The 144179-nt window shown below is 39.0% G+C and overlaps 2 protein-coding genes and 5 long non-coding RNA genes across 25 annotated transcripts; 3 read left to right on the top strand and 4 right to left on the bottom strand.

Annotated features, from left to right (window-relative positions):
• Positions 1–52365: 52365 nt before the first annotated feature.
• LOC144987944 (uncharacterized) lies at positions 52366–68966 on the bottom strand. Its single transcript, XR_013651631.1, has 2 exons — positions 67305–68966; positions 52366–52797 (listed from the first exon to the last, which is right to left on the bottom strand). It is a non-coding gene; the product is annotated as an uncharacterized LOC144987944 (long non-coding RNA).
• Positions 55286–67298, bottom strand: LOC144987943 (uncharacterized). Its single transcript, XR_013651630.1, has 2 exons — positions 66925–67298; positions 55286–66825 (listed from the first exon to the last, which is right to left on the bottom strand). It is a non-coding gene; the product is annotated as an uncharacterized LOC144987943 (long non-coding RNA).
• Positions 68967–73124: 4158 nt separating the features above from the next.
• LOC105353799 (uncharacterized) lies at positions 73125–85735 on the bottom strand. 14 transcript variants are annotated; one of them, XM_078937769.1, is made up of 8 exons: positions 84099–85735; positions 80360–80548; positions 79818–79976; positions 77160–77228; positions 76666–76733; positions 76441–76586; positions 75236–75825; positions 73125–75086 (listed from the first exon to the last, which is right to left on the bottom strand). In XM_078937769.1, exons 1-2 carry the CDS (start codon positions 85524–85526, stop codon positions 80522–80524), a joined length of 1455 nt encoding a protein of 484 aa, XP_078793895.1. In that variant the 5' UTR covers positions 85527–85735; the 3' UTR covers positions 73125–75086; positions 75236–75825; positions 76441–76586; positions 76666–76733; positions 77160–77228; positions 79818–79976; positions 80360–80521. The 14 variants fall into 14 exon arrangements, with proteins under 14 accessions (XP_078793895.1, XP_078793893.1, XP_078793898.1 ...); XM_078937767.1 differs by lacking the exon at positions 77160–77228 and having other exon boundaries at positions 75236–75443; positions 75623–75825; XM_078937772.1 differs by lacking the exon at positions 77160–77228 and having other exon boundaries at positions 75236–75289; positions 75623–75825.
• Positions 85736–88972: 3237 nt separating this feature from the next.
• Positions 88973–143606, top strand: LOC101170259 (formin-2). Of its 6 annotated transcripts, none has more exons than XM_023949327.2 (23): positions 88973–90718; positions 93436–93677; positions 114565–114743; positions 124273–124423; positions 125016–125071; positions 125310–126208; positions 127376–127520; positions 129397–129484; positions 129583–129644; positions 129980–130071; positions 130483–130612; positions 131137–131283; positions 131424–131483; positions 131580–131700; positions 132421–132513; positions 133640–133691; positions 133771–133920; positions 134080–134161; positions 139910–141570; positions 141922–142070; positions 142474–142551; positions 142648–142761; positions 142847–143606. In XM_023949327.2, exons 1-19 carry the CDS (start codon positions 89319–89321, stop codon positions 139934–139936), a joined length of 4176 nt encoding a protein of 1391 aa, XP_023805095.1. In that variant the 5' UTR covers positions 88973–89318; the 3' UTR covers positions 139937–141570; positions 141922–142070; positions 142474–142551; positions 142648–142761; positions 142847–143606. The 6 variants fall into 6 exon arrangements, with proteins under 6 accessions (XP_023805095.1, XP_023805096.1, XP_078793892.1 ...); XM_023949328.2 differs by having other exon boundaries at positions 142474–142555; positions 142847–143034; XM_078937766.1 differs by lacking the exon at positions 133640–133691.
• Positions 109272–109892, top strand: LOC144987940 (uncharacterized). The gene is made up of 3 exons (XR_013651627.1): positions 109272–109429; positions 109626–109764; positions 109844–109892. It is a non-coding gene; the product is annotated as an uncharacterized LOC144987940 (long non-coding RNA).
• Positions 135972–137318, bottom strand: LOC144987941 (uncharacterized). The gene is made up of 3 exons (XR_013651628.1): positions 137237–137318; positions 136795–136856; positions 135972–136167 (listed from the first exon to the last, which is right to left on the bottom strand). It is a non-coding gene; the product is annotated as an uncharacterized LOC144987941 (long non-coding RNA).
• LOC144987942 (uncharacterized) lies at positions 136911–137887 on the top strand. Its single transcript, XR_013651629.1, has 2 exons — positions 136911–137011; positions 137692–137887. It is a non-coding gene; the product is annotated as an uncharacterized LOC144987942 (long non-coding RNA).
• Positions 143607–144179: the final 573 nt, after the last annotated feature.

The following is a 144179-nucleotide window of genomic DNA, read 5'->3' as shown; positions in this document are numbered from 1 at the left end:
ACAAGAAATAACACATTCTTCAATTGCAAATGAGAACTTTGACTTTTGAGTTCATTTTGGCCACATAAAAAGTGTTTCAGTCAAAAGTGTCAAAAAAGCGTTTTCAGCTCCAAATAGCACTGTTTGGACTTCTCCACTTACAAGGTGACAAGAAATAACACTTTCTTCACTTTTGAGTCCGTTTTGGCCACAAAAAACAGTTTTTCATTCAAAAGTGTCAAAGAAGCTTTTTCAGCTCTAAACAGCACTGTTTGTTCTTCTCCACTTACAATGTGACAAGACATAACACGTTGTTCAAGGGCAAATGAGAACTTTGACTTTTGAGTACATTTCAGCTGCAAAACACAGTTTTCATTCAAAAGTGTCAAAAAAGCGTTTTCAGCTCTAAACAGCACTATTTGGAAGTCTCCACTTACAATGTGACAAGACATAACACGTTGTTCAAGGGCAAATGAGAACTTTGACTTTTGAGTACATTTCAGCTGCAAAACACAGTTTTCATTCAAAAGTGTCAAAAAAGCGTTTTCAGCTCTAAACAGCACTATTTGGACTTCTTCACTTACAAGGTGACAAGAATTAACACTTTCCTCAATTTTGAGTGCCTTTTGTACATAAAAATCAGTTTTATTCATTCAAAAGTGTCAAAAAAGCGTTTTCGGCTCTACACAGCACTGTTTGGACTTCTCTACTTAAAAGGTGACAAAAACTAACACTTTCTTCACTTTTGAGTGCATTTTGTACAAAAAAAACAGTTATCATTCAAAATTGTCAAAAAAGCATTTTCAGCTCCAAATTGAACTGTTTGGACTTCTCCAGTGACTTGGTGACAAGATATAACGCGTTGTTCAACTGCAAATGAGAACTTTGACTGTTGAGTCTATATTGTACAAAAAAAAAAAACAGTTTTTCATTCAAAAGTGTCAAAAAAGCGTTTTCAGCTCCAAATTGCACTATTTGGACTTCTCCAGTGACTTGGTGACAAGATATAACACGTTGTTCAACTGCAAATGAGAACTTTGACTGTTGAGTCTATATTGTACAAAAAAAAAACAGTTTTTCATTCAAAAGTGTCAAAAAAGCGTTTTCAGCTCCAAATTGCACTTTTGGACTTCTCTACTTAAAAGGTGACAAGAAATAACACTTTCCTCACTTTTAAGTGCATTTTGTACAAAAAAAAAACAGTTTTTCATTCAAAAGTGTCAAAAAAGCTTTTTCAGCTCTAAACAGCACTGATTGGACTTCTCTACTTAAAAGGTGACAAGAAATAACACTTTCCTCACTTTTGAGTGCATTTTGTACAAAAAAACAGTTTTTCATTCAAAAATGTCAAAAAAGCGTTTTCAGCTCCAAATTGCACCGTTTGGACTTCTCCAGTGACTTGGTGACAAGATATGACACGTTGTTCAACTTCAAATGAGAACTTTGACTTTTGAGTGCATTTTGGCCACAATAAATAGTTTTTCATTCAAAAGTGTCAAAAAAGCGTTTTCAGCTCCAAATTGCACTGTTTGGACTTATCCACTTACAAAGGGACAAGAAGAAACACGTTCTACAACTGCAAATGAAAACTTTTGGCCACAAAAATCAGTTTTTCATTTAAAAGTGTCAAAAAAGGGTTTTCAGCTCTAAACAGCACTGTTTGGACTTCTCTACTTATAAGGTGACAAGAAATAACACATTCTTCAATTGCAAATGAGAACTTTGACTTTTAAGTTCATTTTGGCCACAAAAAACAGTTTTTCAGTCAAAAGTGTCAAAAAAGCGTTTTCAGCTCCAAATAGCACTGTTTGGACTTCTCCACTTACACGGTGACAAGAAATAACACTTTCTTCCCTTTTGAGTCCATTTTGGCCACAAAAAACAGTTTTTCATTCAAAAGTGTCAAAGAAGCTTTTTCAGCTCTAAACAGCACTGTTTGGAAGTCTCCACTTACAATGTGACAGGACATAACACGTTGTTCAAGTGCAAATGAGAACTTTGACTTTTGAGTACATTTCAGCTGCAAAAAACAGTTTTTCATTCAAAAGTGTCAAAAAAGCGTTTTCAGCTCTAAACAGCACTATTTGGACTTCTTCACTTACAAGGTGACAAGAATTAACACTTTCCTCACTTTTGAGTGCCTTTTGTACATAAAAATCAGTTTTATTCATTCAAAAGTGTCAAAAAAGCGTTTTCAGCTCTAAACAGCACTGTTTGGACTTCTCTACTTAAAAGGTGACAAAAACTAACACTTTCCTCACTTTTGAGTGCATTTTGTACAAAAAAAACAGTTTTTCATTCAAAATTGTCAAAAAAGCATTTTCAGCTCCAAATTGCACTGTTTGGACTTCTCCGGTGACTTGGTGACAAGATATAACACGTTGTTCAACTGCAAATGAGAACTTTGACTGTTGAGTCTATATTGTACAAAAAAAACAGTTTTTCATTCAAAAGTGTCAAAAAAGCGTTTTCAGCTCCAAATTGCACTTTTGGACTTCTCTACTTAAAATGTGACAAGAAATAACACTTTCCTCACTTTTGAGTGCATTTTGTACAAAAAAAACAGTTTTTCATTCAAAATTGTCAAAAAAGAATTTTCAGCTCCAAATTGCACTGCTTGGACTTCTCCAGTGACTTGGCGACAAGATATAACACGTTGTTCAACTGCAAATGAGAACTTTGACTTTTGAGTGCATTTTGACCACAAAAACAGTTTTTCATTCAAAAGTGTCAAAAAAGCATTTTCAGCTCCAAATAGCACTGTTACGACTTTTCCACTTACAAGGTGACAAGAAATAACACTTTTCTCACTTTTGAGTGCATTTTGTACATAAAAATCAGTTTTTCATTCAAAAGTGTCAAAAAAGCGTTTTCAGCTCTAAACAGCACTATTTGTTCTTCTCCACTTACAAAGGTACAAGAAGAAACACGTTCTTCAACTGCAAATGAGAACTTTGACTTTTGAGTGCATTTTGGCCACAAAAAAAAGTTTTTCATTCTAAAGTGTCAGAAATGCATTTTAAGCTCTAAACAGCACTGTTTGTTCTCCTCCACTAACACGGTGACAAGAAATAACACTTTCCTCACTTTTGAGTGCCTTTTGTACATAAAAATCAGTTTTTCATTCAAAAGTGTCAAAAAAGCGTTTTCAGCTCTAAATAGTACTGATTGGACTTCTCTACTTAAAAGGTGACAAGAAATAACACTTTCCTCACTTTTAAGTGCATTTTGTACAAAAAAAACAGTTTTTCATTCAAAAGTGTCAAAAAAGCGTTTTCAGCTCCAAATTGCACTGTTTGGACTTTTCCAGTGACTTGGTGACAAGATATAACACGTTCTTCAACTGCAAATGAGAACTTTGACTGTTGAGTTTATATTGTACAAAAAAAACAGTTTTTCATTCAAAAGTGTCAAAAAAGCGTTTTCAGCTCCAAATTGCACTGTTTGGACTTCTCCAGTGACTTGGTGACAAGATATAACAAGTTGTTCAACTTCAAATGAGAACTTTGACTTTTGAGTGCATTTTGGCCACAATAAACAGTTTTTCATTCAAAAGTGTCAAAAAAGCGTTTTCAGCTCCAAATAGCACTGTTACGACTTCTCCACTTACAAGGTGACAAGAAATAACACTTTTCTCACTTTTGAGTGCATTTTGTACATAAAAATCAGTTTTTCATTCAAAAGTGTCAAAAAAGCGTTTTCAGCTCTAAGCAGCACTATTTGTTCTTCTCCACTTACAAAGGTACAAGAAGAAACACGTTCTTCAACTGCAAATGAGAACTTTGACTTTTGAGTGCATTTTGGCCACAAAAAACAGTTTTTCATTCTAAAGTGTCAGAAATGCATTTTAAGCTCTAAACAGCACTGTTTGTTCTTCTCCACTAACACGGTGACAAGAAATAACACTTTCCTCACTTTTGAGTGCCTTTTGTACATAAAAATCAGTTTTATTCATTCAAAAGTGTCAAAAAAGCTTTTTCAGCTCTAAACAGCACTGATTGGACTTCTCTACTTAAAAGGTGACAAGAAATAACACTTTCCTCACTTTTAAGTGCATTTTGTACAAAAAAAACAGTTTTTCATTCAAAAGTGTCAAAAAAGCGTTTTCAGCTCCAAATTGAACTGTTTGGACTTCTCCAGTGACTTGGTGACAAGATATAACACGTTCTTCAACTGCAAATGAGAACTTTGACTGTTGAGTCTATATTGTAAAAAAAAAAACAGTTTTTCATTCAAAAGTGTCAAAAAAGCGTTTTCAGCTCCAAATTGCACTGTTTGGACTTCTCCAGTGACTTGGTGACAAGATATAACACGTTGTTCAACTTCAAATGAGAACTTTGACTTTTGAGTGCATTTTGTACAAAAAAAACAGTTTTTCATTCAAAAGTGTCAAAAAAGCGTTTTCAGCTCCAAACAGCACTGTTTGGACTTCTCCACTTCACTTTTGAGTGCATATTGTATTTAAAAATCAGTTTTTCATTCAAAAGTGTCAAAAAAGGGTTTTCAGCTCTAAACAGCACTGTTTGGACTTCTCCACTTATAAGGTGACAAGAAATAACACATTCTTCAATTGCAAATGAGAACTTTGACTTTTGAGTTCATTTTGGCCACAAAAAACAGTGTTTCAGTCAAAAGTGTCAAAAAAGCGTTTTCAGCTCCAAATAGCACTGTTTGGACTTCTACACTTACAAGGTGACAAGAAATAACACTTTCTTCACTTTTGAGTCCATTTTGGCCACAAAAAACAGTTTTTCATTCAAAAGTGTCAAAGAAGCTTTTTCAGCTCTAAACAGCACTGTTTGTTCTTCTCCACTTACAATGTGACAAGACATAACACGTTGTTCAAGTGCAAATGAGAACTTTGACTTTTGAGTACATTTCAGCTGCAAAAATCAGTTTTTCATTCAAAAGTGTCAAAAAAGGGTTTTCAGCTCTAAACAGCACTATTTGTTCTTCTCCACTTACAAAGGTACAAGAAGAAACACGTTCTTCAACTGCAAATGAGAACTTTGACTTTTGAGTGCATTTTGGCCACAAAAAACAGTTTTTCATTCTAAAGTGTCAGAAATGCATTTTAAGCTCTAAACAGCACTGTTTGTTCTTCTCCACTAACACGGTGACAAGAAATAACACTTTCCTCACTTTTGAGTGCCTTTTGTACATAAAAATCAGTTTTATTCATTCAAAAGTGTCAAAAAAGCTTTTTCAGCTCTAAACAGCACTGATTGGACTTCTCTACTTAAAAGGTGACAAGAAATAACACTTTCCTCACTTTTAAGTGCATTTTGTACAAAAAAAACAGTTTTTCATTCAAAAGTGTCAAAAAAGCGTTTTCAGCTCCAAATTGAACTGTTTGGACTTCTCCAGTGACTTGGTGACAAGATATAACACGTTCTTCAACTGCAAATGAGAACTTTGACTGTTGAGTCTATATTGTAAAAAAAAAAACAGTTTTTCATTCAAAAGTGTCAAAAAAGCGTTTTCAGCTCCAAATTGCACTGTTTGGACTTCTCCAGTGACTTGGTGACAAGATATAACACGTTGTTCAACTTCAAATGAGAACTTTGACTTTTGAGTGCATTTTGTACAAAAAAAACAGTTTTTCATTCAAAAGTGTCAAAAAAGCGTTTTCAGCTCCAAACAGCACTGTTTGGACTTCTCCACTTCACTTTTGAGTGCATATTGTATTTAAAAATCAGTTTTTCATTCAAAAGTGTCAAAAAAGGGTTTTCAGCTCTAAACAGCACTGTTTGGACTTCTCCACTTATAAGGTGACAAGAAATAACACATTCTTCAATTGCAAATGAGAACTTTGACTTTTGAGTTCATTTTGGCCACAAAAAACAGTGTTTCAGTCAAAAGTGTCAAAAAAGCGTTTTCAGCTCCAAATAGCACTGTTTGGACTTCTACACTTACAAGGTGACAAGAAATAACACTTTCTTCACTTTTGAGTCCATTTTGGCCACAAAAAACAGTTTTTCATTCAAAAGTGTCAAAGAAGCTTTTTCAGCTCTAAACAGCACTGTTTGTTCTTCTCCACTTACAATGTGACAAGACATAACACGTTGTTCAAGGGCAAATGAGAACTTTGACTTTTGAGTACATTTCAGCTGCAAAACACAGTTTTCATTCAAAAGTGTCAAAAAAGCGTTTTCAGCTCTAAACAGCACTATTTGGACTTCTTCACTTACAAGGTGACAAGAATTAACACTTTCCTCAATTTTGAGTGCCTTTTGTACATAAAAATCAGTTTTATTCATTCAAAAGTGTCAAAAAAGCGTTTTCAGCTCTAAACAGCACTGTTTGGACTTCTCTACTTAAAAGGTGACAAAAACTAACACTTTCCTCACTTTTGAGTGCATTTTGTACAAAAAAAACAGTTTTTCATTCAAAATTGTCAAAAAAGCATTTTCAGCTCCAAATTGCACTGTTTGGACTTCTCCAGTGACTTGGTGACAAGATATAACACGTTGTTCAACTGCAAATGAGAACTTTGTCTTTTGAGTGCATATTGTACAAAAAAAACAGTTTTTCATTCAAAAGTGTCAAAAAAGCATTTTCAGCTCCAAATTGCACTGTTTGGACTTCTCCACTGACTTGGTGACAAGATATAACACGTTGTTCAACTGCAAATGAGAACTTTGACTGTTGAGTCTATATTGTACAAAAAAAAAACAGTTTTTCATTCAAAAGTGTCAAAAAAGCGTTTTCAGCTCCAAATTGCACTTTTGGACTTCTCCACTAACACGGTGACAAGAAATAACACTTTCCTCACTTTTGAGTGCCTTTTGTACATAAAAATCAGTTTTATTCATTCAAAAGTGTCAAAAAAGCTTTTTCAGCTCTAAACAGCACTGATTGGACTTCTCTACTTAAAAGGTGACAAGAAATAACACTTTCCTCACTTTTAAGTGCATTTTGTACAAAAAAAAACAGTTTTTCATTCAAAAGTGTCAAAAAAGCGTTTTCAGCTCCAAATTGCACTGTTTGGACTTCTCCACTTACAAAGTGACAATAAATAACACTTTCCTCACTTTTGAGTGCATTTTGTACAAAAAAACAGTTTTTCATTCAAAAATGTCAAAAAAGCGTTTTCAGCTCCAAATTGCACTGTTTGGACTTCTCCAGTGACTTGGTGACAAGATATAACACGTTGTTCAACTTCAAATGAGAACTTTGACTTTTGAGTTCATTTTGGCCACAAAAAACAGTGTTTCAGTCAAAAGTGTCAAAAAAGCGTTTTCAGCTCCAAATAGCACTGTTTGGACTTCTCCACTTACAAGGTGACAAGAAATAACACTTTCTTCACTTTTGAGTCCATTTTGGCCACAAAAAACAGTTTTTCATTCAAAAGTGTCAAAGAACCTTTTTCAGCTCTAAACAGCACTGTTTGTTCTTCTCCACTTACAAGGTGAGAAGAAATAACACGTTCTTCAACTGCAAATGACAACTATGACTTTTGAGTTCATTTTGGCCACAAAAAACAGTTTTTCAGTCAAAAGTGTCAAAAAAAGCGTTTTCAGCTCTAAACAGCACTCTTTGGAAGTCTCCACTTACAATGTGACAAGACATAACACGTTGTTCAAGGGCAAATGAGAACTTTGACTTTTGAGTACATTTCAGCTGCAAAACACAGTTTTCATTCAAAAGTGTCAAAAAAGCGTTTTCAGCTCTAAACAGCACTATTTGGACTTCTTCACTTACAAGGTGACAAGAATTAACACTTTCCTCAATTTTGAGTGCCTTTTGTACATAAAAATCAGTTTTATTCATTCAAAAGTGTCAAAAAAGCGTTTTCAGCTCTAAACAGCACTGTTTGGACTTCTCTACTTAAAAGGTGACAAAACTAACACTTTCCTCACTTTTGAGTGCATTTTGAACAAAAAAAACAGTTTTTCATTCAAAATTGTCAAAAAAGCATTTTCAGCTCCAAATTGCACTGTTTGGACTTCTCCAGTGACTTGGTGACAATATATAACACGTTGTTCAACTGCAAATGAGAACTTTGTCTTTTGAGTGCATATTGTACAAAAAAAACAGTTTTTCATTCAAAAGTGTCAAAAAAGCATTTTCAGCTCCAAATTGCACTGTTTGGACTTCTCCAGTGACTTGGTGACAAGATATAACACGTTGTTCAACTGCAAATGAGAACTTTGACTGTTGAGTCTAGATTGTACAAAAAAAAAACAGTTTTTCATTCAAAAGTGTCAAAAAAGCGTTTTCAGCTCCAAATTGCACTTTTGGACTTCTCCACTAACACGGTGACAAGAAATAACACTTTCCTCACTTTTGAGTGCCTTTTGTACATAAAAATCAGTTTTATTCATTCAAAAGTGTCAAAAAAGCTTTTTCAGCTCTAAACAGCACTGATTGGACTTCTCTACTTAAAAGGTGACAAGAAATAACACTTTCCTCACTTTTAAGTGCATTTTGTACAAAAAAAAACAGTTTTTCATTCAAAAGTGTTAAAAAAGCGTTTTCAGCTCCAAATTGCACTGTTTGGACTTCTCCACTTACAAAGTGACAATAAATAACACTTTCCTCACTTTTGAGTGCATTTTGTACAAAAAAACAGTTTTTCATTCAAAAATGTCAAAAAAGCGTTTTCAGCTCCAAATTGCACTGTTTGGACTTCTCCAGTGACTTGGTGACAAGATATAACACGTTGTTCAACTTCAAATGAGAACTTTGACTTTTGAGTGCATTTTGGCCACAATAAATAGTTTTTCATTCAAAAGTGTCAAAAAAGCGTTTTCAGCTCCAAATTGCACTGTTTGGACTTATCCACTTACAAAGGGACAAGAAGAAACACGTTCTTCAACTGCAAATGAAAAATTTTGGCCACAAAAATCAGTTTTTCATTCAAAAGTGTCAAAAAAGGGTTTTCAGCTCTAAACAGCACTGTTTGGACTTCTCCACTTATAAGGTGACAAGAAATAACACATTCTTCAATTGCAAATGAGAACTTTGACTTTTGAGTTCATTTTGGCCACAAAAAACAGTTTTTCAGTCAAAAGTGTCAAAAAAGCATTTTCAGCTCCAAATTGCACTGTTTGGACTTCTCCAGTGACTTGGTGACAAGATATAACACGTTGTTCAACTGCAAATGAGAACTTTGTCTTTTGAGTGCATATTGTACAAAAAAACCTGTTTTTTATTCAAAAGTGTCAAAAAAGCATTTTCAGCTCCAAATTGCACTGTTTGGACTTCTCCAGTGACTTGGTGACAAGATATAACACGTTGTTCAACTGCAAATGAGAACTTTGACTGTTGAGTCTATATTGTACAAAAAAAAAACAGTTTTTCATTCAAAAGTGTCAAAAAAGCGTTTTCAGCTCCAAATTGCACTTTTGGACTTCTCCACTAACACGGTGACAAGAAATAACACTTTCCTCACTTTTGAGTGCCTTTTGTACATAAAAATCAGTTTTATTCATTCAAAAGTGTCAAAAAAGCTTTTTCAGCTCTAAACAGCACTGATTGGACTTCTCTACTTAAAAGGTGACAAGAAATAACACTTTCCTCACTTTTAAGTGCATTTTGTACAAAAAAAAACAGTTTTTCATTCAAAAGTGTCAAAAAAGCGTTTTCAGCTCCAAATTGCACTGTTTGGACTTCTCCACTTACAAAGTGACAATAAATAACACTTTCCTCACTTTTGAGTGCATTTTGTACAAAAAAACAGTTTTTCATTCAAAAATGTCAAAAAAGCGTTTTCAGCTCCAAATTGCACTGTTTGGACTTCTCCAGTGACTTGGTGACAAGATATAACACGTTGTTCAACTTCAAATGAGAACTTTGACTTTTGAGTTCATTTTGGCCACAAAAAACAGTGTTTCAGTCAAAAGTGTCAAAAAAGCGTTTTCAGCTCCAAATAGCACTGTTTGGACTTCTCCACTTACAAGGGGACAAGAAATAACACTTTCTTCACTTTTGAGTCCATTTTGGCCACAAAAAACAGTTTTTCATTCAAAAGTGTCAAAGAAGCTTTTTCAGCTCTAAACAGCACTGTTTGTTCTTCTCCACTTACAAGGTGAGAAGAAATAACACGTTCTTCAACTGCAAATGACAACTATGACTTTTGAGTTCATTTTGGCCACAAAAAACAGTTTTTCAGTCAGAAGTGTCAAAAAAAGCGTTTTCAGCTCTAAACAGCACTCTTTGGAAGTCTCCACTTACAATGTGACAAGACATAACACGTTGTTCAAGGGCAAATGAGAACTTTGACTTTTGAGTACATTTCAGCTGCAAAACACAGTTTTCATTCAAAAGTGTCAAAAAAGCGTTTTCAGCTCTAAACAGCACTATTTGGACTTCTTCACTTACAAGGTGACAAGAATTAACACTTTCCTCAATTTTGAGTGCCTTTTGTACATAAAAATCAGTTTTATTCATTCAAAAGTGTCAAAAAAGCGTTTTCAGCTCTAAACAGCACTGTTTGGACTTCTCTACTTAAAAGGTGACAAAACTAACACTTTCCTCACTTTTGAGTGCATTTTGAACAAAAAAAACAGTTTTTCATTCAAAATTGTCAAAAAAGCATTTTCAGCTCCAAATTGCACTGTTTGGACTTCTCCAGTGACTTGGTGACAATATATAACACGTTGTTCAACTGCAAATGAGAACTTTGTCTTTTGAGTGCATATTGTACAAAAAAAACAGTTTTTCATTCAAAAGTGTCAAAAAAGCATTTTCAGCTCCAAATTGCACTGTTTGGACTTCTCCAGTGACTTGGTGACAAGATTAAACACGTTGTTCAACTGCAAATGAGAACTTTGACTGTTGAGTCTATATTGTACAAAAAAAAAACAGTTTTTCATTCAAAAGTGTCAAAAAAGCGTTTTGAGCTCCAAATTGCACTGTTTGGACTTCTCCAGTGACTTGGTGACAAGATATAACACGTTGTTCAACTGCAAATGAGAACTTTGACTGTTGAGTCTAGATTGTACAAAAAAAAAACAGTTTTTCATTCAAAAGTGTCAAAAAAGCGTTTTCAGCTCCAAATTGCACTTTTGGACTTCTCCACTAACACGGTGACAAGAAATAACACTTTCCTCACTTTTGAGTGCCTTTTGTACATAAAAATCAGTTTTATTCATTCAAAAGTGTCAAAAAAGCTTTTTCAGCTCTAAACAGCACTGATTGGACTTCTCTACTTAAAAGGTGACAAGAAATAACACTTTCCTCACTTTTAAGTGCATTTTGTACAAAAAAAAACAGTTTTTCATTCAAAAGTGTTAAAAAAGCGTTTTCAGCTCCAAATTGCACTGTTTGGACTTCTCCACTTACAAATTGACAATAAATAACACTTTCCTCACTTTTGAGTGCATTTTGTACAAAAAAACAGTTTTTCATTCAAAAATGTCAAAAAAGCGTTTTCAGCTCCAAATTGCACTGTTTGGACTTCTCCAGTGACTTGGTGACAAGATATAACACGTTGTTCAACTTCAAATGAGAACTTTGACTTTTGAGTGCATTTTGGCCACAATAAATAGTTTTTCATTCAAAAGTGTCAAAAAAGCGTTTTCAGCTCCAAATTGCACTGTTTGGACTTATCCACTTACAAAGGGACAAGAAGAAACACGTTCTTCAACTGCAAATGAAAACTTTTGGCCACAAAAATCAGTTTTTCATTCAAAAGTGTCAAAAAAGGGTTTTCAGCTCTAAACAGCACTGTTTGGACTTCTTCACTTATAAGGTGACAAGAAATAACACATTCTTCAATTGCAAATGAGAACTTTGACTTTTGAGTTCATTTTGGCCACAAAAAACAGTTTTTCAGTCAAAAGTGTCAAAAAAGCGTTTTCAGCTCCAAATAGCACTGTTTGGACTTCTCCACTTACACGGTGACAAGAAATAACACTTTCTTCACTTTTGAGTCCATTTTGGCCACAAAAAACAGTTTTTCATTCAAAAGTGTCAAAGAAGCTTTTTCAGCTCTAAACAGCACTGTTTGGAAGTCTCCACTTACAATGTGACAAGACATAACACGTTGTTCAAGGGCAAATGAGAACTTTGACTTTTGAGTACATTTCAGCTGCAAAACACAGTTTTCATTCAAAAGTGTCAAAAAAGCGTTTTCAGCTCTAAACAGCACTATTTGGACTTCTTCACTTACAAGGTGACAAGAATTAACACTTTCCTCAATTTTGAGTGCCTTTTGTACATAAAAATCAGTTTTATTCATTCAAAAGTGTCAAAAAAGCGTTTTCAGCTCTAAACAGCACTGTTTGGACTTCTCTACTTAAAAGGTGACAAAACTAACACTTTCCTCACTTTTGAGTGCATTTTGAACAAAAAAAACAGTTTTTCATTCAAAATTGTCAAAAAAGCATTTTCAGCTCCAAATTGCACTGTTTGGACTTCTCCAGTGACTTGGTGACAATATATAACACGTTGTTCAACTGCAAATGAGAACTTTGTCTTTTGAGTGCATATTGTACAAAAAAAACAGTTTTTCATTCAAAAGTGTCAAAAAAGCATTTTCAGCTCCAAATTGCACTGTTTGGACTTCTCCAGTGACTTGGTGACAAGATTAAACACGTTGTTCAACTGCAAATGAGAACTTTGACTGTTGAGTCTATATTGTACAAAAAAAAAACAGTTTTTCATTCAAAAGTGTCAAAAAAGCGTTTTGAGCTCCAAATTGCACTGTTTGGACTTCTCCAGTGACTTGGTGACAAGATATAACACGTTGTTCAACTGCAAATGAGAACTTTGACTGTTGAGTCTAGATTGTACAAAAAAAAAACAGTTTTTCATTCAAAAGTGTCAAAAAAGCGTTTTCAGCTCCAAATTGCACTTTTGGACTTCTCCACTAACACGGTGACAAGAAATAACACTTTCCTCACTTTTGAGTGCCTTTTGTACATAAAAATCAGTTTTATTCATTCAAAAGTGTCAAAAAAGCTTTTTCAGCTCTAAACAGCACTGATTGGACTTCTCTACTTAAAAGGTGACAAGAAATAACACTTTCCTCACTTTTAAGTGCATTTTGTACAAAAAAAAACAGTTTTTCATTCAAAAGTGTTAAAAAAGCGTTTTCAGCTCCAAATTGCACTGTTTGGACTTCTCCACTTACAAATTGACAATAAATAACACTTTCCTCACTTTTGAGTGCATTTTGTACAAAAAAACAGTTTTTCATTCAAAAATGTCAAAAAAGCGTTTTCAGCTCCAAATTGCACTGTTTGGACTTCTCCAGTGACTTGGTGACAAGATATAACACGTTGTTCAACTTCAAATGAGAACTTTGACTTTTGAGTGCATTTTGGCCACAATAAATAGTTTTTCATTCAAAAGTGTCAAAAAAGCGTTTTCAGCTCCAAATTGCACTGTTTGGACTTATCCACTTACAAAGGGACAAGAAGAAACACGTTCTTCAACTGCAAATGAAAACTTTTGGCCACAAAAATCAGTTTTTCATTCAAAAGTGTCAAAAAAGGGTTTTCAGCTCTAAACAGCACTGTTTGGACTTCTTCACTTATAAGGTGACAAGAAATAACACATTCTTCAATTGCAAATGAGAACTTTGACTTTTGAGTTCATTTTGGCCACAAAAAACAGTTTTTCAGTCAAAAGTGTCAAAAAAGCGTTTTCAGCTCCAAATAGCACTGTTTGGACTTCTCCACTTACACGGTGACAAGAAATAACACTTTCTTCACTTTTGAGTCCATTTTGGCCACAAAAAACAGTTTTTCATTCAAAAGTGTCAAAGAAGCTTTTTCAGCTCTAAACAGCACTGTTTGGAAGTCTCCACTTACAATGTGACAAGACATAACACGTTGTTCAAGGGCAAATGAGAACTTTGACTTTTGAGTACATTTCAGCTGCAAAACACAGTTTTCATTCAAAAGTGTCAAAAAAGCGTTTTCAGCTCTAAACAGCACTATTTGGACTTCTTCACTTACAAGGTGACAAGAATTAACACTTTCCTCAATTTTGAGTGCCTTTTGTACATAAAAATCAGTTTTATTCATTCAAAAGTGTCAAAAAAGCGTTTTCAGCTCTAAACAGCACTGTTTGGACTTCTCTACTTAAAAGGTGACAAAACTAACACTTTCCTCACTTTTGAGTGCATTTTGTACAAAAAAAACAGTTTTTCATTCAAAATTGTCAAAAAAGCATTTTCAGCTCCAAATTGCACTGTTTGGACTTCTCCAGTGACTTGGTGACAATATATAACACGTTGTTCAACTGCAAATGAGAACTTTGTCTTTTGAGTGCATATTGTACAAAAAAAACAGTTTTTCATTCAAAAGTGTCGAAAAAGCATTTTCAGCTCCAAATTGCACTGTTTGGTTTTCTCCAGTGACTTGATGACAAGATATAACACGTTGTTCAACTGCAAATGAGAACTTTGACTGTTGAGTCTAGATTGTACAAAAAAAAAACAGTTTTTCATTCAAAAGTGTCAAAAAAGCGTTTTCAGCTCCAAATTGTACTTTTGGACTTCTCCACTAACACGGTGACAAGAAATAACACTTTCCTCACTTTTGAGTGCCTTTTGTACATAAAAATCAGTTTTATTCATTCAAAAGTGTCAAAAAAGCTTTTTCAGCTCTAAACAGCACTGATTGGACTTCTCTACTTAAAAGGTGACAAAAACTAACACTTTCCTCACTTTTGAGTGCATTTTGTACAAAAAAAACAGTTTTTCATTCAAAATTGTCAAAAAAGCATTTTCAGCTCCAAATTGCACTGTTTGGACTTCTCCGGTGACTTGGTGACAAGATATAACACGTTGTTCAACTGCAAATGAGAACTTTGACTGTTGAGTCTATATTGTACAAAAAAAACAGTTTTTCATTCAAAAGTGTCAAAAAAGCGTTTTCAGCTCCAAATTGCACTTTTGGACTTCTCTACTTAAAATGTGACAAGAAATAACACTTTCCTCACTTTTGAGTGCATTTTGTAAAAAAAAAACAGTTTTTCATTCAAAAGTGTCAAAAAAGCGTTTTCAGCTCCAAATAGCACTGTTTGGACTTCTACACTTACAAGGTGACAAGAATTAACACTTTCCTCAATTTTGAGTGCCTTTTGTACATAAAAATCAGTTTTATTCATTCAAAAGTGTCAAAAAAGCGTTTTCAGCTCTAAACAGCACTGTTTGGACTTCTCTACTTAAAAGGTGACAAAACTAACACTTTCCTCACTTTTGAGTGCATTTTGAACAAAAAAAACAGTTTTTCATTCAAAATTGTCAAAAAAGCATTTTCAGCTCCAAATTGCACTGTTTGGACTTCTCCAGTGACTTGGTGACAATATATAACACGTTGTTCAACTGCAAATGAGAACTTTGTCTTTTGAGTGCATATTGTACAAAAAAACCAGTTTTTCATTCAAAAGTGTCAAAAAAGCATTTTCAGCTCCAAATTGCACTGTTTGGACTTCTCCAGTGACTTGGTGACAAGATTAAACACGTTGTTCAACTGCAAATGAGAACTTTGACTGTTGAGTCTATATTGTACAAAAAAAAAACAGTTTTTCATTCAAAAGTGTCAAAAAAGCGTTTTGAGCTCCAAATTGCACTGTTTGGACTTCTCCAGTGACTTGGTGACAAGATATAACACGTTGTTCAACTGCAAATGAGAACTTTGACTGTTGAGTCTAGATTGTACAAAAAAAAAACAGTTTTTCATTCAAAAGTGTCAAAAAAGCGTTTTCAGCTCCAAATTGCACTTTTGGACTTCTCCACTAACACGGTGACAAGAAATAACACTTTCCTCACTTTTGAGTGCCTTTTGTACATAAAAATCAGTTTTATTCATTCAAAAGTGTCAATAAAGCTTTTTCAGCTCTAAACAGCACTGATTGGACTTCTCTACTTAAAAGGTGACAAGAAATAACACTTTCCTCACTTTTAAGTGCATTTTGTACAAAAAAAAACAGTTTTTCATTCAAAAGTGTTAAAAAAGCGTTTTCAGCTCCAAATTGCACTGTTTGGACTTCTCCACTTACAAATTGACAATAAATAACACTTTCCTCACTTTTGAGTGCATTTTGTACAAAAAAACAGTTTTTCATTCAAAAATGTCAAAAAAGCGTTTTCAGCTCCAAATTGCACTGTTTGGACTTCTCCAGTGACTTGGTGACAAGATATAACACGTTGTTCAACTTCAAATGAGAACTTTGACTTTTGAGTGCATTTTGGCCACAATAAATAGTTTTTCATTCAAAAGTGTCAAAAAAGCGTTTTCAGCTCCAAATTGCACTGTTTGGACTTATCCACTTACAAAGGGACAAGAAGAAACACGTTCTTCAACTGCAAATGAAAACTTTTGGCCACAAAAATCAGTTTTTCATTCAAAAGTGTCAAAAAAGGGTTTTCAGCTCTAAACAGCACTGTTTGGACTTCTCCACTTACACGGTGACAAGAAATAACACTTTCTTCACTTTTGAGTCCATTTTGGCCTCAAAAAACAGTTTTTCATTCAAAAGTGTCAAAGAAGCTTTTTCAGCTCTAAACAGCACTGTTTGGAAGTCTCCACTTACAATGTGACAAGACATAACACGTTGTTCAAGGGCAAATGAGAACTTTGACTTTTGAGTACATTTCAGCTGCAAAACACAGTTTTCATTCAAAAGTGTCAAAAAAGCGTTTTCAGCTCTAAACAGCACTATTTGGACTTCTTCACTTACAAGGTGACAAGAATTAACACTTTCCTCAATTTTGAGTGCCTTTTGTACATAAAAATCAGTTTTATTCATTCAAAAGTGTCAAAAAAGCGTTTTCAGCTCTAAACAGCACTGTTTGGACTTCTCTACTTAAAAGGTGACAAAACTAACACTTTCCTCACTTTTGAGTGCATTTTGTACAAAAAAAACAGTTTTTCATTCAAAATTGTCAAAAAAGCATTTTCAGCTCCAAATTGCACTGTTTGGACTTCTCCAGTGACTTGGTGACAATATATAACACGTTGTTCAACTGCAAATGAGAACTTTGTCTTTTGAGTGCATATTGTACAAAAAAAACAGTTTTTCATTCAAAAGTGTCGAAAAAGCATTTTCAGCTCCAAATTGCACTGTTTGGTTTTCTCCAGTGACTTGATGACAAGATATAACACGTTGTTCAACTGCAAATGAGAACTTTGACTGTTGAGTCTATATTGTACAAAAAAAAACAGTTTTTCATTCAAAAGTGTCAAAAAAGCGTTTTCAGCTCCAAATTGCACTGTTTGGACTTCTCCAGTGACTTGGTGACAAGATATAACACGTTGTTCAACTGCAAATGAGAACTTTGACTGTTGAGTCTAGATTGTACAAAAAAAAAACAGTTTTTCATTCAAAAGTGTCAAAAAAGCGTTTTCAGCTCCAAATTGTACTTTTGGACTTCTCCACTAACACGGTGACAAGAAATAACACTTTCCTCACTTTTGAGTGCCTTTTGTACATAAAAATCAGTTTTATTCATTCAAAAGTGTCAAAAAAGCTTTTTCAGCTCTAAACAGCACTGATTGGACTTCTCTACTTAAAAGGTGACAAAAACTAACACTTTCCTCACTTTTGAGTGCATTTTGTACAAAAAAAACAGTTTTTCATTCAAAATTGTCAAAAAAGCATTTTCAGCTCCAAATTGCACTGTTTGGACTTCTCCGGTGACTTGGTGACAAGATATAACACGTTGTTCAACTGCAAATGAGAACTTTGACTGTTGAGTCTATATTGTACAAAAAAAACAGTTTTTCATTCAAAAGTGTCAAAAAAGCGTTTTCAGCTCCAAATTGCACTTTTGGACTTCTCTACTTAAAATGTGACAAGAAATAACACTTTCCTCACTTTTGAGTGCATTTTGGCCACAATAAACAGTTTTTCATTCAAAAGTGTCAAAAAAGCGTTTTCAGCTCCAAATAGCACTGTTACGGCTTCTCCACTTACAAGGTGACAAGAAATAACACTTTTCTCACTTTTGAGTGCATTTTGTACATAAAAATCAGTTTTTCATTCAAAAGTGTCAAAAAAGCGTTTTCAGCTCTAAACAGCACTATTTGTTCTTCTCCACTTACAAAGGTACAAGAAGAAACACGTTCTTCAACTGCAAATGAGAACTTTGACTTTTGAGTGCATTTTGGCCACAAAAAAAAGTTTTTCATTCTAAAGTGTCAGAAATGCATTTTAAGCTCTAAACAGCACTGTTTGTTCTCCTCCACTAACACGGTGACAAGAAATAACACTTTCCTCACTTTTGAGTGCCTTTTGTACATAAAAATCAGTTTTTCATTCAAAAGTGTCAAAAAAGCGTTTTCAGCTCTAAACAGTACTGATTGGACTTCTCTACTTAAAAGGTGACAAGAAATAACACTTTCCTCACTTTTAAGTGCATTTTGTACAAAAAAAACAGTTTTTCATTCAAAAGTGTCAAAAAAGCGTTTTCAGCTCCAAATTGCACTGTTTGGACTTCTCCAGTGACTTGGTGACAAGAAATAACACTTTCCTCACTTTTGAGTGCCTTTTGTACATAAAAATCAGTTTTTCATTCAAAGTGTCAAAAAAGCGTTTTCAGCTCTAAACAGTACTGATTGGACTTCTCTACTTAAAAGGTGACAAGAAATAACACTTTCCTCACTTTTAAGTGCATTTTGTACAAAAAAAACAGTTTTTCATTCAAAAGTGTCAAAAAAGCGTTTTCAGCTCCAAATTGCACTGTTTGGACTTCTCCAGTGACTTGGTGACAAGATATAACACGTTCTTCAACTGCAAATGAGAACTTTGACTGTTGAGTTTATATAGTACAAAAAAAACAGTTTTTCATTCAAAAGTGTCAAAAAAGCGTTTTCAGCTCCAAATTGCACTGTTTGGACTTCTCCAGTGACTTGGTGACAAGATATAACACGTTGTTCAACTTCAAATGAGAACTTTGACTTTTGAGTGCATTTTGGCCACAATAAACAGTTTTTCATTCAAAAGTGTCAAAAAAGCGTTTTCAGCTCCAAATAGCACTGTTACGACTTCTCCACTTACAAGGTGACAAGAAATAACACTTTTCTCACTTTTGAGTGCATTTTGTACATAAAAATCAGTTTTTCATTCAAAAGTGTCAAAAAAGCGTTTTCAGCTCTAAGCAGCACTATTTGTTCTTCTCCACTTACAAAGGTACAAGAAGAAACACGTTCTTCAACTGCAAATGAGAACTTTGACTTTTGAGTGCATTTTGGCCACAAAAAACAGTTTTTCATTCTAAAGTGTCAGAAATGCATTTTAAGCTCTAAACAGCACTGTTTGTTCTTCTCCACTAACACGGTGACAAGAAATAACACTTTCCTCACTTTTGAGTGCCTTTTGTACATAAAAATCAGTTTTATTCATTCAAAAGTGTCAAAAAAGCTTTTTCAGCTCTAAACAGCACTGATTGGACTTCTCTACTTAAAAGGTGACAAGAAATAACACTTTCCTCACTTTTAAGTGCATTTTGTACAAAAAAAACAGTTTTTCATTCAAAAGTGTCAAAAAAGCGTTTTCAGCTCCAAATTGAACTGTTTGGACTTCTCCAGTGACTTGGTGACAAGATATAACACGTTCTTCAACTGCAAATGAGAACTTTGACTGTTGAGTCTATATTGTAAAAAAAAAAAACAGTTTTTCATTCAAAAGTGTCAAAAAAGCGTTTTCAGCTCCAAATTGCACTGTTTGGACTTCTCCAGTGACTTGGTGACAAGATATAACACGTTGTTCAACTTCAAATGAGAACTTTGACTTTTGAGTGCATTTTGTACAAAAAAAACAGTTTTTCATTCAAAAGTGTCAAAAAAGCGTTTTCAGCTCCAAACAGCACTGTTTGGACTTCTCCACTTCACTTTTGAGTGCATATTGTATTTAAAAATCAGTTTTTCATTCAAAAGTGTCAAAAAAGGGTTTTCAGCTCTAAACAGCACTGTTTGGACTTCTCCACTTATAAGGTGACAAGAAATAACACATTCTTCAATTGCAAATGAGAACTTTGACTTTTGAGTTCATTTTGGCCACAAAAAACAGTGTTTCAGTCAAAAGTGTCAAAAAAGCGTTTTCAGCTCCAAATAGCACTGTTTGGACTTCTACACTTACAAGGTGACAAGAAATAACACTTTCTTCACTTTTGAGTCCATTTTGGCCACAAAAAACAGTTTTTCATTCAAAAGTGTCAAAGAAGCTTTTTCAGCTCTAAACAGCACTGTTTGTTCTTCTCCACTTACAATGTGACAAGACATAACACGTTGTTCAAGGGCAAATGAGAACTTTGACTTTTGAGTACATTTCAGCTGCAAAACACAGTTTTCATTCAAAAGTGTCAAAAAAGCGTTTTCAGCTCTAAACAGCACTATTTGGACTTCTTCACTTACAAGGTGACAAGAATTAACACTTTCCTCAATTTTGAGTGCCTTTTGTACATAAAAATCAGTTTTATTCATTCAAAAGTGTCAAAAAAGCGTTTTCAGCTCTAAACAGCACTGTTTGGACTTCTCTACTTAAAAGGTGACAAAAACTAACACTTTCCTCACTTTTGAGTGCATTTTGTACAAAAAAAACAGTTTTTCATTCAAAATTGTCAAAAAAGCATTTTCAGCTCCAAATTGAACTGTTTGGACTTCTCCAGTGACTTGGTGACAAGATATAACACGTTGTTCAACTGCAAATGAGAACTTTGACTGTTGAGTCTAGATTGTACAAAAAAAAAACAGTTTTTCATTCAAAAGTGTCAAAAAAGCGTTTTCAGCTCCAAATTGCACTTTTGGACTTCTCCACTAACACGGTGACAAGAAATAACACTTTCTTCACTTTTGAGTGCCTTTTGTACATAAAAATCAGTTTTATTCATTCAAAAGTGTCAAAAAAGCTTTTTCAGCTCTAAACAGCACTGATTGGACTTCTCTACTTAAAAGGTGACAAGAAATAACACTTTCCTCACTTTTAAGTGCATTTTGTACAAAAAAAAACAGTTTTTCATTCAAAAGTGTCAAAAAAGCGTTTTCAGCTCCAAATTGCACTGTTTGGACTTCTCCACTTACAAAGTGACAATAAATAACACTTTCCTCACTTTTGAGTGCATTTTGTACAAAAAAACAGTTTTTCATTCAAAAATGTCAAAAAAGCGTTTTCAGCTCCAAATTGCACTGTTTGGACTTCTCCAGTGACTTGGTGACAAGATATAACACGTTGTTCAACTTCAAATGAGAACTTTGACTTTTGAGTTCATTTTGGCCACAAAAAACAGTGTTTCAGTCAAAAGTGTCAAAAAAGCGTTTTCAGCTCCAAATAGCACTGTTTGGACTTCTCCACTTACAAGGGGACAAGAAATAACACTTTCTTCACTTTTGAGTCCATTTTGGCCACAAAAAACAGTTTTTCATTCAAAAGTGTCAAAGAAGCTTTTTCAGCTCTAAACAGCACTGTTTGTTCTTCTCCACTTACAAGGTGAGAAGAAATAACACGTTCTTCAACTGCAAATGACAACTATGACTTTTGAGTTCATTTTGGCCACAAAAAACAGTTTTTCAGTCAAAAGTGTCAAAAAAAGCGTTTTCAGCTCTAAACAGCACTCTTTGGAAGTCTCCACTTACAATGTGACAAGACATAACACGTTGTTCAAGGGCAAATGAGAACTTTGACTTTTGAGTACATTTCAGCTGCAAAACACAGTTTTCATTCAAAAGTGTCAAAAAAGCGTTTTCAGCTCTAAACAGCACTATTTGGACTTCTTCACTTACAAGGTGACAAGAATTAACACTTTCCTCAATTTTGAGTGCCTTTTGTACATAAAAATCAGTTTTATTCATTCAAAAGTGTCAAAAAAGCGTTTTCAGCTCTAAACAGCACTGTTTGGACTTCTCTACTTAAAAGGTGACAAAACTAACACTTTCCTCACTTTTGAGTGCATTTTGAACAAAAAAAACAGTTTTTCATTCAAAATTGTCAAAAAAGCATTTTCAGCTCCAAATTGCACTGTTTGGACTTCTCCAGTGACTTGGTGACAATATATAACACGTTGTTCAACTGCAAATGAGAACTTTGTCTTTTGAGTGCATATTGTACAAAAAAAACAGTTTTTCATTCAAAAGTGTCAAAAAAGCATTTTCAGCTCCAAATTGCACTGTTTGGACTTCTCCAGTGACTTGGTGACAAGATTAAACACGTTGTTCAACTGCAAATGAGAACTTTGACTGTTGAGTCTATATTGTACAAAAAAAAAACAGTTTTTCATTCAAAAGTGTCAAAAAAGCGTTTTGAGCTCCAAATTGCACTGTTTGGACTTCTCCAGTGACTTGGTGACAAGATATAACACGTTGTTCAACTGCAAATGAGAACTTTGACTGTTGAGTCTAGATTGTACAAAAAAAAAACAGTTTTTCATTCAAAAGTGTTAAAAAAGCGTTTTCAGCTCCAAATTGCACTGTTTGGACTTCTCCACTTACAAAGTGACAATAAATAACACTTTCCTCACTTTTGAGTGCATTTTGTACAAAAAAACAGTTTTTCATTCAAAAATGTCAAAAAAGCGTTTTCAGCTCCAAATTGCACTGTTTGGACTTCTCCAGTGACTTGGTGACAAGATATAACACGTTGTTCAACTTCAAATGAGAACTTTGACTTTTGAGTGCATTTTGGCCACAATAAATAGTTTTTCATTCAAAAGTGTCAAAAAAGCGTTTTCAGCTCCAAATTGCACTGTTTGGACTTATCCACTTACAAAGGGACAAGAAGGAACACGTTCTTCAACTGCAAATGAAAACTTTTGGCCACAAAAATCAGTTTTTCATTCAAAAGTGTCAAAAAAGGGTTTTCAGCTCTAAACAGCACTGTTTGGACTTCTCCACTTATAAGGTGACAAGAAATAACACATTCTTCAATTGCAAATGAGAACTTTGACTTTTGAGTTCATTTTGGCCACAAAAAACAGTTTTTCAGTCAAAAGTATCAAAAAAGCGTTTTCAGCTCCAAATAGCACTGTTTGGACTTCTCCACTTACACGGTGACAAGAAATAACACTTTCTTCACTTTTGAGTCCATTTTGGCCACAAAAAACAGTTTTTCATTCAAAAGTGTCAAAGAAGCTTTTTCAGCTCTAAACAGCACTGTTTGGAAGTCTCCACTTACAATGTGACAAGACATAACACGTTGTTCAAGGGCAAATGAGAACTTTGACTTTTGAGTACATTTCAGCTGCAAAACACAGTTTTCATTCAAAAGTGTCAAAAAAGCGTTTTCAGCTCTAAACAGCACTATTTGGACTTCTTCACTTACAAGGTGACAAGAATTAACACTTTCCTCAATTTTGAGTGCCTTTTGTACATAAAAATCAGTTTTATTCATTCAAAAGTGTCAAAAAAGCGTTTTCAGCTCTAAACAGCACTGTTTGGACTTCTCTACTTAAAAGGTGACAAAACTAACACTTTCCTCACTTTTGAGTGCATTTTGTACAAAAAAAACAGTTTTTCATTCAAAATTGTCAAAAAAGCATTTTCAGCTCCAAATTGCACTGTTTGGACTTCTCCAGTGACTTGGTGACAATATATAACACGTTGTTCAACTGCAAATGAGAACTTTGTCTTTTGAGTGCATATTGTACAAAAAAAACAGTTTTTCATTCAAAAGTGTCAAAAAAGCATTTTCAGCTCCAAATTGCACTGTTTGGACTTCTCCAGTGACTTGGTGACAAGATATAACACGTTGTTCAACTGCAAATGAGAACTTTGACTGTTGAGTCTATATTGTACAAAAAAAAAACAGTTTTTCATTCAAAAGTGTCAAAAAAGCGTTTTCAGCTCCAAATTGCACTGTTTGGACTTCTCCAGTGACTTGGTGACAAGATATAACACGTTGTTCAACTGCAAATGAGAACTTTGACTGTTGAGTCTAGATTGTACAAAAAAAAAACAGTTTTTCATTCAAAAGTGTCAAAAAAGCGTTTTCAGCTCCAAATTGCACTTTTGGACTTCTCCACTAACACGGTAACAAGAAATAACACTTTCCTCACTTTTGAGTGCCTTTTGTACATAAAAATCAGTTTTATTCATTCAAAAGTGTCAAAAAAGCTTTTTCAGCTCTAAACAGCACTGATTGGACTTCTCTACTTAAAAGGTGACAAGAAATAACACTTTCCTCACTTTTAAGTGCATTTTGTACAAAAAAAAACAGTTTTTCATTCAAAAGTGTCAAAAAAGCGTTTTCAGCTCCAAATTGCACTGTTTGGACTTCTCCACTTACAAAGTGACAATAAATAACACTTTCCTCACTTTTGAGTGCATTTTGTACAAAAAAACAGTTTTTCATTCAAAAATGTCAAAAAAGCGTTTTCAGCTCCAAATTGCACTGTTTGGACTTCTCCAGTGACTTGGTGACAAGATATAACACGTTGTTCAACTTCAAATGAGAACTTGGACTTTTGAGTGCATTTTGGCCACAATAAATAGTTTTTCATTCAAAAGTGTCAAAGAAGCTTTTTCAGCTCTAAACAGCACTGTTTGGAAGTTTCCACTTACAATGTGACAAGACATAACACGTTGTTCAAGTGCAAATGAGAACTTTGACTTTTGAGTACATTTCAGCTGCAAAAAACAGTTTTTCATTCAAAAGTGTCAAAAAAGCGTTTTCAGCTCTAAACAGCACTATTTGGACTTCTTCACTTACAAGGTGACAAGAATTAACACTTTCCTCACTTTTGAGTGCCTTTTGTACATAAAAATCAGTTTTATTCATTCAAAAGTGTCAAAAAAGCGTTTTCAGCTCTAAACAGCACTGTTTGGACTTCTCTACTTAAAAAGTGACAAAAACTAACACTTTCCTTACGTTTGAGTGCATTTTGTACAAAAAAACAGTTTTTCATTCAAAATTGTCAAAAAAGCATTTTCAGCTCCTAATTGCACTGTTTGGACTTCTCCGGTGACTTGGTGACAAGATATAACACGTTGTTCAACTGCAAATGAGAACTTTGACTGTTGAGTCTATATTGTACAAAAAAAAAAAACAGTTTTTCATTCAAAAGTGTCAAAAAAGCGTTTTCAGCTCTAAACAGCACTGTTTGGACTTCTCTACTTAAAAGGTGACAAAAACTAACACTTTCCTCACTTTTGAGTGCATTTTGTACATAAAAATCAGTTTTTCATTCAAAAGTATCAAAAAAGCGTTTTCAGCTCTAAATAGCACTGTTTGTTCTTATCCACTTACAAAGGGACAAGAAGAAACACGTTCTTCAACTGCAAATGAAAACTTTTGGCCACAAAAATCAGTTTTTCATTCAAAAGTGTCAAAAAAGGGTTTTCAGCTCCAAATTGCACTTTTGGACTTCCCCACTAACACGGTGACAAGAAATAACACTTTCCTCACTTTTGAGTGCCTTTTGTACATAAAAATCAGTTTTATTCATTCAAAAGTGTCAAAAAAGCTTTTTCAGCTCTAAACAGCACTGATTGGACTTCTTTACTTAAAAGGTGACAAGAAATAACACTTTCCTCACTTTTAAGTGCATTTTGTACAAAAAAAAACAGTTTTTCATTCAAAAGTGTCAAAAAAGCGTTTTCAGCTCCAAATTGCACTGTTTGGACTTCTCCACTTACAAAGTGACAATAAATAACACTTTCCTCACTTTTGAGTGCATTTTGTACAAAAAAACAGTTTTTCATTCAAAAATGTCAAAAAAGCGTTTTCAGCTCCAAATTGCACTGTTTGGACTTCTCCAGTGACTTGGTGACAAGATATAACACGTTGTTCAACTTCAAATGAGAACTTTGACTTTTGAGTGCATTTTGGCCACAATAAATAGTTTTTCATTCAAAAGTGTCAAAAAAGCGTTTTCAGCTCCAAATTGCACTGTTTGGACTTATCCACTTACAAAGGGACAAGAAGAAACACGTTCTTCAACTGCAAATGAAAACTTTTGGCCACAAAAATCAGTTTTTCATTCAAAAGTGTCAAAAAAGGGTTTTCAGCTCTAAACAGCACTGTTTGGACTTCTCCACTTATAAGGTGACAAGAAATAACACATTCTTCAATTGCAAATGAGAACTTTGACTTTTGAGTTCATTTTGGCCACAAAAAACAGTTTTTCAGTCAAAAGTGTCAAAAAAGCGTTTTCAGCTCCAAATAGCACTGTTTGGACTTCTCCACTTACACGGTGACAAGAAATAACACTTTCTTCACTTTTGAGTCCATTTTGGCCACAAAAAACAGTTTTTCATTCAAAAGTGTCAAAGAAGCTTTTTCAGCTCTAAACAGCACTGTTTGGAAGTCTCCACTTACAATGTGACAAGACATAACACGTTGTTCAAGTGCAAATGAGAACTTTGACTTTTGAGTACATTTCAGCTGCAAAAAACAGTTTTTCATTCAAAAGTGTCAAAAAAGCGTTTTCAGCTCTAAACAGCACTATTTGGACTTCTTCACTTACAAGGTGACAAGAATTAACACTTTCCTCACTTTTGAGTGCCTTTTGTACATAAAAATCAGTTTTATTCATTCAAAAGTGTCAAAAAAGCGTTTTCAGCTCTAAACAGCACTGTTTGGACTTCTCTACTTAAAAGGTGACAAAAACTAACACTTTCCTTACGTTTGAGTGCATTTTGTACAAAAAAACAGTTTTTCATTCAAAATTGTCAAAAAAGCATTTTCAGCTCCTAATTGCACTGTTTGGACTTCTCCGGTGACTTGGTGACAAGATATAACACGTTGTTCAACTGCAAATGAGAACTTTGACTGTTGAGTCTATATTGTACAAAAAAAAAAACAGTTTTTCATTCAAAAGTGTCAAAAAAGCGTTTTCAGCTCTAAACAGCACTGTTTGGACTTCTCTACTTAAAAGGTGACAAAAACTAACACTTTCCTCACTTTTGAGTGCATTTTGTACAAAAAAAACAGTTTTTCATTCAAAATTGTCAAAAAAGCGTTTTCAGCTCCAAATAGCACTGTTTGGACTTCTACACTTACAAGGTGACAAGAAATAACACTTTCTTCACTTTTGAGTCCATTTTGGCCACAAAAAACAGTTTTTCATTCAAAAGTGTCAAAGAAGCTTTTTCAGCTCTAAACAGCACTATTTGGACTTCTTCACTTACAAGGTGACAAGAATTAATACTTTCCTCACTTTTGAGTGCCTTTTGTACATAAAAATCAGTTTTATTCATTCAAAAGTGTCAAAAAAGCTTTTTCAGCTCTAAACAGCACTGTTTGGACTTCTCTACTTAAAAGGTGACAAAAACTAACACTTTCCTCACTTTTGAGTGCATTTTGTACAAAAAAACAGTTTTTCATTCAAAATTGTCAAAAAAGCATTTTCAGCTCCAAATTGCACTGTTTGGACTTCTCCGGTGACTTGGTGACAAGATATAACACGTTGTTCAACTGCAAATGAGAACTTTGACTTTTGAGTTCATTTTGGCCACAAAAAACAGTTTTTCATTCAAAAGTGTCAAAAAAGCGTTTTCAGCTCCAAGTTGCACTTTTGGACTTCTCTACTTAAAATGTGACAAGAAATAACACTTTCCTCACTTTTGAGTGCATTTTGTAAAAAAAAAAACAGTTTTTCATTCAAAAGTGTCAAAAAAGCGTTTTCAGCTCCAAATAGCACTGTTACGACTTCTCCACTTACAAGGTGACAAGAAATAACACTTTTCTCACTTTTGAGTGCATTTTGTACATAAAAATCAGTTTTTCATTCAAAAGTGTCAAAAAAGCGTTTTCAGCTCTAAACAGCACTATTTGTTCTTCTCCACTTACAAAGGTACAAGAAGAAACACGTTCTTCAACTGCAAATGAGAACTTTGACTTTTGAGTGCATTTTGGCCACAAAAAAAAGTTTTTCATTCTAAAGTGTCAGAAATGCATTTTAAGCTCTAAACAGCACTGTTTGTTCTTCTCCACTAACACGGTGACAAGAAATAACACTTTCCTCACTTTTGAGTGCCTTTTGTACATAAAAATCAGTTTTTCATTCAAAAGTGTCAAAAAAGCGTTTTCAGCTCTAAACAGCACTGATTGGACTTCTCTACTTAAAAGGTGACAAGAAATAACACTTTCCTCACTTTAAGTGCATTTTGTACAAAAAAAACAGTTTTTCATTCAAAAGTGTCAAAAAAGCGTTTTCAGCTCCAAATTGCACTTTTTGGACTTCTCCAGTGACTTGGTGACAAGATATAACACGTTCTTTAACTGCAAATGAGAACTTTGACTGTTGAGTTTATATTGTACAAAAAAAACAGTTTTTCATTCAAAAGTGTCAAAAAAGCGTTTTCAGCTCCAAATTGCACTGTTTGGACTTCTCCAGTGACTTGGTGACAAGATATAACACGTTGTTCAACTGCAAATGAGAACTTTGACTTTTGAGTGCATTTTGGCCACAATAAACAGTTTTTCATTCAAAAGTGTCAAAAAAGCGTTTTCAGCTCCAAATAGCACTGTTACGACTTCTCCACTTACAAGGTGACAAGAAATAACGCTTTTCTCACTTTTGAGTGCATTTTGTACATAAAAATCAGTTTTTCATTAAAAAGTGTCAAAAAAGCGTTTTCAGCTCTAAACAGCACTGTTTGTTCTTCTCCACTTACAAAGGTACAAGAAAAAACACGTTCTTCAACTGCAAATGAGAACTTTGACTTTTGAGTGCATTTTGGCCACAAAAAACAGTTTTTCATTCTAAAGTGTCAGAAATGCATTTTAAGCTCTAAACAGCACTGTTTGTTCTTCTCCACTAACACGGTGACAAGAAATAACACTTTCCTCACTTTTGAGTGCCTTTTGTACATAAAAATCAGTTTTATTCATTCAAAAGTGTCAAAAAAGCTTTTTCAGCTCTAAACAGCACTGATTGGACTTCTCTACTTAAAAGGTGACAAGAAATAACACTTTCCTCACTTTTAAGTGCATTTTGTACAAAAAAAAAACAGTTTTTCATTCAAAAGTGTCAAAAAAGCGTTTTCAGCTCAAAATTGCACTGTTTGGACTTCTCCACTTACAAAGTGACAATAAATAACACTTTCCTCACTTTTGAGTGCATTTTGTACAAAAAAACAGTTTTTCATTCAAAATTGTCAAAAAAGCGTTTTCAGCTCTAAACAGCACTATTTGGACTTCTTCACTTACAAAGTGACAATAAATAACACTTTCCTCACTTTTGAGTGCATTTTGTACAAAAAAAACAGTTTTTCATTCAAAATTGTCAAAAAAGCATTTTCAGCTCCAAATTGCACTGTTTGGACTTCTCCAGTGACTTGGTGACAAGATATAACACGTTGTTCAACTTCAAATGAGAACTTTGACTTTTGAGTGCATTTTGGCCACAATAAACAGTTTTTCATTCAAAAGTGTCAAAAAAGCGTTTTCAGCTCCAAATTGCACTGTTTGGACTTATCCACTTACAAAGGGACAAGAAGAAACACGTTGTTCAACTGCAAATGAAAACTTTTGGCCACAATAAACAGTTTTTCAGTCAAAAGTGTCAAAAAAAAGCGTTTTCAGCTCTAAACAGCACTCTTTGGAAGTCTCCACTTACAATGTGACAAGACATAACACGTTGTTCAAGGGAAAATGAGAACTTTGACTTTTGAGTACATTTCAGCTGCAAAACACAGTTTTCATTCAAAAGTGTCAAAAAAGCGTTTTCAGCTCTAAACAGCACTATTTGGACTTCTTCACTTACAAGGTGACAAGAATTAACACTTTCCTCAATTTTGAGTGCCTTTTGTACATAAAAATCAGTTTTATTCATTTAAAAGTGTCAAAAAAGCGTTTTCAGCTCTAAACAGCACTGTTTGGACTTCTCTACTTAAAAGGTGACAAAAACTAACACTTTCCTCACTTTTGAGTGCATTTTGTACAAAAAAAACAGTTTTTCATTCAAAAGTGTCAAAAAAGCGTTTTCAGCTCCAAACAGCACTGTTTGGACTTCTCCACTTCACTTTTGAGTGCATATTGTATTTAAAAATCAGTTTTTCATTCAAAAGTGTCAAAAAAGGGTTTTCAGCTCTAAACAGCACTGTTTGGACTTCTCCACTTATAAGGTGACAAGAAATAACACATTCTTCAATTGCAAATGAGAACTTTGACTTTTGAGTTCATTTTGGCCACAAAAAACAGTGTTTCAGTCAAAAGTATCAAAAAAGCGTTTTCAGCTCCAAATAGCACTGTTTGGACTTCTCCACTTACAAGGTGACAAGAAATAACACTTTCTTCACTTTTGAGTCCATTTTGGCCACAAAAAACAGTTTTTCATTCAAAAGTGTCAAAGAAGCTTTTTCAGGTCTAAACAGCACTGTTTGTTCTTCTCCACTTACAAGGTGAGAAGAAATAACACGTTCCTCAACTGCAAATGACAACTATGACTTTTGAGTTCATTTTGGCCACAAAAAACAGTTTTTCAGTCAAAAGTGTCAAAAAAAGCGTTTTCAGCTCTAAACAGCACTCTTTGGAAGTCTCCACTTACAATGTGACAAGACATAACACGTTGTTCAAGGGCAAATGAGAACTTTGACTTTTGAGTACATTTCAGCTGCAAAACACAGTTTTCATTCAAAAGTGTCAAAAAAGCGTTTTCAGCTCTAAACAGCACTATTTGGACTTCTTCACTTACAAGGTGACAAGAATTAACACTTTCCTCAATTTTGAGTGCCTTTTGTACATAAAAATCAGTTTTATTCATTCAAAAGTGTCAAAAAAGCGTTTTCAGCTCTAAACAGCACTGTTTGGACTTCTCTACTTAAAAGGTGACAAAAACTAACACTTTCCTCACTTTTGAGTGCATTTTGTACAAAAAAACCAGTTTTCATTCAAAAGTGTCAAAAAAGCATTTTCAGCTCCAAATTGCACTGTTTGGACTTCTCCAGTGACTTGGTGACAAGATATAACACGTTGTTCAACTGCAAATGAGAACTTTGACTGTTGAGTCTATATTGTACAAAAAAAAAACAGTTTTTCATTCAAAAGTGTCAAAAAAGCGTTTTCAGCTCCAAATTGCACTGTTTGGACTTCTCCAGTGACTTGGTGACTAGATATAACACGTTGTTCAACTGCAAATGAGAACTTTGACTGTTGAGTCTATATTGTACAAAAAAAAAACAGTTTTTCATTCAAAAGTGTCAAAAAAGCGTTTTCAGCTCCAAATTGCACTTTTGGACTTCTCCACTAGCAAAGTGACAAGAAATAACACTTTCTTCACTTTTGAGTGCATATTGTACATAAAAATCAGTTTTTCATTCAAAAGTGTCAAAAAAGCGTATTCAGCTCCAAATAGCACTAATTGGACTTCTCTACTTAAAAGGTGACAAGAAATAACACTTTCCTCACTTTTGAGTGCATTTTGTAAAAAAAAAAACAGTTTTTCATTCAAAAGTGTCAAAAAAGCGTTTTCAGCTCCAAATTGCACTGCTTGGACTTCTCCAGTGACTTGGTGACAAGATATAACACGTTGTTCAACTGCAAAAGAGAACTTTGACTTTTGAGTGCATTTTGGCCACAAAAACAGTTTTTCATTCAAAAGTGTCAAAAAAGCGTTTTCAGCTCCAAATAGCACTGTTACGACTTTTCCACTTACAAGGTGACAAGAAATAACACTTTCCTTACTTTTAAGTGCATTTTGTACAAAAAAAACAGTTTTTCTTTCAAAAGTGTCAAAAAAGCGTTTTCAGCTCTAAACAGCACTGTTTGGACTTCTCTACTTAAAAGGTGACAAAAACTAACACTTTCCTTACGTTTGAGTGCATTTTGTACAAAAAAACAGTTTTTCATTCAAAATTGTCAAAAAAGCATTTTCAGCTCCTAATTGCACTGTTTGGACTTCTCCGGTGACTTGGTGACAAGATATAACACGTTGTTCAACTGCAAATGAGAACTTTGACTGTTGAGTCTATATTGTACAAAAAAAAAAACAGTTTTTCATTCAAAAGTGTCAAAAAAGCGTTTTCAGCTCTAAACAGCACTGTTTGGACTTCTCTACTTAAAAGGTGACAAAAACTAACACTTTCCTCACTTTTGAGTGCATTTTGTACAAAAAAAACAGTTTTTCATTCAAAATTGTCAAAAAAGCGTTTTCAGCTCCAAATAGCACTGTTTGGACTTCTACACTTACAAGGTGACAAGAAATAACACTTTCTTCACTTTTGAGTCCATTTTGGCCACAAAAAACAGTTTTTCATTCAAAAGTGTCAAAGAAGCTTTTTCAGCTCTAAACAGCACTATTTGGACTTCTTCACTTACAAGGTGACAAGAATTAATACTTTCCTCACTTTTGAGTGCCTTTTGTACATAAAAATCAGTTTTATTCATTCAAAAGTGTCAAAAAAGCTTTTTCAGCTCTAAACAGCACTGTTTGGACTTCTCTACTTAAAAGGTGACAAAAACTAACACTTTCCTCACTTTTGAGTGCATTTTGTACAAAAAAACAGTTTTTCATTCAAAATTGTCAAAAAAGCATTTTCAGCTCCAAATTGCACTGTTTGGACTTCTCCGGTGACTTGGTGACAAGATATAACACGTTGTTCAACTGCAAATGAGAACTTTGACTTTTGAGTTCATTTTGGCCACAAAAAACAGTTTTTCATTCAAAAGTGTCAAAAAAGCGTTTTCAGCTCCAAATTGCACTTTTGGACTTCTCTACTTAAAATGTGACAAGAAATAACACTTTCCTCACTTTTGAGTGCATTTTGTAAAAAAAAACAGTTTTTCATTCAAAAGTGTCAAAAAAGCGTTTTCAGCTCCAAATTGCACTGCTTGGACTTCTCCAGTGACTTGGCGACAAGATATAACACGTTGTTCAACTGCAAATGAGAACTTTGACTTTTGAGTGCATTTTGGCCACAAAAACAGTTTTTCATTCAAAAGTGTCAAAAAAGCGTTTTCAGCTCCAAATAGCACTGTTACGACTTCTCCACTTACAAGGTGACAAGAAATAACACTTTTCTCACTTTTGAGTGCATTTTGTACATAAAAATCAGTTTTTCATTCAAAAGTGTCAAAAAAGCGTTTTCAGCTCTAAACAGCACTATTTGTTCTTCTCCACTTACAAAGGTACAAGAAGAAACACGTTCTTCAACTGCAAATGAGAACTTTGACTTTTGAGTGCATTTTGGCCACAAAAAAAAGTTTTTCATTCTAAAGTGTCAGAAATGCATTTTAAGCTCTAAACAGCACTGTTTGTTCTTCTCCACTAACACGGTGACAAGAAATAACACTTTCCTCACTTTTGAGTGCCTTTTGTACATAAAAATCAGTTTTTCATTCAAAAGTGTCAAAAAAGCGTTTTCAGCTCTAAACAGCACTGATTGGACTTCTCTACTTAAAAGGTGACAAGAAATAACACTTTCCTCACTTTTAAGTGCATTTTGTACAAAAAAAACAGTTTTTCATTCAAAAGTGTCAAAAAAGCGTTTTCAGCTCCAAATTGCACTTTTTGGACTTCTCCAGTGACTTGGTGACAAGATATAACACGTTCTTTAACTGCAAATGAGAACTTTGACTGTTGAGTTTATATTGTACAAAAAAAACAGTTTTTCATTCAAAAGTGTCAAAAAAGCGTTTTCAGCTCCAAATTGCACTGTTTGGACTTCTCCAGTGACTTGGTGACAAGATATAACACGTTGTTCAACTTCAAATGAGAACTTTGACTTTTGAGTGCATTTTGGCCACAATAAACAGTTTTTCATTCAAAAGTGTCAAAAAAGCGTTTTCAGCTCCAAATAGCACTGTTACGACTTTTCCACTTACAAGGTGACAAGAAATAACGCTTTTCTCACTTTTGAGTGCATTTTGTACATAAAAATCAGTTTTTCATTAAAAAGTGTCAAAAAAGCGTTTTCAGCTCTAAGCAGCACTATTTGTTCTTCTCCACTTACAAAGGTACAAGAAAAAACACGTTCTTCAACTGCAAATGAGAACTTTGACTTTTGAGTGCATTTTGGCCACAAAAAACAGTTTTTCATTCTAAAGTGTCAGAAATGCATTTTAAGCTCTAAACAGCACTGTTTGTTCTTCTCCACTAACACGGTGACAAGAAATAACACTTTCCTCACTTTTGAGTGCCTTTTGTACATAAAAATCAGTTTTATTCATTCAAAAGTGTCAAAAAAGCTTTTTCAGCTCTAAACAGCACTGATTGGACTTCTCTACTTAAAAGGTGACAAGAAATAACACTTTCCTCACTTTTAAGTGCATTTTGTACAAAAAAAAAACAGTTTTTCATTCAAAAGTGTCAAAAAAGCGTTTTCAGCTCAAAATTGCACTGTTTGGACTTCTCCACTTACAAAGTGACAATAAATAACACTTTCCTCACTTTTGAGTGCATTTTGTACAAAAAAACAGTTTTTCATTCAAAATTGTCAAAAAAGCGTTTTCAGCTCTAAACAGCACTATTTGGACTTCTTCACTTACAAAGTGACAATAAATAACACTTTCCTCACTTTTGAGTGCATTTTGTACAAAAAAAACAGTTTTTCATTCAAAATTGTCAAAAAAGCATTTTCAGCTCCAAATTGCACTGTTTGGACTTCTCCAGTGACTTGGTGACAAGATATAACACGTTGTTCAACTTCAAATGAGAACTTTGACTTTTGAGTGCATTTTGGCCACAATAAACAGTTTTTCATTCAAAAGTGTCAAAAAAGCGTTTTCAGCTCCAAATTGCACTGTTTGGACTTATCCACTTACAAAGGGACAAGAAGAAACACGTTGTTCAACTGCAAATGAAAACTTTTGGCCACAATAAACAGTTTTTCAGTCAAAAGTGTCAAAAAAAGCGTTTTCAGCTCTAAACAGCACTCTTTGGAAGTCTCCACTTACAATGTGACAAGACATAACACGTTGTTCAAGGGCAAATGAGAACTTTGACTTTTGAGTACATTTCAGCTGCAAAACACAGTTTTCATTCAAAAGTGTCAAAAAAGCGTTTTCAGCTCTAAACAGCACTATTTGGACTTCTTCACTTACAAGGTGACAAGAATTAACACTTTCCTCAATTTTGAGTGCCTTTTGTACATAAAAATCAGTTTTATTCATTTAAAAGTGTCAAAAAAGCGTTTTCAGCTCTAAACAGCACTGTTTGGACTTCTCTACTTAAAAGGTGACAAAAACTAACACTTTCCTCACTTTTGAGTGCATTTTGTACAAAAAAAACAGTTTTTCATTCAAAAGTGTCAAAAAAGCGTTTTCAGCTCCAAACAGCACTGTTTGGACTTCTCCACTTCACTTTTGAGTGCATATTGTATTTAAAAATCAGTTTTTCATTCAAAAGTGTCAAAAAAGGGTTTTCAGCTCTAAACAGCACTGTTTGGACTTCTCCACTTATAAGGTGACAAGAAATAACACATTCTTCAATTGCAAATGAGAACTTTGACTTTTGAGTTCATTTTGGCCACAAAAAACAGTGTTTCAGTCAAAAGTATCAAAAAAGCGTTTTCAGCTCCAAATAGCACTGTTTGGACTTCTCCACTTACAAGGTGACAAGAAATAACACTTTCTTCACTTTTGAGTCCATTTTGGCCACAAAAAACAGTTTTTCATTCAAAAGTGTCAAAGAAGCTTTTTCAGGTCTAAACAGCACTGTTTGTTCTTCTCCACTTACAAGGTGAGAAGAAATAACACGTTCCTCAACTGCAAATGACAACTATGACTTTTGAGTTCATTTTGGCCACAAAAAACAGTTTTTCAGTCAAAAGTGTCAAAAAAAGCGTTTTCAGCTCTAAACAGCACTCTTTGGAAGTCTCCACTTACAATGTGACAAGACATAACACGTTGTTTAAGGGCAAATGAGAACTTTGACTTTTGAGTACATTTCAGCTGCAAAACACAGTTTTCATTCAAAAGTGTCAAAAAAGCGTTTTCAGCTCTAAACAGCACTATTTGGACTTCTTCACTTACAAGGTGACAAGAATTAACACTTTCCTCAATTTTGAGTGCCTTTTGTACATAAAAATCAGTTTTATTCATTCAAAAGTGTCAAAAAAGCGTTTTCAGCTCTAAACAGCACTGTTTGGACTTCTCTACTTAAAAGGTGACAAAAACTAACACTTTCCTCACTTTTGAGTGCATTTTGTACAAAAAAACCAGTTTTCATTCAAAAGTGTCAAAAAAGCATTTTCAGCTCCAAATTGCACTGTTTGGACTTCTCCAGTGACTTGGTGACAAGATATAACACGTTGTTCAACTGCAAATGAGAACTTTGACTGTTGAGTCTATATTGTACAAAAAAAAAACAGTTTTTCATTCAAAAGTGTCAAAAAAGCGTTTTCAGCTCCAAATTGCACTGTTTGGACTTCTCCAGTGACTTGGTGACTAGATATAACACGTTGTTCAACTGCAAATGAGAACTTTGACTGTTGAGTCTATATTGTACAAAAAAAAAACAGTTTTTCATTCAAAAGTGTCAAAAAAGCGTTTTCAGCTCCAAATTGCACTTTTGGACTTCTCCACTAGCAAAGTGACAAGAAATAACACTTTCTTCACTTTTGAGTGCATATTGTACATAAAAATCAGTTTTTCATTCAAAAGTGTCAAAAAAGCGTATTCAGCTCCAAATAGCACTAATTGGACTTCTCTACTTAAAAGGTGACAAGAAATAACACTTTCCTCACTTTTGAGTGCATTTTGTAAAAAAAAAAACAGTTTTTCATTCAAAAGTGTCAAAAAAGCGTTTTCAGCTCCAAATTGCACTGCTTGGACTTCTCCAGTGACTTGGTGACAAGATATAACACGTTGTTCAACTGCAAAAGAGAACTTTGACTTTTGAGTGCATTTTGGCCACAAAAACAGTTTTTCATTCAAAAGTGTCAAAAAAGCGTTTTCAGCTCCAAATAGCACTGTTACGACTTTTCCACTTACAAGGTGACAAGAAATAACACTTTCCTTACTTTTAAGTGCATTTTGTACAAAAAAAACAGTTTTTCTTTCAAAAGTGTCAAAAAAGCGTTTTCAGCTCTAAACAGCACTGTTTGGACTTCTCTACTTAAAAGGTGACAAAAACTAACACTTTCCTTACGTTTGAGTGCATTTTGTACAAAAAAACAGTTTTTCATTCAAAATTGTCAAAAAAGCATTTTCAGCTCCTAATTGCACTGTTTGGACTTCTCCGGTGACTTGGTGACAAGATATAACACGTTGTTCAACTGCAAATGAGAACTTTGACTGTTGAGTCTATATTGTACAAAAAAAAAAACAGTTTTTCATTCAAAAGTGTCAAAAAAGCGTTTTCAGCTCTAAACAGCACTGTTTGGACTTCTCTACTTAAAAGGTGACAAAAACTAACACTTTCCTCACTTTTGAGTGCATTTTGTACAAAAAAAACAGTTTTTCATTCAAAATTGTCAAAAAAGCGTTTTCAGCTCCAAATAGCACTGTTTGGACTTCTACACTTACAAGGTGACAAGAAATAACACTTTCTTCACTTTTGAGTCCATTTTGGCCACAAAAAACAGTTTTTCATTCAAAAGTGTCAAAGAAGCTTTTTCAGCTCTAAACAGCACTATTTGGACTTCTTCACTTACAAGGTGACAAGAATTAATACTTTCCTCACTTTTGAGTGCCTTTTGTACATAAAAATCAGTTTTATTCATTCAAAAGTGTCAAAAAAGCTTTTTCAGCTCTAAACAGCACTGTTTGGACTTCTCTACTTAAAAGGTGACAAGAAATAACACTTTTCTCACTTTTGAGTGCATTTTGTACATAAAAATCAGTTTTTCATTCAAAAGTGTCAAAAAAGCATTTTCAGCTCCAAATTGCACTGTTTGGACTTCTCCGGTGACTTGGTGACAAGATATAACACGTTGTTCAACTGCAAATGAGAACTTTGACTTTTGAGTTCATTTTGGCCACAAAAAACAGTTTTTCATTCAAAAGTGTCAAAAAAGCGTTTTCAGCTCCAAATTGCACTTTTGGACTTCTCTACTTAAAATGTGACAAGAAATAACACTTTCCTCACTTTTGAGTGCATTTTGTAAAAAAAAAACAGTTTTTCATTCAAAAGTGTCAAAAAAGCGTTTTCAGCTCCAAATTGCACTGCTTGGACTTCTCCAGTGACTTGGCGACAAGATATAACACGTTGTTCAACTGCAAATGAGAACTTTGACTTTTGAGTGCATTTTGGCCACAAAAACAGTTTTTCATTCAAAAGTGTCAAAAAAGCGTTTTCAGCTCCAAATAGCACTGTTACGACTTCTCCACTTACAAGGTGACAAGAAATAACACTTTTCTCACTTTTGAGTGCATTTTGTACATAAAAATCAGTTTTTCATTCAAAAGTGTCAAAAAAGCGTTTTCAGCTCTAAACAGCACTATTTGTTCTTCTCCACTTACAAAGGTACAAGAAGAAACACGTTCTTCAACTGCAAATGAGAACTTTGACTTTTGAGTGCATTTTGGCCACAAAAAAAAGTTTTTCATTCTAAAGTGTCAGAAATGCATTTTAAGCTCTAAACAGCACTGTTTGTTCTTCTCCACTAACACGGTGACAAGAAATAACACTTTCCTCACTTTTGAGTGCCTTTTGTACATAAAAATCAGTTTTTCATTCAAAAGTGTCAAAAAAGCGTTTTCAGCTCTAAACAGCACTGATTGGACTTCTCTACTTAAAAGGTGACAAGAAATAACACTTTCCTCACTTTTAAGTGCATTTTGTACAAAAAAAACAGTTTTTCATTCAAAAGTGTCAAAAAAGCGTTTTCAGCTCCAAATTGCACTTTTTGGACTTCTCCAGTGACTTGGTGACAAGATATAACACGTTCTTTAACTGCAAATGAGAACTTTGACTGTTGAGTTTATATTGTACAAAAAAAACAGTTTTTCATTCAAAAGTGTCAAAAAAGCGTTTTCAGCTCCAAATTGCACTGTTTGGACTTCTCCAGTGACTTGGTGACAAGATATAACACGTTGTTCAACTTCAAATGAGAACTTTGACTTTTGAGTGCATTTTGGCCACAATAAACAGTTTTTCATTCAAAAGTGTCAAAAAAGCGTTTTCAGCTCCAAATAGCACTGTTACGACTTCTCCACTTACAAGGTGACAAGAAATAACGCTTTTCTCACTTTTGAGTGCATTTTGTACATAAAAATCAGTTTTTCATTAAAAAGTGTCAAAAAAGCGTTTTCAGCTCTAAGCAGCACTATTTGTTCTTCTCCACTTACAAAGGTACAAGAAAAAACACGTTCTTCAACTGCAAATGAGAACTTTGACTTTTGAGTGCATTTTGGCCACAAAAAACAGTTTTTCATTCTAAAGTGTCAGAAATGCATTTTAAGCTCTAAACAGCACTGTTTGTTCTTCTCCACTAACACGGTGACAAGAAATAACACTTTCCTCACTTTTGAGTGCCTTTTGTACATAAAAATCAGTTTTATTCATTCAAAAGTGTCAAAAAAGCTTTTTCAGCTCTAAACAGCACTGATTGGACTTCTCTACTTAAAAGGTGACAAGAAATAACACTTTCCTCACTTTTAAGTGCATTTTGTACAAAAAAAAAACAGTTTTTCATTCAAAAGTGTCAAAAAAGCGTTTTCAGCTCAAAATTGCACTGTTTGGACTTCTCCACTTACAAAGTGACAATAAATAACACTTTCCTCACTTTTGAGTGCATTTTGTACAAAAAAACAGTTTTTCATTCAAAATTGTCAAAAAAGCGTTTTCAGCTCTAAACAGCACTATTTGGACTTCTTCACTTACAAAGTGACAATAAATAACACTTTCCTCACTTTTGAGTGCATTTTGTACAAAAAAAACAGTTTTTCATTCAAAATTGTCAAAAAAGCATTTTCAGCTCCAAATTGCACTGTTTGGACTTCTCCAGTGACTTGGTGACAAGATATAACACGTTGTTCAACTTCAAATGAGAACTTTGACTTTTGAGTGCATTTTGGCCACAATAAACAGTTTTTCATTCAAAAGTGTCAAAAAAGCGTTTTCAGCTCCAAATTGCACTGTTTGGACTTATCCACTTACAATGTGACAAGACATAACACGTTGTTCAACTGCAAATGAAAACTTTTGGCCACAATAAACAGTTTTTCAGTCAAAAGTGTCAAAAAAAGCGTTTTCAGCTCTAAACAGCACTCTTTGGAAGTCTCCACTTACAATGTGACAAGACATAACACGTTGTTCAAGGGCAAATGAGAACTTTGACTTTTGAGTACATTTCAGCTGCAAAACACAGTTTTCATTCAAAAGTGTCAAAAAAGCGTTTTCAGCTCTAAACAGCACTATTTGGACTTCTTCACTTACAAGGTGACAAGAATTAACACTTTCCTCAATTTTGAGTGCCTTTTGTACATAAAAATCAGTTTTATTCATTTAAAAGTGTCAAAAAAGCGTTTTCAGCTCTAAACAGCACTGTTTGGACTTCTCTACTTAAAAGGTGACAAAAACTAACACTTTCCTCACTTTTGAGTGCATTTTGTACAAAAAAAACAGTTTTTCATTCAAAAGTGTCAAAAAAGCGTTTTCAGCTCCAAACAGCACTGTTTGGACTTCTCCACTTCACTTTTGAGTGCATATTGTATTTAAAAATCAGTTTTTCATTCAAAAGTGTCAAAAAAGGGTTTTCAGCTCTAAACAGCACTGTTTGGACTTCTCCACTTATAAGGTGACAAGAAATAACACATTCTTCAATTGCAAATGAGAACTTTGACTTTTGAGTTCATTTTGGCCACAAAAAACAGTGTTTCAGTCAAAAGTATCAAAAAAGCGTTTTCAGCTCCAAATAGCACTGTTTGGACTTCTCCACTTACAAGGTGACAAGAAATAACACTTTCTTCACTTTTGAGTCCATTTTGGCCACAAAAAACAGTTTTTCATTCAAAAGTGTCAAAGAAGCTTTTTCAGGTCTAAACAGCACTGTTTGTTCTTCTCCACTTACAAGGTGAGAAGAAATAACACGTTCCTCAACTGCAAATGACAACTATGACTTTTGAGTTCATTTTGGCCACAAAAAACAGTTTTTCAGTCAAAAGTGTCAAAAAAAGCGTTTTCAGCTCTAAACAGCACTCTTTGGAAGTCTCCACTTACAATGTGACAAGACATAACACGTTGTTCAAGGGCAAATGAGAACTTTGACTTTTGAGTACATTTCAGCTGCAAAACACAGTTTTCATTCAAAAGTGTCAAAAAAGCGTTTTCAGCTCTAAACAGCACTATTTGGACTTCTTCACTTACAAGGTGACAAGAATTAACACTTTCCTCAATTTTGAGTGCCTTTTGTACATAAAAATCAGTTTTATTCATTCAAAAGTGTCAAAAAAGCGTTTTCAGCTCTAAACAGCACTGTTTGGACTTCTCTACTTAAAAGGTGACAAAAACTAACACTTTCCTCACTTTTGAGTGCATTTTGTACAAAAAAACCAGTTTTTCATTCAAAAGTGTCAAAAAAGCATTTTCAGCTCCAAATTGCACTGTTTGGACTTCTCCAGTGACTTGGTGACAAGATATAACACGTTGTTCAACTTCAAATGAGAACTTTGACTTTTGAGTGCATTTTGGCCACAATAAACAGTTTTTCATTCAAAAGTGTCAAAAAAGCGTTTTCAGCTCTAAACAGCACTATTTGGACTTCTTCACTTACAAGGTGACAAGAATTAACACTTTCCTCAATTTTGAGTGCCTTTTGTACATAAAAATCAGTTTTATTCATTCAAAAGTGTCAAAAAAGCGTTTTCAGCTCTAAACAGCACTGTTTGGACTTCTCTACTTAAAAGGTGACAAAAACTAACACTTTCCTCACTTTTGAGTGCATTTTGTACAAAAAAAAACAGTTTTTCATTCAAAAGTGTCAAAAAAGCGTTTTCAGCTCCAAACAGCACTGTTTGGACTTCTCCACTTCACTTTTGAGTGCATATTGTATTTAAAAATCAGTTTTTCATTCAAAAGTGTCAAAAAAGGGTTTTCAGCTCTAAACAGCACTGTTTGGACTTCTCCACTTATAAGGTGACAAGAAATAACACATTCTTCAATTGCAAATGAGAACTTTGACTTTTGAGTTCATTTTGGCCACAAAAAACAGTGTTTCAGTCAAAAGTATCAAAAAAGCGTTTTCAGCTCCAAATAGCACTGTTTGGACTTCTCCACTTACAAGGTGACAAGAAATAACACTTTCTTCACTTTTGAGTCCATTTTGGCCACAAAAAACAGTTTTTCATTCAAAAGTGTCAAAGAAGCTTTTTCAGGTCTAAACAGCACTGTTTGTTCTTCTCCACTTACAAGGTGAGAAGAAATAACACGTTCCTCAACTGCAAATGACAACTATGACTTTTGAGTTCATTTTGGCCACAAAAAACAGTTTTTCAGTCAAAAGTGTCAAAAAAAGCGTTTTCAGCTCTAAACAGCACTCTTTGGAAGTCTCCACTTACAATGTGACAAGACATAACACGTTGTTCAAGGGCAAATGAGAACTTTGACTTTTGAGTACATTTCAGCTGCAAAACACGGTTTTCATTCAAAAGTGTCAAAAAAGCGTTTTCAGCTCTAAACAGCACTATTTGGACTTCTTCACTTACAAGGTGACAAGAATTAACACTTTCCTCAATTTTGAGTGCCTTTTGTACATAAAAATCAGTTTTATTCATTCAAAAGTGTCAAAAAAGCGTTTTCAGCTCTAAACAGCACTGTTTGGACTTCTCTACTTAAAAGGTGACAAAAACTAACACTTTCCTCACTTTTGAGTGCATTTTGTACAAAAAAACCAGTTTTTCATTCAAAAGTGTCAAAAAAGCATTTTCAGCTCCAAATTGCACTGTTTGGACTTCTCCAGTGACTTGGTGACAAGATATAACACGTTGTTCAACTGCAAATGAGAACTTTGACTGTTGAGTCTATATTGTACAAAAAAAAAACAGTTTTTCATTCAAAAGTGTCAAAAAAGAGTTTTCAGCTCCAAATTGCACTGTTTGGACTTCTCCAGTGACTTGGTGACTAGATATAACACGTTGTTCAACTGCAAATGAGAACTTTGACTGTTGAGTCTATATTGTACAAAAAAAAAACAGTTTTTCATTCAAAAGTGTCAAAAAAGCGTTTTCAGCTCCAAATTGCACTTTTGGACTTCTCCACTAGCAAAGTGACAAGAAATAACACTTTCTTCACTTTTGAGTGCATATTGTACATAAAAATCAGTTTTTCATTCAAAAGTGTCAAAAAAGCGTATTCAGCTCCAAATAGCACTAATTGGACTTCTCTACTTAAAAGGTGACAAGAAATAACACTTTCCTCACTTTTGAGTGCATTTTGTAAAAAAAAAAACAATTTTTCATTCAAAAGTGTCAAAAAAGCGTTTTCAGCTCCAAATTGCACTGCTTGGACTTCTCCAGTGACTTGGTGACAAGATATAACACGTTGTTCAACTGCAAATGAGAACTTTGACTTTTGAGTGCATTTTGGCCACAAAAACAGTTTTTCATTCAAAAGTGTCAAAAAAGCGTTTTCAGCTCCAAATAGCACTGTTACGACTTTTCCACTTACAAGGTGACAAGAAATAACACTTTCCTTACTTTTAAGTGCATTTTGTACAAAAAAAACAGTTTTTCTTTCAAAAGTGTCAAAAAAGCGTTTTCAGCTCCAAATTGCACTGTTTGGACTTCTCCAGTGACTTGGTGACAAGATATAACACGTTGTTCAACTTCAAATGAGAACTTTGACTTTTGAGTGCATTTTGGCCACAATAAACAGTTTTTCATTCAAAAGTGTCAAAAAAGCGTTTTCAGCTCCAAATTGCACTGTTTGGACTTATCCACTTACAAAGGGACAAGAAGAAACACGTTCTTCAACTGCAAATGAAAACTTTTGGCCACCTAAATCAGTTTTTCATTCAAAAGTGTCAAAAAAGGGTTTTCAGATCTAAACAGCACTGTTTGGACTTCTCCACTTTAAGGTGACAAGAAATAACACATTCTTCAATTGCAAATGAGAACTTTGACTTTTGAGTTCATTTTGGCCACAAAAAACAGTTTTTCAGTCAAAAGTGTCAAAAAAGCGTTTTCAGCTCCAAATAGCACTGTTTGGACTTCTCCACTTACAAGGTGACAAGAAATAACACTTTCTTCACTTTTGAGTCCATTTTGGCCACAAAAAACAGTTTTTCATTCAAAAGTGTCAAAGAAGCTTTTTCAGCTCTAAACAGCACTGTTTGGAAGTCTCCACTTACAATGTGACAAGACATAACACGTTGTTCAAGTGCAAATGAGAACTTTGACTTTTGAGTACATTTCAGCTGCAAAAAACAGTTTTTCATTCAAAAGTGTCAAAAAAGCGTTTTCAGCTCTAAACAGCACTATTTGGACTTCTTCACTTACAAGGTGACAAGAATTAACACTTTCCTCACTTTTGAGTGCCTTTTGTACATAAAAATCAGTTTTATTCATTCAAAAGTGTCAAAAAAGCGTTTTCAGCTCTAAACAGCACTGATTGGACTTCTCTACTTAAAAGGTGACAAAAACTAACACTTTCCTCACTTTTGAGTGCATTTTGTACAAAAAAAACAGTTTTTCATTCAAAATTGTCAAAAAAGCATTTTCAGCTCCAAATTGCACTGTTTGGACTTCTCCGGTGACTTGGTGACAAGATATAACACGTTGTTCAACTGCAAATGAGAACTTTGACTGTTGAGTCTATATTGTACAAAAAAAAAAAACAGTTTTTCATTCAAAAGTGTCAAAAAAGCGTTTTCAGCTCCAAATTGCACTTTTGGACTTCTCTACTTAAAATGTGACAAAAATAACACTTTCCTCACTTTTGAGTGCATTTTGTAAAAAAAAAACAGTTTTTCATTCAAAAGTGTCAAAAAAAGCGTTTTCAGCTCCAAATTGCACTTTTGGATTTCTCCACTTGCAAAGTGACAAGAAATAACACTTTCCTCACTTTTAAGTGCATATTGTACAAAAAAAACAGTTTTTCATTCAAAAGTGTCAAAAAAGCGTTTTCAGCTCCAAATTGCACTGTTTGGACTTCTCCAGTGACTTGGTGACAAGATATAACACGCTCTTCAACTGCAAATGAGAACTTTGACTGTTGAGTCTATATTGTACAAAAAAAACAGTTTTTCATTCAAAAGTGTCAAAAAAGCGTTTTCAGCTCCAAATTGCACTGTTTGGACTTCTCCAGTGACTTGGTGACAAGATATAACACGTTGTTCAACTTCAAATGAGAACTTTGACTTTTGAGTGCATTTTGGCCACAATAAACAGTTTTTCATTCAAAAGTGTCAAAAAAGCGTTTTCAGCTCCAAATTGCACTTTTGGATTTCTCCACTTGCAAAGTGACAAGAAATAACACTTTCCTCACTTTTAAGTGCATATTGTACAAAAAAAACAGTTTTTTATTCAAAAGTGTCAAAAAAGCGTTTTCAGCTCCAAATTGCACTGTTTGGACTTCTCCAGTGACTTGGTGACAAGATATAACACGCTCTTCAACTGCAAATGAGAACTTTGACTGTTGAGTCTATATTGTACAAAAAAAACAGTTTTTCATTCAAAAGTGTCAAAAAAGCGTTTTCAGCTCCAAATTGCACTGTTTGGACTTCTCCAGTGACTTGGTGACTAGATATAACACGTTGTTCAACTGCAAATGAGAACTTTGACTGTTGAGTCTATATTGTACAAAAAAAAAACAGTTTTTCATTCAAAAGTGTCAAAAAAGCGTTTTCAGCTCCAAATTGCACTTTTGGACTTCTCCACTAGCAAAGTGACAAGAAATAACACTTTCTTCACTTTTGAGTGCATATTGTACATAAAAATCAGTTTTTCATTCAAAAGTGTCAAAAAAGCGTATTCAGCTCCAAATAGCACTAATTGGACTTCTCTACTTAAAAGGTGACAAGAAATAACACTTTCCTCACTTTTGAGTGCATTTTGTAAAAAAAAAAACAATTTTTCATTCAAAAGTGTCAAAAAAGCGTTTTCAGCTCCAAATTGCACTGCTTGGACTTCTCCAGTGACTTGGTGACAAGATATAACACGTTCTTCAACTGCAAATGGGAACTTTGACTGTTGAGTCTATATTGTAAAAAAAAAAAACAGTTTTTCATTCAAAAGTGTCAAAAAAGCGTTTTCAGCTCCAAATTGCACTGCTTGGACTTCTCCAGTGACTTGGTGACAAGATATAACACGTTGTTCAACTGCAAATGAGAACTTTGACTGTTGAGTCTATATTGTACAAAAAAAAAACAGTTTTTCATTCAAAAGTGTCAAAAAAGCGTTTTCAGCTCCAAATTGCACTTTTGGACTTCTCCACTAGCAAAGTGACAAGAAATAACACTTTCTTCACTTTTGAGTGCATATTGTACATAAAAATCAGTTTTTCATTCAAAAGTGTCAAAAAAGCGTATTCAGCTCCAAATAGCACTAATTGGACTTCTCTACTTAAAAGGTGACAAGAAATAACACTTTCCTCACTTTTGAGTGCATTTTGTAAAAAAAAAAACAATTTTTCATTCAAAAGTGTCAAAAAAAGCGTTTTCAGCTCCAAATTGCACTGTTTGGACTTCTCCAGTGACTTGGTGACAAGATATAACACGTTGTTCAACTGCAAATGAGAACTTTGACTTTTGAGTGCATTTTGGCCACAAAAACAGTTTTTCATTCAAAAGTGTCAAAAAAGCGTTTTCAGCTCCAAATAGCACTGTTACGACTTTTCCACTTACAAGGTGACAAGAAATAACACTTTCCTTACTTTTAAGTGCATTTTGTACAAAAAAAACAGTTTTTCTTTCAAAAGTGTCAAAAAAGCGTTTTCAGCTCCAAATTGCACTGTTTGGACTTCTCCAGTGACTTGGTGACAAGATATAACACGTTGTTCAACTTCAAATGAGAACTTTGACTTTTGAGTGCATTTTGGCCACAATAAACAGTTTTTCATTCAAAAGTGTCAAAAAAGCGTTTTCAGCTCCAAATTGCACTGTTTGGACTTATCCACTTACAAAGGGACAAGAAGAAACACGTTCTTCAACTGCAAATGAAAACTTTTGGCCACCTAAATCAGTTTTTCATTCAAAAGTGTCAAAAAAGGGTTTTCAGATCTAAACAGCACTGTTTGGACTTCTCCACTTTAAGGTGACAAGAAATAACACATTCTTCAATTGCAAATGAGAACTTTGACTTTTGAGTTCATTTTGGCCACAAAAAACAGTGTTTCAGTCAAAAGTATCAAAAAAGCGTTTTCAGCTCCAAATAGCACTGTTTGGACTTCTCCACTTACAAGGTGACAAGAAATAACACTTTCTTCACTTTTGAGTCCATTTTGGCCACAAAAAACAGTTTTTCATTCAAAAGTGTCAAAGAAGCTTTTTCAGCTCTAAACAGCACTGTTTGGAAGTCTCCACTTACAATGTGACAAGACATAACACGTTGTTCAAGTGCAAATGAGAACTTTGACTTTTGAGTACATTTCAGCTGCAAAAAACAGTTTTTCATTCAAAAGTGTCAAAAAAGCGTTTTCAGCTCTAAACAGCACTATTTGGACTTCTTCACTTACAAGGTGACAAGAATTAACACTTTCCTCACTTTTGAGTGCCTTTTGTACATAAAAATCAGTTTTATTCATTCAAAAGTGTCAAAAAAGCGTTTTCAGCTCCAAATTGCACTGTTTGGACTTCTCCAGTGACTTGGTGACAAGATATAACACGTTGTTCAACTTCAAATGAGAACTTTGACTTTTGAGTGCATTTTGGCCACAATAAACAGTTTTTCATTCAAAAGTGTCAAAAAAGCGTTTTCAGCTCCAAATTGCACTGTTTGGACTTCTCCACTTACAAAGTGACAATAAATAACACTTTCCTCACTTTTGAGTGCATTTTGTACAAAAAAACAGTTTTTCATTATAAGTGTCAAAAAAGCGTTTTCAGCTCCAAATTGCACTGTTTGGACTTCTCCAGTGACTGGGTGACAAGATATAACACGTTGTTCAACTGCAAATGAGAACTTTGACTTTTGAGTGCATATTGTACAAAAAAAAACAGTTTTTCATTCAAAAGTGTCAAAAAAGCGTTTTCAGCTCCAAATTGCACTGTTTGGACTTCTCCAATGACTTGGCGACAAGATATAACACGTTGTTCAACTGCAAATGAGAACTTTGACTTTTGAGTGCATTTGTGCCACAATAAACAGTTTTTCATTCAAAAGTGACAAAAAAGCGTTTTCTGCTCCAAATAGCACTTTTACGACTTCTCCACTTACAAGGTGACAAGAAATAACACTTTCCTCACTTTTGATTGCATTTTGTACATAAAAATCAGTTTTTCATTCAAAAGTGTCAAAAAAGCGTTTTCAGCTCTAAACAGCACTGTTTGTTCTTTTCCACTTACAAAGGGACAAGTAGAAACACGTTCTTCGACTGCAAATGAGAACTTTGACTTTTGAGTGCATTTTGGCCACAAAAAACAGTTCTTCATTCAAAAGTGTCAGAAATGCATTTTAAGCTCTAAACAGCACTGTTTGTTCTTCTCCACTTACACAGAGACAAGAAATAACACTTTCCTTACTTTTGAGTGCATTTTGTACATAAAAATCAGTTTTATTCATTCAAAAGTGTCAAAAAAGCGTTTTCAGCTCTAAACAGCACTGATTGGACTTATCTACTTAAAACGTGACAAGAAATAACAATTTCCTCACTTTTGAGTGCATTTTGTACAAAAAAAACAGTTTTTTCATTCAAAAGTGTCAAAAAAAGCGTTTTCAGCTCCAAATTGCACTGTTTGGACTTCTCCAGTGACTTGGTGACAAGATATAACATGTTGTTCAACTGCTAATGAGAACTTTGACTTTTGAGTACATTTCAGCCACAAAAAACAGTTTTTCATTCAAAAGTGTCAAAAAAGCGTTTTCAGCTCCAAACAGCACTGTTTGGACTTCTCCACTTCACTTTTGAGTGCATATTGTATTTAAAAATCAGTTTTTCATTCAAAAGTGTCAAAAAAGGGTTTTCAGCTCTAAACAGCACTGTTTGGACTTCTCCACTTATAAGGTGACAAGAAATAACACATTCTTCAACTGCAAATGAGAACTTTGACGTTTGAGTTCATTTTGGCCACAAAAAACAGTTTTTCAGTCAAAAGTGTCAAAAAAGCGTTTTCAGCTCCAAATAGCACTGTTTGGACTTCTCCACTTACAAGGTGACAAGAAATAACACTTTCTTCACTTTTGAGTCCATTTTGGCCACAAAAAACAGTTTTTCAGTCAGAAGTGTCAAAAAAGCATTTTCAGCTCTAAACAGCACTCTTTGGAAGTCTCCACTTACAAGGTGAGAAGAAATAACACGTTCTTCAACTGCAAATGACAACTATGACTTTTGAGTTCATTTTGGCCACAAAAAACAGTTTTTCATTCAAAAGTGTCAAAAAAGCGTTTTCCGCTCCAAACAGCACTGTTTGGACTTCTCCACTTACAAGGTGACAAAAAATACCACTTTCTTCAACTGCAAATGAGTACTTTGACTTTTGAGTACATTTTGTACATAAAAATCAGTTTTTCATTCAAAAGTGTCAAAAAAGCGTTTTCAGCTCCAAATAGCACTGTTTGGACTTCTCCAGTGACTAGGTGACAAGATATAACACGTTCTTCAACTGCAAATGAGAACTTTGACTTTTGAGTTCATTTTTGCCACAAAAAACAGTTTTTCAGTCAAAAGTGTCAAAAAAGCGTTTGCAGCTCCAAATAGCACAGTTTGGACTTCTCCACTTATAACGTCACAAGTAATAACACTTTCTTCACTTTTGAGTTCATTTTGTACGTAAAAATCAGTTTTTCATTCAAAAGTGTCAAAAAAGCGTTTTCAGCTCTAAACAGCACTCTTTGGACGTCTCCACTTACAAGGAACAAGAAATAACACTTTCTTCACTTTTGAATCCATTTTGGCAAATGAGATAGTTGATTTTTGAGTGTGTTTTTTGCTCTAAAATCATTTTGTTACACCAATGTGCCAAAAGTGTCAAAAAAGCATTTTGGCTCAAATTCTAACAGTTTTGACTTTTCAACTTGAAATTTGTCCAAAAAACTACACTTTTTTGAACTACAAATGAGATCTTTGCCTTTTGAGTGCGTTTTTTGCTCAAAGGTCCTTTTGTCACTCAAAAGTGCTAAAAGTGGCAAAAAAGCATTTTGGCTCAAATTCTGACTGTTTTGAGATTTCAACTCGAAATATGACCAAAAAACAACACTTTTTTGATATACAAATGAGATCTTTGCCTTTTGAGTTTGTCTTTTGCCTAAAAATAATTTTGTCACTGACAAGTGTCAAAAAAGCGTGGAACTATTTTATTTGTTTTTTGGATGAAGTTTCACCGGCATCCCTGTTAAACATAAATTCCTTTCCACTTTAACCATTGGAGCGATGATGCTTCAACGTAAGGGTGGGGTAACGTGGACCCCATAAGACAGCATGCCGGTATACCTAATCTTTTCCACCCTGGGAGGGCTACCTTTGCGCGTGAGAGGGTAAAAAAAAAAAAAATACTTTTTTGAGTCAGCTAAAGTTATTTGATTTAGTTGTTCCAGCATTCATCCAGTTATTATCAGTGATCATGCACCAGTTTCCATAAAAAAATTTTAAGGAAATATCCATACCCTCTGTTATAACCTGGAGGTTTAACATGTCTCTTTCAAAGGACCAAAAATTTATTGAATTCTTTAAAAAAGAGAGGGCAACCTTCTTAGAATTCAACAATACGCCAGACATCTCACCATGCCTTCTTTGGGAAACAGCAAAGGCAGTCATGAGAGGGAAAATCATTTCTTATTCAACGCATAAAAAACGCAAAGAGAAAGCAGATTTATTTGAACTAGAAAATAAAATAAAAACTCTGGAGACTGCTTATGCTGCTTCTGCACAGGAACACATTCTGGGCGACCTGAAAAATTTAAAGCTGCAGTTAAATGACATCATCAATAAACAAACACAATTTCAAATACAAAGGCTACGACTTGAAAGATTTGAAAACTCAAACAAATCTGGCAAATTTCTTGCTAATCAGCTTAAAATTAATAAAGAAAAATCAACTTCCACAAATCACATCCATCATTGACGAAAAAGGAGATGTCACTCATGATCTGGTCAAAATCAATTCCGCGTTTAAAGACTTTTACAAAAACTTATACACATCACAGATTAACCCATCAGAGCAAAGCATTAACTCATTTCTAGATAAAATAAACCTACCCAGATTAAGTGAAGATCAGATGACAAACCTAGACTTACCGCTTTCATCGTCTGAACTTCATGAATCTCTATTACTTATGCCTAATGGTAAAGCACCAGGGCCTGACGGCTTTCCTGCTGAGTTTTATAAAGAATTCTGGGAACAACTGGCACCAACGTTTTTTGCAATGGTAACATTTATCAAGAAAAACAAATCAATGCCCCCTAACATGAACTCCGCCAACACAATTCTCCTTCTTAAACCAGACAAAGTTCCCACTAGTCCTTTAAGCTATCGCCCCATTTCTTTAATCAATGCAGATGTAAAAATTATCTGCAAAGCACTAGCACAGAGAATGGAAAAAAATCACCCTGCACATAATTCATCTTGATCAAACGGGATTCATCAAAGGCAGACATTCTGATGACAGTGTCCGCATACTCGTTAATGTAATTGACTTTGCCACCATTAAAAACCAGGAAATGACCATACTATTGCTGGATGCTGAAAAAGCATTTGACAGAGTAAATTGGGAGTTCCTGATTGCTCCCCTCCATAGGTTTGGTTTTGGAGAATCATTCATAAATAGGATTATAATGTTATATCACAACCCCAATGCATCAGTTAGAACTAATAAACAGTCTTCCAACAGATTTTTTCTCAGAAGAGGAACCAGACAGGGTTGCCCACTCTCTTTCTCTTTTTGCTATCTTTAATGAGCCTCTAGCTGCAGCAATAACACAGAATGAGAGCATTAAAGGAATTAAAACTAAACACAGCCATCATAAAATTAGTCTCTATGCGGATGACATATTACTGTTTTTAAATAACTCACGTTCTGTAAATGAAACAGTAACAATTATTAATGAATTCTCCTGCCTATCAGACTACTCAATTAATTGGAACAAATCTGTTTCATTATCACTGAGCAGTAATGCAGAGCAAAGACTCCAGTCAAATCAGGCAATATCAAATATCTAGGTATTTATTTTTCCTCCAAATTATCAAAACTGGTGCAGCTAAACCACACCCCATTACTGAAAAGCATACAGGACGATCTGACCCGCTGGACCAACCTGCCTCTGTCCCTTATGGGCAAAGTAGCCACAGTTAAAATGAAAATCTTACCCAAAGTTAATTATCTCTTCTCAATGATTCCCACACTTGTTGCTTTATACTGCTTCATGGTTTTACCCCCCCCCCCCCCCCCTCCTATGATCACCCTCCTATACCCCCCCCCCCCCCCTTTCTAACATCCCTCTCTCTTCTTCCCTTCTTTCCTTTTCCGTCCGGTCCAACACAAAAGACTTTCAAAAACAATTAAAATGAATAAAGTCTGGCCTCGATTACAAAAGGGGTTTATTCGAACATATCTCTGGTTTGTCAGAAGATTCATAACCCCTGTTGTAAAAGTAAAATATATCCAACACAAGAGGTCTTCAGCTCTCATCTGTCTGCCCAGCTGTTGGACAGGACAAGTTAAAAAAAAAAAAAAGTATTTTTCCTTCTTTTGCTTCTTTACTAAAACCTCACAAATGAAAAAAATTAAATCGTCATTTGCTCCTATTAGGGGTGAGGGATTAACAAATTATGCATTTAATTAATTTAATGTTTTTCCAAGTAAAAAACAGCTGCTAGAGCTTCAAGAATTTAAATTTAAATCAAACATCTGGAATGTTAAAATCTGGCTCAGGAGCAGTGGAACTTGGATGCGGCCTTCTCTCTTGAGGCTCGTCCTCACTTCCTTAGCTGCTGTCCTCTGCTCCCTGCGTTTCTGTAACACAAATAAACACAAGCACAAGTCCAGGATTTCGTCTTAGAGAAACACCACAGAGAACTCTGAAAAACAGAGGGTTTGGGGAATTTAAGACAAACATTAGGACAAACATTAAAATAAAGCTTATCTCAAATAAAATCCTATTTATTCTATTTTTATTTAACCTTTATTTAACCAGGAAATTCCCGTTGAGATTAAAAACCTCTTTTTCAAGGGAGTCCTGGCCAAGTGGCAGCAGCGACTAAAATACAGTTACATAATTACAAAGAGCAAAATAACAGGAAATAACAAACCGATTATGAAAAACAAGTGCATGTTTTGGAGTCAGCCTCGAGACCTCTCAGTTTAAAATTGAAAGCATTCAAGGAAATCAACTCTGTCAAGTTCCAGTCCTTCTGCAACATGTTCCATGCATAACGTGCAGAGTGGAGAAAAGCTTTTTTGCCCAGTTCGGTGCTAGCAAATGGAACAGAGAGCAACACATGATCATGGGAACGAAGAGAAGAAGAATCAGCCCTTCTCTGTGACAGTACGGAACAGATGTGGGTCAGCAGTAGTCCAAGCAGTGCCTTATGAAGTGTACCAATGAATCCTCCTTTGTATGGACAGTGATGTGTCATTGTTTTACAGTTTGTAATGAACCTCAGAGAAGAATGAATAACTGTGTCAATCATTAGAAGACATTGAGCTGAAGCATTCATGTAAAACAGGTCTCCATAATCCAACACAGAGAGGAAAGTCGGAGCTACAAGTCACTTCTTTAATTCAAACAAAAAATACAGCTTGTTTCGAAAATAAAAAACCCAATGATAGTCTCAGTTTCTTGACAAGATTTTCCACATGAGGTTTAAAAGTGAGGGAGTCTTCAATCAATATACCAAGGTATTTATACTCATGAACCACCACTATGTTGTTTCCTTCAAGAGTGGACACTGTGGGAATTGTATGAATTGTATTTTTACAATTAGAAAACAACATAAGCTTGGTTTTATCAGCATTGAGAACTAATTTTAGTTGAAGTAAAGATTGCTGGACAGCACCAAAGGCTTCTCCAAGGATTAAATGGGAAATGGGAAAGGATTCAATCAAGAGTTGATCCACAGCAATAAATAACTGTGTCATCAGCATAAAAATGCATATTAGCATCAGATACATTTATTCCCAAATTATTGATATAAATAATGAATAGGAGGAGACCTGATATAGAACCCTGTGGAACCCCCCTCTGGACAGTAACACATTCAGAACATTGACTTTCATATTTAATGCACTGGGTTCTATTACTCAGATGATTAGACAACCAATCAACCGTTTGCTCTGACAATCCTGACAGAAGAAGTCTTCTCTTTAAAACACCATGATCGACAGTATCAAATGCTTTTGACAGATCAATAAAAAGCGATGCACAATATTGTTTCTTGTCAAGAGCAACAATAATATAATTTATCACCTTCATTGGAGCTGTAACAGTGCTATGTTTTCTTCAAAAGCCTGACTGATAATTTGACAAGATTGAATTGGAAATTAGAAAGTATTTTAATTGCTCACTTACAAGAGATTCAAGAATTTTGCACAATACTGATAGATTAGATATAGGTCTGTAATTAACTAAAATTGCTGGATCACCTTTTAATGAAGGGAGAAGAAAAGCTGATTTCCAAATGGAAGGAATTTCTTTGGTTTCGACTGTGAGGTTAAAAAGAATTGTCAGAGGTTCTGCCACAAAATCAGCTGCTAGTTTCAAAAAGCAAGGGGCTATTAAGTCAGGTCCAGGAGATGTTTTATGATCTAGAGCTTTCAGGGCTTTTTGCACTTCCTGAATGGTGAAAGCTACAAAATTAAAAGGGTGTCCAGTGTACTCTGGGGGGTCAGTGCAGGGTTTCACAAAGTCTGCTCCTTCAGAGTCAAACAAGGAACTAGAAGATATAAAATGTTTGTTAAAACAATTTAAGACCTCTATCCTATTAAAAACAGGGCCAGACTCATTTAAAATATATCTAGGTAGAGCCTGTGAGTTTTACTCACAGAAAGGGACTTAATAACTTTCCAGAATTTCTGTGGATTATTTAAATTTTCTGTGGTGACAGATAAATAATATTCTGATTTGGCCTTTTTAATAAGGGAAGAGCATTTGTTTCTTAGATGTCTAAAAACAGACCAATCATTTGTAGCGCCAGTTTTCCTTGGGCACAGGCCCAAGCCATGTTGGCATAGTATCTACTAACTCTGGAGAGAACCAGGGGTTCTCTCGCCCCTTTACCGTGTGCCTTCTTAACCCTTGTGCTATCCTAGGCACTTTAACATTGGGAGTTGGGTCATCTAGACCCACTAGACAGTGCTCTCAACCTTTTTTCTTCAATAATTTATGATCTTTACTGGTTGTGAAGAAACTGGATTTTCTAGAAAGGACTGTATTAAATTTTAGTTCGTAACCCCGTCAGTTTCTTACACACAGAAATAATGAATAATGACTCAGAGACAAAACTTAGCTTTTGTGGAGGTTTTACTTCGCACAAACACGAAGGGGACAGACAGATGAACATGGTACATTCAAAGTCCGAACCAACGAGCTCAGGGATGGGCTTTGGTATAAAAACCCTGCATTTGCATATTCAGATCGTCCGATGGACCTCGTGTGAAAAACACGCCCACAGGTTACTGCTGGAGAGAACCTCCAAGGCTAAAGTGAAGATAAGTCTGAGGCCTGCTCAGCAGAAAACATGCACAGAAAAGAGGGAGTATGGGAAGAAACTGTTAGAACAATAGTTTGGCTGTGCTTTCTTCAAATGTAATATAATTTTGAGATGACAATACATGCTCAGTGAATAAAGTTTAAACCATTAGTGTAATAAAAGTTAAAGGCAGTTTCTAAATATTCTTCACATACCCCCCTGTTTGTCATATCAAAATTATACATGGATAGTCAGCAGAACTCCTGTCATCATCAACCATATACCAATTCACGAAGATTTGCAGTATAGGCATCATATTGGCTCTGCATCGAAAACAAAAGTGTGTAGGTACATGTAAATACAAAAGAAAACATTAAATCAACGTGAATAAATGAGCATATCAGAGGTGGTAGGTGATACATGTGTGTTGATGCGAAAACCTCCAGGGCTAAACTTATACCATCTGTGTGAAACATTCATTGAGCAGTCAGGGAGGGCAAAACTCATCAACGGCTCTGTGCCCCTCAGCAGCCACCATTAAGGATACGCATGCATCACCAGTCCAAACCTCGGCACAAAATCATTAATTAAATTTACATAGTACAAGAAACAAAGTAGGAAATAAAGAAAATAAAGAAAATCAAATCAAACAAAAGAAAAACGATAAAATAAATCTGTAAAGAGCAGTTTCAACCATGAGCGGATGCGCAATTAGGTTAATTGTAGGCATAATGCTGATAGAGTTGGCCTGACAGCGATCATTCATTTGACACATGGGATCAAACAGGTGACGATAAAAAAAAAGAAAAACACACAGAGGACCGGAGTGACTAGTTTTATCAGTACACTCCACCAGAAGTAAAACAATAAAGTGGTGACCCAGACCAGTAGGCGTCAGTCATCTGAGAAGAAATCTGTGATTTAAGGGCCTTGACCTCAATGATAATTTGAGTGAGATCTCTAGAGGAAGAGGGAATAAAAGTACAAGATGAAACCACGAGCAACAGCTGGACCCATGTTAGCTGGTTCGAAGCTCACTGTAGCTGGAAGAGAGGATTGCTAGAGGAAACACACCAGGGAGCCCCCTTCGCCAGGAGTAGTGTCACACTGCGGCGGCTCCGTAGTTGAACTTCAACCAGGGATGTGTCTCAAAATGTCAGTCTCGTAGGCTCTCAGCAATTTACAGTGGCTTACGTGAATCCAGGAGGGTCAGTCAGCAATGTGCACTGCAGTTGGCATGGTGAGGAGAACCTTGAAGGGTCCCGTCCACCTCGGGTGTGACCAATCAGTCCGTTAAATGGTCTTCAGGGTAAAGCAGGTCACCGACAGGGGCCTTCTGGTCAGGAGGCAGAGTCTGTGGGGAGGAGAGAGCTGGAGGCAGACTCAATGTTTCCTTTGTTCTCACAGCTTTCTTCAAACAATCATGTAAATCATCAATGGTGTCAGTAGAGCCAGGCATGAGAGTAGAAAAAAAATCAGGAAAAAAAATAAAATAAGTAAAAATTAAAAAATAAAAATTGTGAAAAAACACATTGAAAGTGAAACAGACAAGAACTGCGTCTCATTTCAACAGCAGCATGAACATTAGGTCCTAAATAAATAAATCATACACGGACACAGTAAAACGGTAAAAACAGGCAGTTGACTAATGGGAAAGTTTGAACGGAAGGGAGTGGAACATACTGCATGTGATTCTGGAGAATTCGCACAAGAGAATCACAGGTGACATTGTTACAACTATCAGCCCCTTAAGCAGCTGCAGCTTACAGCAAGTGAGTGAGGGTGGGGGGCTGATCAGATAAGGTGGTGAGGTCCGGGGAGAGAAATAATTTTGCTAGAAACAGAAACTAAATGTCCCAAAAAATTTTAACCTGTGCTTGGGCCAGCTGGAGGTTAGCCTACTGCACTTATTCCCCTGAGAGTTAAAACTTCGAAAGATTAGCAACATGTCCATTAAAAAAAATGTAAGGCGAGTTAGTGGACCAGATATCCTCAGGAATGCTTTTAAGGGGTCAATCCTGATTTACAAGCAGAAATGCAGGGACCTGATTAGTGGGGTCAGAAGGCTGCAATCAAACTTTTATGAGCAGGGAGAGTGAACTAAAAAAAAGGAAAGGCTGCACCAGCCATCCGAGTCTGATCATGTTTATACAAGTGGGAGGTGTGTCCTGCACAAACTGATCCACATCTGCTTTGTAAGAAATGATACTTTCTATAGCTTTTTTCTGAACATCTACCTTAGTCCATGTCCTAAACACTAAAATACACACTAAAATACACACTAAAACACGTCCTATCATTATTCTGAGAGCATAGAAAGCCGTTACATCTGCTTACAACGGAGAAATCACCCCTCCTTTCTGCAAGTTTTCATCCGCCTGTCTGCAGGCTCGGGCACGCGCACTCTGATCTGTGAAGCTGTTCCCCCTCCTTCTACTCTGTCCTGCACTTTGAGGCTGCTTAACTTTCTATGAAATCCATAATCTTTAACCCATTTATCCAAATACTTGATTAATGTCTGATCCTGACTTTCCACATACTTCCAAACTTTATGAAAAGCTTTCTGGACCTGAGCAATGTGCCATCTTTCTTTTTAGTGAGATTTTGAGAATGAGTCCCACCCATCTTTTTGAGGTTTTTTGATCGACGATCAGCCACAACGTTCTCAATTTCAATCACAAACCAGAGTTCCCACCCAAATAACCCGTTTTATGGATTCTCCAGCGCTGAATCTAATCAGCAGAAAAAGCTTGGAGAATCAGAAAAGAAACCTAATTATTTGTCAACTGAGTCACTATTTTGTTTTAGAACGAGGCATTAATCAAAGTGAGCACACACCACAGGGGCTGTCGAAAAAAGGGCAGACTCAGACACAGACAGAGAGACATAAAAAGCGTTTACACACACATTTTCCCCGGAGCTCCGTTTCGTCTCAAAAATCATACTCAGCCATCCCAAGGCTCTATTTCTTCGGCCTCACTCGCCGCGGCTGCACCTACACTTATGCCTACACTTCCGGCCTACACTGACGTCCCTACACTTCTTCTCCTTCCCTGGAGGACTTATTTCCCTACACTTGTGCCTACACTTCCATCCCTATTCTGCCATTCCTCCGCGGAAGGAAGGCGGCTACAATGACGGCCTCGCGAGCCGAACCACACTTGTCCCGTCTGCGCAAGATGACTCGTGCACGCGCAGCACCTTGCCTGCAAGCGGAGCCTGCAAGCGGTGCTCTGTTCAGCGTGCTCGCGCAGCGGACTGCAGCCGTTTCTCTATTCTTCCCCCAACATTGATGCACGCACATACAAAGACACAGACACAGTCAACATAAAGCCCTAACAAGTAAAGAGAGGACAGACTTTCTGTGTGGCGTACTCACTTCAAGCAATGAACCTCGTTATTTGATGAGGGTCAGACATCACCGGGGGCACCACCGGACCCAAGGGCGAGGGCCGCCGATCCTGTAGGCGGATGTTTCAATGCTGAGGCTGTGATCTCAGACCGAGCTCGGTTTTCGGGCAACCCCCCCAGGGGCTCCAGCGATGTCCAAGGCGTGCCGGCCAGCTCGAAGGACCAAATGTGAAGAAACTGGATTTTCTAGAAAGGACTGTATTAAATTTTAGTTCGTAACCCCGTCAGTTTCTTACACACAGAAATAATGAATAATGACTCAGAGACAAAACTTAGCTTTTGTGGAGGTTTTACTTCGCACAAACACGAAGGGGACAGACAGATGAACATGGTACATTCAAAGTCCGAACCAACGAGCTCAGGGATGGGCTTTGGTATAAAAACCCTGCATTTGCATATTCAGATCGTCCGATGGACCTCGTGTGAAAAACACGCCCACAGGTTACTGCTGGAGAGAACCTCCAAGGCTAAAGTGAAGATAAGTCTGAGGCCTGCTCAGCAGAAAACATGCACAGAAAAGAGGGAGTATGGGAAGAAACTGTTAGAACAATAGTTTGGCTGTGCTTTCTTCAAATGTAATATAATTTTGAGATGACAATACATGCTCAGTGAATAAAGTTTAAACCATTAGTGTAATAAAAGTTAAAGGCAGTTTCTAAATATTCTTCACACTGGTATCCATGAATTACATGAAATCCTCTTCACCTTTATCCACCTTTGTCATGGTAGAAAGAACACGTCAATGTAAGGGTGGGGTCATGTAACATAGCACAAGGGTTAAAGAAGCATGTTTATTTACAATTTGCATAAAACTTGTCTCAAAAAAGTCCAGGATTATTCTACATCTGGCAACAGACCTGTATTCCTCCAGTTAACTGCAGACAAATCATGGTGATATGCTTGTTGATTAAAAAGTTTGAGATTTTTCTTATAAATGATGTGTGGTTTATATTTGGGGATTTTGGTGTTCCTAACAGCAGCTACCACACAGTGGTCACTCAAATCATTGCAGAAAACACCTAAAGATGAGAATTTATGTGGTACATTTGCTAAGATTAAATCAATTAGGGTGGACTTATCAAGACACTTAAGATTTGGCAAAGTGGGTAAATTGACCAACTCAGTAAGATTAAAAGAATCACAGAAGGACTTAAATTAATCAGAAACTGGATTAAGCTAGTCCCAGTTCAAATCTCCCACCAAAACAAGCTCACTGTAATTTATTTTGGCCAAAATATGCTTTAGGGATTGTAATGCATCCTTGGAGGCAGATGGAGGCCTATAACACCCAACAACAGTTATGCAAAGGCCCTTTGCTATTTCCACATTCAATATCAAAAATTCCATACGTTTACAGATATATTCTGACAGACCTATTGATACATCAAATCTTGATTTAACAAAAACAGCAACACCACCACCTTTTTTAGGTCTGTCAGTACAGAAAACATTGTAACCATGTATATTAATAACCTCATTAGATATAGGTTTAGACAGCCAAGTTTCAGAGATTATTGCGACATCAGCGTCTGTTTATTTAACCCAAATTTTGACCATGTCCATTTTAGATAACAAGCTGCGCACATTAAGATGGACAAATTTGAGCCCTGACATGGCTTTAAAGTCGGATGGTGTCAGCGTACACTCTAGCTCAGGACCAGGGTTGGTTGCAGATTGCCAGACAGAAGTAAAAGCAAAACAATCAACAATCTCTGCCTCATTGCCTTACATTTTGAGTCTGTCTTGTGGGAGGATGATACCAAACAAAATCTCTTGTTAAAAAGATGCAAAGCTAAAACACTTTGAAGTTTGGGTAAATCTTTGGGCAGAACAGATGATAAGTTCATGTCCTGTGCCAGGTAAATTGGTAATTGCGCAGGTTGAACAGCAGGATTAGCTTGAGTGCATCCAGGACCAATGTCCCACAGGATAAATGCATTGTTATTAGTACTCACCCAGGGATGATAACTCACCCTCTAATCCCACACAACCAGGAAACAAAATAAAGTTGTAACTAATGCCATTGTCCACATCTGAACAGCAGATGTTTGTCTAGCTTCAACACCTTCCACCTGCAGTTAGCTGTGGTCTTTGAAAAGAGGTGGAAATAAGCACATCTAACACATTCTAATACCTGGATCTACTGGTCAGTCAGAGAGGGGAAGCTCATTCTTGGCCTACATCATAAAATTGTCTATTTATTTAAAAGTAAATTCTGCCCTACTAACATTATATGAATGAAGGAATAAATGAATGAATGAATGAATGAATGAATGAATGAATGAATGAATGAATGAATGAATGAATGAATGAATGAACGATATAATAAAAAATATTAAACTCTGTAAAACTGAAACAAGGAATGTGGTGTATAATTGTGTGAAATGTATGATGAAAATCAAGCAAATTTGCCAAGCAAATATCAAAGAAATAGGTTGCAGCAGTTTTTATTTGGACTGAACTTGGGAAATCTGCGATGGGATTGAGCGAATAGCTTCAGTGATTTCTTATAGGACAGAATCGCTGTCAGTCAAAAGGAGATCCAGTCTTTCGACAGACCCTCCAATCATCGCGCAGAAGCTCGGAGTCCGGGCCAGCCCACTCCCCATTCACCCCCAGAGACGCTGGGCAGTACATAATTGCAGCGTTTATCCAATGACCGTCTAGTTTCGAAGCGCTGAAAAAAAAACTTTCAAAGTAGTCCCATTTAAGTCAATGGACGCTGGGCTTCAATGCACTTTGACGCTGCAGGAATGAGAAGGAAATCGGGTCAGCTATCTCTTGCTTGCTTGCTATATGTAACTGATTCTGAACAAACTTGTCTTTGAAATTAACATTTTTAACGCATTTTTAGTCAATAAAATGTTAATACAATAGTACATATTTGACCATTAATTTTGTGACATTATAAGGGAAGCTGAGCTTCCCTTGCAGTCTTAAAGAAATCACCGCTGCTGGATATGTTTATTGGTGAACCATTCCATTGTAGACTTTGCTTTTTGTTTTGGATCATTGTCTTGTTGGAAGACAAATATCTGTCCCAGTCTCAGGTATTATGCACACTCCATTAGGGTTTCTTGCAGAATGGTCCTGTATTTGGCGCCATCCATCTTCCCATCAATTCTAACCAGCCTCCCTGTCCCTGATAAAGAAAAACAGGCCCAAACCATGATGCTGCTCCCACCATGTTTGACAGTGGGGATGGTGTGTTCAGGGTGTTAATTAGTCATTTAAGTCAACATTGGATCATTCAGAGATCCTCACTGAACATCTGGAGAGAGTTTGCTGCACTAAAAGTAAAGGGGCTAAATAATTTTGCATGCCCAATATTTCAGTTTTTTATTTGTTAAAAAAGTTTAAAATATCAAATACATTTCGTTCCACTTCACGATTTTGTCCCACTTGTTGGTGATTCTTCACAAAAAATTACAGTTTTATATCTTTATGTCTCAAGGGGGTGAATGCTTTTGCAAGGCACTGTAGCTAAACTACAAGATAGACTTGAAAAAGAAAGAAAATCTAAAGAAAAATAAAAAATAAAAGATGCCACGTTTAACGTATTCTGATTCACCACGTTCAAAAGTAAAAAGGCTAACTTCAAATTGCGTCATTAATCCCCCCCCCCAAAAAAACCACGTACTTTACTTGTGTCACTCATTTCAGAAATTAGACATAAATACAAAAAAGCTACCAAGACAAAGAAAAGCAGCTGATTGCCAAAGTCATAACAGTAAAAATAATAATAAAAAATACAGGTTGCAAAAATTTGGAAGTGACTCACTTGGATTCTCGAACAACAAAATTAAAAATCATGACAATCTTCTTTTTGAAAGGAAGAGATCCAGCAGGGTTTCTTAATCAGTAAAATAAAAATCAAGGGATGCTATCTTAGAGATGATGTGAGTACAGTGATCATAGGAACCAAATAAATACTAACGAGGAAAAAATTATACATTCAGAAAAGGTACTTACTTGTGTTCATATGCTGTTGTAGTTGTTCTTGATTATTATCTTTATAAACACCATTAAACTACAATTTACATCTAATGTTGCTGTGGATGAAAACGCTCCTAGAAACTCATAGAATTGAATTTTAGAGTATGGAATTACAAGTAAATCTGTATTTGTTCCTTCAACCCTGTCGCCATGTTCAACCCAGTTATGCTTGTTTCAAACCTGTAATAAAACAATTGCCAGATAATATTTATTAAAAAAACAACAACATAATTGTTTGTTGATTTTTGTCTAAAATTAAGAGAACTATCTTAAAGTCTTTATTTTGGATTGCAAGTCTTCCAATAAATTGCTTATTTCATGAAAATGACCACAGCGAATTTCGCCTGTTAGTTACATTTTAAGATTTTAGAGAAGAAAAACCTTTATTTAAGGGAAATTTTAAGTTTGAAATGATTTAATTAGAACAGGGGACGTGAATAATTAAAAAATATTAAAATTCAGGGCTCCAGACTGCGAGCAATTGGTCGCATTTTGCGACCAAAATTTGAGAGTGTGCGACTGAATTTTACATCCAGTCGCACGTGTGCTACCAGTTAATTTGCCTCCCCCACCCTCCGTATTTTTTATACATTAAACGTGGAAGGGGCACGTCAATGATCAATGAAATAATCAATGAGACGCGAGCGCACACGCATGCAGGCAGACCACACACTCGCGCACATACTCATGAAACGCGAGCACGTACACTCTCGCGTGATGCCTGTGTGTGAGGCGGCCACTGCGTGTGAGAAGAATAGGGAAAGCCACTGTGAGTGGCTAAAATGCGTGTAGGGGGAGGGGCCTAGAGATAATCGAGTGCGCGTAAACATCTGTGTGAAGGAAACGGAGACAAATATCACAACCTGATATGTGCGTCTGAACTATGGGTAAGCGAACTATTGATTCGTTCTTCCGACCTGCGGCTAGTCTACCAGTGCCAGAGTGTACAGCAGCGGTCTCAAACTCGCGGCCCGCAGGCTATTTGCGGCCCCCAAGATGATATTTTGCGGTCCCTGCCTTAATATGAAGGTTTAATGTTTCTGCAGCCCGCCAGTTTGTATGAATGACACTTTTTCATTGTCGTGCGCGGAGCTGACAAAGCACCAATCACAGTGGGGTATATGACTCCTGGGGGCGTGACAATGACCGGGCTTGAAAGCAGGACACCTGACAGCCCCCTCCCCGGACCACATTAAGGAGTTCCTTACTTTCCTTTAGAACGTATCTATTCGCTCGTAATTTTCTACATACATGCATGCAGTCCGTGCCGGAGGAAGGTTTTGGTTACGGTTACGGCGGCGCATCAAAGGGTTATGCACGGCTGTTACGGCAGCACACCGCTCCCGCGGGAGTCGGGTCAGCTGAGGAGAATAAATGTCCCACACCTACATGCGTGACAGCTAACGGGGCTTGAACTTTAAACACGCTCGAGCAAAAACAACATTAGTTTTAGACACACTGAAAATACGTGGGGAAAATGCAACGATAGACGTGTTTGAGATGAACCGGCACCTCGCCTGGATCATTGGGGAGACCAGGCGGGGGGGTCTGCAGTAAGACTGAAGGAGAACAGGAAATTGGAGTTGTCCTTAACATTCAATTTAGTTTTAATATTCTTCTCCCCCTTAGTATGATCTGTGTTATTATATATTTCATGATTATTTTAATGTTTTGTGATGTATGTAGCCTTTTTTAATGAATTGGTATTTTAAATTATTTTAATTAATCACTCCACTACAAAAACCATCAGGACACATGTCCCATAATGCATTGTTTTGTAGTCGTAGGGCAGCTTTCAGTCAGTTCAGTTTCCAGCTGTGTCCGGGTAGGTTTGCCCCTTGCTCCCACCCCTTTCTCGCGGTATTTTTGTGATGATTGACAGTTGATGTTGGAGCAAAAACAAAAATATATGTCACACACCAGGTGATCTGCGCAGCGTTGAGTTCACCTGGGTGATCTCAAACACGCTTATTGTGCATCTTGGCTGCACCTATTTGGTGTCACAAAGATAAATTTCCATCTGTTTTCTTTGCTATTTGTACTGTCATGACAGCGATGGTGCTGTCAGTTTACCTTGTTGTTGCATCTTCAAAAGTGCAGAATAAAATGTGACACTGAATTTGAAACAGCACATTGTAATTTCTGCATCTATTATTAAAGTATTTATTAGTAATACAGTGGAAATTAGTAGATTTGGTTAGAATGTTGATTTACGGTATGCGCCCCTAAATTTTCTGGTTGTGCCCCTAAAATTTTCAGTTAGGGGCCACTGTGCTCCTACTGAAAAAAGTTAGTCTGGAGCCCTGAAATTTTAATAAACAATTTTTATTATAATATTCATGGTGATTCCATAGTGTACATAATGAGGTAGAAAATTTACTTCAACCACAACTAGAAATAAAGAAAATGTGTGAAATCAAAATAATGCCCAAGATGGGAAAATGTTATTTTGTGACCCAATAACTAATAACATATTAAAAAAAGGAAACATTTTGGTTAATAATGAAAAATCTTTCATGTCGAATTGGGCACATTTTCCTGGAATAACCCTTTTTCTTCAACACCGCTCATTCTGTCACTTAATTAAAATGATAAAGACATTTCATTTTCAAAAGGTTCTCTAGTAAATGTATACCAAATTTAAACTAGAAATATCTAATTAGACATTTAAAATGGATTAACAGAAATCCTTTTTATTTTCACAATGTAACTACATCGTTTGACTAAAAAATAAAATTGAAAATAAATCCTCCAAAATGCTTTTCCGTGTTCTACTTCAACAACGCTTTTCCTGCTCTCCTCATATGTTTCTAATGTGATTTAGCAGTAAGCCTAACTCTTGCTGAAAGACGTCGAGTCAGGGAGTAGCATCCAAGCTCTGTTTATTTTCAGCATTCAACAAAGAATAAAACTGCAAACACATAAGAATATAATTGTCAAATAAAATGTCTAAACATGAGTATAGCAATACTCAGCAATATTGTTTTTAGAGTCAACTCCAGCATGACAACACTACGACGGAGTTTTAGGGCCACGGTGAGGAAAAAAAATTCTGGCCAACATGACGAGATTAAAGTCGTCATGTCGACTTTAATCTCGTCATGACGAGAAAAAACTCGACACAAAGTTTCGAGAAAAAACTCGTCGTGTCGAGATAAAAGTCGAAATAAAGTTTCGAGATTAAAGTCGCAATGTTGCGCGAAAGCAGTGAAGCTGAGTCTTTCAGGAGTATTCAGTGTTATGGCTAATGTTAGTGAGCTAGTGGCTTTGTATTTAAGAGTTTACGACAGAGTTTTATGGCCACCAAAAAAAAAGTAATTTTATTAGGCGATAAAATCTCGTAAATCTTTGGGAAAAAATTCATAGATTAACAAGGAGAAAAACCCCGAAGTTGTCTGTTTATCGGAGCCTATCTTGAAGATGAAATATGTGGAGCGTTTTGTGAAGCTTTATTTCCGGATTATAGGTTTAAAACAAAGACATTCTGAGTCTTTTGGCGACTCAAAATCAGATTATTTTCCGTGTAGCCGTCTTTCCAGGGTTCGGTGTCAGTAAAGCGGACTTTCATCTGTAAAATAAGGAGCTCAGAGACACGTTTGGGTGTAGAGGATCGCTGCAGCCTTTATTCTCCTTTTCATTCACATAACCTGAAGTTCATCTGTCACATTACGTCATGAATCTGTCATCCGATCACCAATGCGGAAGTAAACAGTGTTACATACGCCCCCTCCTGCAGATGAAGCGACCCGTTTGATCATTAAAAAACAAAGATGAATAAAAATAGTCTGTTATATTAGCATTACAACGTTGAAAACGGCAAAAAGTGCTTCTCCTCCTCAGATGGAAGCATCACACAAACATAGAGATCTTGTCTTTGGTGGAGGAAGAAAGGATTCAAGCAAACAGCTGCAGGGACACCCGATGGCTTCATCGGGCTGCAGAGATCCTGCAAACCAACCATCAATAAATAAAACTTTAATAAATTGTAAATCAAACAAATGAGCTTCCAGACATTTGGAACGTTATCAATAAACATTCAGCTCACCTGTTCAACTGAGTTTAGTCGGTCTGCTCTGCCGCTGCACGGCGTTCACCTGCTGCTCTGCATGCTCACTTCCACGAACAATCTCGTAAATTTACGAGTTTTTTTCTCTCGCGCGCAGCATTGCGACTTTATCTCAAAACTTTATTTCGACTTTTATCTCGACAAGACGAGTTTTTTACTCGAAACTTTGTGTCGAGTTTTTTCTCGTCATGACGAGATTAAAGTAGACATGACGACTTTAATCTCGTCATGTTGGCCAGAATGGTGGCCCTAAAATTCAGTCGTACAACACAGCTGCTAATCTAACATACAAACTTGAAGAAAAGAGACAAATAAGACTATATTCAGAATTATATTAATTAACTTAAACCAAAACTTACAGACAATGAGGTCTCTGGCACAAACAGAAGCAGGATGGCGACAGTTGACAAAACTGCATGGCAAAGACTGAATTAACATGGCTGACATTGACTTCCTCTCATGAGCTCAAAAATGGCCTTCAAAATAAAAGTATGAACAAAACATGACTTCAGAATAAAGAGAAATCTAATTAAATAGAGGCAAACAAACCGGGGGCAGAAGACTCCCCGCCTGGCATCTGTAATGATGTCATATATTAACTATCATGTCAACAGTCTATTTCAGTTATTTCTTGACGAGCAATACAACCTCAGTAATGGGTCTAAAAAACATTCGAGCAGAACCATCCTGTACAGTTTTGAGTTCAATCTTGCGGACATGTCCTGACACAGTGTGGTGTTTTTTCTGTTCTGTTTCCTGACTGTCTGTGTTTTGCAGGTCAGCTGTCGCTCCTCCTGGATGGCCCCTCCCTTTCCTGCCTGGTCTTCTCTGTGGAGGAGTGCACAGCTGCCTGCACTTTGCAATCATGCTTATTTAAGTTGATGCTACTCAGTCCTCAGTGTCGGTGCGTCCCTGTTAAGTCAGTGGTTTTCCTACTCAGCCGACACTGAGGTCTGTTTTGTCCTTTGGCCTTTTTCTGAGCTTAGTTGTTCCCTTTTTTTGCCTTTTGCAGTTTTCCCTCTCTTGAGGAGTTTTTTGTGTTTTTGTGATCCCACATTGTGGCGCTTTCTGTTAGCATTAAATCGCCCCCTAAGCGCATTCCTGAGTCTCAGCCTGATTTCTATCTGCACTTGGGTTTCCGTCCCTCCAGCCGTGACATGTCCATCGCGTCCAGGAAAGGTTCTTGTCACAAGAGCCATAGACCAGTCGTTTCGGCACGTTCCAGCATCCTTCATCAAAACAACATCTCCTTCTTCAACATTTGGACTTGCGTTTTGCCATTTGCGTCGAACTTGGAGAGTCTGCAAGAATTTGCGTCTGCATCGGCTCCAAAACTGGTCTGCCAAACATTGAACTTGACACCATTGTCGCTTGTACAAATCCTTCTCTGTAAAGTTCCCCAGAGAAGGTGGTACGCTTTGTTTCTGAGTGTCACGACCCTTGTCGTATTTGTGTATGTTTTTTATTTGTATTTAATGTTTTGTATATACAGAGTTTGTGTAGGGGGGTGAAAGTACTTTTGTATGTGTGTAGGTTCTGTTCTTTTTTTTTCAGGCGACCTGGATGGCTGCACTAAGGCCTTGTGGCTGCCCATGATTGGAGGACAAGTGACTAGTGCTGCTGCTCAGGATTGGAGGGAGGATGATTGATGGCGGCACATGATTGGAGGATGAGACTTTAAAACCCTGACATCTCCACTGCCTCAATGGGGGGGGGGGGGGGGGGGGGGGAGAAAGAAATCTTTAGCTGGAGGTTTTGACTGTCTGTACTCCCTCTCCATTGACAAATCTGTGTGAGGCCTTTTGGCTGTGTAGACTCTTTTGGTGAAGCTTAACTTATTGGTAATTTGTATCAGGATTTTTCTTTTGAGTTAGTTCTGTTTTGTTTATTATTTTGGCCTGTGTTCACCCTGAAGTTGATGCTCCTTTTTCTTTCCTTTTGTCACCTTTACATGTAGGACAATAAACCCTTATTAGTACGGAAATTGGTTTTGGCAGCTTTATTAAATTAGGTGGGAATTGTTTTAGGGCTTACGTTTTGCATTTTTGGGTCATTTTTCTTATTTGATTCATCTTTGTTATGCCCCCACACCCTTAGACCTAGGGTGCATAACACTGAGTAAATAGCATTGTTGGTGTAAGCAACTCCGGAGCATTCGGATCTGATGAAACTGGAACGAGGGGACGAGAGTTGATGATGGCCGTCACTTCTGCCTGCAACGTACAAAGAACTTCATGAGACAAGCTGGAAGAGTGGGTATGCATCAGCATTGCATCCAATATTCTCCTTGTGACGCCTATCATGCGTTCCCATGCACCACCCATGTGTGATGAGTGAGGTGGATGAAAGTACCACGTACAACCTTGGCTGTTTGAATACATCTGGACCTTTGACTCCTTCAACACCTTGCGGAATTCCAGTTCTTTAGAAGCACCAACAAAGTTAGTCCCACAATCAGAATGCAGTTGTTTGGAAGGGCCACGAATGGTAAAGAACCTTCTCAGAGTTGATGAAAGAGGAAGTGTCCATGGATTCAATCACTTCAATATGGACAGCACGTGTACTCAAGCATGTGAAAAGGACTGCCCAGCGCTTAGAGTTGGCCAGGCCTCTGGTTCGCTTGGCTGTAACAAGCCAGGGACCAAAAACGTCCAATCCAGTGTATGTAAATGGCGGTGATACACTTGGTCGTTCCGGTGGCAATTGGACATCTTCTGAGTTTCAGTTTTTCTTTGGAGCTTCCTGCATGCAACACATCCATGCAGAATGCTGCTGATACACCTCTTTCCACCAATCAGCCATGTGCCTGCAGCTCGGATAGCCCCTTCAGTGAAGCTTCTGCCTTGATGCTGCACTTGTTCATGATAATGCCTTATCAGCAAGGGAGAAACGTTGTGTTTCCCTGGTAGAATGACTGGATGTTTCTCACTGTCACTTAGATTCGCTGAGTCCAACCTGCCTCCTATCCTCATCAAGCCATCCGGACCTTTGACAGGGTTCAGCTTGACAAGCTGACTTATTTTATTTATAACTTCTCCCTTGGCAAGAACTTCCCATTCAGATGGAAAGGAAGTAATTTGAACTGAAAGAAGAACCACTGTAGATGCTGTGGACAACTCACTGACAGTGCGAGGCTTCGGACACCAATGCCAGCCATGACAAACCTTATTCTTCACTTTGAAGGAATGCACAATGTGGATAAGGGAAGCAACTGACCTTTGTAGGGATTTCCAGGAAGAAAATCTTGTAAACTTGTCAGGATTGAGAGTCTTCTTCTCAACAAGATTAGTCACAGAACTTGTAACTTGAGGTCGAATTTAGACATCCAAGTCTGGGTTAACAAGCTCAAAGGTCTCTTGGAGCTCATTGGTTAACTGGACCTTGTAAAGAAAGGGTGAACCTGTAAACCAGTTGGTTTCAACAAGCTGCGAGGCTTGGACTGACCTGGAAGCATGATCTGCAGGGTTATGTTCAGTAGGCACATATTCCCACTGTTTTGGCTCAGTGGACTGTTGAATTCTTTGGACCCTGTTGTGCACATACATATAGAAACGTTTGGACTGGTTGTGTATGTATCCCAGTACTACCTTGCTGTCACAATAGAAGGTCACTGCACTAAGGTGGATGTCGATTTCTTCTGTGATGTATTCAGCCATTTCTACAGCTAGTACAGCAGCACACAACTCCGAAAGAGGAATAGTGGGTTCAGATACAGGTGTTAACTTGGCTTTTCCAGCAATAAATCCCACATGAATTTCACCATTTTCTTGGGTTTTTCTGAGATATGCTACCACTCCAATGGCTTTGGTTGAGGCATCTGAGAAGATGCATATCTCATTTTTCTTGGCGTTGAAAGGAATGCCTTTGTGTAGGCTTTTTTGAGCTCTTGAAGTGAATCTCTCCATATTTTCCACATGTTCCATTTGTCTTGTCGAAGAAGATCATCCTAATCACTTCCTTCCTTTGTCACTTCTCTTAGGAGGAATTTTCCCTGAATTGTGACTCGAGCAACAAGACCCAGGGGGTCGAACAGACTGTTCACAGTATAGAGAACTCCACGACGAGTGAATGGTTTGTCATCAATGGATACCTGGAAGGTGAAGGTGTCTTTCTTGACCTCCCAGCTCAACCCAAGACTTCGTTGTGTTGGAAAGACTTCCTCATCCAGAAAGAGGTCTTTGATGTTCTTTGCATGATCCTCTTCTGGGAAGGCTTTCAACACCTCTTTGCTGTTGGAAGTGATCTTATGGAGTCTTAAGTTGGACTTTGATAGAGAGGTTTGAGTTTTCTTCAGCAATGAAAGGACCTCTTTTTCAGTAGGTCTTGAAATCAGCCCATCATCCACATAGAACTCTCTTTCCACAAAGTTCCGGATGTCTGATCCATACAGTTGCTCTCCTTTCATTGCAGCTCTTCTGAGACAAGAAATCGCTACTGCTGGTGAAGGGCTATTGCCAAATACATAAACTCGCATTCTGTATTCAACAATGTCTTTGGTGGGATCATTATTGCGATACCACAAAAAGCGCAGGAAATCTCTGTGATCCTCTCTTACAACAAAACAATGGAACATCTGCTCTATGTCTGCCATGACAGCTACCTTTTCTCTTCTAAAACGTAAGAGAACTCCTAACAGATTGTTATTCAGGTTGGGTCCGGTGAGCAGGACATTGTTTAGAGAGATACCTTTGAATTGTGCGCTAGAGTTGAACACGACTCTGATCTGTTCAGGTTTTTCGAGGGTGGTAAACTCCAAACATTGGTAGGTACCAACACTCCTTTCCTTTAGGCAGTGGAGGGGCCATTTCTGCGTGGTTTTGGTCAAACATCTTCTGCATGAAAGCAATAAACTGATTCTTCATCTTCGGCTTACGTTCCAGTGTACGCACACTGGAACGTAAGCCGAAGATGAAGAATCAGTTTATTGCTTTCATTTTTTTATTGCAAAGAAGAAAGTCGGTTCTTGGCTTCTTCATGGTTGTTTGGCAAAAGTGGTCTTTGTGATTTGAATGGAAGTGGGGCCACCCAAGATTGTGTCTCGTCTTGAAAAACTTCTCTGTCCATTATTTTTAGAAATCGTTCATCCTCTGTTGAGAGGGATAGTTTTTCATCATCTACAGTTCTTTTGAAGACTGTCAGACCAAATGAGTCATTGGCTGCGCCAGCGTGGCAGCGACTGGGGGAAAAGCTGTGGTTTAAGATGGGGCTGATTGATTGGGTAATTAAAGCGATAATGGAAAGAGGGGATTGCATTCTCGTTTTCACATCCACCTCACAAAAGCTGTTGCATAAATCATTTCCAGTCAGCAGTTCCAGGGAGGAAGCGGGGCGATGATGTCAGTGCTCACTCTTCTTTTTCTGTCACTACACTGTCAGAAAAAATGTGCAAGGTCTGAAAAATGAAGGTTGGTTTTGTAGCTGTGAATGATTGGTTTATGGACTTTACCTAAACACACATCACCAACCAACACCCATCCTAGGTCAAGTCTCTGTTCAAAGGGTGAGTTTCCTGGACCATTTTTCCACTCTCTCACCTTGTGGACTTGAAGAATGTCTCTGCCAAGCAGAAGAAGAATCTTGGCATTCTTATCCAATGGAGGAATGTCATTGGCAATAGACTGGAGATGTTGATGGTGTAAGGCAGCCTCTGGTGTTGGTATTTCTTCCCGATTGTCTGGTATGTCATCACATTCGATGAAGGACAACGCTTATTCTGTGATGTAATTAAAGCGATAATGGAAAGAGGGGATTGCATTCTCGTTTTCACATCCACCTCACAAAAGCTGTTGCATAAATCATTTCCAGTCAGCAGTTCCAGGGAGGAAGCGGGGCGATGATGTCAGTGCTCACTCTTCTTTTTCTGTCACTACACTGTCAGAAAAAATGTGCAAGATTTGTACTTTTAGAGGTACAATGGCTTGTCACTGTGGCAGTACCCTCAAGGGTACACCTGTTGTACCCTTTCATATTGGTATGTATCTGTACCCTTTCAGTATGTAGCTTTCAAAGACAAATATGTACCTCTGTGGACTCAATTGTACCTTATAGTGCTATAGTACCATAATGTACCTTTAAAAAAGGTGCAAATTTGTTCTTTTAAGGGTACTACCCCAGTGGCAAGCCTTTTGTACCCTTTGATGGCAAATATGTACTAGATACAGCACATTAAAAGACCAGTATACTGTTTATCGCATTTATTAAACATTCAAAACAGTTAAAATTCTGACATTTTTCACAGTATGAATGTTTTAAGCTCCACAGTGTCACAACAGGATGCATATATTTACAAACATTTGCAATTTTACAATAATGAAAAATCTATATTTTTCCTTCAGTTCACACTGCATTCATTGTAACTATAACTTTAACATTTGATCAATTGTAAACAGTACATAGCATTTCATTAACCATTTTTCTAAACCATGAAATAAAACTTGTGACATCAACAAAAGTAGCACTAGACCTCATTTTAAGTACATATTTCTACTGCATTCTACATTTTCTAAAAACAGTTTTGAACATCAAGAGTTATAAAGCAATATTTTTTCCAACAGTACACATTTCAATAAGTTTCAAAACATTCTTGAGGACAACAAACAATTTGTCATCAGCAGAGTACGTGTCAAGGGCCTGAAAGTCCATCTCTTGTCCTGGTTTCATAACACTCTATTCCAAGTCAACTTTTACTGTGTATGCATGAAAGTGTGAATCATATGACACCGGTATTAAAAACTTGCCACACAGAAACCCTACAGTATTGACATTTAAAATGTTTTAATTTGGAAAAACATAGGAATTTCCTCTGCATGGACATAGTTAACTATGAATACGTCTTTTAAAGCGTACTTCACACTGTCAACAGTCTAATTTGAAACACGCTGAATGTTGAAATCCTCATCTCCATGTACGTTTGAAAAAATTTTCTGTAGGTCTAAAGGGAGCAATGAAAACGGTGTCTCTATACTCCTACCTACTACCATCTCAAATTCATCAAGGATATTGTGCTGGGAAAATTCCCAGCATTGTTTCATTTGGTGCCTCTCACTTAAGGTTCTGGAAATGTTAATGACATTTCTACAGCTGCTAGCAACAGTCTTAAAATACTGATGCTTAGCCTCGAAACGGATGCACCAAAGTAAGGTCCAATCATTGATGTAGCTCACTGGTATTCTCCAGATCATAGTGACAGTCCATGTTTTCAAAATCATTGTCATTGTCCATGTATTCAGTAGCATCCATATCCTCATGAGGCAGAACAAGCTTCCTATGTTTTCGATTGACGTGACACCTGAAAGACTCATATATTGTAAAAGATGACTTACAGTTATTCAGTCCACAAGTGATGCTGAAATTGGGTTCATGGTTGTGAACCAGACCAACACGTTGAATTAGTTTCATTAAAGTGAAGGTTTTTCTTCTACACCTTGTGTATCGATATATTCATTTATTCATTCATCTTCTTGACCGTTTTTCCCTTTCGGGGTCACGGGGTTGCCGGAGCCTATCCCGGCCACTTGGGCGTGGCAAGGGATGCCCTGGACTGGTCGCCAATCTGTCGCAGGGTAGAATATCCTCAATCACACGTCCATTCACTCTCACACTCACACCTATGGTCAATTTAGAGTTGCCAATCAACCTATGAAGCATGTTTTTGGACAGTGGGAGGAAGCCGGAGATCCTGGAGAAAACCCACGCATGCACGGGGAGAACATGCAAACTCCACACAGAAAGGTCCCCCATTGATGTTCTGGTTCAGGTCCCCTAGCCGGGACTTGAACCTTCTTGCTGTGAGGCAGGAGCGCTAACCACTGCGCCACCGTGCATCGATATAGTTGTGGCATTTTTAGCACAGGACATTAATTATTCTGGTGATAGTTATTGGAAGGGGCTTGCCACCCACCTCAGTAATCTTTGCAATGGCATGCTGCAGAAAGGTCAGTGTATTTTTCATGTAGGGTGGATAAGCCAAGTTGAAAACATAGTAAGCACTGAAAGGCTGCAATTATCCCTTCTTCAACTCCTATTGCCATGCATACCTCCACACCATCCACTTTGACAAAGCCTTGAACCCTCTTGGAGAAAGCCATTTTCCAGTCAGTTTCCACCAGCTGTATGGTTGGGTATGGAGTATCTGCATCACACTGTGAAATGAAAAGAAAAAAAAAGTGTTGACATCCATCAGTAAAACAATGCAACATCTGTCAGAAATGCATAACTGGACATGTAGCAGAGCATTACAAAGTGAGAGTTAAACAGTTTCATACCTCTTCAAGTCTGATAAAGCTCTCACCTTTCTCTTTAAAGATGTGGGGCAGCAGAATCATTGCTGCACGAAATTCAGAATCTATTGTAAAATAAAATAAATAAGTAAGTCCTGGCCAATAATTACATTAAAAATAAATAAATAATCATAATAATATCCAGCACAGGAAAAAACATGCTTCTCTTGTGACAGTTTGTGGATGACTTTTCTTTGAGGTGCCAGTCAGGTCTCTCTCCTGACATAAGATACAAAAAAAATCCATTGTCACAAAGGATGTTATCCACACCCTCTGCTCTTTACACACACAAAAGCCCAAAGTTCGTTTAAATTCTTTTATTGTCACTGTTACTTTAGGAGGATATTGCTGAAATGAAGTTAGAAAGCAAGGCCACACAGTCTAGTTCTCCTGAGTACCTTTTGTTTTCTTGTTCAGTCCAGTACTCCTTAGAAATCCGTTCCGGGTTCCTGGGACGTTGGACGTTGTTTCCTATATCCAGTCCTTTGTGGAGGGGATCCGGTCCAGGTTTTCCAACCGTCTTTGTTTTACAGGAGCAGTGCCGTGTTTTCTTTGAAGAGTTGTGGTTTCTTGGTCCGGTTTGCTGTGTTGCAACTTTAATCTGATAGCCAAATTATAATAAGCCACCTTATAATAATGATAATAATAAATATTTAATACATTAATAGGAGAATGAGCCTAAAATTGCCTTGACTATCGACAGACATCTGCTATCTATTATCGTTGATACACAATACTATCATCTATCGCAGTGTTTTTCAACCAGTGTGCCGCGGCACACTAGTGTGCCGTGCGAGATGGTCAAGTGTCCCGTGGGAAATTGCCCTCATTAACTGATCTAAAAACATTTTCCATCTCCAGGAAATCAGCTCTTTGTTCATCCTAACAGGCCCTGTTAAAACACTGAGTAGTTAGGAATATAAAAGATCATAAAATTATTTTTTCTTTGTGTTTATTTGATTCTATTAAATATGTCATGGTCCCTGTCAGACTCCTCCCCCTCCAGCTCTGCCTGCTGCTTCCCTGATTACCACCAGCTGACTCCACTCTCATCATCTGCCTTGCTGTTTTATAAGGAGACCTCATCCTTCAGTTCAACGCCAGTTCGTTGCCCCTTATGGTGACTAGCCCTGGTCAAAGTCATGCTCAGTAACCTCATGCTTTGCTTCGTTCTCGCTCTAACCTTATGCTCCTTGTCCCAGGATCATCAACCTACCACGAGTGAAGTCAGCGTGGATCATCCACTCAGCCGCCCAGGAACCTGGAAGACACCACGGCAAACGCTAACTGCATTAAGCCCTCCAGCCACGCCATCAGTCACGTCCACGTCCGGATCGCTTCCTGCCTCGATCAACCTCATCTCTGGAGAAACAAACAAAGTCTTCTTATCCCAAAATTCACCTGTCCTCGTTCTGGGTTTCAGCATCTGGGTTCCACCCACCTGCAGTATCATGACAGAACGAACTGGCCAACTCCCGGACGCAGCTGACCCAGAAGGACTCCGCCTCGCTGTTAACGAACACGGATTATATTTAGAACTCCTGTACAGCGCCATTACCCGCATCACCTCTGTCCAAGAAGATCTTATTTCTCGTATCAAAGGTATCAACAAATCTTTCATGGATTTAATCGGCCAAATGGCTACTCCTGCATCTCCTATTCTAACAAAAATACCAGCCAAAGCTCGTCTTTAGCGGTGTAGCTTTCCACTGGTACCAGTGAAAATCCACGGTTCTCTGTACCAATTTCGGTTCCAAACCAGATCACAAAACTCAAATTAAATGGTTAAATGCTTGTGAAGTGACTCAGAACAGTTCTGGTGATGTTGTTTATGTATTGTATATCCTCCACAGTCATTCCATCTCTTATCTCCCTTCTTCGCCATGCAAAGGTTCGCTGCATTCAGTCTTTGACCACCAAGGTGTCTGGTCGCACCTTGCTGTACTGGATATGCAGGACATTCACATGACCCTCAACGGATGATGCACCAATAACAGCAACCACCTATTGGATCAAATTTAAAAGTCCATATTAAAAATGATAAAAAATACAACTGCAAGCAGTGATTACTGGGGTTAAAGCACTTTAAGAAAATCTTGGCCAACCTGGATGTATGACTGACAGTAAAACACATCACACTGACTTGCACAAACGCGCAATTAAAGCCATATTACTTTCCATTAAACACTCCTCTCCTTACAACACAACAGCAAGTATTGTACTTGTGTTTGTTTCAAGTTGTATTTTAACTTTCAGTAAAAAAAACAATAATTCTTTAAGATTTTTTTTATTTATAGTTTTATGATAGGTCTTTGTCATGAAAATCATTAGATTGATGGCATGTTTATGAATATTGAAATGACTCAGCTTGTTCACCCCAGAAGCAAAGACACAAGTAGACACAAGACACCTGCTTTCTACTAGCTCAGCATTGTACTTACTTGGATTCAACTGCCAGTACCCAAACACCATGAACCTCACTTCTGCTCATAGCCACCTCACTAATGGTTTTACACCCAAGATTCCCCAATTCCCATGAGGGGCTGAAGGCGGGGCTAACCCCCTGGTCGCCACACTATTCACACAGGCATGCTCAGTCAGGTGTCTGTGCACTTTGAAAAGCTTCAACTTGTTAAAAAGGGAGACAATTTTTGTCAGATCAGGAAGAGTTTTTAATTTTCCCCAGGATAAATCTCAATTTGTAAGTTGAATAAAAAAATTGAATATGAATAAAAGATTTCAACATTTAACCCATTTACTAAGGGTTAGATATTTTTTCTTAAATCAAGACATCTTAAGTAAAATTTACACTGGCAGATAATTTGACTTATTTCTAGTCAATTTCTACTAAAAACAAGTACTTTTTTCAAGAATTAAGATGGTGGTTTTTTGCAGTGTACGTTTTGTTCTTTTCTCCCATGAACAATTTTACTGCTTCCAAAAACTCATGATAATAAACATGGTGACACACACATCAACCGACTTTGCACGATAACAAAAAGGAAAAAGCGAAGTCATGAGTAGTTTGAATTGCCCCTTTCCAACATTGATGCTTGCATACGTTACTACGCCCAGAAACAGTTTTTCAACGAAAACATCTTTGAGATTCCGAATTAAATAAGACGCAAGTAATGTAAGTTATTTATTCTTTCTCTGCGGCCCGGTACCAGGTGACCCACGGACCGGTGCCGGTACGCGGCCCGGGGGTTGGGGGCCACTGATTTAGAGTCTTAGCATTAATCCGTAATACTTTTTTAGGACATTAAATTAGCCTATTATTGGTCTTCCACTGCCATCTAGTGGTTATAATTGCAATTTGTACAACAAAACTGTGTTTTTAACCATTATAACCATTTTAGTGTTAGTTTTTGCCCAATCGCTCTTAAATTTTTGCATGCTTGTTTAGAATGAAATTATGACTAATTTACTACAGTTTTGACAAGTTCTGGGCTTTTTTTTAGGGTTTATAGACTTTTGGGTCCACTATGTAAATGACATTAAAAAATGACCAGTTTAAAAATTTAGTCATCCAAATGCAAATGTTTAACGTTTTTTTTTGAAACATTATTGTCCTAGAGACTCTAGATAATAGTACTGCACTGACTAAAAAACTGATGACTAGTTCACAAAACTAAGTTATGAATCAATCTCAGTACTTATAGAACAGTGTAAACTTCATAGTTACCTACACAATCTGTATATGATATCAATAAAAACGTAGTCAGATTATATTTGTAAGGATCATTATAAACATTTCCTTAGACATCAGCATGTATTTTACAAACTGTAAATGTATGGTTTTGCTTGTACTTATATGTATTTAAATTTATGAAAACTAAAGTAAGCAAAAGGTTAAAAACACTTAGTATTTGTGATGATGACAAACACAGCCCTAATTCAATTACTTTTCAGATGTCTTATTGAATTTGGCTCTTGACTAATAAACGGTTTGAACTACAGGAATCCACTTACCCCTAACTCAGATCTGCGACAGGCTGCTGGAGATTGTCCAGAGAGTCTCACTTTCTTGTGCCCAAACTTCTCCTTACTCATTCTTACCTCATGATCATGGACCAGAGGTGCACGCTAAGCTTTAAATTTGTGTTTGAGGGACTGATCCCAAGTGTGCTAACACATGAGGGAAACATCCAAGAGACTTTGACGTCATTTTTGTGAACGCATATAAACAGAACCACCAATTTTTGATATTTAAAATTGTTGATGTAAACTATATTTAGGATCATATCATTATTGGAACAATGACCTTTTGTAACTCTTATTTACAGTGGTAAAATAATTTCACATGATATAAAGTCCATTGCTTGTAACTTACATAGCCATTCCTTTCAAGATCCTTTAGGAAAGGATATTTCAAGATAAGTGATTTTGCCACCTGCACAAATTCTGCATTGGTTGGATACCTGAACGTTTTAATTAAAAACCAGCTGGCCCATTAGGAACTTCTTTAAATAATACAATTATCTTTAATTTGTATTACTTTTAAATAACAAATACTTTAAATGCATGTCAACAAAGAATTGCTTCATATATGCAGTCAAATTATTTATCTTGCTTTTCAAGTTGCTGACTTACATTGTGTGTTCTATCATGGCTTCATGAAGAACTCTAATAATTCTGTGTCTATCCTTAGAGGACTTATGGCATGGTTCTTTGTTATCAAGCTTGGCCTGAAGATCTCTAGGAAATGGTGGAATGGCAAATCCAGAAGGCAGTCTACCACTTGTTGCATTTCTGCAGAGAGGATGGGGTAGTAGTTAAGAACTTGCATTAGTATTAATATTAATGATTAGCCACCATAAGGAACATATTTTTTTGTAATAACAGCTGAATATAAACAGCGGGATGAATAGACACATTTCTTGCAAGTCCGTTTACATAACCAATTACATTTACACATTGTTCCAGCCTAACCTTAACTGCATCATATATTATAAATATAAAACCCCCACATTTGGAATGTTTAGCACAATATGTTAACTGAGTTTCTTTCTGTGTGCTGCTTGGCCAGCCTACTTTCTAAGATATCGGCATCAGGCATAAAAAAAAAAATCTATATCGGTCGACTAAACATTGGACCAATATAATAAATACATAATACTCAATGTTATACTTACATTTCTGTAGTCGAAGTTTTTTGAAAGGATTCTGCTGGCACGGTTTCTGGTGGTATTGTTACCACCTCCCTCATTTCGTGTACAAATTTTTCAAACTTGGCCTGTTTTTTTAAAAGGAGCTCTGAAATAAATATGAGATCATGTTCTCTGTGAGGCCACATTCTATTGTTTACCCATCCACTTCATTTTCTGAAAAAAGAAGAGAGAAAAAAAGTATAATCATTGTTGTTCAAGTGGCTGAGTTTATATATTTTTATATCACCAACACACTTCACACAGGTTCCGCTTTTATTGCTCTTCCCTCCAGGTACAAATCCACCCATACAAAGGTTCCTACCCCTTTGTGTCACCTGATACTACATCCCCCTTTCTTAAATGAAGAACGTCAGGGTAACATAACAAAAAGATTTCTCAGCAGTAACACTGCACTGCTCCTCTGTAAAGTGTTCATACACATAACCAACATGAAGTGCACATCCTAGTGAACCCATTAACAACTCCATGCATTTCAACATAAAACCACAAACTTCTATCTATGAGGAATGAGATAGACTACTCAGATCCTCAATCTGAGTGTGGGGATTATTCTGCCCCAGAACTCACTCAGTTCCTATTGTTTGAACAAACATAGTCCTTTAGGTACGCTGGCGGCGCCCTGGCTCTTACTGGAAACCGTCTCTCAGACACTGAAGTCTCCTGTTCCAACTCGTTTTCTTCAGGGGCCACACTTCCTCTCGTATCTTGCGGGGGAGAAAGAGCAGGTGTTTCTGGAGCCACAGGAGTTGGTGAAAGGTGGTATCTGTTCCTCCGCAGGACCCCCTTTGGTGTATCTATGACGTACGACCTTGGAGTATTTGCAGCAGAAACAACCGTGCCCCTCTCCTGCAGACCTTTAACCCACACATGATCTCCAGGCTGTAACTGAGACAAATCATGTGCTCTGTGTCTGCTGTTATAATCTTGCTGAAGCTTTTGTCTGTACTTCTGCTCAATCTTCCTCAGCCGCTTCATATCCGCACCTTCTGGATTAAGCTGAGAAGAAATCATAGGAACAGTCGTCCTTATCCTTCTGCCCATCAGAAGTTCTGCAGGGCTGTATCCATTTGCTAGAGGCGCAGAACGATAAGCCATGAGAGCAAGATATGGATCCCCAGACTTCTTGAGAAGATTCTCACAGCTCGTTCCGCCTCACCGTTGCTCTGTGGGAAATGCGGGCTTGAAGTCACGTGTTTGAAGTTCCAGCAGCGCACAAAATTACGGAAGTGCTCAGAACTAAATTGTGGTCCATTATCCGTGCGCACCTCATCCGGAATGCCGTGTCGTGCAAACACAGATTTAAAGTGTTCAATAACACCTTCAGATGTTGTAGATGTCAGCTTGGCCACCTCAAAATACCTGGAATGATAGTCCACCACAATCAAGTAATGCTGTGAACCAAACTGAAACAGGTCTGCTCCTACTGTGGACCATGGTCTTGTAGGAAACTCAGTAGGAATTAAAGTTTCCCTCAGGTTTGTTCTCTCACGAGCACAGACATCACATTTTTCTATCATTTCTGTTAACTCTTTACTGAGACCTGGCCACCAAACTGACTGCTTGGCTCTTGCTCTGCATTTGGTTATCCCCAGATGTCCTTCATGCAGCTTTGAAAGAATGTCCTTCTTCAGTGATGCAGGAATCACTATTCTGCTACCGTAAAGTAGCAAACCGCTGTGAACTGAGAGATCTCCTGAGTACTGCAAGTAAAGGCCTGTTCACACCGGGACGAATTTCGCCGGCGATTTTCGCCGACGTTTAACGCCTCGTGACTAAACAAAGGGCCCCAATGAGAGTGTGCACACCGACGCGAAAAAACGCCAGGCGTTAAAGCGTCAAAAAAAAAAAACGCCTCGGGTACGTTTTTTTTTTTCGACGCGTCGCGTCGAAATCTACTCGACCAATGAGAACGGCGCTTTTGCTCACGTGTCTGGAGCTTCTGAAGTTACAGTAAAACACAACTTGGGGGCGCTCAAACACAAAACTGCCTTGCTGAGCACACATACCAGCGAAGAAGATAGACGCCAAGTAGCGTCTACACAGCCGCGAAGCAATAATGACGGACATTCTAAAACATCCCCGAACCAAGCACCAGTTGGAGCTACTGGTGCTTGAAATATTCATGTTTTCTTTGTTTGGTTCTGACAACCGTGTAAATACTTGCTGTCTTCTTCTGAGTGAAAAGCGACTTTAAGAAGCGTAAAGTTGCGCAGCGCCACCTTGTGTACAGGAGTATTTCTGTTTTACATTAAGCGCCATCTAATGTCAGGGAATGAAATTGCATGTTCACTCCACTCATCGTCAGCGAAAATCGCCTGGGTGTGAACACAAAAAACGTGGCGAAAAACGCTGGCGAATAACGCCTGGCGAATATTCGTCCCGGTGTGAACGGGCCTTAAGGCTGCAGGGATCTGTCAGCTGAGAACTTATCTGGCCATCCTTCCACGCAGCACTTTTTGAGTTGCTGAACCATGACGTCATTCTCCTGATGAGTCTTAATTTGCTGAAGCCTGCTCTCAGTAGCTGGTAGGCTGCTTATGACCGCGTCCACATACAGGTTGATATCTTCCTCCGATAAGTCAGAATCATTCCCTCCAACAGGAGCTCTTGACAGAACGTCTGCCGTTGCGATGTTTTTGCCTGCGACATGAGAGATGGTAAAAGAAAACCTCATCAGTCTCATACGTAAGCGTTGTATGCGGGGTGGCAGCTCATCCAATCTCTTTGATCCCAGCAGTGGGACTAACGGTTTGTGATCCGTTTCCATGTGAAAACATTTCCCGATGAGAAACTCTTGAAACCTCTCACATGCCCACGTCAAGGCCAACGCCTCCTTCTCAATTTGGGCGTAGCGCTGCTCTGTTTCGCTCAAAGCTCTGGACGCATACGCGACCGGTTTCCATCCTCCATTTTCTTGTTTTTGGAGGAGAACCGCGCCCATCCCATAGGAAGAAGAATCTGCAGACACCAGCGTTTCAGCATTTGGGTTATACAGAGCGAGTCCCGGGGGTGTCGTCAGATCAGCTCTGATACTCTCAAAGGCTTTCTGCTGCTGTGAACCCCAGTTCCACATGTTAGACTTCCTCAGCAGGTCTCTCAGAGGGCGTGTCTTTTCTGCTAGGTGAGGCAAAAACTTTCCAAGGTGATTTGCCATTCCAAGAAAACGTCTCACCTCGCTCACATTGGTAGGCTCCTGCATGCCTGTGATGGCTTTAACCTTTTCAGGGTCTGGGCTGACTCCTGATCCTTCAATAATCTGACCCAAGAATTTAATCCTGCTTTTTGAAAACTCACATTTGTCATTTAATGTGACACCTGCCTCTTGGAGACGAGATAATGCTCTTCTCAGTCTCTCATCATGTTCTTCTTGTGTGGTTCCCCAGATGAGAACGTCATCCATCTGACACAAAACTCCGTCGAGACCCTCCAGGATACGTGACATTCGTTTCTGGAAGTGCTCGGGTGCAGACGAGATCCCAAAACACAGACGATTGTAGCAGTATCGTCCAAAAGGAGTTATAAAGGTAGTCAACAGAGAAGAGTCTTTAGATAGTGGAATCTGCCAGAATCCAGCATTAGCATCCAACTTTGAAAATACTTTGGCTCCAGCCAGCTGCCCTAATGTGTTTTCAACAGACGGAAGAGGATGTTTTTCTCTTAACACAGATTTATTCAGTTCAGTTAGGTCAGTGCAGATCCTCACCCTGCCTGTGCGTTTTGGCACCACCACCATGGGTGCACACCACTCAGTTGGCTGGTCTACTTTTGAGATGACCCCCTGCTGCTCCATTCGGGTCAGCTCCTCCTTAACCTTTGGCATAAGGGGAAGAGATATGCGTCTTGGTGTGGACAGAGAGAAAGGCTGAGCGTTCGGTTTCAGCACAATGTTGTACTCTCCCTCCATTTTTCCGAGTCCACTGAAAAGCCTAGGGAACTCCCTTTTAACAGTCGCTGTGGAGTCCAGAATGATGTTCTCTACTCTGGCAACCAGCTGTAGAGCAATAGCTGCTGTCCCACTCAGGAGCGGCATACTCAAACCTTTCACAACATAGATGTCCTCCTTTGTGTTTTTGTTATTTTTGTGAAGGTTAGCTGTGAACATACCTTGGACTTGTAACCGTGAACCTCCTGGTCCTCGTAAGACTTTTGTTGGCTTCTCCAGCTTGCCAAACTGTCCTTTGTACAACGTCTCTGAAACTGCAGTCACATCAGCTCCAGTGTCAATTTTAAACACTGTGCTATGGCTGTTCACATCCACTTCTGTGATCCAAGGACTTATTGTGTTTTTATCAGACATTGAACCTAAAAAAGCAAATCCATCATTTGAGTCCTCTGTCACCATAGCAATTTTCATGTCTTTCCTCTGTTTGGTTCTGCAGACTCTTGCATAATGTCCCTTTTTCCTGCACTGATTGCACACTGCTTCACGTGCTGGGCATTGCTGCATGCTATGTCCTCTTGAATCTCCACATCTTGTGCACTGAATTACTGTGTCCTGTGTGTGTGTCATTACTTTTGGCGGTGCTCTTGTCTTCGCTCGCGCGCCGCCGTGTTGACGCGCGTGCACGCCATCCACTTGCACATCCGCTCTGAAGTTACTGTGAAGCATCTCTTGCTGCCTTTTAACCTGCTCACTCTGTCGTGCTCTATTAACTGCGTTTTCTAACGTCAGCTCTGGATCCATCTGTAGTTGTTCCGATAACCGTTTGTCTTTCAAACCCACAACAAATCTGTCTCTCACCATCTCGCTGTGAAGAGCGCCGTAGCCGCAGTGCTCCGCCAGGCATTGCAGCGCAGTGTGGAAGCTGTCGACCGTCTCTTCCATCTCCTGCTGTCGTTGGTTGAACTTTGCTCTTTCAAAAATTATATTTCTGCGAGCCACGAAATGAGTGTCCAGCCTTGTCTTGACTGTGTGGAAGTCGACTGCCTCCTCCGGACTCAGGTGCAGCGAGACCAGAATATCCTCGGCTTCCTCCCCCATGGAATAAATCAGCGCGTTCACTTGGTTCTCCTCGGCTTGAGTCTCCAAACCAGACGCAATCCGGAACCTTTCAAAACGCTTTATCCACTTAGGCCAGTCATCTGCCTTGAAGGAAAACTTCTGAGGTGGGGGTACCTGGAATCGACTCATGGCGGCCGTCCCGGACTTCGATGGCGACTACGAGCGGCAAAATCCACACTATTATTTTTATCCTGAGTTCTTCAGTTCAAACCCCTCCTGGGTTCACTTCTGACACCATGTTCAAGTGGCTGAGTTTATATATTTTTATATCACCAACACACGAGACACGCTGGTAGCTTCACACAGGTTCCGCTTTTATTGCTCTTCCCTCCAGGTACAAATCCACCCATACAAAGGTTCCTACCCCTTTGTGTCACCTGATACTACAATTGTGAGCTTGGGGGTTTAACATAAAAAAAGCAATGTATTTTTCAATGGACATTTATAAGTGTAAAAATAGCTTTAATTGAAAAATATTTAAAGAAAAAACTACTTTTACAACAGGGGCTCTCACCCCTGACCGCGAGATCCATTTTCCTGCAGAGTTCAGCTCCAGTCCCAATCAAACACACCTGAACAAGTTAATCAAGGTCTTTAGGATCACTAAAAAGTTTAACGTTACAGGCAGGGAAGTTAGATAAAGGTTGGAGCTAAACTCTGCAGGAAAATGGATCCCATGGGCCAGAATTAAGAAACTCTGGCATACACTCTCAGAAAAAGGTACAAACGTGTCACAGGGGCAGTATCCTTAGGTACAAAAGCTAAAAGGTACTAATATGTACACTTAATGTAACGTACTAACGGAGAAATTTACTTTTTTTATGAGAATGTATGATTAGAAGGAAAAAAAACAAAAATTAACAGCTCAAAGACAGAAATAAATTTATTGTTATGAGCTTATCAAGCATGATAAATAATAGTAAAATGTTGCTGCTGTTGCTGCTGTCCTTGGAAGGGCTGTATGCTGACGTAAGATACGTTATGCCTCGATCTGACAGGACACATGACTAGGACTCTCCTGGACTTACGTTTAGAGCATTATTTAAATATGTTCGTTACCTTTCCAAAATAAAACTGATATAAATCATGAAATTCGTAAATTATATAATTCCAGACTGACTGGGAGAGTCGTTAAAATAAAACAGGACAGGAGTTCGCTCGCCCCAGAGTGAACACTGTAGGTAAATAAATCCTCCCGAACCTACAGTGCGTGTTCAAAAATCAGAGAGATCGGAATAAACGGATTTTCAAAACCAACGTTGTCTCTGAGTTGGTATTTATTACAGCCAAGCAATAATTCCATTAACTAGTCAATCAACAACAATAATAATACAGAGCTCTGGGTCCTCCTATAGATTCACAGCTGCATGGAAAAGACGCATGTCTGACCGCTGCGGCATCCAGGGGCGGAAGGAAGGACAAGGTGGGCTTCTCACGCAGGGTTCTTAATGCTCTTCGCTTCGGCCCCTCCCGTTCCTCTGGTACGTCTGAAGGATGCGTCTTCCCACAGATCTTGTGTGAAACGTGAGGGGGGTGGCTCTCCGGAATTCTCACAGAAGAAGGGAGTTATTTTCTTGATACATAGGTTTACAAAAGTCAGGCAACCTTCTTATGAATAGCATCATTCTCCAGCCGGTCCTCAAGGCCAGCTTGCTTCATTCTGTGTGCTCCGTCAGGTTTCAAAGCTGCATGTGCCTCCTAGCTGCAAGGTAAACTCAGTGACCTAAAACACAGGCCTATAATGAGCATACATATTTAAGCAAAATCCACATCTAATTATAAGATAATGTAGAAGTAATATAAAAGTTCTTCAACACGTAATTACGTTAGCGCAACTTAGTAAGAAAATTATATAAAAATGAATTCATAAATATGTGGTAAAAGCTGATTAGCACAAAACTCGACATGTTTGAACAGATTCTATGACCGCTTCACTTCTGTTTTGTCAGCGTCTGAGTACGTTAACCTATAAGTTATGCGAAAGAGTATAAGTTATGCGAAAAGCTATCTTAATTTCTGGATAAATAATTGTAATTATAATAATAACAATAAACGTTAAAATGTAATAAGAATGGATTGGTTTCGTCAGGTCAGTGTTTTCGAAGAAAAGTGTCCCTCACGCCCCACAGGTAACGTTTTCACAGGTCTAGTGTTAGCTAACGTTTCAGATGATTTTCACAGTACTTAAAACTAAACTTACCTCTGAATTTCTGTGCTTCGTCTTCAGTGACATGTATTCCAGCTTCTTCTAGTTTTTCAAGAAGATCCTCCGTCGACAATGTCTGAAGTGAGACAGCCATGATGTCGAATAACCGTCGTTCACAATCTTCTCTTATTCTTTGCGCGCACGACGACATGAATTTAAAGAATGCCTGCTGTGAAGATGCGTTCTTGAACTTAGGCCAAGTTAAGGTACACCATATAAGGTTAAATAAACGTCAAATAATTTTGTCTACATTGTGCTTTTGCTCTAAATTAAAAGCGAATCTTAAAACAGCTCTTATATAAGTTAAAAGAAATACAGGCTCACACTAATTCATGTTTAAGAGTTATTATCTTGATGCTCTGCATAATCAATACAATATAATGTGCTTGTGTACTGTTCAGAACTAGTCATTAAAGATGTGTGGGCTCTTAAATATATTTGGTTATTTTGTGCATCTTTTCCAAATAACCAACAACTCATTAAATGATTTTGGGTGACGTTTCATACACTTTGAATTACCACTTTTGTCACACAAGTGATTGTACCGTTGTATGTGGAATAAATGGTCCAAACAGTTGGAAACATCCCCTTTTTTATCCTTAAATGGTACATATGAGTACCCTAAGGTGTAACTATGACTCACTGAGGGTACAAATTCACCATTTGTACCCTAAGTGTTCACAAACAGACCCCAACCGTACCCTTTTTTCTGACAGTGTACAGGGACTGGTGCTCAAAGCACAGGTTTTAAGAGGATAATTCAAAATACTGCTGTGGGGTTTCTTTTTGTGAGGAATTAACATTATAATACACAAAAAAGCTCAAAATCAATGGCACAAGCCCTTCAAAACATAATTTTAAAATGTATTTTAAATATACTTCAAAATGCATTGAGTAAGTTAGTAAGTTGAATTGTGTTTGCAAAAAGAAAACTTCCTCAACTTGTAGGACTCATTATTATTGGTCTAAGGCTGTGAAGTGTTTTGATAGTAAAAAATAAAATTTAAATGTAATAAAAAGTGAGAATTTTAAGTTTCTGAAATTGTGTGAAAGATGAAGTGTGAAACTCTGATTTAGTTGTGAATTTTAGTGAAGCTCCACCACTTAAAAATTTGTGAGTGAGTGATGGCTTTCGTTTGGGTGGGGCTCAAGATCAAAGTGCAAATGTGCTTAAGAGCAATGAAAGCAAACATGTGAACCTCTGTATTCATGCAGAAAAAAACAGAGCAACCTGTTTTGAGGATCATGGGAAATGTAGGCAAAGAATCTGGGGATTGTGGGAAATGTGGTCAGCATGGTGCATGATTTGCAACAGACAGGCTTTCAACTCCAACAAAGAAGAGGTTGTGCTGGCTCTGCCCCCCACAGCTGCAGCTGAGATGCTGGCAACCTCTCAGCTACTTCTAATCTGCCCCCTTTCAGAGGACCAGTGTGCGCACAGTGCCTGCGTCACCCCTTTTAGCAGATGGAGGGTTTTGGGGGAGGGTAGGAGGGGGGATGGTGCATCATCATCACTGCCTTCGTCACTGGAAGACAGCAAGGAAGACTGTCGCACAGCAGATCCTGAAAAACAAACAGAAGGTCCTACTCCATCAGGAGTCTCAGCCCACAGCGCCACAGCCACACCAACCACAGCCATCACCCTCTAAGACACCCAGACAAGACGAGCGCCCCAGGCATGATTTGAGCAGCTAAAGCGGCAGCTGTCAGCCTACATGGGCAACCAGGAGGCAAAGCAGAGGAAGGCTGCAGCGGCATCAGGTAACGGAAGCTACCCGTCATTGGATGAAGGTTGGAGAGAAGGAGGAGGGGAGGTGACCAAGAAGGGGGGGAAGAAATTCCACAGAAAGCATGGAGGAAAAGGAGCAGGCAGCATGGGCGGAGGGGGGGCCATTCATGGCACTGGACTAGGTAAAAGGAAAAACAATTCTGAATCCAAGTCCTCCGTGTTTTCCATTCGGAAAAGGAAAGCGGACCTGAGGGGAAAAGCGAACCCGTCCTCCTCAGTGGGGGGGTCAAAGGAGAACGTTTTGGACTCTCAGCATGATGAAGACACTAAGACGCCTGAGCTGTCTGCTGACGAGCTGGAACAGTCAGACACTGACACTGCGCTGTCTGAGAGCAAGAAAAAACAAGATCCTGGGAGGGGGGATGGAGCCAGGCGAGAAATGCTGCAGGAGGCAGTCACCTCTCCCATCGAGGAGGGGGGTCCCAAAGGGGGCAGTTCGGGCTCTGACACCGACATATACAGCTTCCACTCTGCTGCAGAGCATGAGGACTTGCTCTCAGACATCCAGCTTGCCATCAGGCTGCAGCATCAGCAGCATGGGGGTTCCCAGTCCGTGGTGGAGACACCAGGAGGGAGCTTAGGGACAGGTGAGGGGAGGAAGGAGCAGTGGAACATGCAGCCAACTTCACTGGAGGTGCTTGACTTGAACATTGAGTTGGAGCTGGGCTCTGATGCCCTGTCATTCCTGGAGGCAGGAACTGAGCTCAGAAACTCAGACCCACCCACAGAGCCACACCTGCTAGCTGAGGGGGGCGACAATAAGATGACAGATGCCAGTCTCACAGACATCTCCATGGTTACCCCAGTCACCCCCTTCACCATGGCAACCTTTCCCAACAGCCTCCCAGATGATCTGTGTGGGAGTACAGAAGGTGAACAAAAAGCGAGACATGAAACTCTCCAGGAGGAGCCAGATGTGGAGGCAGACATTAGCCCCCCTTCTGTGGACAGCAGTAGAAGTCCTGAACCATTGGGCGGAGTAAACTCTACCTCCGTGTTCAAGGAAGAGGGTGGTCAACTGGCCTCTACGACCAGTGCCAAGTTCCTGAAGGATGGTCCCAGCATCAGCTCTGAACCCATACAGCCCACAGCTGTCCACGCGGACTCCCCCATATCTGAGCAGCAGTACACAACTGCTCCTCAACAGAGCCCCAAATCAGCTAAAAGCATCCTCAGGTCCACTCACTCTCCAATCCATGTGGTGAAACCTTATCCGCAGATATTTCCCTCCTACATCAAGACCACCACGAGGCAGCTCAGCTCCCCAGGTCTGTCACCCTCGCACAGCCCCCTGTTCCCCCGCAGAGCTCACCATCACCTGCACAGGTACCTCTTGTCCCCTCTTTTTTTCATACCAACACAATATCCTCACAGCTCCAAAGTCCACACTGCACTTGTAATTATATTAGGTTGTTGTAATTTAGCTCAGCAGATCCGTAAATTGGAAAAAAGGTCCAGTCATTCATTTATTTGAATTTTAAAGTGCAAACATTTTATTGAAAATGCAGTTCCTTTCTTATTCTGTGACAGAATATTTATGATATTAGAAACATGACAGAAATGAACAAAGGATGTGTTCCCTTATCCTTCATAGGTGAGGGGATACAAGGTGAGGGGAGGTGAGGGGATACAATTGTGTTAAAGCTGTGAAAAAGTAAAACATGGAATCCTGACAGTACTTCCAACTCAGACAGACAGCAACCAATGTTTGGTTAGCAGGTAAACTGCAGGGGGTCTATGGATGGGGTGTGGGAACCTTCCTTTCTTTTGAATTTATGAAGCACAATGCTAAAAGCCTGTCGCAGCTGAGGTCAAACATCCAGACAAATCTGGATGTTAACAACTGGCCACTGACAGACCCCACCCAGCTTCCCTTATATAAAGCTTCCAAAGAATTCTCCGCTCCTGTGACATTAGGAGATCTTAAGCTGTAAAGTAGTCAACTTCTGCTCTTCATCTGTCCTTGGGCAAGATAATTAACACCATATGGTGGTTTAACACCCCCAATCCAATGAGTGGCATTGGGTTCCATTTTTTTTGGTATGTATTTGACCTCACAGCTTTATAGTCACAGGGTGGACACTCTTGCATGGCAGCTCCATCTCCATCAGTGTGTGAATGTGCAAATTAATGTGTGAGGGTGTTTTTGAACGTGTATGGTAGTTTGTGTGTGAATATGTAAATGCAGTTTACCTGTATAGTGCTTTCCTACCTTCCTTGAAGTTTACAGTCACAGTCCTATTCACCCATTTACACACATCCACACACTAATGGTGGCTCCGGTGCCGAAGACTGGCGCCAAATTTTCAGCATAGGCAAGGACACTTCGACGTATGGCCGGGTAAGGCAAGAATTGAACCTGCAATCTTCTGATCAGAGGTCGACCACCTATGAAGTGCTAGTGTGCAAATGTGTATGTGTGTATGTATGTGTTTGCATGAGTACATGCATTCGTACAAGTTTTTGTGGGAAGGTGTGTTGATACTAGTGTATGAAAGTGTGCGAAATTGTGTGTGTAAATGTGATTGTGTGTTTGAACATGTGCCAGAGATTGTGTAAGAATGTGTTTGTATGTTACAGTCCAAATGTATGTGTGTAGGAATCTCTGTGAGTGACAATGTGATAATGTACTGTATGTATGAGAATGTGTGTGATTCATGAACTGAATAAGACTGGACTGAGTGTGACATCACCCATCAAAAATGCCTTACTTCCAGCTCCAACGAAATGAAGTCAATTCATTCAGATGCAGTGATTGGTCCAAGTCTGTCTGAATCAATGTTCAATGGCAACTACTGTCGCTAATTAGGACTGAGCTTGTTGGAAGTCCACACCCCTTCCAGTGAAAGCTGGAATCTGTCAATCAAATGCTATGAACGTTCGAGGGGGGGCCCAGTGGGCCACACATACTTTTATTAAGGCATCTGATTGGCCAGTTTATAACCTGAAAAACTTGCAATAAGTAAGGGATAATGCCCGACGAAACATATTATAACAGAAATGCACGCCGTGGAAGCCTGAGCTGTCCAACGCAAAGTGGATGGTTCAGTTCTCTTCGTGCATTATCAGTCCAATTTCTGATAATGCACACTTCAAAGGGCATTATCCCGCTTATACCATGGTCACTTATAAGTATTCAATCAATTTTTAGTACTTTATTAGTGTGGATTTTTCGGTTTAGATCACCTTTTTGCATAAAGCGGTCTATTTGACGTGGTGTGGATTTGTGGTGTCATTACAACGCGCTGCTGAGCCAGCTCCGACCTCGACTGCAGCGGTAAAGTATAGCAATATGCTAATAGTCACGATAGGTCAAACAAAGCATCATTTCAGAGACAAAATTTACCTCTCACCGCTTGTTTTTGTTCAGATGATGAAGTAAATGTTTGTTTAAAGTAGTTACAGCAGCGATATAGAACATTCGGGCTATGTGACCACAACTTTTTTTTTCAGATGTCGTAAATCACCCAGCAGTCAGTCAGAATTGAGTATTCACCTGGACCATGGTGTAAAGAAAGAAATGTAATAAAAAAATATTAGGATGCGCAAGATCATGCTAAAATGTATCAGAGCAAGAATGGTTATTCTGCTAAATATGACTGGGTAATAGCATATTATTTCTCTATGGAAGTCCATGGGATTTTGGCTTCTTGAATCCAGCAGATCATTCCTGTTTGGAATGTTAAGGGGGAGTCTAGTTCTCATATATAGTCAATGCTGTGAATGTTAGAGTGTGAATGCATTGAATTGTGTGTGAATGTTAGAGTGTGAACACATGTGTGAGTTTCAATGTTTCTGTGAGTGTTTGTGTGACTGGGGGATTAGGGCTGTGTCTCTAAATTGCGCCGGGCCTTGAAGAAGGTAGATACTAACCACATGCTTTAAAGTACATAAAATTAAGAGAAGGTTCTAAATGTCTCTATTTTGAAACATGAACACAATCTTATTGAGGTACAATATTGAAAAGATTTCATTCTGATGTAAAGATTTCTGTAAACAAAGAGCAAAGCCGATAAAAAGCTCATGTTCAGCTGAACCCACAGGACGACGGCTGAAGGTCCCCAATACCGAAGACAGCGCTCCAGGAGCCTCGCTGGGCCTCTAAGTCACTCTGCTGACTGGACGGAGGAGCTGGAGAAGAGGCTGAACAGTGGAGAGGAAATAGGAGGCAGCTCTGGAGAGCATCTGCTGGGCTACGGAGGAGGAGGTAGTCAGCCGATCTGTGCCACCAGGAGATCCTCCTGCAGTCAGGCGTCTGTATGCAGCTTCCAGGACATCTTTTCAGGTGACTATACCGCAGGCTGGGGCTGGGGTAAGTTGACCTCTTACAATTCACTGACTCACTTGTTCTAGTCCAGGGGTCGGCAACCTTTCCCACCCAAAGAGCCAATTGGATCTGTTTACCACCGAAATGAAAGCACAGGGAGCCACAACACTAGAGGTGTTAGAAAAAATTGTTTTGCCGATTAATCGCGATAGTCCATTTAGCAATACTTGTATTTATTCAAAATGCTGTCAGGATATTTATGTATTTATTTTAATTATTTATGAGCGTGATGTTTCCTTTGATCTTTTCTCCATTTCCCACAACCTTGAATAGACTTTTCTGTCTAACTCTGGGTGTCAAACACACAGAGTAAACATGAGGGAGATGATGGAAACAAAGTCACTTTGATGCAGACTCGTTTCTATTTTTATTTTTTTCCTTAAATCCAGTAAACCCAATAGAGTATATTAATTTTATTTATGAAAACTATTTTTTACTAGGAAACAGCTGTTAGCTTGTTGGGTCTGGAATCATAAGCGGTGAGTCTAAGCCCCTCCCCTGCCTCTCTACCTGTTCATTGTTTTCCCCCGCGTGCGACCCCCCCCCCTCTAGCATGTTATTCTCATATAACTGCTTTTGCTGTGGCAAGGGATAAGACTAACACACTGGCAGGGAGAAAAAGGTGACTCAGGCTATTTAAGATATTAGGGAGGGAATGATGGGTGGAAACAATCAAGGAGGCTTAGACAATGACACCAGTAGGGAAACACACCAGGGCAGGAAGTGACAAGGCCTTGACCAAAAGTGCACAACCGACACCAGACGATCGAGGACCACAGGACCGTTCAGGAACCCGTTGCCACTCCTCAGAACAATACCACTCCCAGTCCAAGGGTTCGCTAAGCTGTAAAGAGATCGTTCGGTCCGTCTGTTGCGAGGTCTGAGGTGGGGTTCCAGTCTCTGATGTAGACTTCTCTGCATCATTTTTCGAGGCGGAATACTCAGAGCTTCTTTGTCTGCGCCGTTACTGGCCTTGATTGTCTGTTGCCTCCCCATACTATTTGGTCTTCTCGGGAACAGGTGGGCCCCAGATGGTGGGGGGCGAGGGCTGAAAGATCTCCGTTACGGATACAAGAATCTCTGCCTTGGTGGTGGTTGTTGCAAAGTTTGACCACCTTCCTCAACTTGCTCTTCAACTTCACCGTCTGCTCACTAAGAATTTGTCTTCGCAGTCTGTGAAAATGCGCTGCTGATTACATCAAATTCTTGGTATTTCCTGGGACTGTTATGCTTGATTGACATCTGATAAACAAATACATCTTCTTTTGTGTCGGTTTTTTGTTTATTGACGAAGATTAAACCATTTCACTGTGCTTTGAACAGCTGTGGGGATAACTTTACTCTTGGGTTGTTTCCAAATGGGGATGTGATGACGGTGTTTGTCAAATTCTGGTCCCATCCCAGAATCTTTCCGGTACTCTAGTTAACCTGGGGGCTATATTTGCTATATTTGCACAACCATGGGTAACCCAGGACCAGAGTCTTAAAGGGGCATCTGAATGAGTAGAAGTTCATGATTTCTCTGTATTCATCTATAGATAGCTGGAGAGGTTCAGAAATGTAAGTTATGGTGAACAGCTCTTTTTCATTAAGAGCGCTGACCTGGATAGGTTTTTCTAGAAGTTGTGTTTTCCATACAAATCTATTAGCCAGCTCCCAATCCATCAAATTGTCCTCAGCGCCTGAGTCTATGGCTACATTCACACCGCAGGCTGAAATGACCCAATTCTGATTTTTTTGCCCCTATGCGACCTGTATCTGATCTTTTCATGACAGTCTGAATGACACAGATCCGATCTTTTGAAATGCGACCACCGTCTGACCGGCCAGGCCACATGAATCCGACCCGTACGTCATCGATACGCTACAAACTTCATAATTCTACATTGAAGTAAGTGGGAACGAGAACAAAAACATCAACCACGGCGGACGATGCTGCTGAGACAAGTCAGTGGAAGGGACGCGAGGTCACCGATTTGATTAATATTTGGGGTGACAGCTCTATTCAGGCCAAACTCGGGGGCTCTTATCACAACCAGGTGGTTTTTGAAAATATTTCCAGCGAAATGACCGAGCGTGGTGTTGAACCTTCCTCGCGATGACTGTTTTTTCTCCCTTTCCGACCGTGGTCAGAAGCGCTCGGGATCGAAGGCGGATCTTTCTCCGGGTTCACTTCCCCGTTCGGACCCTTAGATTCTCCAGGATTCTCCATAACGGGTTCATAAAGAGTCCATAGCATTCATTCTGGGGGAAAACATTTTTTATTACCATTCTCCTTCCTCCGTAACACACGACATGAATGCGCGCCCCCACTGCCCCCCCCCCCATTCTCTACCTCGCTGCACGGGCTCTTTTCGTCTCTCTTACACGCACGCGGCCGCAGCACATAAACATCCCCATTCCACAACACTGGGTCCATTGCCTTCTTAAAATGAGAAGATTATTATTGTGCTGGCTCCTTCGTGTAAATAAATTTATTAAAGCAAAAAGAGCTCAGCTGTTGACAACACTGTTGTTGACATCCATTGTTAACGTTAGCTACTTTCGCAAACAACGAGTGACGTCATTCACCGTTGAGTACTCTTCTGCGCTTGCAGGTCAATTCTGGGTCATTTCACGGTCACACAGGAGATCACAAAAGTTCAGATTTAATTGGAAATCTGAACGGCCTTTCAAAATAATCAGATTTTTTCAAAAAAATCGGAATTGAGCATTAAGCCCTGCAGTGTGTATGTAGCATTATATGAGTACTGTGAGGTTGCCGTGGTGAGTTACCTCTATGGGCGTGATGCTCTGTGTGGGGCAGAAATGAATGGCGAATTCACACACGGTTTTTTCACCTTCTCTTATATCGGTGAGTTCTCACGCTTTCTCTCGGCTGGTTGATTCCTGATCAAATTTGGTCTGTAGGGCAGCTTGGAAGGCAGTGAGGGATGAGCAGAGAGAAGACAAGAGTTGCAAGCCCATTCTGCCATGCCCATGAGCCCTCCATGACAGGTGCGCGATCATAAAGGCAATCCTTGCTCTATCAGACACAAAGACAAGTTTTCAAAATGAATCGAGCAATCCGTTAGAGATTCCTTACACAATCCTGGCTCCCCAGAGTGAAGTTCTGGCAGGGCGCTCTTATTCTCCAGTCTCCTGGCAGGCATGGTGGAAGGAGGAGCTGATGAGGAGAATTCCGGTGTGGTGAAGGTCCGGGGTTGGCACAGATGGAGTTCCCGAACTTGGGTGGCGAGCTCTACCATAAGGGATGCCAGAGCCATCTTGAAGTCCTCCTGCTGGGAAAGGTGGGCTTCCAAGCTTCACAATATGGCTGTGAGTTGACTGTTCTCTGCTGGGTCCATACTGGCCAGTGTGTACTGTCAGGACAGAATTCAGGGCTGGACTCAGATGCAGAGTTTAGAGCTTTTATTCTCAGGTAAAGGCTTTTGCTGTTGCACGGGATAAGACCAACACACTGGCACAGGAAAAAGGAAGACTCAGACAATCTAAGACACGAGGGAGGGAATCGCAGGTGGGGACAACCAGGGGGGATTAGACAATCACACCAGTAGGGAAACAGCTTCGAAAATTTCAACACCAACTTTGTTAATAAAGCTCTTAAAAACTCAAAATGGTAAACAAGGAGGCAAGAAACTCCTAAGTAAAGCAAGTCTAATATGAACATTTTAAACTGCAGTTTTAATCAATGGAACATTCACTCGTTTGTAGTTGTACACGTGTTTGATGCAATCCTTCATAGATGTTGTTTTCAGGTCATCAGCCCGACACTTCAAGCAGGAATCACGGCTCCTCTTACAATCCCCAAGACATCCTTTACAAACCAATCAGGCTTATGCAGCATGCCAGGAAAAATATGCTTTTTTAAAAGAACCTGCAATTACAAAAAATTTTGACCTTAAGGGTAAATAATAATTGTTGATTTATAATGCACATAAATCTGTATTCCCTTGTAGAGCTGCCATCTTAACCTGCAGAAATAACCCAATTGGGTTCTTTTTGCGCATGCATAACTTTCAGTTAACATTAGCTACAGTTTTCAAATTAATATATAGATGGGAAAATCAACAAATGATTTGTTTTTGATTTTAAGTTGAAAAACGAATGAAAAAATAATGCACAGATTTAATTAATCCTTCTACGACCTTTCCACATGCACACCAGAGTTAAGGCCCGTACACACCGGGACGAATATTCGCCAGGCGTTATTCGCCAGCGTTTTTCGCCACGTTTTTTGTGTTCACACCCAGGCGATTTTCGCTGACGGTGAGCCGAGCGAACATGCAATTTCATTCCCTGACATTAGATGGCGCTTAATGTAAACAGAAATACTCCTGTACACAAGGTGGCGCTGCGCAACTTTACGATTCTTAAAGTCGCTTTTCACTCAGAAGAAGAGAGCAAGTATTTACGCGCTTGTCAGAATAATACAAAGAAAACATGAATATTTCAAGCATCAGTAGCTCCAACTGGTACTTGGTAAGGGGATATTTTAGAATGTCCGTCATTATTTCTTTGCGGCAGTGTAGACGCTACTTGGCGTCTATCTTCTTCGCTGGTATGTGTGCTCAGCAAGGCAGTTTTGTGTTTGAGCGCCCCCAAGTTGTGTTTTACTGTAACTTCAGAAGCTCCAGACACGTGTGCAAAAGCGGCATTCTCATTGGTCGAATAGATTTCGACGCGACGCGTCGAAAAAAAAAAACGAACCCGAGGCCTTTTTTTTTTTTGACGCTTTGCCGCGTGGCGTTTTTTCGCGTTGGTGTGCACACTCTCATTGCTGCCCTTTGTTTAGTCACGAGGCGTTAAACGTCGGCGAAAATCGCCGGCGAAATTCGTCCCGGTGTGAACAGGCCTTTAGTGGTCTGTCTCCCAGCCGATGTTACCACGTGCACTGACTGAAAAATTTCACAGTATTTATCATCAAATAAAACACATTTTTGTGACAAAGAAAAACAAAAAAAAAAAAAAAAAAATCACAACAAAAGTTGGACGTTTTTGTGTTCTATTAACCTGTGTCAATAAGAAGATAACAGGAAGATATGAAGCATTAAATACGCGCCTTAAATAAATGTGCAATGTAATAGTGTGTCCTTTGCATTTTTGAATATTTATTTTGGCTTCTTAATGTAAAAAATTGTTTATCAGATTTGTAAGTTCAACAATGAAATTATTGAAATAACAGTCATGTAGGTGCAAAACATTTTAATAGTATCAGCTTATTAGAAATTGTGTACACAACAAAAAAATGAATTCTACTAAAAAAAAAGGTCAGTCTAACTGAAATTATTTGTGTTGGGACAACTCAAAGAAAAAATGCAAATTCAACCCAAAAAGATTGGGTGGAACGAGTTTCCACTATTTAATTGTGTAGCTCTAACTGAAATGATTTGTGTTAGGACAACACAACAAATTAATGCAAATTCTACTCAAAAAAATAGTGTAGATCTGACTGACCAAAATTGTGTCGAGACAACACAACAAAGAAATGCATATTCAACTCAAATAAATTGTGTAGGTCTAACTGAAAGGATTTGTGTTGGGACAACACAATAAAAACATGCAAATTCAACAAAAAAAATTGGGTGGAACGGGTTTCCACTATTTAATTGTGTTGGTTCTACTAATAAATTCTCAGATAATACTTTTTCCACCATGAGAGGGTGATAAGAGCACGTATGGATGTTTTATAGATAAACTTAAATTATTTACTTCAGTTAAGATAAATACTTTTTTTTAGTTCAGTCAACTTTAAAATAACACATAGTTATCAGACATTTATTTTACTTTCATTCAAATTAATTCAATTAAGTAGGTGTAACTGTGATGCTGTTGTTAGATCGGCAGCACGAGGAATTGTGGGATACCATTCCCTTTTGCCTGTCTGGACGGATTTGGGTACAAGTGTGGGTTTTTGTCTAAATATGTTTAATTGTAGCTGTTTTACTGTGTTTTGCCGAGTTATTTTACCCTGTTAGGTTTAATTCTTTCTGAACCATGAGTGAGAGGCAGGGAGAAGATGATGCGTTTATTTAGCACCCCTAGTGCATCAATATGGTATGTTAACTGAAATGACAGTCAGAGTAGTAATAAGTAAAGGCATTGTATAATTGTAATTGTAAAATCACACTATCATTTATTTTTATTTTATAAAAATGAGTAAATCTGCAGCCTCTAACTTAGACATATGAGAGTTCATGAAGTACAATAAATTAATATGGAAAAACATTTAATTGAATTGGAGTAATATGATATTTAGGAAGATAAATATGTAAATTTGAGTTCTATAATCAACTGAGTTGGATAGACATATGAAATTAGGTTGAATAAATTTAACTCACTTGTTACCAATTGAATCACTTCATTTAAATTTCACAAGTTGTGTATATATATACAACAATGTAATTGGAAATAAGATCAGAAACTCATGCGTTTACTCTGTCCGTTATTTTTCTTCAAGCAGAAAGTCTTTCTTTTGCTGCTGCTGCCGTATGAATTTTTTGATGGGAGTATACTCTTCATATGCCGTAATTAAAATCTCCGCCTCAGTCTCACTGGAGTATAGCGCTCTCTTTTTTTCTCTACCCGTTTCCATGTTGACTCGGCATATCGGCGCTCCATTAAGAATGCCTTTATGTACTGGCCGTGCATGCGCGTTAACCCAGGGTAACCAAGTCGAGCGTAATTACGCAAACTCATATCCGGTCTTTTGGAACAGACATACCCAGACTAAGCAAGTTCAGGCGGACCTCAGCCAGAGTTCAGGGTTAAAGTCAGGGTAGTTTAATCTTGCTTTCTGAAATACAATATACTCTACATGGATATGTCCATTAAATGCATGATAAAAAAGAACATAGAAAATATACTAGAACCCCTTTAGTGCATAGTGAAAAGATCATAGAAAATATTTTGGAGCCCCTGTTCACCTCCACACTACCCCTGTTTGGATCCCCTAAGAGATCCAAAACACAAATGCAAACCTAAAAGAAGAAGTACCACCCACAATATCAACACACACAAACAAAGCACCAGAAATACAAAACATCACAAACACACTGCCACCGAATCCCTCTCACCCTCCTCCACCATCAAACCAGGACCCCCTGCTGCGAACAAGGTCATCATTCCCTTTGGGTCCCGGCTGTCAATGGTAGAGGAAAGGAGGTGCACCACGAGTAAACCAACAAACAAACAAACAAAAACGAAACCAAGCGAACAAACAAAATAGCAACAGACACAAAACATGAAATCACAACAGACATAATCACACCTGGCCCAACTCACCTCAAGCCTGAAAAGGCATTCCACAAAACACCTAAAAACGTATGAACTCACAAATGCTGAAATCCCCCAACAAAGAAAAGTGCCACCTGTGGGGGGTTTGTAAGGAGAGTCATCCTTCCCTAAGGGCACAACTCAATTATCCCATAAATACCTGAAAAAGGTGAGGAAGACAGATAACTGATGATGCAGCTGCTTGGGTCAGCTGGTTCCATCAGAGATGAGAAGAATATGGGAAAGAAAGCAAAGGAGGGGAAGGGAAAGGAAAATCCTTTCAGAAAACCGGTGCCCTAGATTCTGCAACAACTAGATTCTGTGGAAGAGGAACCAGAACAGACAGGAGGTTTTGAGGAGTTAGAAAAAGAAGCCGCCTAGAGAGGATGGAACTGCTGCAGATCAGGAGGACAAGGAGGATAATATAAATCAGGACAACCTGGGGTTAGAGGAAGCAGAAAATCTGCTGACGTCTCTGACAAGCCAGCCTCATTGTGAAGATGTACTGCCCTTCACTGTGCCCAGATTTCCAAAGAAATCAAAACACACACAAATCACAACAGTTTTGCGAACTTTACACCATGTGGCCGCTATATGGCTAAGAATTACGCCTTTGGCATCTAAACATGCATCAACTGTTTCAGCTGTTAGCAGAATTTCATCCACATACTGGATGAGATCAACGTTGGCTAGCAGGGGACATTCAGAAAGCACCTCCCTTAATACCTGATTGAAAAGTCCTGGGCAGAGTGCGAACCCCCATTGAAAACGTGTGTAACGCATGTACTGGGTGTCACACGTAAATGAGAAGATGTCTCTACACTCAGGATGTAGGGGCAGACAAAAAAAAAGAAAAAAACATTAGCAAGGTCAATGCATGTAAACCAGGAGTGCGAGTGGTCCAGTTCGGCCAGGACTATGTATGGATTATGTTCATACATATACATCATAAATATTTTGTGTTGCAAACTGCTATTACTGTCCTTCTGTTAAGGCCTTGGTACAAGGTTTTCTCATTTCTATCATAAAACAAAGTCACGTGAGGGGGGTCAGGCGGGGACACATAGGGCTCAAGGCTGGAGATCTAAGGTTTCCACACCAGAAAAACTAACATAATACCTTTATGTGCTGTGATTTCTGGATCTAGCAACTCACAGTACAATCTGCCAGTGGCTCCTCTGTTGGACAAACCATGTACTGAGCTTCGTGAGTGAATTCATCCGCTTGGCATTGGAGTAAAGTTCCATCTGGTAGAGTGACCACCAGGGCTCCGTCCATAGGTGGTCCACCTCTGGACCCATGCCATCCATAAGGCTGTCAAAGTTCGTATGGACAACCCCTAGTCCAGGGGTCGGGAACCAATGAGTTATATCGCTAAAAGAGACACGCCCGCTTGGGAAGCCTGTCCGACGGTGGCGGAGAGCGACGCCATCTTGCTGAGGTCGACGTCGCCAACATTTCTATAGACTTTGATGGCATCTAAGTAGCTTTTATATAAATTTATGTTTATATATATTTACACATATATAAAATATATAATATATATGTATATCATTTAGATATATACATCATTTGTTGTTGTTAAATAAGAGAAACAGGCAGCCTTAAAAGCTCAAACTTTAATGAAAAATGCATAGTTGCAGGACTTCTTGCAAAAACAATTATTACAAAGATTTTTTTTTAAACATGTAATTTCAGTTATTTAGAAAAGCCCAACAATAAGTCAATAGGAAGTCAATAATAATAAAAAATAATAACAATATATACATAAGTAAATAATAATAATAATAAATAAATAAATAATAATAAATCAATAATAATTCAATAATAATAATAAATGATAAGAATAAATCAATAATAAGTTAACAATAAGTCCAAAAGTCAATAACAGATTTACCCTTAAAAAAAGAAGAAAAAAGAAGAAAAACAATAGATTTACTGATTCATGTGAGTGATCAATTTGGTGTTACATAGATGGTATTGTGTCGGGTTTCAAGTGAACAGTCTGGCCAGTCTTATCAAAATCTGTTTCCACAAAATGTTTTGAACATAGCCAGAATGTATTACTAGTTGGTAACCACGGTGATCCATCTGGGCTTGCTCTTTTTATTTCTAAGGAACACTTTTTCCTTAAGTCTGAAAGTTCAGTCACTGAGTCAGAAATGTATAAATCTATATTACTATAATAGCCTAGTCCTAGTATACTTATTATTATTATTAGGTTTAACAAAATCAAATGTACATTTATGTCAACAGCAAATTATACGTACCTCATCCTTACATGTTGATAATAGCCCTGCAGCATCATGCATGTCACATGCATGCACTCCAGCAGAGAGTTGACCTCACCAAGATGGCGGTGCTCTCCTCCCATGAGGAATCACGTGATGACTCCTCTAGCGATATAACTCGTTGTCGGGAAGCTGTGGCTCGCGAGCCATATATGGCTCTTTTGATGGTCACGTCTGGCTCGCAGACAAATCTTTAATTATAAAATCTTTTTTTCATTAGACCAGTCCTTTTTGGGCGCGATGCCAGAGGGGCGCGCAGTAGTAGCTGTGCTCAGAGAAAAAAAATCTGCGCCAGCACTATCAGTTTACTATTATCTATTATTTCACAGAGTTTGTACCAGCCGGAAAACAGTGAATTGCTGTGGCTGCAACTGCGCGCTCCCGTCTCTGAGAAAGAGCGCGCAGGGATGTGTGAGGAAGAAGGGGGGGGGGGGGGGGTTGTGGGCACATTGTCATAACTTAAAACACACAACCTGTCACTCACTGCAGCGTGAGTGTGTGTTTGGCTCCACGTCTGCATGTGAACATCAAAGTCAAAGTCAAAGTCAACTTTATTGTCAATTCTTCACATGTGCATCACATACAATGAATCGAAAATCCGTTTCTTACTCTTTCGTGTCTGTTCAGTAGAAGAAAAATAAAAACAAAGTATACGTTTAGAATAAAATAAATAAGTAAAAAGAAAGAAAAAGATACAATTTACAATATACAACATAGGCAATTTGCCATAAAAAGTGCGAGTGCACTTAAGGCAGTGTCTCAAGGCAGCGGGGGGGGTTCGTTTGAGCACTGTTCATGGGGGGATATGGGTGGTGGGTAGGTGGAGAGGGGAGAGGGTGTTTAGCATCCTGATGGCCTGGTGTGTGAAACTGTTTCTGAGTCTAGTGGTCCGGGAGCAGAGGCTCCTGTACCTCCTCCCTGAGGGCAGAAGGCGGAACAGGTTGTGTGCAGGGTGGTGTGCATCCTTGATTATTGTTAGTGTTTTTCGGGTGAGGCGGGTGATGTATAAGTCCTGCAGGGAGAGGAGTGGTGTTCCAATGATTCTCCTGGCTGTGTTGACTATGCGCTGCAGGGCTTTCCTGTTGCTGTGTGTACAGCTGCCCCCCCACACAGTGATGCAGCTGGAGAGGATGCTCTCGATGGTTCCTCTGTAGAATGTGGTCATGATGGCTGGTGAAGCACCTGATCTTTTTAGTTTCCGCAGGAAGTAGAGACGTTGTTGTCCTTTCTTTGCCAATGATGTGGTGTGGGCGGTCCAGGAGAGGTCCTCACTGATGTGAACCCCCAGGAATTTTGTGCTGCTCACTCTCTCCACAGCAGTACCATCAATGATCAGTGGCAGGTGTTGAGTGTGGCCCCTCTGAAAGTTGACAACAATCTCCTTTGTCTTGCCGACATTTAGCAGGAGGTTATTGTCTCTGCACCATTTTGTCAGCAGATCCACCTCTTCCCTGTAGTTGGTCTCATCGCCCTTGGTGATGAGACCCACCAGGGTTGTGTCGTCTGCAAATTTCACAAGGTGGTTTGTGCTGTGGGTTGTTGTGCAGTCATGTGTCAGCAGGGTGAAGAGCAGCGGACTAAGCACACAGCCTTGGGGTGCCCCGGTGTTGAGAATGATTGTGTTTGAGGTGTTGTTGCCGGCTCGTACTGTTTGTGGTCTTTGGCTGAGGAAGTCCAGTAGCCAGTTGCAGATGGGGGTGTTAACACCCAGCTTGTCCAGTTTGCAAATGAGTTGCTGTGGTATTATTGTGTTAAATGCGGAGCTGAAGTCTATGAACAGCATTCTCACATATGCGTCCTTTTTGTCTAAGTGAACATGTCTAAGTGAACATTCAGACCAACCTACGATTACGTTTAATGGATGGAAGTCTCAACCCCTGCATGAAGCTTAAACTCACCACGTATTAGAGGTAAGATCAGGCTTAAAAAATCCAGGACGACCCGATACAGGCATCGAAGCCGAACTCGGCCCGAACCCAACCAATTAACTTGATTTGCATGCCCGAGCCGAAGCAAATCCGAAATTTCAATTTATCCCACAGTATTTTTGGCAGAAAAAAACGCCAGATTTCTTAAAGTTAAAAATAATCTAAATATTTTTATGATCATGATAAATGCATTTGCACAACGAAAGAACGCTGGAAAACAGAATAAGAGGCCAGACAAAGAGAGTGAAAGAGAGATCTTGATGCACACTCACTTAATTACACTGAGAAATACTGCAGCCGCGTCGGTGCGTGTTTGCCTTTTTAGTTCCCCTTTCTTAAGTTTATCCTCAACTTCTTGCGAAATTCGAGTCGGGTCGGGTTCTGACTCGGGCTTAAGATCTTACCTCCACCACGTATCAATCGGACAAGACCATCAGCAAAACTACCACGCAGCACCAGAAGTCACATTAATGCTAAGAAATACTCATGATTTATTAGCAACAGCATAACAATGCTATTAAAAAGAATCCACAGACTTATTGTACTTTAAAAGAGTTGAAATTACAACAAATGCACACAATCAATTGTATATTTAGTTTTAAACATATTGTAGCGGACTAAGTTTAACTGGGTGGCTGTTGGGTCGCGTCATATGTTCCAGAGTTCATTGAAGGCATCATGCAGAGATCTGATTGCCCTCAGTTCTGTCACTCAGCCTGTCATTGGGGAGTTTGGACCAGTGGGGTTCAGCTATTGGCCAAGTAAGGGAAATGGGAGGGCTGTTGCGGCAGTGAGGGAAAAGAAATTTGGGAGAAGCGCTCTCATCTCTGCGGGAGTGATTGAGGAGTTGCGGAATTAATTGTTCGGCGCTGGTTGCGGTCTACAGTAACCAGAATAAAGAGCCTTGAAAAGAGGTTAAGTCTCCGTGCCTCAGTGTGGGAAAGAGACACTACATTATTGTATTGCTCTTTCCAAATTAAATTAAAAAATATGTGGCTCTCTCGGCCAAAAAGGTTCCCGACCCCTGCCCTGGTCCAATGGCCGGGTTCCTCGCAGTAATAGCACAGTCCAGCATCAATCAGTTCAGTGTACCGCCCTGGAAACCTCCGCCTCTCACCCCACCTCTTCCCCATCATTGTCCCCTAAATCCTGCGGCGCGAGGGCCGGACTGATAGCCGTCACCACCAAACCTGTTCGTAGGTGAGTTATAGTTAGTAAAAGGAAACCAGGTCGGACCTGTCGGAAATGAACCAGACAAATGTGACTACTGAGCTTCAGTTGTGAGCCTGAGAAATTTTATTTATATATTTAATTTCATTTTTATTTTTGTTTATTTTTTGTTGTTTGCTTTCTGCCTAGGCTCTGCCAGCTGCAACTCAATTAACTGTTTATTGACTTCTTCCAATTTATTGTCTTCTTATTAACATTAAACGTTTAATCCACAATTGTTTCTCACTTTCAGGTAAATGCAAATGTTATGGTTTGGCATTGTCAAGAAAATCTATTTTCATATTCAATATTTAAATTTTGTTATCCACATCTCTTGAGTTTGTTAGTTTAAATCAGGGGTCACCAACCTTTTGGGCCTAAATCCAAAACACACTTTAGGCTGCAGCCAAACAAGATAAACATTCATTGAACACACTAAAGCTAAACTTTTAAACCTTTAAAACTTTAACTTAATTTTAACTTTTTAAACATAAATGTAAATGAAAAAAGACAGGAATATTAATTCAGAATAATAAATAATAAATAAAATTATTCTGTTTTCTTTGCTCTTTTGTCATTTTCTTAGCTCAACTCCTGACATCATTTTTAGCGATAAGTTCATTTCTGCTTGGTGTGTGAGGATCTGTGAGAGTCTCTGGTCTTGTGTGTCTTTGGTCCTGTGTGTGTCTCTGGTCCTGTGTGTGTCTTCTTGGTCCTGTGTGTGTCTCTGGTCCTGTGTGTATCTTTGGTCCTGTGTGTGTCTCTGGTCCTGTGTGTGTCTTTGGTCCTGTGTGTGTCTTTGGTCCTGTATGTGTCTCTGGTCCTGTGTGTGTGTCTTTGTTCCTGTGTGTGTGTCTTTGTGAAACGTATCGGAGGGATTTGATTGTTTAAAAACCTGTCATTGTGAAAATCATGTTTAGGTCTCATAAAACATTAAAAATTAAATAACAGAGCTCATCGCTGGGATTACTCTAAAAATATTTGGCATTTTTCTAATTTTGGGCAACACCAACATTAAAAATCCTCCAAAATCCTCAATACTTTTATAAATAAATGATCTATTGTTTATTTATGGTCTGAAAAAGTGCAGCTATTTTCCAGCCTGCATTACCTGCTGTCTTTTATTTATAAGTAACTATCACCAACTAAACAACCGTAAAAATAATTTAAATGGAAAATACAGACAAGTATGAAAAATGTCCGCAATAGTTAGTAAATGATGACATTATTAGAATGAGCTGAGTCATTTAAGCCACCCCATGATCCAGGTGTTGCGCAATGGTCTCCGTGCGCCGTTCTACTTCGCAACCTGTGCCCACTACCCCTCCCCTTCTTCTCCTCACACACACGCACGCGCCTTTTTCTCAAAGGCGGGAACGCCGATTTGCAAGTTTCAGGCCATTCCATACTCTGCCATATATTTCACGAAGGCAGAACTAAAGTGCATCAATTACCAATTGCAAGCACTCAATCACCCCCCTACTATCCAGGCCAGTACCATTGGGCTCAATTCTTGATTCATTATCCTCTTACTTAGAAGCAGCTCCACTGGACATGTCCGAATCTGCTACCTGTGCCTCATGCACAGCACAGTTTGTCGAAAATAACACTCACATAAGTTAGCGGACAATCATATCTGTTTGTTTATTTTGAATACCCCCACCACCAGCCAAACAGCATTGACCTCACTTCTGCTCATAGCTCCCTCACTTATGGTGAGTGATTTAACACACCAAGATTCCCCACTTCCCATGAGTCTTAGAGGCTGAAGGCGGGGCTAACCCCCAGATCGCCACAATATATTGATTTGCTATATGAGCAGTGCTATTTTTGGAGAATTCCCGTTAAATGATATTTACCCTTCCAATCATTTTTTACATTCTCGCTTTAACTGGGAAAGTGATCTTTGTGTCTTTTGTGGAAATGATGAAGAAACTGTGGAACATCTTTTCTTTAATGTTTGCATGTAAAAAGGTTTTGATCTTCTATTCATAATTGGCTTAAATCCAAAAAAAATCATCATTAACCCTTTAAATTGGAATACAATTAAAATTCGATTACAATTAATTGACAAAAATCTGAAATTTCTGATTAATGCACTGATTGTAATTTCAAAGCATTTTATTCATACTTGTAAATTCTTAAAGGTGAAACCTGACATTATTGGATTTCTCAACCGTCTCAATCTAATCTCTAAATCTTAACATTACATGTATACTTTACCTTTTCAAAAGGCTGTTTTCTTTTTTATAAACGCAGGCTGCGTTTTATTGCACTCTATTTAATTCCCAGAGGGGCACGTCATCATGCACGTTCCATTTTGTTGCCTTTGTTCGAATCCTCAAAATAAAAATGACATAAAGAATCGGATTTCTTTATTTAATTTCTTTAATTTTATCAAAACAATGAAACATAATTCATTAATATTGTAATGAAGTTAAACTTGCGCAACAGAGCAGTCACGTGACGCGTCGTTCTCTGCATGAATGCACTGCAGGGCAAATAAACATTTGATCGTTAATAATGCTCATTATGTATTTGTAACTGTGACGGGGTCCCGCCGAGAAAAGATGCAGAGGAGCCAAGGTGAGGAGGACTGGTCTTTATTGCCGACACAGTTGCTGCACGCAGGGCCATGCAGCACACAGCACACTCTGTCATTCCTCTTCTCTTTTCGCCACCTGCAGTGCTCACCTTTAAGTGGGATGCCACACCCACGGGGCGTTGCTCTCAATACCCAGCCAGGCGGCACCACAGGTGGAAATCATAAATAACAATAAATAACAATAATCATCAATAAAAATAAATACAAACAGTGACCGATGCGTCACATGACCCAGGGTGTCCATGACCACTTCCGGGTTACCGGGTTACTTCCGGGTAAACAAACCAACGTTAATGTTGGCGTCGTGTGTGCTTCGTGTTAATGTATGCATGGGGATGGTGAGTCGGCAACCTAGTGTGCACCCAGGGCTACCTGCAGAGGGATAGGGACGGAATGAAAAGGGTAAGCTGATGTAAATGACGTGTTACCGGGTCCGAGCGTGCGCGTCTATGCGCACGTGTGTATGTGTGCGAGCGTGTGTGCATGCGTGTGCGCCTGCAGCGGCAGCTGACGGTTCTACGTTCGAATTCTCCGCCAAGTAAGTAGTACCTCAAGCTATCCAACGCCCACTTAATGGCAAGTCCTTCCTTCTCCACAGTGGAGTACCTTGTCTCTCTCGGCTGCAGTTTCCGACTGAGGTACAGGACTGGTCGCTCTTCACCTGGGTCTCCCTGAGCCAGGACAGCACCAAGTCCGACTGCTGAGGCATCCACTTGGACGAGGAACCTTTGATCAAAGTTAGGACTCTTGAGAACAGGACAGGAACACAATTTATTTTTCAATGCTTGGAAAGCCTGTTCACACTCATCTGTCCAGGTCACGGGGTTTTTCTGCCTCTTCTCTGTAAGGGCAGTGAGAGGAGCTGTGTGCTGCATGGCCCTGCGTGCAGCAACTGTGTCGGCAATAAAGACCAATCCTCCTCACCAACTGTCGTGGGTCCCACCAGGGAATGATTGGGCAGAGGCGCCAAGGTGAAAGTATTCTTGACTTTAATGCAAGAACAGAGCACACCAATTGCTCCACAAAGGTTAACCAACATAGACTTCTCCAATCCAACACTCCAAATTCTCCTCTCAGACTCTCCAACTTCTCCACTCAGACTCCTACACTGACAGCTGTATCTGGTTCTCTTTTATGTGGTAAGCCCCTCCTCCTGGGCGTTGCTCTCCATCAGTCCAAAGAGAAAATAGGGACAAGTGTTTACATTGTTCAAGAACATAAACATACAGGAATAAACAGTTTCATTCAACTAAACATTCTGTGTCGTGTACAGAAAAATAACAATAATCATCAATCCTCCTCACCTTGGCTCCTCTGCATCTTTTCTCGGCGGGACCCCGTCACATATGGTGTCAGAAGTGGGATCGCAGAGGGGCCACAAAAAGGTGAGGACGCAGCGGCGTGGTGGGGACGACGATTCCCCGGCAGCTCAGCGCCTCCTCCAGGTACTCCATCCTCTGAGGAAGAGGGGGTGGATCCGGGTCGCCTCGTCGGAGCGTCAGGCCTGGCCAGGGGCCCGGAAAGAAACACTACGGCGTCCAACTCGGCGTCCATGGGGAGCGGCGGACCTCGCGGGCAGCAGGGGCGGACCGCCGGAGCATGTAGACGGCCGGAGGCGGGACGGGCACACCGCCCGGTTCCACTGTCGCGGATGCAGGCGTTGGAGGCCTGCGCGGAGCTGGACAAGGGGCGGACCGACGTCTACCGGGCCGTCAGTGGAGTGCTCCGGGAGAGGCGTCACAACTCGCCTGTAACCTGCTGTCGGCGGCTCCGATTGGCTAGGGTGCCATCTGGAAGGAGACCAGCGGGGGCGTGTGGCCGATGGAAGGGCCTTTGCCGGGGCTGGGAACGACCAGAGCGGGCACCGAGGAGCGGATCGGAGGGGTCGCCGTCGTGGAGCCGCTGCAGCCTATGCATCCCACCGACGCGACGCGAGGACGTGTTTCTGGCGGATCGGCGTGGAGAATGCGCGGCGGCGGACTTCTGAGTGGATTGCCGCACATCGTCACTCCCTCAGAGGAGGGGGATGGTGTGACGGTGTGGCACCGTCAGATGACGAGGGGGACCACTGTGTTTTATTGTTTGTTGTGTATTTGTATTTATTTAATGTTTTAACATGTTTCCTGTGACCTTCCTGTGGCCTAATGGAGAACACCGCCCGTGGGAGGGGCTTAAGGTTCATAAGGAAGTGTCACAGGAAGAGGAAATGAGGAGGAGTAATGACAGAGTGTGCTGTGTGCTGCATGGCCCTGCGTGCAGCAACTGTGTCGGCAATAAAGACCAATCCTCCTCACCTTGGCTCCTCTGCATCTTTTCTCGGCGGGACCCCGTCACAGTAACAACTTAGTCATTTTGATAGTAGGCTAATATAGCTAATGTAGATACATACTGCATGTGTTGCCTTCATTAAAAGGCTTAAATAGGGCTTTTAATATTTTGCGGCTCCAGACATGTTTGTTTTTTGTTTTTTTCATCCAATTTGGCTCTTTCAACATTTTGGGTTGCCGACCCCTGGTCTAGTGGATCTAGATGACCCAACTCCCAATGGTAAAGTGCCTAGGATAGCACAAGGGTTACGTCTTATCATAACTATTCGTATGTCTGGAAAAGCTGGGCGCGAACTAACAGCATTTCTTTGCAGTGTGACTCCAGAAAAAGTTTCCTAACAAATATCCATGCCCTACAGAAATTACATCACCCGTTGTATAGTTAGAGATTTAGAAGCCCCTTAAACTGCAACTTTCTGTTAATCCAAAAGGTTTTTTTTATTTAGCATGTATGTGTGTGTTATACATCTATCATCCTCTTCAATAAACAGTTCCCAGACAAACCTGCTTTGTCACAGCTCCCTGTCCCAAGTGCATCTCTCAACGTCTCTCAACGTCTTCCCTCTGCAGAGGGAAGACGTTGCCTTTCTTCACTGCTCTATCCTGTCAGACATCATCAGTTTCTCCTTACTGCATTTCATTTGCCTTTGCATATGCTGGTTCCCCAATCACCTCTGGCCTCATGCCCCAGAACCCCTGCTTAACGTTATCTTGCTTAGCCATGTTGCCAACACATCTTCAATTTGACAAAAACACAATTCCCACACCGAACCACAAATGGTTTGTTAAATCACAGACAAAGCAAAGGATAACACAGTCCACAACTTTTAACACAATAAAAACTTCTACACGAAAGCACAACATACACAAAAGCACACTTAAATATCTTAACCCCTAAACAAAATAAACCATTTCACTGAAATGAATCTGTTAGTGTACAACTAGTATTAAGTATTAACTTTCATGTTCTCCCTTTTTTTTTTGGTTTCTTTGTCTCACACACACACACACGCACGCATGCACACACACACACACACACACACTCCGCGTGCCCGCTCCACCAGCAGACGCACGCGGGAACGTGCAGCTGCACCTACATCTCTGTGCAAAACCTCAATCCTCCGCTCCCTTACAACATAATATTCATATCAAAACGTTTAGGATAAAAGGTTGTTGCTGTTGGTTCAGACATCTGCTGCTCCTCCTTTCCCAGCAGAATTTATTTCTGTCTGTCTTCCAGGTTTTTATTTTTTAATGTTTCTTTCCTGTTGCATGACCTTACTAATGCTTTTTCTCACAGATATTCTGGAATGCTGTGGAAGTCCAGGTGGAATATCTAAAGACCAGTAATAGTACACCTCATCATGTGTTCTGCACTTTGCCACCACACTGCCACCCGAGACCACCATTTGTAACCCTTGTGCTATCCTAGGCACTTTAACATTGAGAGTTGGGTCATCTAGACCCACTAGACAGTGCGCTGAACCTTTTTTCTTCAATGATTTGTGATTTTCACTGGTGTCCATGGATTACAAGAAATCTTTCCACATTTATCCACCTTTGTCATGGTAGGGAGAACACGTAAATGTAAGGGTGGGGTCATCTAAGATAGCACAAGGGTTAATACTTCTAAAAACTGCACCCTCACGCACATCTCCGGCCCATCAGGGCCCCAACCATCATCGTGTTTCCCTGTCAAATTCTCCCTCAATATTATCTATTGTATATATATATAGCACGACAAGCTTACAATGCCAATATGTTATAGGATTCGTTATTTAGGTGTAGTGTTTATTTGTTTATTAATACAATATCCTAATTCAGAGGTTTGTGCTCCTACTTCAACAGACCCCAAACACGCATTGTTTTGATATCGTCAGGTTTCCAGCTTAACTGCTGCTTCAGAGCACAGACATGGCTTCTACACTTACGCAGCCGTGCACTTCATTCACACCAAAACCACAAAGCAAAATCTACAAAACTGCAGAACCAACATTAGCCTTATTTACAACACCATGATATTTGTTTTTGTCGCTCAGTCCTATACTGCGCGAGTTTGGTCTCTCACCAATCTTTAGTATCTTGAGACTGTCAAATTTTTTTTCCGCTCAGTCCTACTGCGCAATTTTGGTCTCTCACCAATCTTTAGTATCTTGAGACTGTCCAATTTGTTTTTTCGCTCAGTCCTACCGCGCGATTTAAACATGTGCTGTAGTAACTTGTCTTTTAGTAACAGAGCTATTAGCAGTCTCACTTCATCTGAGGGCTATCTGCTTCGAACATATCCCAGAATGCATTGCCCACAACTCATGATGCATCTCTACCAGAGTGTCTTTACAACTGAGGTGCATTCAAATACAATAGGATAAATGTATGAATATTAAACACATGACATGTACTATAGAGGTATATGGCATGAACTAGCCGAACATTATAATATGTTGCAGCACATTGTACAAGATGAGGAAACCTAACAGAAGATGTTCTGGTCTTCCTTGACTCTCAGGCTTTAGTCTTGTTGATGCTGCAACCTTTATAGACCGTAAGAGTTTAAGGGGTCAGAGCAGTGTCAAACTGACAGCAGTCATGGTCCAGTGGCATTTGTGTGTTTGGATATGGGTTATGATGTGTTATTTCCATAAAAATAAAATGAGCTGGTTAATTTGCTGCTTGTTCATTGTTGCTCATGAAAAACTAAATGAGGCTCAATCAAAATCTGAAACAGCAGCAGCAACTGAAACATGCTAAAGAATAGAACCTCAGACTCAGAAAACTCATTGCGTGATGAAACATCCTGGCTTTGTCATACATTATATTGATGGCAAGATTTGCATCTAATGATAAACAAACTCGGAACTTGTGTAGTTAGATCCTCGTTTTCTTTATATATCTGAGGGTTATAATGACAAGGAAGGTCGAAGCTCTCCTAAAGCTGGATAGTTTCCTGCAAGCAACATGATCTTTCGAGATCCCCCACCCCCTTGTCTTTACTTTCAGCAGCAGGTTCTCCTCCTTTCCTTTCTGAGGGTTTCTGTTCACTCATCCTTTCATTCTTACAAAGAGACACCCACAGGCTGCAGCATAAGCAGTAGGAGTTTAGTGGTTAAGAGTCAGTGGTTAGTATGGGCTTGACTTGCAAATCTTTGCATTTGTGCACAAAAGTACAGTTTGTTTGTTTGACAACGACTCATCAGCTGTGTTGTTGGGCAGGCCGAACTCTCCTGGAGAAGCTGTTTCTGCAGCAGAAGCAGGAGGAGCCGGAGGAGGCAGAGAGGCTTTGTGCACGGATCCTGGCCATGGGTCTCCTGCTGCCCTTTACTGACTGCTTCAGAGAGCCAATAGGAGACAGCCCCGCCCACACCTCCTCCACTGCTCCAGCAGTGTTTGACGTGAGTGCCTCATCTGCTCAGTGCTTGTTTTTATCAGGGACGTTTTAGACTGTGTGGATGTCTACAGACACAGCTACAGCAAAAGCATGACTCCTTTGGAAAGGAACACTGTTTCCTACTGCTCCAGGCAATCTTTCTTTGTGTTTCCATTTATGTTTGAGGTTTCTGCAGTTATTGACCATCTCGGCCTCTCAGGTGGCTTATGTAACTGTCTTTACGGGTGGATACTGGCTGACTGCAGATGACAAAAGGGGAAACCTCTTAGGGCCAGGCAGGTAACCCGCAAGAAATTTTAAGATTATGAACCACTCCGTGAGCCTGTATAGCAAAAATATTCATGCACATTTTGGTCACATTAAGGGCTTTCTAGAATGCGTCTCACATGTACCATTAGAAAAAAGGAAATTAGACAACCAGAGGGTACTTTGTGTGGGCACCCTACAGGCATCTTACAGGCACTTACATATCACCTGCAGCATTTGCGCATGGTCAACAAGGAGTCAGTAAGTGCACTTTACTAAAGATTAGTGTGGCGCAACAGGACGATATGACAGTCTCACCCGTACATCATATTTGCGTGCAACTTACATTATCTTGACAAATGCACTTACCACATGCACAACATTGGTATGTTCAATTTTCACAACTTTTCTTATGTTGACTGCATGAGGCTCAAGACACACCTTTGCTCCCTTTAAGATGCAGTTCCCTACAACCCTGACAACCCAAAAAACCTGCACGATGCATGTGACAAAAGATTTACCTATTGTTATGAGGTGTCACCACACCAGTAGATATTGTGATGTCAGGGAGCAACTGTGTTTCAGTCATCGCGTTTAAGTTTATTATGGAGAGCATCAGATGAGAATGGAGATGTGCTAAAGATGCAGGACTGTGTGGGACTGACACACTGCATGAGCACAAACTTAGCATATTGACTTCACTGCTCTTTCTGCCCATTGTGAACAGTGCGGTAGGGAGAAATATTTTTATGTGAACAAAATTACAGTGAATTCCAGATTTTTTTTTTTAAAGAGATCTCTTTAAGACTTTATGCTTTAGAATATAACCTCCACTGTTAAACACTCAGGGTATTACGGGGAGAAACAACAGTCTTTTGGTGCAGTCATGCAATTAATGTTTTTGTGCTATTAATTAATCGGGACCTGAAATTAACTAATCCAAATAATCTATTTTTAATCAAACCAATTGCTGTGAAAAGCATTATTTTGATGTTTTGTCATTTAAATATGTGACGTTATGGCACAGTAAAAGATCAACATACAACTTTTAAAAATGGCTTAATAAAGATGTGTTATCTGCTCTATTACCCAGTGATTTAAGCAACTGCACTTCATGTATTTCTCATTTTGTAAGTTCGATGCCAGGGCAAACACAGTGGATTTTTCGTGTTTGTTATCTTTTTCATTTTTTTACTTTTACGGACAACATTATTTTGATTGGAGTCAGTCTTTCCTCTTTATTCTTCTTCGTCTGTGTGGGAGGAGTCTGAGTGAAGAAGTTGAAGAGTTTGTGATTCTGTTTGCCTTTTTGCTTGTTTTTCTTTCTCTTTTACTTTGGTGTTAGTTTGATGTGATTGAAGTGTATTGTTAGTTTATTTATTTTGGTTTTGTGGTGTTTTTGGGGGGTTTCTGCATGTTTGTTTCGGTGGTGGGTGTGGAGTTGGTGTTGTTCTGGGGCCTCGTTTCTAAACATTGCGTATGCGCAAAAGAAGGCGAAGGCCACTCTCTATGCAATAATTGATATTTATAAAAAGCAAACTTGACGGGAAAATGTGCAGTCCTTCACGCAAGCTCTGACCCAGGCGTACGCACAAAAACGGCTGAAATGAGAAATGGCAATACTGCCTCTCATAAATAACATGAAGACTTCACAAAGCGAGTGTTACAATTAACAGCCTACACGAACACCCGTTTGATCGATCAGCAGTGAAACAAACAAAGAAAATCAAACGAAAATTACAACAGAAATTCAATTGAACACATATTTGCAAAAAGAAAAGTAAAATATGTTCTGCAATATTGGCATGTTGTGCAATTCATCCTCATAAATAATATAGTTAACAGAACAAAAAAATGTACAAAACTGATATTCTCGTCAATGTGTCCGTCTGGCGGAGCAGATATAGGTGCAATTAGACAGACAGACAGACAGACAGACAGACAGACAGACAGACAGACAGACAGATGTATTAATTGTCCACTGGGGAAAGTTGTTTTCATAGTAAAACATTTCTTCATAAGCTACGGAATTATGGTATTCTGAATGTGACATGCAGCAACAAGAAATTACATTTGCGCTGAACAATTTCCCATTTTCACGTCGATTATTACCGACATCTGTAGCTTGTCAGATGCAATTAAATGATGGAAATAAAATGCCCCATCACAATGCATAATGACCCACAATGGCTGATCTTGCGCTCTTAGAAGATGTGGCAAATGGAAGAATTCGGAGTGAACGTATCTTTAGACAGCAAGAAGACTTGCTGGCAAACAAGGACGAGTGGCTTATGAGCCGGTTCCGACTTCCTCGAGCCGTCCTGTTGGACCTCTGGGGGCTTTTTATTTCGGCCACGGTCCGAAGTTGTGAGGCTGCAGCATTTACGGCGTCTGCCACCATTTGCCACTCAAGTGCATTTTTGGCATCAGTAATGCCCACGCTGTGCCCTCCAAACAACATTTTTCTCCTCTTTTCCACCTCGCCAACGAGGCGAGAACTCACTCAATGTTCTACTTCACATTGAGTGAAGTTACGTTTTTTTGATTTCCTCTCTGTGTTTGCCATGATTTCGCAATCAATGAATATTAACTTGTGGGCGTTTCACGGACTATTTATGGGCAACTATGGGCGTGTCATGAAGACGCAAAAGCTGCGCTACATTTAGAATTGATTGTGATTTATTAAGGGAAAACTCCGTAGGATGTGCGTGCGCACGGTTTTATGAATCCGAATATTTCTGTGCGTACGCACGTCCTATGTTTCATCCGTACGCCACTTCTGACGCAAATCCTACGCAAAGATTTATAAATGAGGCCCCTGGACTCCATGGCTCTCACTTTGCTTATCAGGAAACACGGCCCTCTCTCTCAAAAATAGTTTTTTTCTTCCATACGTTGTGGTAACAGCAAGAAGGAATTTTTCTAAATTAAAAGCAAAGTGTTAAGCCCTGTCAATTAATTTACAATTTATACACATAAACACTGGGTCACGGGGGTGCCGGAGCCTATCCCAACCACTTGTGGGCGAAGGCAGGGGACCCCCTGGACAGGTCACCAGTCTATCGCCGGGTAGAGTGTCCACAATCACACACCCACGCATCCTCACATTCACACCTAGGGACAATTTAGATTAACCAATTTACCTACAAAGCATGTTTTTGGACGGTGGGAGGAAGCCGGAATCCCCGGAGAAAACCCACGCATGCACGGGGAGAACATGCAAACTCCACACAGAAAGGTCCCCCAATGATGTTCTAAATATGTCTATATATACTGTAATTCTGAAATTCTGATATAGTACTATTAATAATAGTAATAAGAAATATAAATTAAACTTCTGAACTGTTGTCCAAAATAATCCATTGTGCAGACATAACCAATATTAAACTCCACATGACCTTCTTCAGTCATCTACACTAGTGTTTTTCAACCGGTGTGCCGAGGCTCACAAGTGTGCCCCAAAAGATGGTCAGATGTACCATGGGGGATTAATTTTACATACATACTAATTCATTTTATATACATACATACATACTAATTAATTTTATATACATACAAAAAACAGTACACTGACCAAAAATATAAACGCAACACTTTTGTTATTGCTCCCATTTTTTATGGTATGAAGTCAAAGAAGTGAAACATTTTCCACATACACAAAATAACCAGTTCTCTGAAATATTGTTCACAAATCTGTCTAAATCTGTGATAGTTAGCACTACTCCTTTGCCAAGACAATCCATCCCACCTCACAGGTGTGCCATATCAAGATGCTGATTAGACAGCATGATTATTGCACAGGTGTACCTTAGACTGGCCACAAGAAAAGGCCACTCTGAAATCTTCAGTTGTATCACACAGCACAATGCCACAGATGTCGCAAGTTTTGAGGGAGCGTGCAATTGGCATGCTGATAGCAGGAATGTCCACCAGAGCTGTTGCTAGGGAATTGAATGTCCATTTCTCCACCATAAGCCGTCTCCAAAGGCGTTTCTGAGAATATGGCAGCACATCCTACCAGCCTCACAACCACAGACCACGTGTAACCACACCAGCCCAAGACCTCCACATCCAGCATGTCCACCTCCAAGATCGTCTGAGACCAGCCACTCGGACAGCTGCTGAAACAATCGGTTTGCATAACCACAGAATTTCTGTACAAACTGTCAGAAACCGTCTCAGGGAAGCTCATCTGCATGCTCGTCGTCCTCATCGAGGTCTCGACCTCGTAACCGACTTGAGTGGGCAAATGCTCACATGCGATGGCGTTGGAGAGGTGTTCTCTTCACGGATGAATCCCGGTTTATACTGTTCTGGGCAGATGGCAGACAGCGTGTGTGGCATCGTGTGGGTGAGCGGTTTTCTGATGTCAATGTTGTGGATCGAGTAGCCCATGGTGGTGGTGGGGTTATGGTATGGGCAGGCATACGTACTGTATGTTATGGTCGGAGAACACAGGTGCATTTCATTGATGGCATGTTAAATGCACAGAGATACCGTGACGAGATCCTGGGACTCATTGTTGTGCCGTCCATACAACATCACCTCATGTCGCAGCATGACAATGCACGGCCCCATGTTGTAAGGTTCTGTACACAATTCTTGGAAGCTGAAAACATCCCAGTTCTTGCATGGCCAGCATACTCACCGGACATGTCACCCATTGAGTATTTTTTGGATGCTCTAGATCGGCGTATACGACAGCGTGTTCCAGTTCCTGCGAATATTTAGCAACTTCGCACAGCCATTAAAGAAGAGTGGACCAACATTCCACATGCCACAACAGACAACCTGATCAACTCTATGCGAGGGAGATGTGTCGCACTTCATGAGGCAAATGGTCACACACCAGTTGTCTGAGTCCCCTGACCCCCTCAATAAAACAAAAGTGAAGATTTCTGAGTGGCCTTTTCTTGTGGCCAGTCTAAGGCACACCTGTGCAAAAATCATGCTGTCTAATCAGCATCTTGATATGGCACACCTGTAAGGTGGGATGGATTGTCTTGGCAAAGGAGAAGTGCTCACAATCACAGATTTAGACAGATTTGTGAAAAATATTTCAGAGAACTGGTTATTTTGTGTATGTGGAAAATGTTTCCCAACTTTGAGTTCATACGATAAAAAATGGGAGCAATAACAAAAGTGTTGCATTTATATTTTTGGTCAGTGTATATATATTTTTATATATATCTACACTTCAGCAGCAGTGATCCTTGAGATGCTTGGCTATAAGAGTAACCATGGGAGAAAACAATACCCACCATGGAAGCAACGGTTAGAGGCCAAAATCAAGGCAACTCGGAAAGATGTGAGTAAGCTGACAGAGGCTCAAAGAGGTACAATGAAAAAGCAAGTACCTAAGAGATATAGCCAGATGCCTATACCTGAAGCACTGGAAACTCCCAAACAAAGGATCCTAGCCTTGAGCAGCCGCCTAAAGAGGTACACAAGAGTCAATGAAGCCAGACGAATAAACGGGCTGTTCGCAACTCAACCTGTGAAAGTGTACGCTCAGTGGCAGGGTCAAAATAGCCGAGCAGACCCACTAAGGCTGGAAACTGAACAGTACTGGAAAAGTATATTGTAGAAAGAGACAGCACATAACAGTAATGCCCAGTGGCTGGTCTGTCTGAGAAAAGAACATAGCAACCTCCCTGAACAGAATCCAGTAACCATCACAGTGGCAGACATCCAAGAAAGAGTCTCACAGGACAGCACCGGGCCCTGACATGATACATGCCTACTGGCTAAAGAAGCTTACCGCACTCCACGAGCTAAGAGATGGGACTCACCCCGGATGGCTAACGGAAGGGCGAACGATCCTGATCCAGAAGGATCCCTCAAAGGGTGCAGTCCCATCCAACTACCTGCCAATAACCTGTCTCTCCACAACATGGAAGCTCATCTCAGGCATCATTGCAACCAAGATAAATAGGCACATGGATCAGTACATGAGCAACACACAGAAGGGCATTGCTAGAGACTCCAGAGGAGCCAAACAGCAACTCCTGGTCGACAGAACAGTCGACAGAACTGTCAAGACTGTAAATCACGACACACCAACCTGTGCACAGCCTGGATTGATTACAAGAAGGCCTATGACTCAATGCCACACACATGGATCACTGAATGCTTGGAGCTGTACAACATCAACAGGATTCTAAGAGCCTTCATAGGAAACTCAATGAAGCTGTGGAAAACCACCCTTGAAGCCAATGGGAAGCCACTTGCACAAGTGTCCATCAAATGTGGGACATACCAAGGTGACGCTGTCATGGTTTTAGGTTTTTCTGCGTTTGTGTTCAAGTTGTTTTTTGTTCTGTGATGTTTTGAGTTAACTTCCTGTTTAATTTTGTAGTATTTCCTGTTTTGTTGTCGTTTCGAGTTTTACCTTGCCCCATCAGTCCTGAGTGTTTCCACCTGTGTCCACCAGGACATGTGGCTTGGGAGGATTTTTGCCAGATGGAGGAGGAGGGGGTCGAAACCCATTGGACCCCAGACGGCTTTCAGTTTTCCGCCGCCGCCTTCGACGGGCGTCGTTTGGCTGTGAGGAGGGGCCGCCGTCGTCGCCACCGCCCCTCTCGATGCCCCGTTTTAGTTCCAGAGGTGGACCTGAAAGCACCCCAGCCCAGCTGCTGGCGGTGGGAGTCCGGCCTTATTATCTGCCGAGGGAGTTCACATCGGTTGTGGTGGTGAATGTTTATGTTCCTCCATCCGCCGATGCTGAGGCCGCCGCTGACGTCAGCACTACCACCGTTTCCCGCCTGCAGACACAGCAGCCTAACTCTTTCTGCATCATCACTGGGGACTTCAACCACATCAACATGGACAGAACGCTTGGGGACTTCACTCAATATGTGAACTGTCCCACCCGGGAAAATAAAACTCTGGATCTGCTGTATGCAAATGCAAAGAATGCATAGAGAATCCAAACTCCAGCAGGACAACATGAGGGCGGTGTGGTCTGGAATGAAGAAGATCACAGGATGTGGGGGGAGAAGCAGACCCATCACATGCAGCAAAGAGAGAGCTGACGAGTTTAACACCTTTTTCAATAGGTTTAGCTCTCTGAATGCCTCAGCCTCCTCCCCCCCACCTCCACCACGCCACCCCCCCAGCTCCTGCTGCCTCTCAACTATCTGACCTCCCCCCTCGGGAACCCCCCACACCTCCTCACCTTTCTCCCCCCTCTACACCACACCTACTGGGCCCGCAGTCCATCACCCCTCCCCCCAGTCCAACCACCCCCTCCCTCCCTGTTTGACTGTAACAGCCTGCCAGGTGAAGAGGCAGCTGGAGAAACTTAACCAGCACAAAGCAGCCAGCCCGGATGGCGTCAGCCCTCGTACTCTGAGGACTTGTGCTCACCAGCTGTCTGCGGTTCTCCAGCATCTCTTCAACCTGAGCCTCAGACTGGAGAAGGTGCCCCTCCTCTGGAAGACCTCCTGCCTGTTCCCCGTTCATAAGAAGACCTCGCCATCTCACCCCGGGGATTTCCGTCCAGTTGCCCTCACTTCTCATGTGAAGAAGGTGCTGGAGAGGCTGGTGTAGGCTCTAGTGAGACCGGTGGTGAGCTCTTCTCTGGACCCCCTTCAGTTTGCCTACCGGCCGCGCCTGGGGGTGGATGATGCTGTCATCCATCTGCTGCAGCGAACTCACTCACACCTGGATGGTGGTGGAGGCATGGTGAGAATCACCTTCTTTGATCTCTCCAGTGCCTTTAACACCATCCGGCCTTCTTTACTGGGTGATAAGCTGCGGCTGATGGGTGCTGGTGCGTCCACTGTCTCCTGGATCACTGACTACCTGACAGACAGGCCACAGTTTGTCGTACTGGGCGGAGTCCTGTCTGACGTGGTGCTGAGTGGTGTGGGAGCCCCACAGGGCACTGTGCTCTCTCCATTTCTGTTCACCTTATACACCTCAGATTTTCAGCACAACTCAGAGTCATGTCACCTACAGAATTTCTCTGATGACTCTGTGGTTGTGGGGTGTATAAGCGGTGGACAGGAGGAGGAGTACAGGAGGCTGGTGGACGGATTTGTGGAGTGGGCTGGAGAGAATCACATGCTGCTCAATGTGGACAAGACCAGGGAGATGGTGATCGACTTCCGGAGGAAAAGGACTGTCTTACAACCCCTCTGCATCCTGGGCAAGGATGTAGAAGCGGTGGAGGAGTATAAATATCTGGGTGTGACTATCGACAGCAGACTGAGCTGGAGGAGCCACAGCACTGCTGTGTACAAGAAGGCCTGCAGCAGACTCTACTTCCTTAGGAAGCTGAGGTCCTTTAATGTGTGCAGCAAGATGCTGGGGATCTTCTACCAGTCTGTGGTAGCCAGCACCTTGTTCTCCTCCGTGGTCTGCTGGGGATCAGCATTGCAGTCAGTGACACCAACAGACTGAACAAGGTGATCTGGAAGGCAGGTTCTGTCATTGGCTGCAAACAGGACACCTTTGAAGCAGTGATGGAGAGGAGGTCCCTGAACAGACTCCTTTCAATCATGGACAACCCTGAGCATCCTCTCCACCCTCTTCTGAACAAACAGTGGAGCTCCTTCTCTAGGAAGGAGGCTCAGACAGCTCCGCTCCAAAACTGCCCGGTACCAAAAGTCATTCATACCCAATGCAATAACCCTGTACAACAACACACAATGCAAAAGATAACCTTTGCACATTTTTTTTTTATTATCTCTTTATTTAGTTGTTTTCTATTTTGCACATTTCTTTTGCACATTTTTTTACTTGAACTGTTCTGTAAATACCTTTTTAAATTATAATACCTTGATGTCTGTATTTATGCTAGATTTTCTTGTTCTTGCTTTTTTTTACTTAATTCTAAGTCTTTTTTTCCCTCTGCTGTCAGTTGTTATGGTGACGAACAAATTTCCCGCGTGTGGGATCAATAAAGTATGTCTGATTCTGATTTATTTATCCCTTTGGGAGGTTCCTGCATGGAAATTGACATCTTCATCGCATACAGCACTATTAGACATACAGTACATGTAGGAAATAGCAGTACAGTAATCAGAAAAGTAAAAACACAACATGGTGTATAGAGATGATTTTTATTTTCTGGTCTGGGAATGCTTTGAGATCCTCTTGGAAGGTAGAGAGAAGTCCGGGTTTCATCCCGTAAGTAGTAGATGGATGGATAGTCTAATGATGGATTTTAAGTGTCCAGAACTGCATTTGTTAATATTGCATTCATAAATGTGTGGTACTGTGACGATTCTTATGAGCCGATTGCACTGACCTAAAGACAAAACTCCAACTTTTTTCTGCAGCATGATCAGCTGTACACGTGGGCTGCTGTTAACCAGCCTTCCCACGCCCAGGATCCTCTGGAAGGGAAAATGCTGAGTCTCATCAGGGGACCCTGTCCTCCAAACAGGGCAAGTGGAGATAATCTGGCTGGATCCAAGTCCACAGAGACAGGTAGAATTAACTCTTTTAGTTCCCCTATAAAGACCTACTCCAATGTTTTTTTTTTTGTTTTTTTAACATATTTTTGTGGCATTTTTCCTGATAATGGAGGACATCAAAATTTATTATGCAATTGCAAAGTATTGCTGAGTATTTCCTTATTTAAATCATTGTAAAGCAGAGCAGATGTAAAAAAAAATGCAAATGGAACAAAGAGAATATTTGTTATGTAGAAAATACGCCGGATGGGCCACACATCCCCTTCTCCGCTCCATTCTGATGTATCCACTTGTAGATAAATAGATCCACGTGCATCTCTGTTTTCTTCGTCTAAGCTGGCATCTGACTCCAAACTGCCAGTATTAGCTCCGTTATTGCTTGCCTTTTTTGGTTGGGGTTGTGAGGTGTGAGAGGTGAATTTAACACCTTTAAAATATCTCAAAAAATTATCAGAGCTGGTCTTTAAGGTCCTGGTTAGTGTGTAAAGTCATAAAGTTGTGTGGTGATTTTAGTGCTCTGAAAAACAAAGACATCTGTGATAAGTTACAAAAATCAAGAATGTTCTTTCTTTTGTCTAAAATTTGTTTTCTTGTGCGGTGTGCAGGGCACCATGAAACCATCATAAATGTGAAGGAGCAGCTGAAGGAGCAGATGGCAGAGGTCAGTCTCTCTACTCATCTCACAAGGAGAAGTGAAAATATATTTTTAAAGACACAATTACTGTCAGACTTCAAATCTGTAAATTTGGCTTTGTTTTCTTCTGTTGCATCTCTTTTCTTTGAGATTTCCTGCAGAAGATTGTGTCTTTATAGGAACGGATAAAAAAAAAGTTTGGTTTTGTTTTCTTTTATGGGTATTTCAGATTGTTCCTTTTGGTTTATCTCTATTGGTTTATCAGCAGGAGCAGACCTCCCACCCAACAACAAAACTGAAAGAAAAACATGTGAACGTTATTCAGCAGCTTGAACAAACTATTGAGGACCTCAAGACCAAGATTGCAGAGCTCGAGCGACAGCCCCCCCTGCTTGACAAGGAGAGCATGACCCCCCCCATTCTCACGGACAAGGAATGTAGGGTTGAGGATGTCCTGCTGAGGCCATCATGTGACGCTCACCTGCAAACTGAAGCAGCTTCTTGTTTGAGCTGCTTTGAGGCCAAATCAGTTCAGACATCGCCCTTGGAGGAGGCCTTCAAGTTCACAACTGCCTCCAGTGAGGTGGTCGGAGGGTCCCTGCAGGGCCCAACCCCACGTTCATTTCTGCAGCCCCTTCCACAGACAGGCCAAGCTGGTACCCATCCACCCGCACCACCCCCGCCTCCACCTTTACATGTAGTTCCACTCTCAACTCCCCCACCACCTCCTCCATTACCTCTAGCCCCACTCCCAGCTCCTCCACAACCTCCTGCCGTAGCTGGTGGTTTGGCTCAGCCTCCTCTACCACCTCCTATACCTGGTTGTTCTGAACAGCCACCACCGCCACCCCCACCACCCCTACCACTCCTGGTTCTACCTGGCAGCATTGCACCACCTCCACCTCCTCCATTACCAGGACTTGCAGGCCCTTCTCCCCACCCTCCGACAGCTCCCCAAAGCTTTTGTCCTCCACCTCCCCCTCCTCCTCCAGGAGTCATTCCTCCAGCTCTTCCAGGAACTCAGGGTTTTCTGCCCCCTCCCTGTCCACCGGCTCTTTTCTCTCTGGGTTTATCTCAGGAGAAACCACCCAGAAAGGCTGTGGTGGAGCCCCCGAGACCCATGAAGCCTCTGTACTGGACCAGAATACAGCTACACACCAAAAAGTAATTATGGTAACACAAATTCACCACAAAATCACAAAATGTCACAGATGGTTTTCATCAAAAAGTGAGACAGGATCAATGCACGTAGAAGTAGGTCCACACTTTTGTCTCTGCTTTCCCCCAAAATGGAGATCGGAAAAAAGGTGATAGGACTAGGGGTGTATATTGGCAAGAGTCTGGCGATATGATCCATATCCCAAAATTTTACCAAAACATATTTTTTCTATTTTTTAAATATGACTTTACTCTTCCCGAATTTCAATATGTCTTCCATTGTAATAAAATGGTCAAATTCAGTTTATTTAATGATCACAATGTTAAGCACTGCAACTGTAAGTTGCTTTTACCACAGCAAATTCATAGTGCTTTTATTTTGGTAACTAAAGATATAGGAAAGGAAAAGTCAACATTGTTTGATTTCCATAATAAAATATTTTTAGTATAAGAAAAAACAAAGAATGAATGTGCCTTAACCAATAAGTTTGTATTGGGAAATAAAGTGTAGTTTATTTTCAACATGGCTTAATGCAGCATTTCCAGTGCTTTTAAACGGTTCAGGAGCCTGAATGGTTGTACACATCCCTCTGATCGATCAGGTCACTAAACTAGAATCTATTGGTGGGAGGTTCTGCAGAACTTTATCCCGCTTTGCCGATAGCATTTAGCTGATGCAAAGTGCATTAGCAGCTGTGCAGCTGCACTGCTTCTCTCGTATTTATCCGAGCCGCTAAAAAGCACAGTATTCCGCGTTTTTATATGTTACTGGCAGCAACATGGCACAAAATTCTGTATGGTACCCATCCCGAGTAAAAACGAAGTAGTTCATGTCTCATAAAAACAAAACAAGCTGCCTCTAGCTGAGGTCTTCCTGTTGTCTTGTGTGGTGTTGAACTGCTCAAAGTGGCTCCATGTGCTCTGCTGCCAACTAGCGGTCGGAGGGTGAAGTGGAAAACAAGACACTAAAGGACTTTCAGAAATAATTAGAGAAATATCGTCCTGACAGCATTTTGAATCGATACGAATATCGCCAAATGAACTATCGCAATATTTTGCCGAATCGATTTCTTTCTTACACCCCTAGATAGGACTTTGATCAAAACAGTTTTATTTTTCAAATGTTCTCAGAAGATCAGGCCTTTGTACTTTCTAAGAGCTGCTGTGTTTCAGGGAAATCACTTCTTCTCTGGTGTGGGAGACAATTGATGAACCGAATGTGGACTTTGAGGAGTTTGTGGAGTTGTTCTCCAAAACAGCTATGAAGCAGAAGAAACAGCCGCTCTCCGACACGATCACCAAATCCAAGGCAAAGCAGGTTAGTTCGGATGTCCTTTACATGAGGTTTCACATGTATACACAAAACCAATAGGCATTGGCTTAATCTCTTAATGACCTGAGTTTAAAGAATGAGAGGGATCATATAAAGGGATGTCTTTGATCCTGTCCATATTGATCTCATCCTAAAATGTAGTTAATCTCTGATTTGGGTGCCCTACTGGACATCTGATATGTCTTTTTAGCTTCAGAGGTCCAACCCTTCACTCTGCAGACAGAAGGATGTTGTGCATAAATGATGTAAAGGTTTTGAACAGATCCAGGCAACAGCAGACTTTTAAGCACATGGACTGAGAAATGAACAGTGGAGCTTTTTGTAAACCACCTGTCAAATAGAGAGGAGCCGGTTTAGCTCGTGCTGGTTTGCGGCGCCTTCCGTCCGTGAAACCAGGGTTCTACTCCGGGCTGCTCCCTGTTCCCTTCTCTACCTCTGTGCCGGTTCCAAGCCCGGTTTGAGAAGGTTGCGTCAGGAAGGGCATCCGGCGTAAAACATTGCCAAATTTACCATGCGACTTGTTCGCTGTGGCGACCCCTGATGGGAGAAGCCGAAAGTGGAAGACCTGTCAAATAGAGAACTGGTGACCTCCAATCTTATAGGTGGTGTTCCTTCAACGCTTTTCTGTTCTTATTCAGTCATTTTTGACAGCTTTTTGGGCAAGGCTCAATTTTATTGATGAAGCTAAAATTACAGGGTGTGTAAGAAGCAGTTTCTGAACAGTTTCAGTGTGAAGCTGCAATTTACACTCCAAAAGACGTTTTCTGGGGTTTTCTTTTTTTGGCAGTTGCAGCATTTGACCTTTTTAAAAAATGAAAACTCTGGTGCTGCCAAAATCATATTTATTCTGTGATGATGATGTGCAATTTGCAGACAGATGAGGTCCCACCTTCATTGTGAAATGCATATGTGTGTGTGTTGGAATGTATATTTTGAGGGGTAAAGGGTTTGTGTACTAAGGGGGTGCAGTTAAAATTGGCGGGTAAGGCACTGAGATGACAGCTGCTGCATGCTGGCAGTGATGTCCTAGCACCCTCCCTACCAAGGGTCCTACATGTCTGAGGTGCAATTAAAACCGAGAGGATGAGAAAGAGAGTAAGTTCTCCCACTTTCATTGACATTTTTGTTCTTTGTCATTAAAGCTTTATGGCAAAAGCTCAATTTTATTAATGAAGCTAAAATCTCAGGGTATGTTAGAAGCAGTTTCAGGACAGTTTCACTGTAAAGCTACAATTTACACTCCAAAAGTCCTGAAGTTTTATGGGATTTTCTTTTTTTGGGCAGTTGCAGCATTTGACCTGTTTAAAATAAAACTCTGCTGCTGCCAAAATAATATTTACTCTTTGATGATGATGTGCATTTTACTAATTTGGGACACCAAAGTATATGACAGAATTTCCACAGGTGCAGGTTTCTTCTTTTCTTTCAACTCCTCTCTAAGGCGATTCATGGGCATCTGAACTGTCCACCCAGAAAGAAACCTAACTGAATAAAAGACAGTCGTTATTGGGAGACCTCCCTTTTGCAAACTGGTAATTGTTTTTCCCAGTCATCTCCACCATCTAAAAACAATTTGTAACGTCTGCCTAAGTGTTTGATTGAATTTCACAACCAATGTGACACTTTGAATAGTATAGCACAGTCCATGTGCCTTAAATGCCCAGTTCCTGGCTTTTGACGATGTCCAAATGTTGTAGGGTTGTTGGTGGGTACAGAGAAACTTCCATCTGGAGGTGATAAGAATTCTACAATCTGATGAATGAGTTGGAGACGGCAGCACATTTACCTCAAAATGATGTTCTGTTTCCCCCGGAAGGGTTGTAGACATTGAAAACAAAAATAAAAAGACTGTGTTTTCCAGGTTGTGAAGCTCCTCAACAACAAGCGCTCTCAGACAGTTGGAATCCTCATGTCCTCCTTGCATCTGGACATGAAAGACATCCGGCATTGTGAGTGTCTCTTCCCATTAAGCATTAATACTAAAAAATGGACAGACAAAAGATGATAAAATTTTTACACCAACAATTTTTTTTTGCTTGTTTCTTAGCTGTTCTGAACTTGGATAACACTGTTGTTGATCTGGAGACTCTGCAGGCTCTGTATGAAAATGTAAGCAGAAGACAACATTTGTAAGATTACGGAGTGGACACCCTTACTATCCTGTATATACATAGTCCATAAGGGCTCTAAAATGACCTTTGTGTTAATTTCATGCCATGAGCATGGATTATCTTTTCATGAGAAAGCAGTTGGTCGCAGAAGGTGTGAAGATATTTCACCTTAAAGGGGAGCTCTGACCATGATGGGATGCTGCCTAGATCCACTTTCTACCTGTCTGTTTATACATAAAACCATAAAAAAGGAAACCATAAAAAAAGGAAACGGCTATTATCTTCTTGACTTGTATTGCAATGGTTTATCTCACAGTCTTGTCTCTGTGTCAGAGAGCACAGCAAGAAGAGCTTGACAAAATCGATAAGCACATGAAATCTTCTCAGGGGAAGGACAACGCCAAACCTCTGGACAAACCTGAACAGTGAGTAAAGGCTCATGTTAATAGGTGATTGTTCAGTTTGATGGTGTCTCTGAAAACACAACTATGTGACATTCTGTTCAAATGTGTATTTCATTAGATGAAGCTTTACAGTTCCCTGTGAACATGAAGCAAGCCTATCTGTTGGGTTTTTTCAATTAATCTGTTTGTTTGTTGAAACAATTTAAACTCAGTACCAGGTGCAATCCTTTGTGGCTGATGCGCTCTCCTCTGTGGAAGCTTACTCAGGAATGGACTATTTGAAATTTTCCAGTTAGGTTTGGTATTGCTGACTTCTTCTAAGAAAAACTTTTAGCTTCCTAGTAATGATGCTGTTCTTAAGAATACTTTGTTCTGCTTTCAGAGTACCTGCTGCCAAATTTCTTTGTGTTTTGATGTTTTTTTATTTAACAGATTTCTCTACCAGCTTTCCCTGATCCCAAACTTCTCCGGCCGACTCTTCTGCATCCTCTTTCAGTCCAGCTTTTCTGAGTGCATGACTTCCATCACCAAGAAGTTGGACACACTGCAGAAGGTGTGCAAGGTGTGTAAGAGTTAACAGGACACCACGTAATGCAGTTCACAGCTAGTTTTAAAGTGTTGCAGGGGGCAAAAAGAAGAAACATGAGGAAATTATCATTAAGAAATAAGAAGCATTAAAAAAAAACCTGTTCTAGAGAGAAAATCAGAAGATAAAATTCAGTTCTCAGCTTCTAAGGGGCAGATGATTGTCAGGTGCAAGGTCACAGTGACAAGGTGCTGGTTCAAATTCTTTCTGGGTCCAACCTGCACTGAGGTTGCAAGTTCTTGTCATGCACAGACAGCTGTGATAGGCTCCAACTCCATGAATGCACATTAGTAAAGTGCAGGTATAGAGTTGGACATTTAAAATGTCATACATAGTTATAGAATAATGATAAGATTAACACGATAAAAAAAACATGCTAATTGGTCAGTAATTAATTATTTGCTATTAGCGCAATAATTTGACACACCTAAAAAAACTTTAAAACACTTTCACAAACTGAGAACATGTGGTTGGATAAAAGTTATTTCAAACTTCTGCAGGCCTTGCAGGACAGTGAGACAGTGAAAAGGATTCTGGGCCTGGTTCTGGCGTTTGGTAACTACATGAATGGTGGAAATCGAACCCGGGGCCAGGCTGACGGCTTCAGTCTGGACATTCTGCCTAAACTCAAAGATGTAAAGAGCAGTGTGAGTAACTGTTTTCTCCGTGGGTTAGTCAATGGGTTAAGTTTTAGTTCCTGTTTGGTTTGACCGCTGCGTGGGTGTCAGTGCAGTAGGCTGCACTCATACTAAGCCAAGCTGAACCTGTTTTCCCTTTTTACTATTAGGACAGCACCAAAAGCCTTCTGTCGTACATCACTGCATACTACCTCAAACACTTTGATGAGGTAACTGTCCATCAGTGTCCCTCCTTCCACTTCATGCCTCATCTTATTACACAATGTCCCTGTGTGTGTGTTTGTATGTGTGCGTCCACGATTCAGGATGCTGGCAGAGACACATGTGTGTTTCCTTTGCCGGAGCCTCACGACTTGTTTCAGGCCTCCCAGATGAAGTTTGAGGATTTTCAAAAAGACCTGACTCGACACCGCCGAGACCTGAGAGGTGCACACACTTACACACGCACACCCACACACAAGCTTTCGCCTTCCCACATACACACACACACACACACACACACACTTGGGTGTCCACATCATTGAATGTAAATAAGAACTTGATTGAGTGACCCCTTACGTTCCACACAGGAAATACCCAAAATCCTATAGACTTCTATAGAGAATTAAACAGCTATTATTCAGTCATAATATTTGTCATACTTTCATGTCATACTTTATTGCAGGTTATTCAAGTTACAAACTAACCAATCAGGTGCTTTAGTAAGAGTATGCTGGCAACTAGGTCCAACATTCAAAACATTTGATTGACAAATATCTCTTAGCTTGCTTTCAAGTGGTAGGGATGTGGACTTCCAACAAGCTCACTCATGATTGGTGAGAGTGGTTTGCATAGAAACGCTTACTCAGACCGACTTGGACCAATTACTGCTGCCTACTGGTGGTGTTTGGTTCCAACATGGAGGCATCCATATTTTGAAAAAATGGCAACTGGATTTACTTTATTTGGCTGGAGCCAGAAGTAAGATGTTTTTTTATAGGTGACATTACACTCCCTTGATCCATTTCTCTTATACGGTCAATGGTTCTCATACACACCCACACTTACGCAATTACAAATTCTTCATTTTCATATGGTCACCTTCCCAGTTCCTCGTGGGCATAAAGTCCAGCGTTCGTCTGACTTCTGTTCTTTCTGTTGATACAGCATGTTCAGCAGAGGTGGAGAAAGTGTGCAAACTGTCTGATCAAGACAATCTACAACCATTCAAGGACAAGATGGAGGACTTTCTTGCACAAGGTGATTAAACACAGGTGTCTTTGTTTTAATAAGGAAACTTTTACACAAATGTGAAATGTTACCACCTGATGACTGGCTGTGATTACACCAGCATCCTTGTTTTGATTTAAAAAAACACAAAACGTTTTTAAGCTGCTTCTGCACAGAAGCATTAACATTCACACGAAAAAACATAAAAACATATGTTGAGAATGAACAGAATCATTGTGTTAAGCTTAACAGCTTTCCTAGTTATAAACTCAAGGTAAAAATTTTACTCTGCATTTATCAATGCCTGCAATGTCCCTTTTAGCAGAATAACCCATCACACTATATAATGTAGAACATAAGGTGAACATACTGTTTTATTTTATTGACCAGCCTTCCTTATCTATAACTTTAAGGAATTGTTTCAAATTAACTACTTTCATAGCATACTTAAATGTATATAGGACATATTGCTCAGTACATGAAATCTATTTTAGTGTGAATCTAATGCAGTTTTGAGACATCCAGAGGGTGTCTCGGTGTTCTCCTTAAAATGCTTTTAATGGTTGTCAAAGAGAATGGTTGGCAGGTAGAAACAGCTGTAGCCTTCACTGAAGGAAAGTGTATGTAGACACATGTTTTACAGGATACGATCTCAAGATTGGAAGCAAAGACAACTATGAAATGTGGAGAAAGGGCAATTATTGCTAATAGGTGAAGTTCAAAGGAGACAGAGAAAAATTATGTTATCTGCTGTCTGATTACAGTGCTGCACCTAATTTTCCTCATATAGTGCATGGAGATTTTGAGAAAATGCTGATAAGTTTTCATATAAACTTGTAACTTTCATTAAATAAAATAGAGTGTGAACTCAGCACAAATCTAAACTGGAGAAAGATCCCTCACTTCAGTCTCTGTAACAGTAATACGACAGTATTCAGGAAATTCCATTATTTCCAGGTGCTCTGTCTTCATTTAAACTTAGAGAACCTTTAATGGTTGGATATGTATACCTCTTCTAAATTTGTCAGAACAAACATATCTCTGAGGTTTGTTCTCTTCCGGATAGGAAGAGCTTTATAGAGCTTTACACTTGAAGAAGTTCTTTTAACAGCATAGATAAGTGATCTGCAGGCTCTAACCTCCTCATCATCTTCAGCTCAGAGTGACCTGCAGACCCTTGAGGCTCAGCTCAGCAGCACTCAAAAACTGTAAGATCCCCAGTCTGACTACAGTCTCCCTCTGACCGTTGTGTGCTCATTCAGTGACACATCTGCTGCTTCCTTTCAGTTTCCTGGAGCTTACAGTGTTCTTCTCAGTGAAACCCAAAGCTGGAGAGAAGGAGGTCTCACCCAACACCTTCTTCTCCATCTGGCATGACTTCTCCTCTGACTTCAAAGAACAATGGAAGAAGGAGAACAAGTCTATTCTCAAGGAGAGGTACAGTCGGCATTTGTCCTCTCCTTTAATTTCTTTGTTTTGATCATTTCATTTTTGCAGACTGAAAACATTTCTGTTCCATCTGGTATAAAATGGCCTGTCTTACTTTATGAATCTTGTTTGTTGCTCAGCTTATTTTCCTGCTCTTCTGTTATTCAGGTTAAAAGCAGCAGAGGAGTGTTTCCGCCAGGCCAAGGAGAAAGCTACCTATAGCGTTAAACCCAAGCACGCTACTGGCATTGTAAGTTCCGGTAGTTTTGGGATTTTACTGCTCCCCAGAGGCCAGAGGCCTGATTCATAAAGATCTCTAACCACAAAAAGCAGGTGGAATTGTGCATACTCAAGGCTAAAAATAAACATATGTGGTTATAATATATAAAAAAGCTGTGGAAAAAGACTTTAACATAGACACATAATTGTGAGAAACAATCAGGTTTTTTACAGCAACATTTGGAGACAATTAAGACTTGAAGCTGTGTTCACACCGTCCTCTACAATGAAAAGTCTACGTAAACATGCATAAATGCCAGTTTCAGGCTTCTGAACGCAAGAGTTTAAAACTTGCTATGCACATTTTTAAGACAATTTTAGGGCTTTACATATAGAAAATGCACATGAAGTGCCAGCCGTTTAACCATTGATCATGGAGGAGAAATGAATAATCATGGCTTCTGCCCTGCCGGAATTAGATGACACCAAGTCTTTGATATGTTGGAATAGTGAAAGGAAAAAACCTGGAGCATGATTTACGAGATTTGCACCACTTCGACATTTCGCACCAAGCCTCTTCCAGCTGTTGGTAGTGTTCTTGAATGTGCATCACATGCGCTGTGAGAACACAGCATTGGAGCCTTAGAGTTGTAAACCTGAAGGAGTGACAGTGAGCACAGTAAAGAACAGCTGTGAACGAAAACATATGTTACATCTTTTAACAGTTGTTTTAAAGTGTCATGCAAGAAAATAAAGCCACAATAACGTTTTTTGGTAACACTTTATAGTAAGATTCCTTAACAAGCTTTGTTAACACATTAACAAGCATTATAATAGAATTTTTAGGGTCTTGGCAAGACATTTATTAGTACAATTAGTCTAATAAGGTTTATTAAATTACTTAGTTAACGCATTTACAAGCATTATTATTAGGATGTTTTTAATATGCTTATGATATATTTATTGGCATTATAGATGCCTAACAAATGTGTCAGTGTTAATAAGCTTAATAAGATTTATTAACAATCTTTGTTAACAAATTAGGTAACGCTTTCTTTTACAGTACTGTACTTACAGTGTATTTAAGTGGTATTTACATGGTACTTATTGTGTAACTACTGGGTACTTACATGGTACTTTTTATGGAATTTACTGGGTACTTACAGTGTGTTTACATGGTACTTTCTATGGTACTTTACTGGGTACTTTTTGTGTCTACTCTGTACTTACATGGTACTTACTGTGTATTTATATGGTACTATTTGGTTCATACCTATGTGGTACATACTGGGTATTTATAATATTCTTACTGGGTATTTACATGTTGTGCAAAGGTGTCTTTTATGGTACTTACCACATGTAAGAACAAGGTAAGTACAAATAAAGTACCTTGACCTTTAGGTCTGCACTCGCTGCATGTTTCATGGTATTTACCATGAATTTACCACAGAAACTACCCCTTAAGTACACTGAAACTGTACTGTAAAAGAAAGTCAGCCCTATTTCCACTCAACTACATGGTACTTTCATTACTAAATACTGGGTATGTTCACTTGAATATTACTTAGTACTTACCCCTTAAGTACAATGAAACTGTACTGTAAAAGAAAGTCAGCCCTATTTCCATTCTATTACATGGTACTTTCAGTAGTAAATGCTGGGTATGTACACGTATTACCTTCCTGTGCAGTGTACATACATAAACACTTGGTATTCTGACCTTACCAAATGAGACAATGCTAACTTGTTGGTAAGGGTAAAGTAACTACATTGTAAAAACATGTTCTGCCCTGATTACTTCTTGTAACATGAGGCAAGTTTAAAGAGAAACAAGACAGCAGTGAAAACCACAATCTTTAATATGATACATGTCTGCAGCATACAAAGTGTCATCACAATGAAACATGTTTTAAGTACAAAACAGTGCAAAGGAGCATTCCAAAAAACACATTATTGGCCTGAGGGTCGTGCTTTTTGTCCATCCAAATTCTTTCAGCAGAGTTTGGTAACAGTGCAGGACTTCTTCAGGGTTTGTAACTGCAAGAAAATTCACAATAAAAGCTCAAATGAAAATAAAAAGCATAACGACTTTGATGAAATACAAAATAAATTTTACCTATTTAATCATTTCTGTAATGAGTTTGTTAAATCTCTGTGTAGTCTTTATCGCTTTGGCTGTAACACTTGAAATCAATCAATTATCCTCATTTATAAACATGATAGATTATTCACAACTTTAAATTTTAGTTATATAAACAAGAACAAAAAAGAAATCAAAGACAAAAAAATCAAAATTGCCATAAAAAATATAATTTGTTTAGACAAAGAATGACAAAAGTAATGTTTTAATTGCCAATTGCTGTATGTATTTCTTCTTTATAAATATTATTCGCACCTACAATTTGCATTAGCATGAAAAACATGGCAGTGTAAAAGAAAAGGAAAAAGAAATAAATAAGCAATTTCAAATCCAACGCAGTTATTCAAAAAAATATGTTTTAATTTTCAAACAGTTACATTCACTTTTGGGTGGTATTGTTGTCTCTATCATATTTGAAAATAAATAAATAAATAAAAATAAAATAAAAACGGCGAAAGAAAAGAAAATGCAGTTAAACTCTTCATTAATGTAAATAATATGTCCACTTGGTGGATTTAACTTACTTTAGCTTACTCTCCTGTGGCTTCACGGATTCGTCTGGGATGTCTTCTTCACCATAGCTGATCTAAAGCGGTAAAAAAACGGAAGTACGTCATCATTATTTTAAATAAACGCCTTTCTTTGATTTTCCCAGAAAGACGAGCGCTCAGTCAAACGAGCACAGAACAACAGACTTTATCATTTAGGCTACATGCTTGTTTTACAGGTGCCTCTCTCCTGGTAAGTAACAACAATGTTTGTAGATTTTCATTACAAACTTTGAAAATTAAAACATTTTGAAATAACTGAAATTATTGCAGTAACGTAGACATGCTCTTACGTCACGTTTTAAACACAGAGATAGCGGCTTGAAATCACGAGGTTAGCTTCTTTATAAAGTTTGATCAGTTTAAATATTTACATGTAATTTATCCAATATTTAAAAAAATAAAAACACTGGCTTACCTGCCAAATGAAGAGAGATTCAAACTGTTGCGCGCGCCTCGAGGCTCTCCGGATTAATGCACGTTCACTTTGGGGGAGTTGTGCTGCATTCAAGTGCGCTGGGAATTTGCAATTTTACTCGCCCCGACCTACTTAACAAAAACACACACTCTGGGTGTTTTTAGTATTAAAAGTAAATATTTAGCCTTGTTGTTTTACATATTTTCCTGACATATATAAAGTTCATTTTTAGAACAATATTTAAAAAAAGTTAAGTTTTGAATAATTTATTATCATGTTTATAAATGAGGATAATTGATTGATTTCAGGTATTACAGCCAAAGCGATAAAGACTACACAGAGATTTAACAAACTCATTACAGAAATGATTAAATAGGTAAAATGTATTTTGTATTTCATCAAAGTCGTTATGCTTTTTATTTTCATTTGAGCTTTTATTGTGAATTTTCTTGCAGTTACAAACCCTGAAGAAGTCCTGCACTGTTACCAAACTCTGCTGAAAGAATTTGGATGGACAAAAAGCACGACCCTCAGGCCAATAATGTGTTTTTTGGAATGCTCCTTTGTACTGTTTTGTACTTAAAACATGTTTCATTGTGATGACACTTTGTATGCTGCAGACATGTATCATATTAAAGATTGTTGTTTTCACTGCTGTCTTGTTTCTCTTTAAACTTGCCTCATGTTACAAGAAGTAATCAGGGCAGAACATGTTTTTACAATGTAGTTACTTTACCCTTACCAACAAGTTAGCATTGTCTCATTTGGTAAGGTCAGAATACCAAGTGTGTATGTATGTACACTTCACAGGAAGGTAATACGTGTACATACCCAGCCTTTACTACTGAAAGTACCATGTAATAGAATGGAAATAGGGCTGACTTTCTTTTACAGTACAGTTTCATTGTACTTAAGGGGTAAGTACCAAGTAATATTCAAGTGAACATACCCGGTATTTAGTAATGAAAGTACCATGTAGTTGAGTGGAAATAGGGCTGACTTTCTTTTACAGTTACAGTTTCAGTGTACTTAAGGGGTAGTTTCTGTGGTAAATTCATGGTAAATACCATGAAACATGCAGCGAGTGCAGACCTAAAGGTCAAGGTACTTTATTTGTACTTACCTTGTTCTTACATGTGGTAAGTACCATAAAAGACACCTTTGCACAACATGTAAATACCCAGTAAGAATATTATAAATACCCAGTATGTACCACATAGGTATGAACCAAATAGTACCATATAAATACACAGTAAGTACCATGTAAGTACAGAGTAGACACAAAAAGTACCCAGTAAAGTACCATAGAAAGTACCATGTAAACACACTGTAAGTACCCAGTAAATTCCATAAAAAGTACCATGTAAGTACCCTGAAAGTACCGAGTAGTTACACAATAAGTACCATGTAAATACCACTTAAGTACACTGTAAGTACTGTACTGTAAAAGAAAGCGTTACCACAAATTAAGAAGTATTATTATTGTTTTGGGGTTCTAAGACATTTATTAGCATTATACAGTAGATGCCTCACACAAGCCTAAGTGTTTATAAGCTTAATAAGTTTTATTGACTAACTTAACAAATTAATAGGCTTTATTAATGTGTAAGGTGCTAGTAAGATATTTAGCATTATAGATGTCTTGCAACTACCTGAAAGTGTTAATAAGATTCAATAACATCTAAAGTCAGACTATTGTCTTCAAAGTCCATATTACTAAACTGCTTACAAGCAGCAATGTATTAATTAACTTTGTTAACAGTTTATTAAATGTTTTGTACCTCATCTAAAGTGAGGATGGTTTTTATCACAAACAACCACAAAGCAAAAAGCTTGTAAAAAGAACTTTACAACATTAAAACAGACTAAACATACGAAACTCTTTCTGTAAAAGAAATATAATAAATTAATTCAGACAAATTAAAAAAAACAAAAAAAAACATAGGGACCAGTGTTGGATGACTATAGCATCATAGCTAATAAGGATAAAGTATTAGCATCTATCCTGAATGAAACATTCATTGCAAATTCCATTACCAGGAGACAGTTCTCAGCATTCAATGACAACTGCCTTCAGCCACTGTTGCCTCGCTTTCAAATCCACTGGAAAGTTGCACAAGCCAGTAATTTTTGAAGACTGAAGGCAATAAACCTACAGGAGCCATGCTAAAGCTAACACGCTAACGACCGACCAGTACAGAATCAAAGATGGGCGGGGCTTTTTTTGTCACCTGTGTGAAAGCTTAGAGTAAGTCCAAGAGGCCATTTAATTGGCTGAAAGGAGTCACAAAGAAAACTCTTTAGAAATCAAAAAAGAGAATCCCCCCAGAACTTTCTACTTTGACTCAGACAAAAGTGTCTGTTTTTCTTATTTTAACCTTGTACAGTGACCTTGGGTGACCTGAAAGGCGCTTGAAATAAAATGTATTATTATTATTATTATTATTAAAAGTCTCTAGAATCGCTAATACGTGGTCAGCTGGTCCTTTAGTTTGTGTCTGACATCATGCGGACCTGTAGCATTGCTTCAACTGCTGTTCCATCTTGACATTTTAATATATTTTTCCTCAAATGAATCTGTTTATACGAGCAAGGTGTCACTAAAAACATTTTGATGCAAATAAATCTGTAGTAAAGATTCACATTAAGCTGATTCAACTTCTCTCTCCACAGAAAGCCAAACTGGGCATGAAGATATGACTTGAGGACTCCATGTACCAACTACTTACTGTGGCGACCAGCAAGTCAAAATTTTAAGACAGTCACAGACAAAACAAGAAAAAATGAGAGAAGTGGGACGGAACACAAATTTCAGTGGCAGTTTACAACGGAGGTTGACTTCAAACAAATACAAAAAAAAACATATTGAACTTCGATAAATGCTGCTGTTAAATTCATTACAGTCCAGATAAGTCCAATAAGGCCAGATTGTCTTAAATGTATAGCAACCTAAATACATGCCCAATGGATTCAGTTTATAAGCGTGGTCCCCATTCTAAAAAAAATGTAGGGCAACAAAGGAGCATGAAAGAATAAGAAGAAACCTTCAATCGAAGCAATTTCAGAAAGATTGACCATCTGCAGTGGTTGGTTGGACTCAGAGAACTGGAACAAGGCAGACAAACCCCAAAAAACAAAGGTACATCTCTGGCTAGACAAACATGTGGGTTAGTGATTGCAGCGGCGAGAAAACAGGAAACATATGGGCAAAAATAAAAATCCCTAGAACATCTGCTATATGACATGGACATTTTAATTAACCATCGCAATAGTGAGTTTTAATAAAATCTTTAGTTCTTCACAGTTTAACAAATGAACAAATTCAAGCCTTGGGTTGCAATTTCCACTATTTACAGTACAGTATATTAAGATTTACAGGAAAGCATTATTGATGCAACTTCAGAGATCTCAAGAGGACAAAAGTGAAAAACAATTAGGGTTAACTGTTGTTTCCCTGTTTTGTAGTCATAGATTAATTAGTTAATGTTAGTTTGTTTCCACCTCCCTCGTGTGTCCAATATGGTCTTGTCTTGTCCTGTCTATTAAGCTTCCCCACTGTGGCAGTGAGGTGACTGAGTTTGATCAGGTCTCTTTAGCTTAATGTCCCTTGTCTGTTTCATTTAGGCTGCATTTATACTGCATGGTTCAAGTGACCCAATTCCGATTTTTTCCTCTCATGTCGCACGGAACGGATATGACCAGTGAACGTGTAAGCAGGACAAAAGCGCATGGATTCCGATTTTCTCAGATCGGAGACAGGCCTCACTCATATGTGGAAATAAATCGGATACGAATCGGATACGTGCATTTGCATGTATCATGTTAGCAGACAAGTTATATATATGTTCTCCAGTAAATGCAAGTCGGACGTCAGTGACGTCATCTCAGGTGGACACTACCACCTGAGACCACATGAATTATTACAAGTGCGATGGAGGACGAAGGTTACACACAGTGGAGCAATGCAGAGGTTTCATGCCTCTTAAGTCTGTGGGGTGAAGAGACAGTGCAGGCAAAAATGCAGGGTTGTTATCAAAACAAATTTTTGTTTGAAGAAATTTCAAAAGATATGGGGAGGCATGGTTTTAAGCACTCGTGGCTACAGTGCCAGCGTAAGATAAAAAGCTTAAAATGCAAATACAAATCGGTAAAAGACCACAACAATAAGAGTGGAAATAGCCGTGCAACATTCCCATTCTTTGATCAAATGGAAGGCATTTCGGGTGACAGGCCAAGTTGTCGACCACACGAATTACTGGATAGCCTCAGAGAAGATGATGTGCCTTGATCAGTGGACTGTGAAGAGCCGGAGTGTGAGGACAGTAACGTTACAGGTAAGGGCAAACTGAATTCCTTTTTTAATGTATTTTATGTTTTTAATGTTATTTTATTTTATTTAGATTAGAAAAATATGTAAGCAATTACAATAATACAGCTAACACCATTCATTACAAACAAAGTATGATTGATAGCTAACATGAATTTATAGTTAGATGAATGCTTCAGTATTATATAATATGCTATAGGCTATTACTTCAGTTGTTTATATAGCATTTAAATTTTATTATCATATACTCAAGACAAACGTAATCACAGTTCGTCATACTTATTAAGAGTAATCTCTGATATATTTAGTTCACGTCAGCCACTTTTTGGAATTTTAAATGTCAACATTGTTCAAATAGATGAGTCCCTGACATGCCACAGACCACCTCAAGTGAGACCAGTTCTTCATACAATGAGAGAGCCTCAACCAGCAGGTGAACCACAGAAGGACCTACAAGAGCCTCAACACCAACACCTTCCTCTAATCAACCGGACCGTAGTACACCAGGTAGAATAACTAATTATTTGTATAACTATAATTATAATTTTTGTCTTTTACAAATAGGTCATTTCATTTTCGTTCACTGTGTTAAGTACATATTTTATTTTTATAAAAATAAATATTACAGCAATAAAGCTATAATGTTATTGGTTAACACTCATAATGTAGTACTTGATAAAGCACTCAAAAAACAAATAGCTCATTATCGAAAACATTTGTCTTATTACAGGTGCACCTAGCACACGGCGTTAGCTTAAAAACAAGCTTTAATCCAAAATGGATGTTTTTGCAAAGACAATCAAAGAAGCCCTGTCTTCGGCAGATGACACTGAGCTACAGCTGAAATTGCAAGCTGCCCAGCATGCCCACGAATTGAAGATGACGACATTGTTTACACAATTTCTTGCAGGAGGACCATCGTGCCAGCCATCACCTCACCCAGGCCATGCCACAGGTTCAAGCTATTTCCCAGATCAGGTTCACCCACGTAGGTTCAGTCAAAATTCTTCGCACCCAGGTCGCTTTACGCATGATCACACACGCCCAAGTGTCACGGTGCCTGGCGGTCTCCTCCCCCCTCCAGCTCTGCCCTGATGTTCCTGATTGCCACCAGCTGCCATCACTCTCCTCATCATCTTCTGTGGATTCAAAAGGAGATCCAACGCCACTACTCGACGCCAGTTTGTTACCCCTTATGGTGACTGTTCTGGTTCTAGCCTCGTTACAGCTTTGTTCCAAGTCTCTGGCTCTGACTCTGACTAATTCTTTGTTCCTTGTCTCAGGATCCTATCGCTCACGAGTGACGGCAGCACGGACCTTCCATTCTACGCCTCAGGAGAACGGAAACCCTCGGCAACCGCTAACCGCTTCAAGACCCTCCAGCCACGCCACAGCCACGTCTAATAGGGACACTCTTCAAACCAGCCATCTTCACATCTGGACAAAACAATAAATCCTTTCTCATCATCCACTTACCTGTCTTCCTTCTGGGTTGCAGCATCTGGGTTCCTCACCCTTGTGAAATCATGACACCAAGTTATTACCAAAATGATGGCCACCCCTGTCCCCCCTTTTACCAGGATTATGTTTCTGCTGTTCCCTCTTACTATTCCAGATAATTCTCCATTCGTTTCAGAGAATTGTTCACCACTCCTACCTGCTGATACACAATCTCCAAATATCTTCACCACCCTTCAACCTCCACCCTCTAAACAGGGCAGCATCTGCTCTAAGCCTGTCAGTCCCCCCAATCCAAATTCAACAATACCAGAGTTACAGTTTACATCCCCCCTGCCTTCAGAGGATGAATAGTAATTTTGAAGTCGTCTTGTACTCTTTTTCTAGTTTTTGATTTGTCTGGATTATGTTATACGTTGCTTACAGAATGTCAAGTACAGATTAGATTATAGTTCTAATTTATTTATCATTTGGAAGAGCATTTGTTTCTTATTGTAATGTGTATAAAATGTTTAGTACATACACAGACTGGAAGATTTAAATTTTTTTGAACAACAGTGAAAAATAAAAACAAGTACAGCATTAGGACTGTTGTCTTATATTTTATTGAATTGTTTACATTTATTGTTGAGCAAAATATTGGGTCTCCCTGATTCTTAGGGGCTGGATGTCTGCAATGCCCAATGGGTCAACATCACCTGGTGGTACATCAGGGGGTCCAGCTGCACTAGGATCTTCACTGTAGGCCTCATTGTGTTTTTCACAGATGTTATGCAGTGTGCAGCATCCGGAGATAACTGTGGGGACCAGTGATATGTCCACATCAAGACGTTTTGACAGGCACCTCCAACGACCTTTTAATCTTCCAAATGCACACTCCACCGTCATTCTAGCCCCGCTTAGTCTCTTGTTAAAATGGTGTTTAGTCAGATCTCCAGTTTCCGGGTAACCCTTCATTAGCCAGGACCGAAGTGGGTAAGCTGGATCCCCCAACAGCATGATAGGCACTTGTGTGCCCTGGATCTCCTAAGTGGTCTTTGGTCATGGAAAAAAACAAATTACGTTTGCTGAAGAGAAATACTGTGATGATGACATTACTGTGCAAATCAAGGTAAATGTTTGTAATTATATAATTGCACGTCTATATCATTGATCCAT

This window comes from Oryzias latipes, chromosome 19 (genome assembly GCF_053564925.1).
Source record: "Oryzias latipes strain Hd-rR chromosome 19, Olatipes_Hd-rR_3.1".
Taxonomy (NCBI): domain Eukaryota; kingdom Metazoa; phylum Chordata; class Actinopteri; order Beloniformes; family Adrianichthyidae; genus Oryzias; species Oryzias latipes.
The sequence above is the reverse complement of the archived record's forward strand: the minus strand, read 5'-3'. Positions and strand labels throughout refer to the sequence as shown.

Coding starts and splice junctions, on each gene's coding strand:
- LOC105353799 (XM_078937769.1), bottom strand. CDS start 85,526: ATGAGTCGATTCCAGGTACCCCCACCTCAGAAGTTTTCCTTCAAGGCA. Junction 80,549..84,098: donor TGCCAAAACGCACAGGCAGG/GTGAGGATCTGC, acceptor TTCTTTTTTCAG/AAAATGAAGTGGATGGGTAA.
- LOC101170259 (XM_023949327.2), top strand. CDS start 89,319: ATGGGCAACCAGGAGGCAAAGCAGAGGAAGGCTGCAGCGGCATCAGGT. Junction 131,284..131,423: donor TCAAAGATGTAAAGAGCAGT/GTGAGTAACTGT, acceptor TTTTACTATTAG/GACAGCACCAAAAGCCTTCT. Junction 133,692..133,770: donor CTCAGCAGCACTCAAAAACT/GTAAGATCCCCA, acceptor GCTTCCTTTCAG/TTTCCTGGAGCTTACAGTGT.